This window comes from Amia ocellicauda, chromosome 5, assembly GCF_036373705.1.
Source record: "Amia ocellicauda isolate fAmiCal2 chromosome 5, fAmiCal2.hap1, whole genome shotgun sequence".
NCBI classification, from domain to species: domain Eukaryota; kingdom Metazoa; phylum Chordata; class Actinopteri; order Amiiformes; family Amiidae; genus Amia; species Amia ocellicauda.
This window is the reverse complement of record NC_089854.1, coordinates 3,072,479-3,207,076: the sequence shown is the minus strand read 5'-3', so window position 1 is coordinate 3,207,076 and position 134,598 is coordinate 3,072,479. Positions and strand designations below refer to the sequence as shown.

The following is a 134,598-nucleotide window of genomic DNA, read 5'->3' as shown; positions in this document are numbered from 1 at the left end:
AAGATTTCCTCCTGCAGCTGGAGATTATTGTTATTATTATGATTATTATGATGATTGATTCATTTGTCTGACAACAGTGTAACTGAACAAGAGCTGTGGAGAAAGTTATGCTCTTTAACTGAATGAATAGTGTTCGCAGCGGGTTAAGCAGCAGAGCACAGTGAGGCGAAGGGTTACAAAGTTGACCAGAAGGTGCTGGTTATCGGGGGGTGGCAGGAAAAGGAGAGGGCAAGAGAGATAGAGATGGAGACGGGAGACAAGTGGATGAGATGCAACCAAACTGCCGGCAGAAATTGAGCAGAGAGATGATGGTGAGGTTCAGAGAGTTCAGCTGGTCACATGGTAGTCTTGGGTTCAAAGGCTCGAATGGTAATTAACTGGGGCGGTGTTTCCCAATCTTGTCAAGCCTACACACACACACACACACACACACACACACACCCATCCACACACACACAGATACGCACACACACACACGCACACACACACTTGCTTAACAGGAACATTTGTGTAACACACCCGCCCCGTCCTGCCCTTTCCAAATGTAAAACGCAGGCTTCTCCGAGACATTCAGAATTGTGTATTTCTTTATGTTTTTAATTAATATTGAATTGGAGTCAGGTAATATACTGTGTGAATAAACAGTGCATAGTGTACAGTCTCTTCTGGCAGCACTGTAATACAGTCTCCCAGCTGAGAATAAAGACTGAATATTATTGTAGTGTGTTAAGTGAAGATCATGATCAATATATAAAAATCCCAACAATTAAAATGTGTCCAAGCTACATTTAAATTAGGGATACAGATGTAGTTAGAACTGGTCTTATGGGTATGTTAATTATTTTCAGATATTTATCAAAGTTTTGCATTTAAAATTAAATCTAGTATCCAGTTTAGGGTTACATTTCTTAAATTTTTCGTGTCGGTTAGGGTTGGGGTTCAGGTGGTGGTTAGGGATGCAGAATCACCGGTTAGAATAAATATTGTGAATGATATTTAGTCGTTAGATGATTTAATTGGCATATCGGTATTAGCTGAAGATATGGAAGTTTATGAAGAATTTCACAATAAGGAGAAATAAATAATAAATCCCGATACGCATGTAGGTAGGACTTGTCTTATGTTTACTTTTGTATCGGTGTTCCCTGTATATTATTTAATGTGGTTACCAGCTTCATTCAGATCATATCCTTTTGATACAAGGTTGAATTTCTACATTAATCTGTATTTTAAACAGAAATGAACAGTGGAGTGACCAGCTGCAAGAAACGGTGATAAATACTTTTGCTCCACGTTTTTAAGCCACAGCTCTTTGACTTTGACACGAGGCGTGTGCTCCTGCAAATTAAGCTTAATTAGTTAGTGCTGAGGATGGCGTGTGGCATGAAAAACAGACATCCTTCTCCGGTGAATATTTCTTCCACTATTAAAAAATCCCCACCATGATTGCAGTTGTTATAAATTAAAGTATAAAGACATGACAGTATCTCTCCCCCTGTCGTATCTGACAATACTTGTAAGGGTTACACCATTTCCAATCCACGAAAATGGCTCGAAATGGGGAAAAGCACATTTTTACACCAACGAGTTTTGATCTAAACCTCCAAGGTCAATATGTGTCCTTAATTACAGCTCAATCCTGTATCTCATTATTAGATTTAGTGTTTTTTTATTATGGTGAGTGAAATTCTCTTCACCCCTGCACACGATTCATATCTACACTTTTTTTTTGGAGGGGGGTTATATTGAACATGTATATAATGTGTACATATAAAATAAAAAGCAGAATATTGACTTGTTAGGCACTTTAATATGGATGTAATGAAATGAAACCCAGTGGCTGCGGCCCTCTCTGCGTTGTGTTCCTTTGTACCTTCAAAGCTCAGCGGAGTTAAACAAACTTGCACGACATGAAAGCCCGCACAAAAACACCCTCTGTGACAGTGCGTTGCTCGGCTCGGGCCCGGGAACAGTGCTAGTGTCAGCATCCCCTCCTCTGTGCGGCGGTAATGAATAAACGGAGAGGGGCGGGTGGGGGGAGATGTTTTAATCAGAGTTATTTCTGCATGCAGAGAAAGGGAGAAAGACGCGGGTGAACCGGGGCGGGTGGGGGGGGTTTGTGACGGAACAGCACCCCACACCTTTAAACAAAGCTCGTGACTTACTCACTGGCTTCATTTAAAGACTCCTTTAGCCATAATCATTTTCATATAATTCACTTTCATACAATTCTTTCTCCTAATCATTATCAGAGCCACTAACGTCTTAATGACTTCATAAATTTAAGCTATAAAAAGTAATGGAGAAAGACAAATGAGATAATTAGGAATAAATCTTAGTGGAAACCCATTTATCAAAACATCGAAAGCCACTGAATATTCAAAATCATTAGGCCCTGTCTGTAATTAACAAAGGCCCTCAGTTATGAAGGAAACCTGTTTCAGAAGATATTAAGATCCAAACGGCTCCATGTTATTAAATTGACCGATGAATCTGCACAGTATAATATGATGTGGATTATTAGGATCCTTTTTAATTAAAAAATGTGTTAGACTTTTTATTTAAATTTTTAACACTTTAATGGAAAAGTTAAATTCGGTTTTATAATCGCAGGGTAGGCAAGGAGGAGAGCCGCAGCCCTGCAGCACAGTCTATCTGTTTGAAAGAGCAAGAAAAGAAAGGGAAGGAGCGAGAGAGAAACAAAAAACGGGTAGTCAGGGTTTGGGGCTAAAAACTTTTCTCTCTCAATGCCCTGCAATGGTATCTTATATCATCCTCTGAGTGAGCAGGACATGCATGCAGTGTGCATTTTAATTTAAAACACTTTTGCTTCTTATTATCCTTAAAAGAGGCCGTAATAGATTGAAGAGGCCTGATTAGCCAAAGTGAGAATAAAAACCCTGTTATGCGTTCCTTGAATTAAGCTCATTTCACATCTGGCTCTGGCCTGAACCAGACTCAATCTGAAATTTTAATAGCTCTGTTTTCAAAAGGCTTGGAAATGAAGAAGAAGAAAAGAGAGAAAGCGAGAGAGAGATAGTGTAGTTGGAGCAAAGTTGCTCTGGCCTACTTTCATTGTTGCCTATGATATCGATCGAAATGTAGTTCAAAAATTTGACAATCTTCTAGAGCCTGTTTGGACACCTTCTTGAATATCAGACCCCATATATAGACGCAGTGGTTCTGGAGAGCTTAAACACCGCGCCGCCATGTTAGTCTATAGATCTACAGCCGCCACCGTTTACAATGAATCAATACTCTAATCAAGCAGCCTAAATAATGCATGATCAACATCCATCGAGACCCCTGGCCTCATTTGCAGGCCCGTCGTTATAACGCGATCATAGTGCATTATTTAGACAGTCTTTATGAAGTTTGCGCAGTTTACTCTAATCCCGTCCGCATTCCCTCGTGGCACACCAATCAATGAACAAAACTCTCCCCGGCCCGCGGGTCCGTGGCCTCCGGCTCGGGTCAGACTCTTCAAGTCGAGTGACGTGTGCGTACGCTGAAGCGATCGGATCATTTTTATTTTGAACATGTTTTTTTTTTGCGCGAGGTTCTTAACTATTCAAATGTAACTTAATCGGCTACTCTAACCAGGTTTCACAAATCTGGATTAAAAGAGACCTGTAACTCCTGGAGTATCTGGCCCTGCAGGACTTAAGGGAATTAGATTAAAGCGATGCTTCGGACAAGACGAATACACTCGGTCCCAAATAAAATGGCATTACTGTGCATGTGCGACAGAAACCGGAGAGACTCCAGTCCGGTCTTTCAGGTGGTGCCTTTGCTACAGAGACGGAGTGACTGGAAAACTCGGCAAAGTGTCTGAACGTGAATGATCAAGAAGTAGTTGGGTGCATTAGTTTTTGCTTCATTTTTCTTATGCCCCACTGAAATCTGCAGTATTCAGAAAGAACAGGACCCCTTATTATGAGTTGTTATTTGTTTGACACGCATCCAGCAAGACAATGGCTTTAAAAAATGTCCACAGAAGTATCTATTCTGCTCTCTGTAATGTGTAGATTCATTTTGAAAGTGATGTCTTCACCCTCGTAACATCGTGCACCGGCGATCGTTAAGCCAAGTTGCTTTTGATCGCCACATCTGCGACGCAACGGAGTAGCACGGGGCCATATCACACCGAGTAGCTTAACAAAAATGCCGGACAAGGCGGACAAGGAGCAGAGACGGGCTATCTGCCGTTGTCATGGTTTTCGAAGTACCCGCGGTTTAATCACCATATGAAGGAGATTTGGGTAATCAAGGCCTCTGTTAAATGGACCTTGAAGGAGTTAAATAAAAATGTTCTTCTCTTATATCTGCCTTGACAACTTCCAATAGGTAACCAATTAACGACCCCGAGTCTGCGCTGGAACGTATTACCTTGCTAACGTTCCTGTGACAGGGTTCCTGGTGCGTGGCCGTTTCATTAATTCGCAAAGCGAGAAGAGTTCTGCTTTTGAGTGTCAGGCTACTGCTGGTTCCTGCCACGGCGAGGAGAGACAGGAGAGCAACAACAACACAAAAATATAAAACGCTGATTGATAGCGGCCGGAGCGGTGCACGCGTGTGTGTGTGTGGGCAGGGTTGGCAGGGAGTGGGTTAAGCCGTTGTTCACAGAACCAAAAGAGCCACCCTGGTCCCTGTCACAAATTAAATAATATTGCATCAGCCCCGCTATCTCTCCATCAGCCTCTATGCACACAGATTATACGTGCTTATCAGCAGAACACACAACGGTTCGTCATTAGAGCATTAATTGAAAAATTGTAATTAATCCAGCTTCGTCAGGTGACTGGACCCTTGCCAGAATTGAGTAAACAAGTGAAAGGAATCTCAACAGCTGTTCGGGGAGCCGGGAGGCAGCGGAGGAATTCTGTGACTCGATATTGCCACCCACTGTCGCGTTGCAGCGCGATCCTGCACTGCCAGGATTGTGTGCAAGACGCTTTCAACTTGTGTTAGACTGACAGGGCTCTGCAGATTTTGTGCCCTGACCCCACCCTGCACAATTGACTGCATTGTTTCTCTTGCTAAGGTATCCTCATAATCTATCATACAGTAAACCATCTTTATTCCACCAGTATAAATAAGCCAAACGAGAAGTCCTTAAGAATTACAGAAGATTGTGGCCAAAACCGAACCCAAAAGGTCTGAGGAGGTTATTATTTATCTATCTATCTGACTATGTGAAGCATTTATATCTGCAACCTGTTCCAAATGTTCCAACTCCTCAAAGAACGATTTCAGGAGTTGTATGTTTTGATAGAATCATTTTAACAAATGCAGATTTAAAAACTGCAGCATTCAAGCCTGCGTGCGTTCGGCATTATCGAAGTCGATGGCTGTGGTGTTAAACACAAGAGAGTCGCGAGTGTCTAGCCTACTACAAAGAGTTAAACGAGTTTACCCAGTCTTGAGAAGAAAGTCTTTACTCCTCTCCCGGGAGGAGCTAGACATCTTCAGAAAATATTCAAAACAGAGAAGGTAGTTTTGGGAGGATTAATATTTGATCTTAAGACTACGGGTTAAGGGAACACCGGCCTTCAGGGAAGGGGCCTAGGCTTTGTTCTGGTGTGACACGCTTCAAAGTCTGAAAGTCCTTCACTCATCTGCGTTAACCCCGTTCAAATCAAGCTGTCGGCCCAAATCAGTCAAGGGGGCTGGCAGGAATACAGGCACACACACACACACACAATACATCGCAGCACTGTTTTTGCAATGAACTGATGAATCCTTGTTGCAGGGAAACACATCTCCTTTTTACACTCAATCCCTGCCTCTCCTGCCAGCGCCTTGGAGGATATGCTGGGCCTTTGCTCGCTTCTCCGCGATATTTTAGAAAAGCAAATTGGACATAGGGCAGGAGGCTTACTTTATTATTATAATCCGCAGTGTTCGCGCCGTGACCTTTACCGCGCTGATTGTTTCTCATTTATGAGTCTGAAGGTGCAATTTACCGAGCGTTTTGATCTGCACGACCTGACCTTTGTAAATTGGCTGTTAAGCATATTGCCGCTCAACCCCGTTGTCCGCAATACTACCTCTAATTCGGAGCCCCGGTTGAAGGTGTTTTGACAATTCTCTTAATTTACGCCCAACAAACAACCCAAAAAAGACATGCATGTATCGTCAATTAAATGTGCGTCTTCACGTTTCATAAATTAACTCCCTTTTAATGACCTAAAAGGGGTGGAACATAATTTCTTCAGACGGGCATGGGTTCGAGTTGCCCAAAACAGGAGGAACGCTATATCTTCTCGTTACTAGCCTGTGGTGCGTCATTAATTCTGTGGACGTTTTATTTTAGGGAAATAGTGAAGTGCAGGTGGGAATTTATGCACTGCGGATCGTGCTGCACGCTGCACATACAATCTGGATGACGGGTTTAATTGAGCTTTTATTGGAGAAGAACTTGAACCAATATTCATATTTCGCCGCGTTGTATTTACGGAAGCATGTCGGTTTGTGAGCCTGCACTTAAAATTACGCTAAAGTGTTTAGTTAAAGAGCCGTGCCAAAGCAGGACTTTTTAGACTTGGTCGTAAATCAATATCGGAATTTGTAATGTCAAGAGATTCAATCGGGTAAATTTTCACAGAATATTTGAGCAAAATCAAATGTTTTCCTTATTATCCAAAAAACAATATTTTTTTCTTAAAAGGATTAAGGGCCAATAGCAGTATTTGTGTTGTTTCTCCTTTAAATTGATTTACATTTAAAATCGTGTTACCTGTCCTATTAAAATGTGGGAGTGAGATAGATTTAAAATAGTGCTATTTTATATTACTCTCAGACATTTGTAAGATGGAGAACAGAATTAAATTGTTTCTATTTAATTATTTTTTTATAAACCTCATATTTTATTGCAGTTTTATTACACCTGTCTATGCTTGCGATTTGGCAGGAGGTTCAGTCCAGAGAAATACGGATTTACATTTCTTGGGGTTGATTAGAACTGAATTTAACACACTTTTCATAAATTATTATCTAAACCAAAGCCATGTTGTGCGGATGTTTTGTTGTGGTTCAGCTGAAAGTGAGGTGTTGACATCGCTCTCTGCTAGTGGCTTTGTCAGTATGGTTGCTTAAGTCCCCCCAAACCTGTTTATCCTTTCTCCTCCTTCCTGTAACTTCAGAAAGTGTCAGGTTTGTACGGGCTATTGTAACTGTACGCCTCGGATTAAACTCGATGATTTCATTACGGAATAATTTGTGTCAGATTTCATTTCACGGATTACTTCTCCAGCAATTCCTGGTTGGCGGGTTACATGCTGAGACACTCTGAAAGGTTTACTTCCTTTTTAAATTAAAGTAAGAAAAAAATAAAATGACAATGTATTTTCTAAAAGTCCTGGGAGGAATTCCCTACATCACTTTGTGAAAAACAAAACTGACTTCAATCAAGCTGGGACGCTACCATACTGTAATAACCCTCCTAAAGGACCTCAGGGTTCAGAGTGATGACCATTCATCATGTGTGTTTTCCTTTAAGTACACACAGTATTGGGGACAAGCCGTGTCTGTAGAGCTACTGTGTTTGATAAGCAGTGATATGATTTGCTGTGGGGGTCTTAAAATGGTCTTTTGCACGTGACGTATTGGATCTAAGATATCAGAGCGAGTCAGTGTTGTACAAAGCCTCCTGCGTCCTCCTCTTTCACTTCCTCTGCTAGACCATGGAGACCATTTTGGAAGCCACAGGGACATGCCTTGCCAGCAGTCAAGCATCACTGATTGCTTTTCTCCACCTTCAATTCCTGCCAAGGCGATGCATGTCTCGGGATATCATCGGCACACAACTGATTTCTGTCCCAATGCGCATCCTTGGGGGTAAAAGACAACCCAAACCTGCTCCTCTCTGAAGATCAAACGTCCACTGTGGCAGGTCTTCGAGGGGGTTGAATGTCAGTGGCCACACGGACGTTCAGAGCTCGTTTCATGACGCATGCAAGGAACCCTTCATAAAACAGGTTCACAACCAGGAAGCCCCGTGAAATAGGTTAATGTTGGCATTGCAGATGTACGTGTGAAAGCGATCCAACGGCTTCCCAGACCAGCGACCTGGGGTCTTCTCGTTGTCCAACCACTGTCAATTTCAGCACAAGCATGCAACCAAATTATTTGTCCATACCCATTTCCATACACACAGAGTCCCCCTCTCCTCCTTCCTCCTCCTCTTCCTGGCTATACAACGCTAACACAGAGGGACAATGAGCCTTCAAAGCAGGTCAGCTGGAATCCTGATTGACGGGGCTAAAGGAAAAAATGCTCCTCACTCAGGCAGCGCCGTCATTAATTGAGTAACGGCATATTTATGACAGGTGTCACTTCTTTTCAAAACCCGAAGGACAGAAGAGGCGGAAACTGAGGGACGGGGGGGACAGCGTATGAAATTAATGATAATCTTCACGACTGAAAAACACAGACATTTCAGGACATTTTTCCCCCCTTTTTTTTCCCCAAAGAGTCCTGTTAGGCAGCATATGTCTCTTGCCAATCACGGCGCCTCTAGCTCTCGCAGCTTACTGATGAAATATGGACAATGCTGTACAAGGTGGGCACAAGGGGAGGCAGCAGACTTAATGAGGCAATTTCTCAGATAATAAGATTGGAGGATATGCTAATATTTCTACCTTAAGGAGATAATTATGATGTAGCAGATAAAATATTCGCTATTAAAGCTACAGCGCCCCGGCATCCTTTCACTCTGAGACTTTGACTTTGATTGTATTATTATTATTATTATTATTATTATTATTATTATTATTATTATTATTATTACTACTGTGATTACTATCATGAGGTTGCAGGACTTTATGAATATAGGAGTCTGTTTAAAAAAAACACACACACAAAAAACACAAACACCTGATAATTATTTTCTTCATTTTTTTCTAATTTGTAGATAACAAAAGACATGTGCCAAATGGATTTTAAACCTGATGGTTGAGTTGAAGATTTCTGACACAGCTTTGTGTTTTATGTATAAATATACACTCACCTAAAGGATTATTAGGAACACCATACTAATACTGTGTTTGACCCCCTTTCGCCTTCAGAACTGCCTTAATTCTACGTGGCATTGATTCAACAAGGTGCTGAAAGCATTCTTTAGAAATGTTGGCCCATATTGATAGGATAGCATCTTGCAGTCGATGGAGATTTGTGGGATGCACATCCAGGGCACGAAGCTCCCGTTCCACCACATCCCAAAGATGCTCTATTGGGTCGATATCTGGTGACTGTGGGGGCCAGTTTAGTACAGTGAACTCATTGTCATGTTCAAGAAACCAATTTGAAATGATTCCACCTTTGTGACATGGTGCATTATCCTGCTGGAAGTAGCCATCAGAGGATGGGTACATGGTGGTCATAAAGGGATGGACATGGTCAGAAACAATGCTCAGGTAGGCCGTGGCATTTAAACGGTGCCCAATTGGCACTAAGGGGCCTAAAGTGTGCCAAGAAAACATCCCCCACACCATTACACCACCACCACCAGCCTGCACAGTGGTAACAAGGCATGATGGATCCATGTTCTCATTCTGTTTACGCCAAATTCGGACTCTAACATCTGAATGTCTCAACAGAAATCGAGACTCATCAGACCAAGCAACATTTTTCCAGTCTTCAACTGTCCAATTTTGGTGAGCTTGTGCAAATTGTAGCCTCTTTTTCCTATTTGTAGTGGAGATGAGTGGTACCCGGTGGGGTCTTCTGCTGTTGTACCCATCCGCCTCAAGGTTGTACGTGTTGTGGCTTCACAAATGCTTTGCTGCATACCTCGGTTGTAACGAGTGGTTATTTCAGTCAAAGTTGCTCTTCTATCAGCTTGAATCAGTCGGCCCATTCTCCTCTGACCTCTAGCATCAACAAGGCATTTTCGCCCACAGGACTGCCGCATACTGGATGTTTTTCCCTTTTCACACCATTCTTTGTAAACCCTAGAAATGGTTGTGCGTGAAAATCCCAGTAACTGAGCAGATTGTGAAATACTCAGACCGGCCCGTCTGGCACCAACAACCATGCCACGCTCAAAATTGCTTAAATCACCTTTCTTTCCCATTCAGACATTCAGTTTGGAGTTCAGGAGATTGTCTTGACCAGGACCACACCCCTAAATGCATTGAAGCAACTGCCATGTGATTGGTTGGTTAGATAATTGCATTAATGAGAAATTGAACAGGTGTTCCTAATAATCCTTTAGGTGAGTGTATATTGCTCTATATCAATATACACCGATCAGCCATAACATTATGACCACCTGCCTAATATTGTGTAAGTCCCCCTTTTGCCGCCAAAACAGCCCTGACCCGTCGAGGCATGGACTCCACTAGACCTCTGAAGGTGTGCTGTGGTATCTGGCACCAAGACGTCAGCAGCAGATCCTTTAAGTCCTGTAAGTTGCGAGGTGGGGCCTCTATGGATCGGGCTTGTTTGTCCAGCACATCCCACAGATGCTCGATTGGATTGAGATCTGGGGAATTTGGAGGCCAAGTCAACACCTTGAACTCATGATTCATCAGACCAGGCCACCTTCTTCCATTGCTCTGTGGTCCAGTTCTGATGCTCACTTGCCCATTGCAGGCGCTTTCGGCAGTGGACAGGGGTCAGCATGGGCACCCTGACTGGTCTGCGGCTACGCAGCCCCATATGCAACAAACTGTGATGCAGTGTGTGTTCTGACGTCTTTCTATCAGAACCAGCATGAACCTTTTCAGCAATTTGAGCTACAGTAGCTCGTCTGTTGGATCGGACCACACGGGCCAGCCTTCGCTCCCCACGTGCATCTATGAGCCTTGGCTGCCCATGACCCTGTCGCCGGTTCACCGCTTTTCCTTCCTTGGACCACTTTTGATAGGTACTGACCACTGCAGACTGGGAACACCCCACAAGAGCTGCAGTTTTGGGATGCTCTGACCCAGTCGTCTAGCCATCACAATTCGGCCCTTGTCAAAGTCGCTCAGATCCTTACGCTTGCCCATTTTTCCTGCTTCTAACACATCAACTTTGAGGACAAAATGTTCACTTGCTGCCTAATATATCCCACCCACTGACAGGTGCCATGATAACGGGATTATCAGTGTTATTCACTTCACCTGTCAGTGGTCATAATGTTATGGCTGATTGGTGTACAGTACATATGGCGTCTGAATGTAGACTTTGTTGCTCAGAAGCTGTGACTTGGCTCTTTCGGCACCTTCCCACTGGGGCCGATGATAGTTGAGGAGAAAGGATGCCGGTGAATCGGGCTCTGTGAGGTATCTTCGGCAGTACCGGCCCACTGCTGTTCTGGGATGTAACTCGGTGCGGTCAGATTTTATGTATTTATTTGGCGAAGACACCAAGGGCACTTTAATGTCACAAAGAAGATGAGTCCTGAGGTCCTGAGTCTGAGATGACTCTGCAAAGTGTAGGCTGTTGCAAAGCAAATGATGTCTGGTCCGGATCCGGCTCCTCGTGTTACAAATCAGGGGTCTCCAGCCCGGGTCCTAAAGAACTTGGTTGATCCTTCTTTCTTTAGATTGGTGTCTAAATTCAATCGCTAAATATTGTGTTAATATTCACTGGTTGTGTCATGCCTTGGATGCCATTGGCATTGGTATCAGTTCTACCAAATGGCTGCCAATCCAAATGGGCAAACAAGGGCCACAGTAGGGCATGTTTTCTGGGTCCCTCTGAACTGTCATCTGCTGTTGATCTTGGGAAGGTCTTTAATGGTCTTAATCAATCAAATCGGGGGTTAAATCAGGTAAGTGAGAGCTCGAATGGGACCAAAGATTGAAGTGCGTCTACCGATTGAAATGCAAGCATTATAGCCCAGGTCGCTGTCCGTGTCTGGTGCCCTGTGGTGCTTGGGGGGGGGGGGGATCAAAAAACAAAAAACTTTGTGAAAGTGTTGGTAGCATTTGAAGCAAGTGAAAAGCATGTGGAGCTGAGGAAGCATGTGGAGAAGGATACTGTGAATGGAGGACAGATGGATAATAGCACAGACAAACTTTTGGAGGCATATTGTGTTTGGAAAGTGTTTGTTTTTAATTACAGTGCAATATGGTAGATGTAGAAATGACTCCATAGCCTTAATTGAAAGCTGATGGCGAGGAGGTTTCCCCTTCGATCTAGGAATGTGAAGAGGGTCTCAGGACCGAAAAGTACACCTCAGTTTTTTTATTTCAGCATCTTAAATAATAATCATAATGTTCTCCCAAAAAAATGTAAATGCGTTGAAATGTAAATGCTGCATTGATTTAGTCTTAAGCACATTGATCCCATCACTCACGTCAGTAAATGGCTATCTCGTGGAGCTTGTCAATGCAAAGCTTCAGCAATGAGACGGCTTGTAGCTTCGTGATACGACGGGCCGTTATCTAAGAAATTCATGTATATTTAAAACCCATGCATCCTATTATGTGTAATAAACTACCACTTTTATCCTTGGCGGCACACGGTGCGGAAAAAATATGCACACGGCGAATATGCCAAACACACCCTTTTCAAAATCAAATTTATTTAGTTAAAAACGGTTTCAAAGGCATTCCTTGTAAGCTATCATGTAACACTGTGATTTGAATACAGACAAGCAAAATCTCATTCATTTAAAATTCAAGCAAGCCCCGGCGCCTATTATACGCCAGTATCAGTAAATTGTAAACCCTCCGTTGCGACATTACAATGCAAACAAGGTTGGTTTTCAAACACCTGATTTGAATAAGCTCAACAAAATCAGGAAGAGCTGGTTCACTGGCCTTTGTGTCGGCAGAGAGAGAGAGAAAAGGAGAAGAAAGGACGGCACTTTTGGAAAGCGATCTCTCTCTCCGATAGCGTCACAGGACTGGCAGTTAATTTCAATACGGCACCTACAGCACAATTACTATTATCATCACCAAATCAAGGAAATAAATTAAAAAAAAAAAAAAAAGGACTCCAAAAATAGCTCCCCACTGCCTTTGTGCTTAGCAGGTACCCCCAGCGGGAATTCAAAGAGATGACTTTGCCTCATTATTTTGGTTGGGGGGGAGGCGGGGGGGTTGCCGGGTGGAGAGAATGGAAAGGGACAGTAGAATTTCATTAATGCGGCCATGGATACACTTTTTTTTTCCTTTCCCCCTCTTGCTCTTCAACAGAAGAAAGGCGACCTGTAATATGAATGCCAGTGGGAGGCAATTTAAACACGCTTCAGTCAAAAAGCACCCACATTTTATATCCGATACCGAGAAGGGGGCCGCTGCTCGAGTCGCGTTGCTGAGTGGAGGACTCTTGGAGGGGGTTCGACTTCTGCCCCGGAGGAGAGCACTCAGGCGCAGGGCAAGGGCCCCTCCCTCCCTCGTCCGCCTCCAAGCCGCCAGGATGCTTTGTGAAGGTCTGCCGCACTTGAGAGTCAAGAGGGATTTGTTTTTTGTTTTTTTTGTGCAGCAGTTATTTGCTTTGCAGCCTTGCAGAAGTTAGATTATAGTGTTTCACTCTCTGAGTAAACGCTGTCAGACTCCAGATGTACAGAGTTATACAGCTGGCGTTGAACAGTCCTGAGTAAGAGGGAATTGCCACTGTGGTCAAACACCAAGCATAAGATGGAAGAGGCACAAACATATGCTGAATTCACCACTTGAGATAAAAAATAATGCAACGTTAGCACAAAAAGGAAGGTTTTTAGTAAATGAGAAGTAGGTATAGCTCAGCAGAGGTAAAGCATGTATAGAGACCCTGGAAAAAGCCTTTGATTGAATCAGGGTAGATGTGTAAGCCCTTTGTTCTTGGTGACCCAGTGATTGACTTTCCGGGCTGGTTCTGATCCGCCTGTTGGAAGCAGTGATGCTGAGTCACAGCCCCCCCCAGGGACCGCTCTCCTGACAGTGGCCGGCAGCGCAGCGCAGTGGGCCGGCCTGAACCGGGTCATCGGGGTTCCACGCATCCTGTCGCCGCTGCTGCTGGTGACTCACCGGAGGAAACTCTGACAAAGCCAAGCACATGGGCACGGCTACAGGGATGGGGGTGGAGGGGGTTTCCAGCTCTCGATCGGTTCCCTTCTGTGTATTTTTATTGAGTTTACAGTATAAACTGGGCCTTCGCGCCTTGCAGTATCTGTGAGTGTTATTGTGCCAGATATCATTCTTGCTTTTATACAGATACAGTACATATGAGCAGTTAGACTATTTGTGTTCAGTTTAATGTGGCAGGGCATGGTATATATATATATATATATATATATACATACTTTAATATGGATATATGCATTTTATCAATAATCGGCACACCAAAAGTATGAATGAGGTCCAATTGGCTTTACGACACCAGATCATCACAACCAGTGATATCAGAGAATGTTTTTTTTTTTTTTTTATTTCATATACATACATACATACATACAAAAGTATATAATGTTTCACTCTGCAAGCCCCCCAGCAGAGGAGCAGGGTGACTCATCTCTCTCCCCGTGATTCACGCGGCCCTGGCTCGTATTCCCCGGAGAAATTAACAGTGATTTTAATTGCACAGACATCTCCAATTCATTACCGCCCACTCGCACAAATTTTCACCCTCTTAGGTGTCAAATGCCACTTAACATCCCTGCCAATCACGGCGGCTAGAGGAGACCTGAAGGAGAAGGTAGACATGTCGAACAAGCCACCGGATTTGGATCTGTGCAGATATACGGCACGCGGGGGGTCCTTCTCCCCTCCGTCATGGGCCGTGCGCAGTTGCATTTTTTACAAGTGATACTTGCTGGCATGTGCCTGAGAAGAGAGAACATACAAACCTGTTTTAAATACTCTTTTTGCACTCCTGATCGGGTAGAAACTCTCTCTCTCTCTCTCATATCTATATATATATATAGATATATGATCTGAAGATTAATTTAAAGAGATTCATCGAGTGATGGCCATTATGCTTTGTCGTATATTTCCCCCACATCCACAACATTCAATTCAATCTAATTCAATTAATTTCCACCATCCAATAACTTCCCTGACAGAATGAACACACTCTGTATTGTAGACCAGGAGAAATGTCTCAGTGGAAGAAATTACTAACAAATCGATCCATTTCTAAAGGGTGTCACCAGTATTATTTCCGCTTTAAATTCAGCTTTAATATATACCTTTTATTCCTTCAAGATAGAGCATATGTGAATATTACTGCTATCAAGACCGACTCTATATAAATATATATAACTGTTATACTGTTTTTTTCCCCTTCATATCACAGTCTCGGTGGCGACCCTCACCTCCAGACCATTGATGAGGAGTTTATTACCCATCTTTCTCGCAGGCAGCCTGGGAGCAATTAAAACGCATTTCAAACCTGTCCTTGGCTCCAGAGAAATTCCCTCGTTTTCGATTTAAAAATTCAGTGGCGTTTTTTTAGACATATTTCATGTGGATCTGAATTTAAATGCTAAGGCTTAGGGTTATCCTTTTTTTTTTTTTTTTTAACAGGCTTGTGTCACCGAATGTTAATAGTGTTTAGTCGCTTTCCAAGGTTAGGCAGTTATTTGAGGCGGGGGGTGGGGGGGGGGAATGATGCGCTTTTTAAAGACTGAGGGAATACATCAGAAGAACATAGACATAGACATAAGCCTTATAGTCACCTGTCATCTGCGCTTCCTGATGTTTAATTAACCCGATGCACAGCAAAGGAAAAAACACAGGGAAATGCAATGATTTTCTTTTTTGGGGGGCATAAGATAATTAAATAGCAATGAAAAGATGCCCGATTAGCCCTTTTGTAGCAACAGTAGTCTAATTTGTATCACATGCTGCAACCTCCATTAATTGTATGTGTCTCTTGGTTGGTCGGTCGGTCGGTCGGTCTATCTATCCATCTCTCTGTCTGTCTATTTGTCTGTCTGTCTGTCCACTGGTCTATCTGTCTATCTGTCTGTCTGTCTATTGGTCTGTCTATCTGTTATTATTATTATTATTATTATTATTATTTCTATTTCTTGGCAGACGCCCTTATCCAGGACAACTTACAACATAAGTGCAAAAAAAGTCTGTCTGTCTGTCTATTGGTCTATATTTCTGTCTATCTATTGATTGGTCTATCTGTCTGTTGCTCTATCTATTGGTTGATCTATCGGTCTATTGGTCTATCTGTCTGTCTGTCTGTCTGTCTGTCTGTCTATCTATTGGTCTGTCTATCTGTCTATTGGTCTATCGGTCTGTCTATTGGTCTATTGTCACCACCTAGTGGGTAATTAGGGGGCGACTACGCATGACCACGCCACCTCCTTTGATTAAGGAGGGAGGAGCTCGTGTCACCCACACTTTTCTCCCCGAGCAGGCTCGACAGAATCCCAAGACAAACTCCACACGAGCAGGAAGAACAATAATAACAGTATTTATAATTACAGGTCCAGGCAGGGCACGAAGGCTGTCCTGGAATTTACAAAAGAGTAAATTCAAATAACCTAGCTAAAACCGCCTTTAATCCCCGGCACTAAAAATATTAAAAGAAACCCCCCCCAAACACACAAAAAAAGAACAAAAAGAAAAAAACAGAAAAACTACTAAAACAGACTAAAATACTAATACTATAAAATGACTCAATTGCAATATCCTAAAAATTACTAATGTTACTTCTCCCTCTTTACTCCCACAGACACAAGCATCACTCAGCCTTCCGGGTAAGTGCACAGTTTTCCCAGGTGTCTCTTCCCCCCCAGGAACTCGGCCGGCGCTTCCTTGGCCAACGAGCACCGACAAACTGGAAACAAAGGAAATTAAGGTGAGAAGAGAGTTAGAACTCCTAAATCAACCAGTCACATTGGCAGTCCTACAGATTGAGTAATCAATGTCAATATCTCTGCACAGAATAATCCCCAAGAAAGAAGATGAAAAACCAGGAGAATGATCTGGCTGATTTAATAAAAGCCGTTCTCAAATACAACTGTCTAGATCTCTTAATTGCCGGTCGAAAGTCTCTTCAGGTTCTTTTAATAAATGACCGCTACTGCACCCTCGCTACGCGACCACAGACACCAAACCCATAGACTTGCTGCCTGAAGCCCATGCCGTCATTCTCTGCTGCTCAGTCTTCAGGCTGCAGCTCCGCATTATTATTTGTAATCCGTTAAATGGAACAAATGATCCAGCTCCAAAGGTCTCCCTCTTTCACCTCCCCAGCACTGGCTCTTCCTCCTTTACTCGAAACAAACAATCAATAAAACCAAATAAACCAATAACAGAAGAAAAGTGCTTCAAACAATATAAGGAAGAAAGAAAACAACAGACTTCATAAGTGAAAACAACCAAAATCGTGAAAAATAAAGTGCACACATTATAATTAGTTAAGTGATATAATATAATAATTAATTAATCAACAAAGTGATAAACTGACGTCACGCCCCGCCCATGACACTATCTGTCTGTGTGTCCATCTGTCTATTGGTCTATCTATCTATCTCTATTTCTCGGTCAGTCTATCCATCTATATCTCTGTCTGTCTCTCTGTCCATTTCAACAATGACATTTTGTAATGGACCCCACATACCGCCACATTGTGTAGAATGTCCCGATCTTTAGAAACCGAATGTGTTTGCATGTTCTTTCATTAACAAAAAATGTTGTAATACCGGGCGAATGCTTCAGCATGGGCCTATGTTTTTAGGATCTGTAAACCCTCTGGCGTTGAAGAATTTGAAATCCGCCCGATGAAGCACATAATTAGTTAATAAACGGATGACCTTTAAAACCAAGTTCATAAGTGTGGACAAACCGAGGAGTGATAATGACGGCTGTAATTAATACTTATTGATCTATCACTAATCCTTTAACCTTTTGATTCGCTTGTTTACAATCGGAGTACGGTGACCTCCGTCGCCCAGTGGAGTTTGCAGATTTCCTCGGGTTTAATTAACGTGCAAATGTTTACCTCGGTCCTCCATCTTCCTAAACACCAATCCCTTCCATTTCTCACTCTCTGTTTTTCAGACCTGTTTGTTTTTCCCCTTGGCACAAAAACTGATGGAAATGGCGGAGAACATGGCCATTTCTTTGTCAAAATAACTGTAATGTCAACAGATGTTAATCAGAAATAAGAAACCCATCCATGGCAGGAAAATCACACCCATTATGTGTGTTCGCCACACAAAGATGGAGGGATGAGGGCTGGGTTGTACCAGAATAAACTTTATCTTCAAAACGTTATACGTACTTCAGTCTCGACAGTGTTGTGAGTGTCATCCCTGTGATTTCTGTCAATATCGTCTTATATAAGGTTTTTCCCGCTCGAGCCTCTGCGATCTTAACCGTAGGCTCTTGCTTTGATATTTTGTTTAGCCTCCTCTTCGCACAGTTGTTTCCTACTCCCTTGGCACGGCACACTGAAGTAATCAGAAAACACAGAGGTACCCTGGGAAATGGCGCTGCGCTTCCCTATCACAAGAGGATGCCTTCTCTGCAAGCCATCTGTTTCCGAGTGTGTGGTCCCAGTTACAGGAGAGCAGTCGGTTTTGGCTCGAAGCGTTGTGAACGATAACAAAGACTTGCCTTCGCTGGGTGACTGGAAGGGCTGCTATTGTTACATTGAGATGAAATGCTGTTTATTTAAGAAGAGTAACTGAATGATTTCAGGAGCTCTGTGAAGTTTTGCATCCCCTCTTGTACTACTTTCTCCATCTGCATTTATATGGATGCCAATTTAATCAAAATCAAAGAAGACAGGTTGCATCTCCAGTTGAGTGAATGGACACCCGGACTTGCCGTTATCCTGGTGTGGGCGGCTATCTATCAAGTTAAACCTAACGAGGACAGTGTTGAGCCCCAGCTGATGGTTCTTAGTTTCATGATCGATATTGTGATGAAATGAACTCCCTCTGGGCACCTGTTACAGATTACCTTGATGGTAAAGACAGTGGTATTAAAGCGGGCGACACATGTTTCCATTACTATAGAACTGTAGGGAGTTGTTCTACACCATGTGATGAAGATGTTCATGGGCTCCTTAATTAAGTTTTAGAAAGACTGTGATGTCTAGAGCACTTCCTCACGCTAGCCAGAGTGTTCGAAAGGACAGGCTACAATGTAATGGGCCACCTAGGCTTGGCGCCATAATTGGGTGCTCATTAAAATCATGTCAGAAGGATACCAGTGGCCGTATCCATGAAGAATTAGCGTGTTTTCCGGACAATTAGCAGGCTGTGAGATGCGTTGGGTTGGATGCTGGTGATGGACCACTGGGAACATCCAAATTAAGTCCGGGCGAGTTTGCAAAGCTCATGGCAGGTAACATTATTATTTTTAAGTAAGTGAAAAGACTAGCTGGACCCGCTGTGGTTTGTGGAAAAGTTAACAACTGCTTTTGTCTTCATTTTTTATTTTATTTTGTGTTGACCAGATAAGCAAATATTAGCGTATATTATTAAGTGTTGTAGCAGTCAGCTTAAAAAACATGAAACTGAAGCAGCAGCATCGATCTGAAGCCAAGTGAAGGCATCCAGAAAATTTCCTGCCTGCGGTCAATTTTATTTTCACGCTCATGCCTGCTAAGGGTCCAACCCAAGCAGCGTTGAATGAGTGTCTGTTTTAAATACTGGGCTCCAACTGCAAGGATCCCTTGCCACAAACAAAATCCCAGCACCTGGTACAGAGCAATTATAGTTACGAGAACGGACCCATGATTGATTACGCCGAGGCCTGCAAAATCCTGTATGCATAAGCGGGTTTCAAAACATTCCTAACGGGGCAGGATTTCAGGTATGTCAGCGTTTTGGGATTAAAGATGTGTCACGCCGCGTTTGATTTCTCCTGGCCTCTTCCGAGGGTTCGAAAGCAAACTGTGCCGAACGAGGTGAAGAGAGGTGAGAAGGAGTTGCAGCGAGAACCAGCCTTTTCCAGCCCGGAGTCGCATAATTAGACGCCTTCATATCATCCTGCAGAAAACGGACCTAAAAAATAAAACCATGAGGGAAAGAAAAAAGAGAGGGAAGTATGTATAAACAAATAATTTCAATTGTTGTGATTTTTGGCCTGTAGCCTTTGCTTGGCCTCTGAGATTTTTTCTTCTAAGCAGAGTAATTTACTGCCCAAATTAGATCCATTGTCTTTTGCATGTTATCTGTTGTCCCTATGATATAGACTTTGCAAAGAAATAAAGAAATAATGTGAGCAGCTATTGGCTGGGAGAGGAATTGAATACCATCTCACAATTGCTCACCTTAAAGATCACATACCCTCCAGGAAACTTGGACTGTGTCCTGTCATTTAAACTATGGTGGTTATGCTACCGAGTTGAAGGTTTGCAGATCCAACTCATCCAACTGAACTTTAGGATCTGCAGCCTTCAGAAGCAGGAGAACACGACCGACGATTCTCCAGTGACAAAGTCACGGAAAACTTTCGGTCGTGAGTCCGTGATTTGCAATGGTGGAGTGATGGCAGGTAACCAGTTTGAAGCAAGGTACATGCAATTATAAATATTGTGATATCGTTCTCATTGCTTTTGAGACGTGAGATCTCACCGTAATAGCTTCCCGGGTCTCAACATTTATAATAATCAAGATGAGTAATGTAAGAATTTAATTGGCCATAATGAGAGGAATTTGTCAGGGAAGAAACAATTTTCCTGACAGCTTGTTTTTCCATTCAAACGTGAACCCCTCACCACCACCCCCCCACGCCTCTTCCTCTCCACAATGAGTACGTTTCTGTGACCGACTCTGCGATGATCCCAGATGGGTTTTGGGTTTCCCGAAAGCCAAACTTTCCGCCATGTGCTACAGATTAAAAGGCAGCCCGAGAACAATTCGCAGCCTTACACAAATGTTATTAGTTGTGCACCAAGCTGTCAGGAACATGTTTATTTAACACGGCTAAAAATTCAGTAATTGCAGAAGGCAGACCAAATTACTCTTATTACTGTTCTCGGCCAGAATAGCACGAGAAGATTCAGACTTCCATGCTGTTTACTCAACAAGAAGCTCAAGGGACTTCGACTGCTTCTAAGATTACTTAGCTTGGAGCGACATGCATACAGATTACATATTTCCAGACAGATAAACGCATAGGTTTCCTCTAGTTGTTGTTAGGTTACCTTTTTTAGGGATAAACATTCATTGACATAGACGTCTATGGGATAGACTGTGCTGGAAACTGAACTTTCTGGTCTGCCCTATAGGGGGACTGTAGTGGGAAAAGCTAAACCAGACAGAGAGGGTTCGGCACCGCGAGGTTTTGACTCCGTATGCAACTGTGATGCCACCGATAGGGTTGGGCTGGTCTGCCTGTGATGGAATCATGAGCCCCTGATTTTGTATGTAACCCAGAATCCGATTACAACAACGTTTGATGTCATACCCCTGCCAGGAATGCAGGAACGGGGGCAAGGAACGCAAAGAAAACAACTGACGTCCAGACTAAACAGTCTCGGGGTCCGATAGCCCAGCTGCCGAATGCATTTTTAATTATGGCACTGTTCTCCCACTTTACACTTTATTTTCATCACAGTCCTGTTCTGATCGAGCTCTTAGTGAGGTCACTGGGACGCATGCATGTAAATAACCTGCCCGTTAAAGGCCGCCATCATCCATCACATTTAGATTTTGCTACACATATTTACGCTGCAGGTCAAAGGACTTGCAAGTTGTCACATGAAGTCAGTATTTTAACACAGTTACCAAAAGCAGAATAATAATAATAATAATATAATAGTTAAAAGAAAGAAACTGCATTCGCTCAAACAATGCGAGATATTCCATTTCTATGACAGGGTTTCTGGGTTGTCCTCTTGGTGAGGGTCCGTGCTGATCTGCAAACCTCCCCTTCGAAGGATCTCCCACAGACGTAGTGTGTGTTTCTGCGTGTAGAAAGGACCCTCTAAACGGTGTGGGCTTCGCCCCGATGATCAGACAAGAACGAGCGTTTTACAACTCGTTTTTCTCCCTCCATTCCCTCTCATTGCAAAGTAATTTGAGCCCATTCTCTGTCCCTTCCTCGGCAGCAGCAGTTTATTAAACAGTTGTGTGCCCTCACGCCGTCATAAATAGGAGATCTCGCCTCATCTCGCCGGCCCGTCTCTCGGGCAGCTCTGATCCGCACTTCCGTGTTCGGAGGCAGACAATTACTCGCGGAAAGGTGAGTGCGCGGTGTTAAGTGTTACAGGTGTAATTGCTCCTCTTCCTTCACTTGAGAGCTAAATTGATCTAATCACTTGTTTTATGGAAACAGCTGTGTCACTCTGCTGGGGCTTGTTTTCAGATTTTGCTAACGAGAGGAAATGGGCAAAAAGGGTCATCACTCAGGAATATTAATTATCCGGCGGCGTTTGACAGTGGTACATAAATAAATCTTAATGTTTGCAATCGTTTTTTCAGCAGCACAAAGTGCCATGGAGACCATTTCTTTATTGTATTAGTTTCAGACCCATCTTTAAGCTTTCTTCTCCTTGGTAACAATGTGGAGAAGCAGGTAGAGGAGCCGTTAATATATTTTAGCTGCAGAAATCCTCGCTCTTCTTCTTCCTCTGGTATCTCCGCCACGCTTCCCTTGCAGTCACAACCCCAGTCTGCCTCGCCCTCAGCCTCCCCTGCCCAACATCTGGCCAGAGGTTGAGGTTGCACATCTGGAATGCATCATTTGTGCCACCAAAGATCTAATCAAAGAACAAATGCAACCCGGCCCAGGAAACAATCTGACACGGGCAGCCGGCGTTTGATTTGCACTTCTAACCTAATTACTCTGATTCTGCATAACTGGGGCAATTTACCTTTAACCTAATAACATCTTGTTCGCAGCACATAACACAATTTGCGATGTAAGTGCACAGGGGAGCCTTTCATTTGCCCCCCAAAACAGCACTGGGGATTGTATGTAGGTCTGCTAGCTGGTTAAACCACAGCCTTCCTTTATTGAAAGGAAAATCTGTGACAGCTGCTCTGAGTTCCCGAGTCTCTGTCGCGAGTCAAGAATTAGTAAAATGCCAAGGTATTTAACAGATATGGTTAATTAACTGATGTTCTGTACTTTCACAATTAATTAATGCCTGAAGCGTCTTGTCATTCTTGTAAACAATATAGCACAGTTTAATGACTTCTCGAGATCAAAGACAAATCAGATTTTTTGTGTGTGGTGTGTGTGAGAGATTTGTACCTGTGGGACACTGTCTCACTTTGCAACTTGGAGATAAATCTTTAATTTACTTTCCTCGCAAACTGACAAATAGACGCGCTGACAGACACACACAGATGGAACTTTGAAAAGTACAATTTTGTGTGATTAAAATACAAGTAATATTATTTCAGACTCGCAATAATAACAATAGTGTTGGTAACAATACGTCTTTTTTTTTTAAATAATAATTTCAATAATAATTTCAATAAAAAGCCAAGGTCACAGCGTGAGCCGCTCACCCATTAAGAGATCACAGAGACTCCCTGAAAGAGTGCATAATATCCTTGCAGCTATTTTTGGCCCCAAATTAAAATCTATGACATGTTGAAATGACTAAAATGTGCAAGAGGGGTATTCAAAGTAGACACTAATGATGCTTATTAATGGCGTGAATGAAGTCTTGACAGGTCGTGTGTCATTTTCCAAGGAATGCTCCAATGGCATAATGGCTACTGTAAGTGGGTATAATTATATATATTATACCCTGTCTTATGGTATTTTGGCAGCAGTTTGAAAGAGCCAGGCAGTTAGGATGACAGTCGAAGCAGTTAAATTGTAGGAAAAGAAGGCGGAGGCGAAAGAGAAGAGAAAAAAACACGCTTACCTTTATGCATATTTTTCAGGATTCTGGTTTGATGTGCATAGTGCTACCCAGAAGCAAGGAAAACGATACACACACACACACACACACAAAGAGACAGGTTCATGAAGGATCTAACATGTTGTTGTTTGTTCCCCTGCCTCTCTTTGTGTAAAGACATCCCTCCTGTTTTTAAATAAGGCAGCTGCTCCTAGTTCCTGCCTGTGACCCCGGGGTCTTTGTTCTCGGCTGGAGTTGAGCTTGAAGTATCTCTTTGGGTTGCGTGGGTCTGCAATAGCTTTCGAGAAAAGGTCAAACTTGAATAGCCGGCGTCCCGGGCAGCACTTCAGATTCTCGAACTGAAGACGTGTCCGTTACCGCCGGCTCAGAAGGCAACGGTTGTACAGCACTGTTGTTTCAAGTAATTAAAAACGGTCTCTGAAGGATTGAATAAGCAAGCCGTGTTTATTCTAAATATTACTCTGTGTTTCATGCATGCATTTTTGCTGTACCTAGTAATTGGGTTACAGATGTAGCCCATATATATGAAAAAAAAATATATATATATATATATTCATTATTGTTGTTGTTAATATACTGATTGCAGTTCACTGTGTGCTTTATTCAAATATTGCCTCAGAAACAGCTGTTGGACTTAAGTAGGTTCTTGCTTCTCATTACGAGAGAGGAATTTGAGGCCCAGGTGTTTAATAATCGTTATGCCTCCCAGTGCCGCAGATACAAGAATTGTGCAGCTGAAACCCTTCTTTTTTTAATTATTCTCTCATTTTTACTGGTGAGACCTCTCTGCCATAAAGATTTCAGACCAAAAAAAGAGAAGGAAAAAAAAAGAAAAAGAGACTGACAGAGAGGGGGAAGAAGGAAAAAAAAAACTTATGCGCTGGGAATTAACAAAGCACTTAGTAATTAAATCTAAATTGACATTCTAGTAATTAGCCTCTTAATTACAAGGAATAACACAATTAGCCACAGACTCTGTGCTAATTGTTAATTAGCACACGCAAAATTATTGTGTATGTGGCACAGAAGCATGTAACTGAACAAATGTTAATCTTTCGGTACAAGGCGAGATTTAGCTCACCTGAATCAGGGCGATATCGACGCACTTACTGTACCAGTGACGTTTCAAAAGCTCAGCACGGGCGTCCCAGGCGAGATCGCAGTTCTGCATGAGGTCACCGGCGGTTAGGCGAGATGGTTGTCTAATGCAGTATTGGGTTCAGATGATCGGTCCTCTCCCTCGTCCTACACGTGTTCAATACAGTGAAAGATCCCACCCTAATAGTGTGTGGGCTAGGATTGACGTGGTAGTGTGAATTAAAGATGGCGGAGGAAAAATCACAACACACATTCTCCAACTTGATCCACTTTATCACACTACCAGTTCTGTCTTTCAACTTCCATTTCCTGCTCTTAATAAAGCTTAGGTACAGATATGGCTTTTATTAATATTAATAACAACAACAAACAGGGTCAATAAATTGAATTCCTGTACTGTCTGGTTACAGGCAACCATAACAAAGTTAACAGGCCAAATATTTTAATTGAAATCTCTGAAGTGTCGCAGGTTATGTTTTCTTAATGGAATCATAAATGCTCGAAGTGTATACAAAAGTATATCCATTTAAACTTGGTCATATCATGGCCAGTAAAGGGAAAAGGTTGCTAATCCAATCTTGTTGCTCAGATTTGTATTACATGCGACCTTGTTTGTTATCGAAGTTGATTATCCTCTGATTATTAACAGCGAACTAATGGTTACACTTGCCCTCTTCATTTGAGTTAATTGCACCTGTACATCTGTGGTGTAGCTTTAAAAAGATTTAAATACATTTGCATTTTTAAAATATGGGGGAGGGGAGAGAGAGAGTTTGTAGTCATATCCTCAATCTTACGGAAGCAAATTATTTTAGCTTCTTCTAGACCGGATTGAACAGGTGTGGGTACCAGAGGCATAAAATAGCGTCTAAGCCCAGATGACATTACCCATTTAGTGCCCATGAGGTGACCCCGCCATCACTGTGGTGAGAAAGCACTCGACCCTGCCTGTCCTCTGGCCGGGCCGCACCATGGCCTCGATCCGGCTGGAAGTCCGACCAAGCCACCTTTTAACGATCCTTTCAGAATACACATCGGTCCAAACTCCCTGGTACGCAGGGGACTTAAACAGAAAGCAAGACAAACACTGACATGGTGCTTGTGCACATTAAGATATGTATAGTATTTGTATAGAGAGCCATGGCATTAGGTATTGCCCGACTGGAGTTCGCCGCCGTGCCGGGCAAACCGCGGTTTGTTGCCAGTCTTGGGATTCGCGAAATGCCCGGCCCCCATTGCTCTTCCCCTACTGTGTGTTTAATTGGATCCTTATTAGCATTTCTTCTACTTGGGATGATAAATTTGTACATGTGAAAAAACCATTAATCATTCTTATTCGCCATCCAGTCAGAAAAAAATAATTAATATCTGAGAAACCGGACTGGCTTTTTAATGAATATTCATGCATGTGGGAAATGTGGGGGTCAGAACTAATCAGCCGAGTAATTTGTAATTGCGGTGTTTTCATTTAAGGAGCTGGCATTCTTTCTCAAAGGGGGAAAAATAAATAAAAAGCCCCAGTCTTAGCACACCATGGATCGGTTTAGTGTACTTACAGCTCATCTGACTGGATGTGGTTTCTGGGGCTTTCCGAGCAGAGACCTGCAAGATGTCAAAGCTGCCTTTCAACTGACAAGGGTTTGTTTTAGTTTTGAACCTTTGCGGACCTTCCCTCGTACTGGCACTGATGCTTAACTTACGAAAGGGCGGCCTTTTCTCTGTTTTCACTCTCCAGCTTTCTGGCCTGTGACAGGGACATACAATAAACAACTGCTGTTGTTGCTGTTACACTATTAAAATAATGTTAATGATTGAAGATCTGATACATTACAGGAGAGAGAGATGACCATTCCCACCAGTCTATTACTGCCCTTGCTCCCTTAGATTGTATTTAACGTGCTTCCTCGTATCTCCTTCAGTAGGGCTTTACAGCACTACCATTAACTATATTTTCCATTTTTAATATTTGCCAAGGTTGCTTATAAATAGGACTAGGAAGGAACTGTGCGAAATATATTTAATCAATAATGTAAAAGCAGTTCAATTAAACCAGAGTGGCAAAGTTAATTAACAAGCTGGTATGCGGAATCGTATCTTAGCCAACCGCATAAAAAATGTTTTATTTTTTTTTAAAGTGCAGTTTTTACGAGTGTGAAGAAATGGAGCGGAGGAATGCCCTAACTTTAATCTTTTTCAAACAGTGCCTGAGTCCTGCTTCATGAAATATTTCTTAAAAGAAAAAATCCTTAATGAAAAAATTATCACATCAGACTCAAGCTGAGAAAACAAGCCCCTAATTCTGCTGTTGCTTTACATGGAACGAACTAATTGTGATGTGTTTTCCCCCCAAACGGACTCCTTTTTAAACTCTTTTTGAAATTATGCCCACCTGGCACCACTTAGGTTCCTTAATTAATAATTAATCAATACATTTCGAATTATTAAAATTCATGGTGAGAGAGCGCTTTTAAAATAATGTCCAAAGCCCCCAGGGGAAGCTAATCAGTTCGAAACAGTGCCTAGATCTTGCCAAAATAATGAATTGCACCTGAATGTTTAGCAAGGTCAGGGAATGGTGCCACAGCGCTTCGGGAGCTGCAGTGTTTATAACATCGCAGGATCGCGCTAAACCAACAACGTCATCTGAAAATTAATTCACAAACCACGGCTGCGGGCGGAATGTGTGTGTGTGTGTGTGTGTGTGTGTGTGTGTGTGTGTGTGTGTGTGTGTGTGTGTGTGTGTGTGTGTGTGTGTGTGTGTGTGTGTGTGTGTGCGCGCACTTCTTCTCACCCCGTGTGGAACAAGACTTGCTTTAATTCGACTTTGATCATGAACAGGGGAAGAAACTTGATCTGGCACATTTTTATTTATTTATTATTATTTTAAAGAAAAGGTGCCAAAGCTGCAAAAACGGAAGGGGACGAGGGAGAAGGAAAACTCACCAGCTTTGTTTCACTAAGTCTCCAATGTCACTCTTCCAGCTTGTTGACTGGGCGCCTTCCTCTGCCCCACGAGAGGGGAAGCGAGTTCAGGTCAGACATTTGCTAAAACAATCACTCGGGACGGTGGACGGGTGGACATGTCCACCTCGAGGCGACTAGGGGTTAAACAACACCTGACGGATACTGGCAAATGGCAAACACAAACTGCCACTGCCACTCGTTTCCCTAGACGGCCTCTAAAATGGTTCGGTGAGAAGTTCTTCAACCCCAGAGGGAGCGCGTTCGGGGAGGAGGGGTTACTGCCGGACCAAGGGTGGGATGTTTCTCTCTCTCCCCTCTTTATTGTTTCTGTCACATCATGGTGCATGTGGTCAGGAAGCAGAGGCGGACGGCCTTCCTGTCCTGATTGCTCCTTCTAGGTGCTGAGCGGCCGGGGCCCAACCGGGGCACTTGGGAGCGACTCCGACGCAGCTGCGCCGACACGGGCCCCCGCGGACTCAGCCCCCCGAAGAGTGGGGGGTCAGAGGTCGAGCTGGAGCGCACTCTCGCCCCGGGAGCGTCTGGCACCTGCGGTCACTGTAGAAAAAACGCGGAGAAATGACCTCGGTATCTGTTATTGTATCATGTTCAAGTTCTGGGCCAGCTCTTAAACCGGCACTTTTTGTTTCTTCTCGCTTCCAAACACAGTTAATATGAAATACAGCTTTTATTTTTATTTTATTTGATGGTTTACGTTCATGAAAACCTTATTCTCTAAGCCTTATTGTGTGTATAGGCCATCGGCTACGCAAAGCAGTCCCATATCCAACGGGGTGAAGTGAAGGGTTTCCGTTGGCATCGATGCTTCTCGACCGCCATGTTTGGAAAAGGCATCGGAGAGCTGTTGGTTGGGATGGTCTCCCTGCACGCAGATGGTCTCCCTGATTGGCAATGTCGCCGCCACAAGCACTCAAGGTCCAGTCTGGGCAGCAGTGGCTATTGGGCCGTTGAGCCGCCAAATTAGGACAACAGGCTCGCAGTGTTTCGCATCTCCAGTTGTGACCAGACTTTCACCACAGGGCGGTGCCTTCTCCCAGAGTGCACTGCGGTTTCATGGTGGCTAAGAAAGGGATGCTGCCCAGAACAGGGAGTACAGAGAGTTTCCCCCCCATATATATATATAAAAATATATATATAAAATATTCATTGCATTTCAATAACAGTCAGAGAAATTTACATAGATGAGAAATACACGGGAGAAAGAGGAGACGGAAAGTTTACAAGAACTTCCGTTCAGCTTTGAAATAAATAACCTTTCCTCGGCTGTTAAGTGAAAAGGCTTAACGTTCCTATATGATTTTTTTTCATATGTATATATATATATTTTAATAGCGCACCTTGGGTTCAAAGGTATAAAACCCTGGAGATTTAAGAAGTCTTTTAAAGATATGTGTTCACTTAATCACTCAAGAAAGGGTCCCCTTGAGCGAGTCTAATATTATAATTAATTAATTCAGCAAAAAAGGGTATTAAATTGCCTTCCTCTAAGGATATTATCTGAATTCATTGACCTTTTCGAAAATCGCCCTCTAATTGTAACCAGGTTTCAATGCATTTACAGACTAACACATTTTTTACATTAATAATAATATTGTGGAGGAGCACTTCATCGTTGGGTTTTAGCACTGTTTAAATCTTCCTGCCATAAACTGATCTCTCCTTTTATCTCCCTCCCACTGCAGAGAGGGAAAGTTTTTTCTTTTCTGAGCTGCCGTTCGGGTTGTATCTTGCCGATTTCTGTACGGTTTAAAAAGTGAAACGGATACAGGTTTTAGATGCTTTTGCGTGCTGCAGGTGTGATGTGTCAAATGGAATTAGACTGCTGGATGTTTTATACTTCATTTTAAAAGGATTTTTTTAATAATAATTAAATAAAACTTGCTGATTTAAGGCTGCAGTTGCAGAACCATAGAGATCGTTTCTGTGTAAAGCAAAGGACTGCAATTCAGCCCTCATTTTATTTGTCTGTTCTGTATCTATCTGTCTACATCTCTCTCTCTCTCTCTCTGTCCAGTTTTACACACTCACAGACACACACTCTTGCAAACACACACACTTTCGCAGACGCACACACAGAAACACACACACTCTTACGCACACAAACACAGACACCGACACACACACACACACACAGTCTCACACACACACAGTGGTAGTCCAACACATCCATACCCTTCATTTGAAAGTGTTCTCCTGTGATATGTTTACTCTTAACACACATTGTTTGTGAAACCGTGCCTGTTTGGGCCTCGGCCCGGAGAGAGCCGCACAGATTCCCGCCGATTGAGCCGGACTTCAGACTGGGCTCGACCCAACCGAGCGTCACCACCCCAGAGAAATCCTCACGCCAGGCCTAGCGCAGGCCTCTCAGTACGACTAGTCTGCTTCAGAGCGAGGCCAGGTGCTCATGGGTCCCCTCCAGACGAGTGAATATGAATATTTAATATCACCCACACCACAAAAAGACCAAAATATCAAGATAACACAATAAATAACCGCCGCTAAACGCCCAAAGAGGCTCCACACAACCGGTCCCAAATTCCTCCCGGTACGCCGAGAGATTGATTTTCGCCAGGGTTAAACCAGAACGCTTTATCCCAACTGGTTATCTCCTATTTAATTCTCAGTTCATAGTAGCTGCTGCTGAAGTGTTTAACCCACTGTGTGAGTTATTGGCAGAAGCGGCATTGCGTAATGATTTCTTCACTCTTAACACGGCCCCGGGGGTCAAGTACCAATTTAATAAATATGAGAGGCTTGTTCAGACTAACAGCGGGGTCAGACTTGTTCTGTTTATATTGGATCACAGTGTGTGTCAGCTCCCAGCTACCGCACAACTCCCTGACCCACATTCTCTCCATTGTATTCTGCCTTAACCTCCGCCGCTGCAGAATTTGTTTATTGATTGATTGATCCATTTTTCTTATGGTTGTGTGTTTTCTCTGCGTTGCCAGTTGTATTCTCCAGTGTCATGTACATCTAAGCTCCAGCTAACAAAGCCCATCTTCAACGATCAGAGCTTTCTGGAGAGGAAAAGCCGTTGGAGAATCGCCACACGTGTTCAAGGTAGGGGTTTGCAAGGATCTCCACCAACCCTGAAAGATTTAGGGGATTCTGTTCTAGTGCAAGAAGAACAAAATAGTGTCATCTTGTCCTGAACCTGAGAGAAGCTTTAATTTGACCCACAAAAGTGTCCGTGTTCTCCAGCGAAGCCCCACTCGGTTTGAAAGTGCTCGGGTGTCGGGTATGTGTTGACGTCCCGGAGGCGCAGGTATCGGTGCGGCGGAGAAAGACACATCTGTGCGTGTGTACGAAAATAAATACACTTTTATTGGACTCTCACATACAGGCGTTTATCCCATACGATCCGACTGGATGACAGACTGTAAAGCGATCGCGTTGTATATTTGTCTTAGAGCCGGAAAGCTGGCGTGTAAGAAGTGCATGTGCGTGTGGGGGGGATGGGGGGGAGAGCTGTTTCAGAAATAATGTGCGGAGGAGCAGAAAGGAACCTGAAAATGTCTGCTTCCAAACGGTCAGGCTGACCCGGGGAAGCGCACGTGTGCGGGCCGCTGCCTCCCCCTGTTGGCCGATCGCGACGAGCCCCGACTGGTGACTTGAGAAGAGAGGGGAAAAAAAGAAAGAAAGAGAATCTGGTACTAATCCTGGTATTCTGGGTTTATTTGGTTTAGAGGTGGGTTCAGTGTGAACAAGGCGTAAGAAAACACAGCTGCGGATCAGAGCGCGGCGCTGGCAGCTGGACGGGGAGCTCTTACACAAGTGCGCATTCACGCGTCCCTCGGCCCAACGCCCCTCGGCCCGTGACACGCTTTGAAGCCCCCTGTAAACACTTAGCGCCGGATGTTTGCTTTCTCCGGGTTATTGCTCATAAATATGACGAGTGCGGGTGAGTGTGTGAGTGTGTGTATGAAGACACAGATCTTGCACACGCTTCGCCACAGGTAGCTCGTGCTGCACTGGAGGGGCTGCGTGTCGAAGCACCGTCCGGCTCGGTCCTTGTCCCTCTGAACCGGGAAGGACCTCGATTCCAGACAGTGCTGGGACTTGGGTGGTGGTGATCCCCCCAGTTTCTCGGCCCACTCTTTCGAGCAGTCCCTCCATGCCTCACTGTGTACCCAACATCCCTGAGAGACGAGCCCTTCAAAGGCGCAGTAAACCCCCTTTCGCTCTGTCCACAACAGAGACGCACTGGAGGAAAGGGGACAAGGTGTCTGAATGGTCTGACGTACAGTTATGAGATATAAGTATCTGTACCTTCCTGCGTGAAAATACAGGGCGGAAAAAGACAATAGACTTTCCTCTGACATCTGAGTCAGTGTTGTCGTCGATTTGCCGCGGAGACTCTTTCACAGCAAAACATCTGCTGAGACTCGTGTTTCAGTCCAAACTCGGCCAATTCTGGCCATTTCGACCCTAATAAGCCAACTAATGTGTGCTTTAGCCACCTGGCCCCTGACCATAGCCTTGGGAAGAAAATGTCTCCACTTTTCTCTTAGCGTACATGATCTATTATCAAAGTGGGGAGTGAAGGAACTTTTTCTTTCTCTCTCTCGCTCCCTCTCTTGTATGAAACTTGCTTATGTCAGGTTGCTATATTAATTACAAAGAACAGTTATAAACTTCAAGGTCATCTTCAGCTACATATGACCTTCAAGTTAATCCTTTATGGCACCAAAGTACAGCATTAAACGAAGCCCTCAATATAGCCACGGACTCTTTTATTCTCTCCCTCAACCCATTAATTGCTCGTGAGTTGATTTGATCTCCCCATTTTGTGAGTTGTAAATTGGCCTCTTATTTCACCATTTTCATCCCGGTTACTTAATTAGGCTTATAAAAAAAAACTCCCGAGTCCCAGACAGGTCGCAGGCCGCATCCAGGGAATAAATTTTGATCTCTGGCTGATAAAGAGCCAAGTGCATCCCGAGATTGAACAATGTCATTTCCCCCCTCTATTCTCTAGACATGAAAAGGCTATCCGTCTCTCACAATGTTAATGCGGGGAAATTATTCATATTGTAAGAAGGTGCTCGAGTCCTGCCAATTCGGGATCCTGTGCAAGATTGCGGGTTAAGAAAGTCAGGTTTAAGTATTAAATATGTAAAGGCAAGCCTCCTAAGTCTCACAAAGTGCGGGGGGGAAAAGGAAAGAGAAAAATGGTTATCTAATGCCGTCGCCGTTCAGTTTTAACCTTTTGGCAGAACGCGTTTTCACTTCCTTATAGACCACTAGTGGTGTTTTAACGTTATTATAACACCCTGACACACACACTATTGCTGACGTTATCCCTGTCAATAATGTGTACGATTGTACTTCTGTCATAAGCAATAGCATTCGTAATAATAATAACAGTATAGATCAGGGAGTGGGAGCAAAATGACAATGTCTTGCGTAGAAAGACACCGTGCAATTTAGATAATGCAGTTGGGAGTTCAAGGTAATAAAAAAATGATAAATCAAAGAGGAATAAAGTGATCTTGGCTTCCTTGCACCAGTCAGTAGTGCGGTTTATCACTGACACAAAAAAAAATCTGTGCCAGGTATTAATAGTTGTGTAAATCAAATCCCAAAAGGTGGTGGTGATGATAATCTATTGTTTGCTGCCGACCAATGGTGAGGTGAAGAGAGATCAATATGTCCACAAAGGGTTTTTATTGTACTTTTTGGGGTTATTTTCCCCCTTTTACATGGTCTTCTGGGGGCATTTGGGAGAGGAAGTCCATTCAGTTGGGCAACAGGAAGACGGGCCACCGCTGAGGCCTGCAGAGATGATGGATGTCAAGTGTGGGAGCAACAGTAAAGAGCAATGAAGAGAGAGAGAGGGAGAGGGAGAGATACTGAAATACAGAGGAATTATTTTAAATGGCAGCCAACCTTGGCATGGGTATCAGCCAGTCATCCGAGGAATGCATTGAGAAGCATGTTAATTTGACTTAATCTGATACAGTGCACATTCCCCAGCATGAATAGAGGCAGTGTTGTTTGTTTGTTGGGTCAGTAAAACGATCGGCCTGATTATTTTCTTTCTTTTGCTTTTTCTCCCCCTCCCTGTCTCCCTCTCTCCCTCTCTTGGTCCGAGGGGTTTTTCTGGCTCTCGGGTGTTTAGCTACAGCCAGCGTGAACTGCATGGTGTTACAACCAGGGATATTTATGAGCTGTGAGCTACAGCCAGGCGGACAATCAAGAGACCCTCTGTTAGACATCACTTCTCCTGCTCCTTAATGTATGTTTAGATAGATATTTAAAATAAAAAATTCCTGGCGTGGATTTAAAAGACTCAACTGCCCTTGAATATAATGCATATATGCAAGGCAGGCTATTCTCTGTGTGTGTGTGTGTGTGTGTGTGTGTGTGCAAGACGTAACATCTATGCACTTCAAATCTACAGGGATTTATTAGATAGAAGTCCATTAGCATCATAAAGAACAAATGGAGAAAAGCACATTCTCGGCCGGGAATCTTAAGACATAGGGAAGTGTGAGTCAGAATAATCGGATTGCTGTGATTTAAGCCTAAAAGGGGGTTTAGCTCGATGCAGCAGAGATATTTATCTATTCTGCACAGGATGGCGTGTAATAAAAATTGCATCATGAAAGACCACCTACCGCACGGCACAGTGTCCACTCCGCGGTCAAAGGCCCGGCGCAGCCGCAGAGCAAAATCCCCGGGCGAGCGGCCGGTGACAGACAGCGATCTGCCCCGACGCCGGGAGGAGTGGGAATAGAAATAATGATACTCGGAAATGTGCAAATAGCCTTCAAATGCCTGCATTAACCATGTTTAAACCTGAGCCAGACCCTGGGAAATAAATGGGCCGGGGACACCTTTAGAAACCGAACATTAAATACTCGTAAGGAGTGAATTTAAATAAAATCAGGTTTATTTTTGTATACAATTTCCCTAATGCATGTATTAGTTACTGTACAGATGATAAGCTAAAACTACCCAAGGTAATATCCCATAACTGTTCAAGCACACATTTGTATCACTGTTGTTGTGATCACTGGCTGTTGCAGTTTTACAAGTGGTTGCGCTCGTAGAAATTGTAGTGATTTTATAATTTATTCTGCAGAATTGGAAATGGCTTTTAATGGTATGTCTGTCCGTCCGGTAGATCTGGTGAACGTGAGGCGCTGTACAAAGCTGACAGTAAAAGGATGTGCCATGCTGTGAATAGCATGCACTTATTAAAGATAGATTAATCAGATCTAATTTCTATAAAGATAACCAGAATAATTGAATGTTACAATGTAAAGCCTAAATATATACATTCTATAGTAGGTAGACTCGGACAGCTTTGTCTGAAGACATGTATACATACATGTATGCACACATACATGCTGCAAAGTCTTTTCCCCTCGCAGATTAAACAGTCTGTGTTGTGCTTTGTATTTGATTAAGTTTCATTAAGGTAATGAAAATCATTAACTGTACAGTAGCTAAGTGAGGAGTTAAGTTTGATTCTTTAATGACTGTATTGTAATTAGCCTATTTTTAAACGCCTTTTTATCTGGCAGAGGCGGCCCTAATAAAATGGTATTTAAAAATAGGTTAATTGCGATGCAGTGCTATTTATGCAATTGTTATAAATATAAATTGGATCAGCGCTCTAGTATAGCGGCGCTGAGACGAGTGGAGCTCTGGAGCCCCCTAGTGGAGGCGCGCAGGACGGCAGCCATCTTGGCAAGGCAGGTCTACTCCTGTGATGCACAGATTTAAATTTCCATAATGACGGGTTTTTTTTTTTTAAAGAGATGAGAACAATTAAAAAATCTAATTAAGAAGATAGTTCAATTTACAGTTCAATAGCCCTAAGTAATTAAAGAGTTATGTTGCAATGAAAACCAGAGACAGATGCTTGAACACCCCTACACAAACGACTGTGAAGCCGTTTGTCAATTACAGCTCCTATATTTGAAGTGAGGGTGAAGATTTTTTGTTTCTTCCCATCATTTAATGGTATAAACCCATATAGGAATGACTCTATTAACCCTATGAGGGGATGTGTCCTCTCTTCAGACCCACACATTTTTATCAACCATTTCATAAACCAAATCGAAAACTGGGATCTCCCAACTCACAATAAATCACTTCCAAATTGGTGCCGTTATCATTTTACTTCTGTGAGCCCTTTGTTTGGGGTTTGATTTGGTTTAAATGGGTTCCTCTTCACACGTTGCTGTGATTTCTCTTCATGAGCAGATTTTCGGGGGAACAGCTAGCTTGTCACATGACCTGAGCACATAAAGCAAGACCGACGATGTGTGAGATATTATAGGCCGTGTAACTGCCAACAACCACAGGTAACGGCTAGATGAATATTGACAATGTACCGTGCGTTTGCCACAGTGTGTGTTTAGGGAATAAACTGATGTTTTCCGTGGCTGTTGAATTCACGACACAGGAAAAGTCTGAGGCAAGAAAGGTGAATCGAGGTCCAAGAAAATGTTGTTTGTGGAAATATGGCACCATTTATTGAAAGTTACAGCTGAATTTTTCTGCCAGAAAGAAAATATATTTCATATAAATTAAAAAATAAATACCAGACACTACATAAATACAAATTTTTTTTTTTTTTTTTTTTTTTTTACAAGACAATTCATTTTCCAAGCATTTTATCTGCTGTGTTCGAACTGATTCATGTTTGGTTTGTAAAGTCAGCGTTACACTAAGAATTTGGTGTATTTAGTCCACTGTCTTTTTCATTTTAGTCAAATACCCAAATTTGCTTTCATTTCGACTCTCTTGCGCACAAGATCTTTTTTTCGCCCCATCAATTAGGAATGTCCAAAAAGTCATTTTCATCCACTGCAAACCTACATCGGCCAATCACAATCCTTGCTTTTGCCAGGTGTGCTTTAACATGATTTTATCTCATTCTGCACTTTGTCTATGCACGTGTTGCCCTGAGAGCCAGCTGACCGTCCTGCAGCACCCGTGTGGGGGTTTGTGTGATCTGAGAAGTTAACCCCCGCCACACTCTAGGTCTATCCAATGGATTGTTGTTCCCTAAATCACTACTGCAGAGAGGCTGTCATCAGCTGGCAGCTGCTAAGGATTCTGGGCTTAGAATCACGCATTATTATTGACATGGCAACACTTTAAAACAGTGGGCCGTCCAGTATGAATTTAGGCTGTTAGTGACTGTGATGTGTGATCGGATATTGCAGGAGTGACTCGCTCAGAGTTGTGTGTATGTGTCGGCCGTGTGAGGCGGTTGTGATCAGTTTTGTGTCGTTCTTTCACAGTTTGAATTGAGGGGTCTGGGTACCGCAGTGAACACAGCAGATACGAGAAATCAATCAGTAGACAGTGGATTTAAAATACATTTTCTTTCGCCACAGGCAATAGAGCGTTTAATGTCAGCTGTCCTATAGAGCTGAGGAGGGCAGGTGTAAAGAAGGCAGACATGACATGAACCAGGGCTAGTAAGAGCTGTCACATTGGGCTCAAAAAACAACAAACACAGGATTAAAATACAGCACAACTCGCACAGGAACACACCAAGGCCGCGAGCTGAAGAAAGGCAGGGGAATTCATATATACATTGATACAGAACAAAATAAAGTCACTTTCCATAATTGCTTAATTGATATTGCCCCCCTGTGGATCAGCAGTGTCACTACAACTTGCATAGAGCCTGGCTGGCCGCTTCCCCTCACTGCTGCTCCAGGCAAGTACCTGAGATATCCTTTCATGGATTCGTTTTTCAGTTTTACTCTGCATTTATTTTGTATTAATTCCCATTATAAACTAACAAACGTGATTCAGAGGGAAATGCAAATAAGTGTGTCCTCGAAAGAGTGAACAATTGGGTCAGTTGGCATAAACACGGCAAGATGGAGGGAAAGACAAAGCAATGCCATATTTTAATTGGCAGGTTTTGAGTATGTTCTCCTAGTATGAGGTTCTGACGGTATGAGCCGGGATCACGAGGTCGCAGTGCTGGTAATCCAGACCAACGATCAAAGACTCAGCTTTATTTCTCATCGGCAATTAAGGTTTTCACCGCGAAAAACAGTCCACTACCTGGAGAACCTGCCGAGCGAAGGACCCAACTGCATCCGGAGGCAAAGACAACCTCTGAGCTTTCAAAACGCAGGGTGTACAAAATAAACGTACAAAAGCAATCTGTATCACCGGACTGAGATTAATTGCAGATTAAACAACCGATACAGTCCAGGTGGGACACGGGCTGAGCGCTCGACATCAAGCCTGTCATTCCTGGGATTATTCTGTCCAAAAGAACTACAACAACAACGCAGAGACAACCCGAAGACAGAACGGTTGTGTACAGCAGGATCAAAGTCAGACTGCTTCTCAACACCCGGTCGAGGATTTGATGTGAACGGAATCATACGTGGATGAAGGCATTGCTGTAACACTGGGGTAAAAAGGAAGCTGTCCAATTGAAAGCTGAATAAAAACAAGAAAACATGTCAGCGCGGGTGGGGGGGGATCTGACAAGGATAGGCAAGATTGTGTAGTAATAGACAAAAGTCCACTCTGCTGCTGAAGGTGATTTTTAACTGGCTGACGGGCTTTTTGTGAATTTATTTCTTCAACAGAGTGATTTAATGCTGCTATAGTTTCTACCAGCATGGGGCAAATCTGTCAGTGGAGGAATATGTTTGTGTTTTTATTTTATTGCGCTATAACTAGCCCTGACTCCGTTGCTGTACCGGTACGAGGTGCATTGTGGGAACTGAAACAAAACCTGCAAAACTATCAACGTTGGCTAACAAAAAAATCACATTCACAAAGCTCATTTATAGCAGAATATAATCGAAGAATTACCATTCATCTGGGATTTCTTTTTGGATTTAAAAGACCTATATGTTTAAAAAAACAAAAACAAAACAATCACTGTAAAAATTACAAATACATGACTCTGTTTCTGGGACGAGGTCATCAGTCCTGAGTGAACAGGATTGGGTTATTGGTTAAATATTTCCAAATACAAAAAAAGGTCACTTGAGGAATAAAATAAAAAACAAAAATAAAAACGCAAGTCAAATATAATCCGGAGGTTCAACAGTGTACACAAGCCCGCAGGTTTTTTTTGTTTTTTTTTAAACTTTTTTCTTTTCTTTTTTTTTTTTTCTTTTAAATTTTTTAACACAAAATTACATTTCCAGTGCTTTGGGAGAAAAAAACAAAAACATAAATGCTATTCAAAACAGTCCAAATATGTATTTCTAGGCATATAAGTTAAAAAACTGGCCACTATGTTAAATTGGCATAGCTTCGCATCCTGCTGATGCTAAAATCATTCAGCACAAGAAGTATCTCAGCACCCAGACCAACCTGATAAAAATCTGACGTCACTGAAGGCCCTGTTTCAGACCAGTCCTACCGAGATCAATCCCTTTTGAGAGGTGTTGTGCCTCCTGGTAATTTTCGGGGGTTTAGTCCTCAGGGCCTTATAAAGATCACACCTTTTTAAGTGTGGCATTTAACCACAGTAATAAATTAATTGTATTGACCGTGGATCAATACATGTGGAGTTAGATGGGTGTTTGAAGACCCCTTTTCTCTGGAATGAAGTCCTGAGAATTACCCACCTAATACGTGAGCTCGAGTAGTGGGGCAATACTGTCGGTCTGAGAGAGACTCTCTAGCTACCTCGTGAACAGGGGCCTTCGAGCGGCCATCACTTCAGTGGGACGACTCGGGACGACTTCCCTGCTCTTATCGGATCACAAACACAAAAAGCTGCCAGTTGTAAAAAAAAAATTAAAACTAAAAACGTAAATGTATATTTCCCTCAATTCAGTTTTGAAGCCTTACATTCATTCGCGCCCGACTGCCTGACTGGGAGGCGGTCACGGGGGCGCACAGGAAGGAGCGACTTCTGTGGGAACAGTAAAATCAATCGCTGTTTTCGAGGCGCGATAACAACGGATGAGGCGTTAAAGAAAGTGGGTCTGCTACTGCGGAGGTTGGCGGGCAGTGACGCTGTGTCTGTACTGCTTTGGCTGTGTGTGTACGAGTGTGTGCGTGTGTGTGTGTGTGTGTGTGCATGTGCGGTTTCCCTACAGAGGACACTCAAAAGCACACACGGGCACGTAAAAAGTAAAAACAAAAACAAACGAGTGCAGTCAGTGCTACGGCGGAGAGGGGGTTGGCGGTTCGCAGGGGTGTGCGTGGGGCACGGCGTGGGGGAGTGTCACAGGATGTCGTCCTCCATGCTGAAGCTGCTGCGGCGGCTGCTGTCCACGGACTCCTCGGGGGACATGGCGGACAGCAGCGGGTCGCCCCCCAGCGGGGACAGCGCCTCATCCATGAGCATGAAGCCCAGATCCTTCTTGTTGCCCTCCGGGGAGGTGAAGGACAGGTCGGTGAGCTGGGACAGGGTGTCCGGGTAGCCCACTGCGCTGTCGCACAAGTCCAGTGTCTGCGCAAAGTCAAAGTGCTGGGAGCTGCCCACTGATGGGTACTGCAGCGGCCCTGGCTGGTGGTTCTCCATCGGGTGTTGCTGAGGCGTGTGCTGCTGGTGCTGCTGGGGTGGGTGCTGTTGGTGCTGGGGAGGGGGCAGGCCGTCCACGCAGGGCTTCTCCTCGGGGCTGGTCTCCTGCTTCACCAGGGAGTTGAGCAGCTCCGCATGGCCCATCCCGGAGGGGGAGTTGCTGGGAAGGCCGTGCATCCGGGCTTGCATCTCCAGCTCCTGGGGAGAGATGTTCGGAGGGACATCAGGCAACGCTTTCAGATCTTCGACACATGGAAACCAAACCAAGCTGGAGCTTCTGAAGCAGAGGTCTTGCGAGAAGGAGGCCACCACACAGCGCAATAATGCTAAAAACGAGGGCGTTGCCACAGCCGTCTCTTACCTGAATCCGAAGCCACAGCTGCTTGTTGGCCATCTCCATCCTCTTGAAGTTGTTCTCCACCTCCCGCGATCTCTGCACATCTTTCTGCATTTTCTTGATGTACTCCACGGACGCCTTGAGGATGGTTCCCTTGTTCCAGCGAACGTCCCTAGGGTTCAACGTACCAACGATTTCATTGTATGAATAGAGTCGGCTAAATCGATCCAAATAAGGAAATATGGTGGTCAAAAAGCAGCTTTCCATCAAATACAGACCAGAAAAACACAACCCAAGGACAACTCATTCGTGGCAGACTTACAGATCGTTAGTCTTGGGGATCATCGTGCCCAGCTCTTTGATTCGGTCATTGATGTTGAACCTCCGTCTTCTCTCGACTGAGCCATGCGAGGGAAAGCCAGGGAATGGACGACAAAAGAAGGGTTGGGGGGAGGGAGGAGAGAAAACTATTTAGGTGCTGACAAACTGAATGCATCCACATTTATTTATTAAATTATTCTTTTCCAGCTGCATTGATCTCTCTCTCTATTGGCACCGATTGTTGAAACACAAAGTCATCTGGGTAGCACTGCTTCTAGTCAGATGGGAAGATTACACTATTGTGCAGTCTGTGTGTGTTACAATGGGCCTCGGCACACTGTTTATCCTGAGAGTGGTACGTGTAATTGCAGCGTGCGATGTTTAGTACAATCCAGCATGTTTTACACCATAATTGCAGGATAGTTAAGCACATCTGCGAGGGTAAACATTTATAAAATATATATATTTAACAATGCCACCCCCCAATGCCTGGCGTTCCTCCAGGTGTCAGACAAATCCTGAATCTCTGCCAATCACTGTTTTATGTCTTCCCCTTTGCCATCCCAATATTGTCGCAGGTAATCTTTTATTTTTGCAGCTCTTGCAGAATTGTACTGGTTAACTGAACACTCTAGGGCTGTATATTGCCGGTTAGGTATTTAAAGGGGGGGGTGGGGGTAAATGACACTCTCTTCTCTCTCAATAGCCGAACTTTACACCGGGGGGTATCGTAAAGGGGTACTCACTCAGGTTGTGATTGTCCTTCTTCTGCCTCTCCTTTGCCAGAGCACGGGCTTCTGCATCTTAACAAAAACAAGCTCAGTCAGTTAGAGGTTCTTTCACACCGCCTCGCTCGATTGGAGGCGGTTTCCTGTCGATCCGTAGATCTCAACAGGGCATCAGTCTGGCTGTCATACAGGCACGCTCAAATATGTGACTTCTCCAGGGCTGGGAACCCTGCAGGAGGTGATGGTGTCATTCTGCCCATCACCACCTCAGAGCTCTTCTAATTTGCGAAACGCAGAGAATGCAGATTTACACTGTTTTGTTCAGTGTGAGACTTAATGGCATTGTTCTCTACATTGGTGTTGAAGCCATCAGCCCCATGTCCGTGCCAGTCCCCCGTGTCCTGGCCGTGTCAGTTCCCCGTGGCGTGGACGTGTCAGTCCCCCGTGTCCTGGCCGTGTCAGTCCCCCGTGTCGTGGCCGTGTCAGTCCCCCGTGTCATGGACGTGTCAGTCCCCCGTGTCCTGGCCGTGTCAGTTGCGTGTTGTGGCAGGGCTCTGTGCCTGCAGCAGTGATTGTGCTTACCCGACATTTCCCTTTTGATGGCAAGGTTGGCGGGGCAGGAGTTGCTGGTCATGGCGATGGTGGGGCCAGCGATGCCCCCAGGGGCGGCGTACACATCTAAATGGCTGCTGGACAGGGGCAGCTGCAGGGGGAAATAAAATACAATATGGGAAAGTGAGTGTATGTATTCAATAATGGATATATAATTTAATAATTGCTGTTTTGTGACATATTTCCCTTCTAATGTACGTTTTTTTTTTTGTGCCCAAATTATGATTTCTCTCAGCCACTTCTGTACAACTATTCCTCTCGGCTGTAATCCTACAAGCGTATCTCCAGTATGATCTGAAACCTATCATGGGGAGACACAAACCTCAGATAAGATCTGATAAAACGCAGATTAATGTGTAACACAAAAGCAAAGTGTTACGCTACTTGTGAAAGTAATTATTGACTATCAGGAATTTGTCTATCTATCTCCCTTTTATTGCTTTACTGTCTTTGTGTGCCCTGCATTCTTGAGAATTAAATGCCATAATGCTCAGACTTTACAGATATGACAGAGGTTGGGGACGATAAAGCTATCTAGCGAAAGACAGAGAGGACAGTCCTTCTGTGCACAGTTGTGTTTGCTGAAATATATTAGGCATGTATCTCTTTCTGGATGTTGCTCTGTCCTTACAGCTATAGATGCAGAGAGCTATTTGATCTCTGTAGACGAATCCAAACAAGGCACTCTTAACTTTCCCACGCCAAAGTCTGAGCTGGGAACCTAAGGGCTAAATCCAGTTATTAAAGACGCGTATCTCTGCAGCATTTTTCTTTTTTCACGATAATTAGTAACGTTCACTCTCCAAGTGGAAGGGGGCAATCACGCAGGGTAATGATGATGATACACCAACCTGCACAATAGCCTCTCATTTGCTGCAACATGTGTTTACCAGTCTGAGGGGTAATTTGCAGTCCAACAGTGGGGGATTGTCAGTGCAGTGGAAGAAACCCTTTTGATTTTTAAAAATAGTCTCTGTGTGACTGTGTGACCGCTTGACCCCATGCATGCTCTGTGACAGGAGGGCCCTTTGTTTGTGTTTTAGTAAAGCATCCTCGCATTGCTTAGTTTACATGTGAAAAACAAAGCCTGTGGCACAGATAGATATTTTTAAAGACCAACAGCAGCACCCTGTATCAAATGTCTAATTGGTTATGGGGTGTTGCAGTTTACTCAACTCAAATCTCGAGACTCACTGAGCAGCGGTTAAAGGGTTTTAATCCACGCTGGGATAGATTTCCTTGCTATGAAAAGCTGTGTTATATTGTATTGTCCCTTGACTTCATTCTTATGATTAGAAAGCATGACATTTGCAGATGTTTCTCTTGTAAAAGATTTTCCTGTATAGTTTCAAGCTCTATGTCAGTACACACAGGGAAAACATGGTTATATATTCAAGTATCCAGTGCAGTCACTTCAGGTTTTGTCATTTTTTTTTTTTTTTTTTTTCTTGACGGTGGAATATAATCAAAAAGCTGTTCTATCACTGAAACTGGTAAAACCAACATCAGCTCTGCAGTATCAGAGGATGATCGCGTGCACTCGGCTAATGAACACTAAAATATGTCAATAATGGGACTGATTACAGTGGTTCTTAAATGTTGCACACAGACAAACATCTGCCTGCTGTTCAGATGAGATCCACTCACAAGCTCAAAGCAGGAGCGTTGTGCATGTCTCTGTTTCTCCCAAAATCAAACTCAAACACCGCACAGTCTGACTGAACCAGCAGAAATGGATTACACTTTTAAGGACCCAACTGATGCACTCACACCTCTGCCTGCAGCCAAAACTATCCTCAATCCATAACTCCCCTCTTGATGCAGTTTTCCACAAATCGTTTTTTTTAATTCACACAATTCCCTTGTCACCAGAAGCCGAGCACTAATCTATTGTGAGTCTCTGTCTATTCGTAGACAGATTCAGTGCTTTTATTGTGTCTCTCGCTATCTAGAAGGCAGTCTCACTGTTCACTCACCAGCTGTATCTTCTGCCCGTCGATGACCTCCACGATCGCGTACGCTTTGCCTTTTTCCTTCATGCTGCTGAAAGCAAACTGCCGGCTCTGCCTCCACCGACCGCTATCCCACGACAGACTAACCCAGGCAAGCCTAAACCTGTGCACTTCTTCTGTTTTGCTTAACAACAGAGAATGAACTTTCCCCTCATTGGACTTTCAGCCTGTTTTCCCCTGTAGTCAATTGTCTCTCAAAAGTGTCTTGTAAACAAGTTTAACTCTAACTGGAAGTGGTTTAATTGTTAATTTTCAAGAGCAAAGTGCTGAGCTTTTCTCAAAGGGCTTTTTGCACAAGTTCTGAGCCCGTTTCAGCATCTCCCTATTGCTGTTAGTTCGAGTGGTTAATACAGTCGAGTGGTTAATACATTCTGTACACCAGTAACACTTTCAGGGTTAAGTTGTATGCATTTTGTGTGGTTTGCACAGTAACACAGCCAGTGTTCGTAGGCAAACGTTACCTTGTACATTATTTCTGGACATGACCCTATCATTAACAAAATGGCTATTCAGAAATGTATTTCGGAGAAGGAGTCTATTGTTGCCTAATTGTAGAGTCATACGGGGGAGGATTACAGAGGAACTTTGAAAGTCCCACACTGTGAACTTGAGATAAATAGCTGGAGCAACACATTGCGAAGAAACTTGATCTAAAAAAAGATGGGTTACGCTAAACCGCGACCGTATTTGGAGTCGTCTATAGAGTGTGACGCCAACGTACAGCAAACAAACGTAACAGAGGCCGAATCCTAACTGACACTCACTGTGTTTGACATTTGAACCACGGGGTCAACATAGGCCTGTATGTCATCATTGTAGCTGGACTCCAGACTGATGATGTCATCGATGACTTCGTCCATCTGCAGGAGAGAAGAGGCACATTCACAAGGTTGCTATGCGACGGAGGGCCCGAGCCCACGCGTGCTGCAGAGCAGACAAACACATGCAAGAATGTCTCGCACCAGCGCCGGGGCTGTGCTACTGATTCTGTGTGTGAAGGGCTCAGAAGCCAGGCTGATACAAGCCAGGCTGATACAAACCCGGTGAAAGATATGATAGATACTTGCTATGCATACTTGGCACTTATCTGAATGCTGGAAAGTTTCGTTTTTTTCAAGTTTAATATTAAATGTGAATTGCACTTAAATTGAAGTTCTGCTTCCACTAAAAAACTCCTGTGTCAGCAGAAGAACCTCTTGCTTATTGTTCAGCCAAATCAGTGATGGCCGCAGTTACACAAAGTCAGGGCAGTAAATGAATCCTGCAGGGACCAAAGTCTGTGTGGGACTGTAGTGTGAACGGACTCCCAGTGCAGCTTGAGTGCACTACAGCTGTTTAAAGTGTAATTACACCACGGCTGCAGTAATTGTGTAGTTAACCAGCAATCGCAATTACACAAACACCTTGACCTTTAGAAAGTTTGGGCTTTTGATATCTTTGGCTGAGTCCTCCTGCATGGACAGGGACAACGTAAAAAGCATCAGGCAATGCGACAAACATGGGAATAATCAAACCTGCAGAACAGATGATTACCAGAGATATAACAACCTCCGTCTGTACAGGAAGTAGCTGATGGAGACAGAAGCGGACAATCCTCTCTGAAGAGGTATCCTTTATTGTCATTAAACTGCAAATACCAGAGGGCAGATATAACTTTTACTACTGGAGGTGACCTGCTGAGTGTCTGATCAAGAAGTTGATTGAGAGTGTGTCGAATGCTGTGATCATTTGATTCCAAAATATTTGTGTGTGTGTCGGGGGGGAACAACATTCAATTATTAGGAAGGTCCATGTGACAGAAGAGAAATTGTATTTTAAGGTGGTAAGAGCAGTGAAGTGTCAGTATAAGCCCGAGATAACCGGGAGATTTGGGGCTCTGGTTCCTTTAAGGGAGATTTGGGGCCCTGGTTCCTTTAACAGACATTTGGGGGCCTGGTTCTTTAATCAGACATTTGGGGCCCTCGTTCCTTTAAGAGACATTGGGGGCCCTGGATCGTGATGTTATGTGTCCCCCTCCCCAAACACCCTCTCTCTTCTCATATTAGTTCATCTAAAGGCTTGATTGTAAACAGATTTCTTCCAGTGTTGGCGCCTTATCATTATAAATTCACCGGCCAAATGATGAAGTACGTTTTATTTCACGTTCTTGTACGCTCAGCGCGGGGCTGTTGAGCTCAGACGGACACACCTCCTTCTCGTGGCTGGAGCCGATGTTCAGCAGGGCCATGGGGCTGTTGGGAGCGCTGTTGCCTGCCGAGTGGTTGATGAGCTGCTCGGTCCGCATGCAGGGTGAGGGCCCGGGGGGCGGGGGCGAGGGCTGCACCCCCGTCACGGCGTGCACGGCCTGCTTGGTGGCAAAGGTGGTGGACAGGTACTGCTTCACCTGCTGCCGCTGCGACTGCTGGATGTGGTACTTGGTGGGGTTCTCCAGGTGGGTCTGCACCTGTGTGGGGGGGAACACAACAAGAACAGCGTCAGTGTAGTCGGGGGGGCAGTTGCTGGACCACGGGGCCGGGCCGAGACCCCAGAGCTGATTTTAGTGGATGCCACGCGCTGCTGCGGCCCTTAGTGTGAGCGTCACAGCAATGCAGTGGGAATCTGTGTGACCGGACCTCTGATGGGCACAGCGAGGCTCTGTCTGAGGAAACAGGAAGTTAGTCTCCATCAGCTGTCTTGTGAAATAATTTAGTGTTTATAATTATTTTGATAATTTAAGGAAACAGCTTAAGCTTGTTGAGCAACGATGGGGACGTGTTCCCTTTTAAAAGATGCCACACAATCCCTGTTCCCGAGTGACGCCGTCTCTGAACTGCCACCCATAAGAGAACTAATTATTTACTACTATATATATGTATGTATATATACATATTTATATTTTAATAATTTATATATAACATTTATAAGTATTATATTCATATTGCAAATGGGAAGATGATGTCACTTACCAAGAGTCATGTGATTGTGAAATAGGGGATTTTCAGAAAAGTAGCAGGGTGGACAGAAGACTAGGAACACAACAAACATTTTTATTTTCAAAATTATGTATGCGCCGGTCTTGAAATATAGATTTAAAGAAGAAAAGGACACATTTAACTTCATTATTGGAAAAAAATGTTTTGTTTTTTTTTAGATTAAAGTTGTGAAATCATGCCGGGGAGGCATTTTTTGAAGAATATAAGTGTTTGTAGAATGACCCATATAATATATATTTTATTATATATAATATAATTATATATAATAAAGTTATATGTATATTAAATATATCTATATTAATTTATATGTATGTGTGTATATCGGGTCATTGAAAAAGAACTCCAAGGTTTAACTTTAACAACTTAGAAATTAGGAGTTATTTTTTAATGTGTGTGTGTGTGTGTGTGTGTGTGTGTGTGTATATATATATATATATAGAGAGAGAGAGAGAGAGAGAGAGAGAGAGTGAGGGAAAAAAGTATTTGATCCCCTGCTGATTTTGTACGTTTGCCCACTGACAAAGAAATGATCAGTCTATAATTTTAATGGTAGGTGTATTTTAACAGTGAGACAGAATAACAACAACAAAATCCAGAAAAACGCATTTAAAAAAAGTTACAAATTGATTTGCATGTTAATGAGGGAAGTAAGTATTTGATCCCCTATCAATCAGCAAGATTTCTGGCTCCCAGGTGTCTTTTATACAGGTAACGAGCTGAGATTAGGAGCACTCTCTTAAAGGGACTCTCCTAATCTCAGCTCATTACCTGTATAAAAGACACCTGTCCACAGAAGCAATCAATCAATCAGATTCCAAACTCTCCACCATGGCCAATACCAAAGAGCTGTCCAAGGATGTCAGGGACAAGATTGTAGACCTACACAAGGCTGGAATGGGCTACAAGACCATCGCCAAGCAGCTTGGTGAGAAGGTGACAACAGTTGGTGCGATTATTCGCAAAAGGAAGAAACACAAAATACTGTCAGTTTCCCTCGGTCTGGGGCTCCATGCAAGATCTCACCTCGTGGAGTTTCAATGATCATGAGAACGGTGAGGAATCTTGTTAAGGCAGTTGGGACCATAGTCACCAAGAAAACAATTGGGAACACTACACCGTGAAGGACTGAAATCCTGCAGTGCCCGCAAGGTCCACCTGCTCAAGAAAGCACATGTACAGGCCCGTCTGAAGTTTGCCAATGAACATCTGAATGATTCAGAGGAGAACTGGGTGAAAGTGTTGTGGTCAGATGAGACCAAAATTGAGCTCTTTGGCATCAACTCAAGTCGCCGTGTTTGGAGGAGGAGGAATGACCCCAAGAACACCATCCCCACCGTCAAACATGGAGGTGGAAACATTATGCTTTGGGGGTGTTTTTCTGCTAAGGGGACAGGACAACTGCACCGCATCAAAGGGACGATGGACGGGGCCATGTACCGTCAAATCTTGGGTGAGAACCTCCTTCCCTCAGCCAGGGCATTGAAAATGGGTTGTGGATGGGTATTCCAGCATGACAATGACCCAAAACACACAGCCAAGGCAACAAAGGAGTGGCTCAAGAAGAAGCACATTAAGGTCCTGGAGTGGCCTAGCCAGTCTCCAGACCTTAATCCCATAGAAAATCTGTGGAGGGAGCTGAAGGTTCGAGCTGCCAAACGTCAGCCTCGAAACCTTAATGACTTGGAGAGGATCTGCAAAGAGGAGTGGGACAAAATCCCTCCTGAGATGTGTGCAAACCTGGTGGCCAACTACAAGAAACGTCTGACCTCTGTGATTGCCAACAAGGGTTTTGCCACCAAGTACTAAGTCGAAGGGGTCAAATACTTATTTCCCTCATTAACATGCAAATCAATGTATAACTTTTTTGAAATGCGTTTTTCTGGATTTTTTTGTTGTTATTCTGTCTCTCACTGTTAAAATACACCTACCATTAAAATTATAGACCGATCATTTCTTTGTCAGTGGGCAAACGTACAAAATCAGCAGGGGATCAAATACTTTTTTCCCTCATTGTATATATGTATGTATATATATATATATATATATATATATATATATATATATATATATATATATATATTTAATTGTGTGTGTTTGTATGAAAAGACAAGTTCTAAACTTTTTTTTTGTCCCCCCACTCCCAAGATAAGCTGTTCGATCCAAACTTCCCTGTCTGTGTTCCTTGCCAACGTTACCTAGGTGGGTATTTTTGGATGCAGACGTATTGATTTGTTTCCCTTTCTTTCTTTTTTTTTCTCGCACGCTTTTCTGCAGAGGCAACAGCCCCCGGCACACCTGACAAGTCAATAAGCGAGTCGATAGGGAGTTGGAAAAGGCACACACACACACAAACACAGGACTCGGTTACAGGAAGTGACTTGGATGACGGGACCACACAGAGAAGCCCCCCCGGCTGCGTTCGAGGCACAGACCCAGACAGTTATGTAATGCTGAAGTTTTAATCTGAGCGCTGAAGGCTCTGAGCCCCTCTGAGATTTCGGTGAAATCCTGGAGGCACCGCATGCTGGGTGAAAGGCTAGGGGGAGTTTGCCCTCATTCTTTCACTTCAAAGACACACACAAGGGAGTTTTTTTTCTGGTATTATTATTATTATTAAATACAAGAACTTCCCTGCTTTTACTTCCGTTGAAATCCTCCTCAAACCCCCTCAAAGAATGTAAAATAAAGTTAGTTTTTTTTTTAACAAATAAAATGTGAACGTTTTATTTCATTTTCAAAGTATCTCACTTGAGTCTAAAGTAACAAGGAGCCGCGGCGCTGTGATGTGCTCCCCAGGGATGCGCTGTTATTATCACGCTGAGCTGTCACATCCCACTAACAACAAGGCTCTGGATTAGCAAAGGAAAGTCAGTCATGTCTTCTGTGGGCCGACTGAATTCAGGCTCGATCCGGATAAACATCTTGGGAGAAACGGCGTACGAATAAATAGGGCGCTGCGGTTACTTTGCGTTACCACCGATGTGGGCCTCTCATAATTAACCCCAGATAGAGCCGTTCGAAACCAGAAGTTAACTAGTTAGTCTAAAATAAATCGATACATTTCCACCACAATTTACAGTAGACCACTGATATTAAAAAGGTTTTGAGTGACAGCAGGTCAATGGCAGCTGGAAAAGCATTAAGGTCCAAAATGTAGTGGATCCAGCACTTAAGCTGCCACGATGCATTTTGTTTTGTGAAAATGTCTAAAAAAATTACCGCAATCCAAGTGTTTATTACTCCCAGATAGAAATCAAGAGAAAGCCCAGGCAGGCCTGAAACTTCGCAACATCCCCCGACAGAGTTAGTCACGATGGTACAAACAGCATTAGGAGGACGATATCATCAGGCTTTGCATCATACATTTCATGCTTCGTATTTTGCTGAAGACTTCTACATGGAAGTGTATCGAGTTCGCTCTAAACATAAACCAAATAAACAAATAATCCCCCTTCCCTTACCTGCTTGCTGGTCCACCTCATTTTATCTGCTTCGTAGCGCAATCCAACGAGTCTGCTTCCACCCAACAAAGGCAACTGGTGCTGCGCTAAGCCCGGCTCTGAGCTAACCCTGCCCAGACCACCTCGCTGCCCCAGCCCCCCCCCCGAATCTGCAGAGAGGGGCCAATCTGCGGCAGCACGTGAAGGATTATCCACCCTTAAACCAGTCCGATCGCTGGACACCGAGGGGCTGAGCCGGGCTGCTGCTGCCTCCAGGGTGGGCTACCCAGACCCCCGACTGCCCCGGCCTCCCTGCCAGACACCGGTGACGCGCAGTCGTACCATTTAAATCCTACAGGCCAACGAGATCTCCTTCCACACCGGGCTTTCACAGAACAGATACTATTGAAAAGGTTTTATAGATCTGTTTTAATCATCACTTCTGAGCAGGTATCTGCCCAGCAGTGACTTTAGCATGGGCCTCGTCAAACTGCGCCTTTAGTAAGCGTGTGGATAACTGCGCGATTGAAAAGGACTGCTCTCTCCAAACCTGGGAATTAGGACAGAAAAACAAATCCAAACAGAATCTAAAGAATTTGCTTTTAGAGGAAAATGAAGGCAGTGATTCGATGCCTTCTAAGTATTGGTGTTGTTGGATGCTTTGTTGCTGTTGTCAAGGTTATTGAATGTTTTAATTCCTGCCTGCCAACCAAATTTCCCCTTTTTTATTTGAATTGAATTGATTGAACTGAAGGGAGTGGATGAGTGATTCAAAATTAAATCAATACCAATTCTTGTGTGTGTGTGAGAGTGTATAAACAACATCAGAGGTGTAGAAACCACATTCGCTCTGAACAATGCCATACGACGCTGTGTCCCACACCGACACTCACCTTGAGCACCTCCACAGGCACCTGCATGGGCGTGGGAAAGTGCGCTGGGGCGTTGATGGCGGGCGTGGCCGGCACAGGCATGCGCTGCTGCATGTAGTGCAGGGCAGCCGCCTGCTGCTGTTCCCGCTCCCGCTGCTCCTCTTGCTGCAACTGGTCACGCATGAGCTGCAGGCGTAGGCCGATCCGGGACGCCATGGCGCCGGGCGGGTGGGGGGTGGATACGGGGGTCCTGGGGGGCCGGGGAGGGAGTCCGGGGACACGGGGCGCGGGGCGGTCACTGGAAGACAGGAAGACAAAGGACGGGATGTTAAGAGAGAGGACCGAGAGAAGCAACCCTTGAATGGAACAGGTTTTGTTGCCCACAGTCCCCACGGGCACCGGGGCAGCGCCATGTCAATAAAGGTTGGCAGTAAATACAGTAAGATCCCATTAAGCAATAGACAACTGATTTCCTGATTGTGGCTGAGCTGTATTTACTCATCGACACATGAAGAAAAACAGGTGCTTTTGTGTGAATAGATTAAAACTGTCCCGTAATATCACAGAACCTCAATCGCAGTGATCAATACCATCTCTGTCATCGTCGTCGAACCATGTCGCGACGGCGCTGGCCTTGTGATTGTCACGAGGGTGTTTGTGTTGTGACTCTCGAGCTCGGTCACAAGAGACCGGCCGCGCTGTGGGACATCCCCCCTGCACCCCTGGCCAGGCAGGAGAGTCCCGCACGGGGATTTCCCCCCAGCTGCACACTCTCGATTATTCAAAACCCAGCTGACAATCATTAATACATCAATGTCACTAGTAATGGTAGATGCAGTGGTAATAATAGTAAACAAAAGTAACAATAACAATCAGACATGATCTCAGTGTATTGGCGAATACCTGTAAAAAAGAAATCTCTGCTCGTTTGTTTTGACAGCTGTAGAAACCAAACACACAAAAAGGACAGACCTCCTTTAAAGAAAGAAAAAAGCCCCAGATTTACACAAAAAATTTACAGCATGGGTCGCCCAGGGGCTGGTGGAAATGGTTATTGTTCGGAGGTACAATAAGAAAACAAGCTCCTATTGAAATGCCACTGAAGCTGCCCTTAGGCCACAATGTATGTTTTAAACCCAGTCCAAACACACAGGGACCTTTGTGATGCGGCTCATTCACGGACCGTTTCAGCTGTGTCACTGGAACCCGGTCAAAAATTTGTCTCCATTTCAACAGAGGAGCTGCCGAGGAGACGGGGGGGCGGCACACAGATGTGCACATCTGCAGTGCCGCCGTATAATGGACGGCCTGGAGTTGATTATCACATCGGGATCATCGGGAGAATGATAACCGTCCTCCTCCTCCTTCTCTCATCTTCATAATAATAGATGAATTTAACGGAAGAGGAACAAGAGGTTCTGGTTATTGTGGCCTGGGAATTTTTCAGATTTTATTAGTCTATTTATATATCTGAGATCAGATAATCCGTGGAGTTGGGCCACTTTAATTAGCCAATCAAACGTCACTGAAGCGAAAGGGCACAGATCAGACTGCGCGCATCTTTTCAGCCGCCCCACCAGGTAGACACAGACAAAGCATTGCATGATAACCACTTAATCACAAGGTACCGGTGTTAATTTAAAAACGTCAGCAAGGTAAATAACTGAATGTTGTGGCGCATTTAATCTCTCCTGACTGAAACTCTGACATTCCCTCAAATTTTTCCCCACTACGGACGCCCTTTACTCCAGTGCCACATTAGTGGTCTTATTTTAAGAAAGATTGAGAAGGTACCCAACTAACACACAACGTTCTCACAACATTGCAGCAAGGTTGTTGGTGGGTTGGGGCCCACACAACGTTGCAGCAACGTGGTGACAACATTGGAAATGTTATTCAAATAAACGTCACGTTATCTGGGTAGAGCACTAAACATGCCACTTACATGCAATAAGGACAACATTTCAAACATAGATACCGTTAAAACCTGAGAGGGAACGTGTTTCTGGGCCCTCAGACCAGCCCAGCTTCGTCGTAAAATGAAACCTCTCGACCCATGTTTACAGTTTAGCTGTGTGTATCTATTTTGTGTGTGGTGTGTCACTCCTGCCCGTGTTTCAGTGCCTCTAGAGCCGAGCATGGGCAGGCCTGGGTCTGTGCCAGCAACACCACTTACAGTAAATATCCTGGAATGCAGAAAACGTTTATTTATAAACCCCGATAAAGCCCGTGGAAGATCTCTGTGTTGAACCTCTGGGCCTCAAAGTCTTGTGTAGGAGGAGAGGCAACTCATGTGTCATTTCTGTCAGTGTGTGAGTAAAGTCTGACTCTTTTATTCCACGTGACACTTACACCCAAAGAAATCAACCCGTCCAGCACTGTATCTTAAACAAAACACAAATCTAATCATCCTTTTTGTTGTGTCTTGAGAAATCTTCACAGAGGACAACTGACTGCTCCTAACTCTTCGATAGCAGTGTTTTGTAACGAGGAAACACGATCTGCATCTATTAAAACATAAATAAAAGACACAGAGCTGCCATTGTGTGCGCCCTATGATGTCACAGCGACTAAAGATGAAAGAAGATGGGGAAAAATCCACCCCCAAGAATGCGTGTTGTTTGATGAGCTACGATTTTGGCGTGGGAGGGGTTAACATAGTAAGATACAATAAAACCATTAACGTCCGCCTCCACAGAGTGTGCATTATTAGGGCCGATACTGCGTCCTAATGCGGGGATGGCTGTGTCTTATTATAGCTCCTGACAGCTACGTTTGGAATAACTCCTTCTCTTACAGCGTGGGCTAATGCAGCTAAATCTAGGATCACAGAGAATGGATTGTGGGTAATCTGGAACAGTAAGTCAAAATTCAGAAGGTTATTACCATGCAACTTATCAATGGTCTTATAGACACTCACTTATATGGCTTATGTGGGGATATAATGTTTGTTGCAAAGCTATCCAGCCAGAATCTGCCTCCATTAGAGTAAAATACAGTGAAAACAGGAGACTGCAAGTTATTCGAGTCTCCCGCAGGTGGTGTTCAGTGAAAACAATCACTCTTACGTTTCAGCCGCCTCAAACGCACAATTTATTTCAAGGCACACTTGTGGCCCTCCTAATGAATTGCTTTCTGACAAAATTACCGTCTTCGAAACTCAACACTGCCTGCAGCGAAGAAAGTTAATAAATTAACATTCTGTATGTACCTGGGGACACAAAATAAATAAATAATTACTGAGCCTACTTAAAAATAGGTTAATAATTAGTTTTCAGTGCAGGTACTTGAGCCTAACGAAGTTCATAGATCTATTAAATTTAAGACGAATCAAGCAAACTGTCCGACGTGTCTCTCTGTAGCATCTCGGGACGTCAAGCTGAATGAGTCTGGGAATCACGAGGCCCCCAGTTTGGGCTGGAGCGAGGGGATGTGATGTTGACCTGACTTGCACTAAGGTAGCCCAGCCCTCTGTTTAAAATAACCGTTTCAATTTCTGTTCCCCTTTTTCTCCCACATAGTATCTTGAAATCCAGACAGCCCCAGGCCTGCGAGTGTGTGTTTCTTTCAAGGGTGTGTGTGTGTGTGTGTATGTGTGTATGTATATTAATAAGATTATACCAGCATTTTAAAATACACCTAATCGGATTAGTTTCAAGAAAGTAATAGCACACAACACAAGCGACACAAAAACACAGGCCTTTAAGCCTGAGTGAAAACCCCTCAGTTTACATCCAGGACTTTCTAGACTAGAAAACAAAGTATAAACACAAACATAACGATCCAAATACATCATTTCTACAATGTTTTATTGCAGCTGTATCATACTGCTGCTGTTTTTTAATCATGTATTCTCATATACATCAATGTTTATGAATGTAAAGCACATCCAACCCAATCTATTCGATGTGATCTTATCTGAAACCGTAGGCAGAGATGAACAGTTCACCTCTCCTGAATTCGTACCTGTTCCAAACTTGGCGCAACCTTATCGCAGTCCGATCTCACTCCTGACATTCCTGTGCGTCCATTGCAACGACTCGCAGGGGCAGCCAGCAGCCACACGGTGCAAGAACAGAGCAGTTTCTCTGGCCCATGTGACACCTGGGGTTACCTGCTCTCTGCGACTGCGGTGCTCCGGAGAGCCGAGCGCACCTCTCCCGCCGAGGTGAGAAGTACCTCCTCGTGTGAATTGCTCTCGCCGTCTGCTCATACATTTGCAATTAACCAAATAAAGCAGATCTCTAAAACTGTCCTTGTTCCTCTTTTTCATGCATAGCTACAACTTATAATAACTCTCAGTGCTCGTTAAGGAAGAAGCTAAATCACAGAGATGCAAGTTGCCTCACGCTAATGCCGTCACCGCGCCAAAGATATTCTGGTTTTGCAACCGGGCTGCACTGTTCTTCAATGCCCTCCGCCCAGCCTGGTGGAAGTGCCCACGTTCTCTGAGCTTCGTCAAAAACAAACAAAACAATAGCATTTCCTTAAAAGCATTAGATTGAAAGGCAATGCATTTCTCAACCCAATGTAGTGTCTGAAAAACCTGCTGCAAGTTGCAAGTTCTCCTTTTAAGTTTCTTTTCGTTATTGTTTGAGACTCTTAGAGGGTCATTTCTTCAAAGCTCAAACTCTCTGCCGTTTTTCTCCGTGGCACTCTTAGAATAATGGCCTAATACGTGTAAATATTTAGCCTTTAAACTCTGCAAGCTTTAGAGAGCGAGGAATGTTAAATCCTTTGAGAGAAACCGGTGTGTCACCTTCGGCTCAATACGATCTCATGGCCCCTCTACGGTCAATCCTCATGGCAGACACCCACATGGAGGCAAATCTGGTGATAGCGGACTGTTTTGAATCCACGGTGTCCACACCTCCCCATGGAAGACAGAGAAGTGGACAGTGGGCTATTACAGCATTGTTTTTACAGGAATACTTTTACTCACAGAAAACACATCTCGGGTCTTCACAATGTAATGGCCCTGAGTTGCGCACACGCACACACACACACACACACACACACATACACACGCACACACACACGCTGAAGCCAATCCGGGTGGAGATTATTACCGGCAGAGACATGGTTGGCCTAGCAATAAATATAGCCTCCTGCAGGATACTGAACACTTGAAATAAACTCTCAGACCAGCACCGCTCTGTGAATTTGCATGTAGTCTAAGCGTAACCTGCCCACACAACACTGCAGAGATCGCAGCTCATACCATACAGCTGTGTCGTCTCCTTTCCCGGCACCTGTTACTAAACAAATCGAGGTCTCTGTAGGGCAACATACTGCCTTCTTCTTCTTCAACGCTGAAGGCCTGTAATTCACTAGTCCTGGTGTCTGACTACACTGTGGCTACGTTTGAATGTAATCAGCCTCCTATCAGATCCATGGGGGAAGAAATATTTAGGAAGCAAATGCTATTAAACTTGAGGATTTTGTTGGCTGCAAATGCAACTACTGATGATTTGACCCTGAGGATTTTGAAGCGACACGCATCGTGTTACACTGATGTCAAAAACTCAGTCAGCCGATTAGTGTATAAATGATGAAAAAAAAACTGATAGGGGGATTGTATCGGGGAGATGATGAAATATGAATGGAAAATTTTCACTCAAACCTCTAGTTGTGCACATTGTGTATAAACACATGATAGAAATAGTTTTTCTAAATGATGACATACAAGCGATATTGGAAAGAAAAGAAACGCACTTTAAACACACATGCCGGATTAATATTCCCTCCCCTGAAAGACAAATAAAAAGACGGACTAAATACTGTTTACGGAGACGTGTATTTGACATTGTCTGTAACAACACTCAGCATTTCCACATGAGGAGCCGCGAGGAGGGGATGAAGTTTCCATTCCTATAACTGAAGCTACAGTCAGTGTAGAGTTCATGGGTCACATAATGGTTGAAAGCCTTCAATTAAGTACCATAGTGTGGCCATAGCACAACAACACCCTAACACACACTGCTATGAACTGAGAGCCTGGGGAAAGTCAGGGACTGGAACCTGCTGGAACCAAACCACAATAAATCCTACTAAATGTCACTTGTGTGTCCCAGCGTGGAAGGAATCACGAGATGAACACGACCATCTTTCAAGTCTATACACTAGCAGTGATGTAGATCGATACACCCCAGGCGGAGCGCCTGCTCATCAGCGTCTCCCTGCACACACTTGTTCAAGAGGACAACCGGTTCCCTTTCGACACCTGCGTTTGTGTACTCTATCTCAAGGCTTGCCACGTGTACTCGCCGGCATTTGTGTGTTTAATTACTTCTGCAGACACAACACTTACTCAGCAGTTCCTCCTGAATGGCAGGGGACTGCGAAGAGAGAGAAGCTCAGGCTCTTAAACGTACAGCGCGGTGTCGGGTCATGAACAAAAGCAAACTGGCCTGGACAGAAGACCCCCCTTCCAAGGTCCGTACGGCGCACCAACGCATTTCATGTCATAAGTCCGAAAGCCAAAAGCTCGGCCAGAGAGGCTGCCATGCAGCGTCCGAGCTGGAGAGGAGGCAGCTGGGCTCTCGTCCCATTCAATGGGGTATTCTCTGGCTGTACTGTGTTTTTTTTGTGCAAATACAATAAGCGAAACAATCACCTCTTTATCTTGAGCCGCTGAAAGTGTCCTGGATGCGTTCCCCGTGCTGCGCTCTACATCTCTGTGAGGGAGCTCCGATGCAGAATCACAAGAGCCCTGGAGAAAGAGAAAATGTATGGTTAACAGGCGATTGATATACCCCAGGTGAAGGAAGAGGCAAGGGCTCGAGGGGAACCGTCTGATATGAGCTTTAAGATCCTAGGACTCCTAGTTTCTGAAACGCAGGTGAACGCTAACCTCAGGTATGAAGAACCACACAATCGCTCTCTGGTCAAGACTGGAGATGAGAAAACAAACACCGAAGTAACTTACAACGGTTTTAGAAATTATATTTCCCATTTTCCCAGCAGGGGATCACTGAAATTATGTACTTAAGAAAAGAGTCTCCCATTCCATCCCGTTACTGTTCTTATCCGTTGGGGCAAAAGTACAATACTCAATATACATTTTTTCCACTTTGTTTTGTTTTTAGTTTTCCTGCCATTTAAAGGTAATTATGCTTCTTGCGAATGGTCAGAAATGTCACCACCCGTAACCTATTTTAACGCACACCCAAACAATAAACAAAAGAGAAATGTTTACAAAGTGTGACACAATGGAAAAACAAATCAGATCTTTTCAATAACAACAGCGCACAACTTTTTTTTTTCTTTTTTTTTTCCACGAGTTGCCATTTCACAACAGTCAAACTTGCAATCAAATAACAAGTTCCCCATTTGAGAATCTGTGATAGAGAGAGAGAGAAGGGGGGGGGGAGGGAGAGAGGGGACCGGAGGGAACCGCAAACTTGCCACATGCACCGTATTCCTCACAAACACATTGCTAAAAACAGGTGGCAGCCTTTCTGTAAAAGCAAATACTGGAAAAGATAGTTGGCGTCCAATTTACATGAGAGGTAAGGAAAAGCAGCCAAGATCTACTGTCTTTTCTTCTGGATAAATACATACAACTACTCAATTAGGATTTAACACGTGTGATAAGTCATTAAGAAAGGAAAAACTAATTAGGAAGGAGCACAGTATCTCTTTGTTGATTCTCTGGGTTGCAAAATCTAAATCAGATGTTGTTGCCTAAGCAGAGTCCTTCTGCCAAAACAAAAATAAAAGCGACCTTGCTGCAAAGCGGCCGTCTGCAGTTCGTTGCGTCCAGGAATAGACATTTGCTATGTGCTCCCTGTGTGACCCTGTGTGTTTTAAACCGTGCATTTATGATCCATATTAACTATATTTATTTATGTGCATTAATTTCCCTCTGCATGAGAGTGAACCCCAAGTTCAATCTCTGCTTAAAATAAAAGTAATCGCTTCAATGTGCCGTTGGCTTCAGCAGACGTTCGGTGAGGTGTGAGGTGTCGTCTTACACAAACTGAATCAGCAGGTCTACCATATCTGCCCAATCAGTTTTGTACCCGGTGTTTTACACTGAAGGAGACAACCATAGAACTGGATTCCTGCCTGCAGGGCAGGTGTACTAAAGATGCAGCCACCGCAGATAACAAACACAGCCCTTTAGCTTTGTGGATTCAAATGTGACTTGCTCAGACTATTACACCCGGGGGGGGGGGGTTCAAATAGCCGAAGCGTGCGCTGCTCCTAACGGGCCCATAACCAGTTTGTTTCTTTCCCTGGCCCGTTGTTGCTCGGGATTCATGAACGTCTGCAAATAAACTATACGGATTAAGAGGACGAAGGAGGAGAATAAAAAGTTATTGTCCATTCATGTCGAGGACAGGCCTTTCTTAGATTTTCCCCTGGGCTGCTTGCCATGCTTTTGCTGCTTTTCAGAGGAATCCTTTATGGTTTTTAAAAATGTTTTCTGTGTTTAAGAAAACAGGGACAAACCAACATAGAAAGAGAGGTTGGAGGAAAAGGACAGAGAGAGAGAGACAGAGAGAGAGAGAGAGAGAGAGAGAGAGAGAGAGAGAGAGAGAGTTGAAGGGGTAATAGAATAATTAAGTAATGGATATTAAATTATATTAACTAGTAAAGTGTCGCAAGATGCAAGTGATGTGAAATCTTCACCAAGAAACTACCAGCAGATTATTTGAAACACAAAATAATAAACATGTTCAATACAAACTATTTTTTCACTGAGCCATGGTTGCTATCCTGAGCTGGAACGCAGCGTCGCACAACATGAGAACACACGAAACCCAACGGAGCAGTAGATGATCAGTGACAGCAATGCTACAACAATAAATCCACTGACAAACGAGTAAAAAGACCAGCGACTTACAGTACACGACTCCCTCACTGAGGTGCACCCTATCAGGAGCGTAATCCCCACATCGCTTTAAGAAATGGCAGCGCTAGTCTCCTCTCCGTGTCTTTTCCTGTCCCCTCTTGTCGCTCTTATGGGTCGATCCGCCTCATGCTCGTGACCCACGGCTCTGTCAAGTCACAGGGAAACCCTTAGTCATGAACCTTCCCAATTACAGTCTTACTTCTTGCTTTGAATGCTTCCTCCTCCACTTCTCCTAAATTAACTCAAATGCCATTAACTTTATGAGGAACAAGGAGCCCTCAGTGTTTCGAGCCCCCATGAAAACCTCGTCTCTGTGAGTCCGTGCAGCGATGTGGGTTGTCTTCAGAGGAGGCCCCGGGAGGCTGGAGTTCGACTGCTTTATAGGACACTCGTTGCCTATTCAGTAACTGCTGGCTGTGGGAATTAACTCTTGGTTATGCCAAGGTGCACCAAGTGAATGCTGGTACCAGATCACTTTGCTCATTTGTTCGAATACAATATATATTTTACAGTAAAGAGACATGAAATACTTAGTGCCATATTAAAATCTTGCTAGAACTTGAGACATGCAAGACTAGCACGTCAAAATATGCCACATCATTTGCCATCTGCTGACCCGACACGTTTGGGTTTGTGGCTGTCACTTCGTCTCAAGAAACCCCTCGGTGCCAGGGAGGTTTGCTACAAGTGTGCGAGCTCTTCCTCAAAGATCTTCCTGAATCATGTGTCCCGATGGCTGACTCACGCCAACCATGTGATTGATCAGAAAGAAACCTAAAAGACTTTTTTTCCCCAGCTGTGGTAGAGGTAGAGGTGGAATGAAGATCACATCGCTGCACCGAAGACGTGACACGAGTATCTCAGGCATGTGGGTTTTCAAAGGTTTCTTTTGCAAGTCTGTCCCCTCAGAGGCACTCTCCTGTTTTCTAAAGGTAGATGTTTGGAGGTGACAATCTAGCCATGCAGACAGCACAGCCGTGGAAAAGAGAAGTTACTTTCCTCCCCGCCGAAAAGCAGCTTATTGAAAAAATGGTTACATTTCCCCATCTGTCTCTGTGGCTGTTTAATTAAGTGGCATACCTGTACTTGTACTTTCCATACTTCCATAATTCTGATGACGGATATAAAGTAAAAGGCTTCAGTCAGTTTCACTTGGTGTTTGAGATGTGTTCTCTGGTGCACTGCTTTAGGTAAATGTGTGGGAATGGGAATTGTGGTGAGTGTTGGTTTCATTCTGGTGTGCTGCAGGGAATGGAGAATAATATATATATATATATATATACACACACACACATCCAATCATCGTCCATCAGCCACTGCAGGCCTCCCCGTAGGGCATCATTAGCCCTAACTCACCAGGCTGGCTAGATGGGTTGGAGAGCATCACACACACGCACAAATACAGTGTTTAAGCAACAGGTCTTTGGCATGTGGGAGGAAACCGCAGTGCCTGGAGGAACCCACGCCAACACGGGGAAACCATGCAACCCCACACCGGGAGACAGCCAAGGCTGGAATCGAACCGGGGTCCCAGTGAGCTAACTGTGCCACCCTTTCTGTAAATATAAATAATAACTACACTGGACAAAACAAGCTGCAATTCAACCTGAGCAGCTTTGCATTTCTGCAGGAATCTGATCATTTAGATGGTAAAGTGAAGTGAAATCTGTGGTCTGTTCTCGGCTTCTCGTACTTGGGAGGATAAATGCAAAACAATCTGAGGGGCAGGAGGACAACGGCTCCTTCTGTGCCGGGCGGTTCTGCTCACTTCACTTCCCCCTCTGTGTGATTCAAAACAGTGTACACGCTTCAGTGACCGCAGCTTTTAAATAATAATAAAAATGGCGAGGGATAGAATGGGACTAGAATGAAACTTGCAGGGCCGCTTTTTACCCATCGTGCGACACTTCCGACTCGGATTGTGACAGTGGGCGGCCTCAAGGTGGGTCGGTGTGAACGGATGAGAAACTGCAGCTTCAAGTCCGGACACAAAGCACCACAAAACGGGCACCAGAACCCAGGCCATCTTGTCTGAATTATTCCCTCCCGTTTGAGCGGAGCCAGGGCCCTGCTCTCGAGCTATTTAAAGTATGATGACAACACCAGCCTTTGACCCAGCTGGCATGTGGGCTCGCCACGGCAGAATTCAAGGGGCTGAATGTTTCAAGCACCCAGTCAGCGAACAAGAAATGACTCGCACTGCCCATTTTTAGCTGGGAAACATTAGGATACAGGCCAGGCCCTCTATAGAGGTTGGATTAGAGAATAAGCCTTATGTTTCCCAGTGGTGGTTGGGGTTTACTTGGGCTGTATTACGTTCTGATGAAAAGGAAGGCACACTGTAAAGTTTACAGTATGTTTACAGTGTAAACCACACATAAGTCTACAGCTATTTTGATTAATTCTTAATATGACCAAAAAACAACAACATAAAATCCAGAACAGCTGTCTGGGGGAATAGTATAGCGCCACAATACATATAAAGCAATCAACCAATGAAAGAACAGCATTTTTAACTTTTTGTTTTAAACACTGTCTTGCAGAATTTGGCCATATAGGATTTACAGCTTTTTCATGTTGCTTACTGAGTTTTATCCAAGATGAAGTTGTCGTTATTTTTCTTGAAGTGAGTGCCTATTTTTCTGTGCATTGCGCTTCAACGTACGGGCACAAGAGGTATAGCAATGGCATAACCTGTCATAGAGAATGGCAGGGGCAACAAGCAGGCAAGTTCACGGTGAAAGGGGAAGTCACAGGAAAGCATAGTGCCGGACAAAATGAGGAAACTGCATCATGTGTCCTGTAAAGGCCAACTGAGAGACAAACAAACAAACAACGCTGTCACAAATTAACTTAATGACCAGAACAGCTACCAGACTATATCCCCCCTCTGAAACACATAGAATTTAACATTTTATTCTACATTTCTTGCTATGCCACTATATAACATGCAATGTGTTTTCTAGCACAATATAAGTTGCTTTGGACAAAGACACTAGCCTAACAATAGTAAGAAATTATGTATATATGAGTGTGAATGGTCTAATGACTCTAGTGAAGAACCGCAATCCCGCTCAGCTGTTAACTCATAGATCAGTTCTGCAGAAACAATCATACACAAACTAAAAGCATCCTGGTGTGACGCCCTACTTGGCACAAACACCCCTCTGAGACGGGGAACACTGTCGTTCTGCAATCCCCCTGTTATTCTGTTATTCCCTGTCCCCCCAATACCTGCTCTGAGATGTCAGCCACGGTCTGAAGGCCCGGGCAGCAGCTGCCAATTCAGGCCCCGCTACACTTAACGATGGTCCTGCCAAACACCTCTGTTTACTCAGATAAATGGGACTGCGCAATTCGCCAGCTGATAAACGAGCCTAATGAACCTGGCAACCTCACAGTGGTCCCCGTGAGAAAAAACAAAAACAAACACGCCACACTGCTGTCTCGTATTAATCATGGCTGTCCAACTGTGTTACTGAACATGCGTACCGTGCCGTGAGAGATGGTGTGAACCAGGTGGTGTGTGTGTGTGTGTGTGTGTAACATCGGGCACGCTTATGGCACGTGTGATTTCTGGTGAACTTTCTTCATTCAAGAGAGAGGCCTCAACTCCCTGCTTAACAAACCTTCATACTCATCTTTTCAAAATTATCTATTTTGTATTCGTTTGTCATCTTGTGTGTGGTCTTCGGCGTGTGCTTTCACAAAGTGCACTGTGTTCCCGGATCCAAAGCGGCATTAAAACAGCTCCTCCCAAATACTAATGCAGCTTATAATCATAAAACATTTGTGGTCAGCCAAAAGATAAGTCATAATTGTGTCTTTATCTAACAGGACAGCCCGACAGCTGTGTGTTTTTGTAATTTAAATGATCTGTCTATAGCAAACCCAACACAAAGGGAAAAGTCTGGAGTATTTTCTGTGCCTTTTCAAGGCAATGAAAGCATATTCATGCGGCACTTTCAGAACAAGATGCCCAAATACTTTATATTTACTTATAAAATCAACTAAAATGCAGACTAGTTTGGATAGGCAGTGCAGCTTGATTAACGTCACAGGTAATGGGTTAATTGCTTTTGATAAGATTTCGAGGCACCAGAATAAGTCTCTGCTGGTGGTGGATGAAGGAATGGAAACACTGTTTTACTTTGTAGTCATGAAGTAAGTACTTTTTTTAATAATGAGTCATTTTGCCAAGCCTTAAAGTCCAGCTGTTGGCTTTCACGCCTCACTTCTCTCCCGGCGTTTGTGCAGCGTCACCTCTTCTCCTCGCTCGTAAGCTGAGTGGCGCAGGGGAGGAAATGTTCAGGAGATTAGCGGGATCAGTGAAGAAGCTAAATTCAATAAGTTCCAACGCTGTGATGTTCAGAACAAGCAGACTATAACCCGGATGACGTGGGGAAAATCGACCCACCTTGATTGCTGGTTCCCGAACCAGATATTGTTCTAGAGCAGGGCTCTTTCTATTGGGGAGACGCCAACAAGTGACTGGGTTACAGAGATCTGTTGTGACAAACTGGATTTGTGCTCAAAATTAAGATTTAATCTGGATCTTTGACACAAATGAAGGTTGCTGACAGACTTTTTGACATTCCCTATTTATGAACAATACCGGAGATGGATTAGATACAAACTAAATACATTGCATGACTTATTACGCAATCTGTGATTTAATCAGCGATTTAAGACACAGCAACTGTTGAACCTGCCAGTGACGCACATGGGCTGAAGGCTTCGGGGGTTTCCTCTGAAGTATATGTGTAGATCATCATATATACAATGGCTCTCAAAAGTCCCCTTGGAGGGCCAATGTATCACCAATATTCATCAACTGGTTTGTCGGGTCATTAGTACATACAATATCAAGGCAAAATTCAGGTCTGTTTTTCCATTGCACAGATAAAATATAATAAAATAACGATCCATATCGCCATACTAGAGCTTTCTCAGGAGATGCACTTGTACAACAAGCAGAAATACTATTTTTCCAGTCTTATTAGACTTTCTGAATAAAGGGTTCAATCAACAGCAATTATAGTTTCCTACAAGATTAAAAAAAAAAAAAAAAAAACACTGAAACAACTGCACCCTACTACACACTGCAGTGTTACTGTTGTATGCTATCGCGACAAGGAGATACAGTGAGTTTTTATGACTATTCTTTTGAGATGTGGATGGGATGTGGGAATATGTCCCTTTGTCTTCTCAGTGAATTGTCTCCTCTCAACTGTGGCTGATATGGAGGTGAGGAGATGAGTCAGCACCCTGACTCTCTGAGCACCTCCACGTTTGCATTCCTGTGCCACTGCATGACTGCCGAGAAGGAGGAACAAAACAAAAAAAAACCTCAGTGACAGTTATGACACCAGATTCAGTCGTGAAAATAAATGATAAAAACTCTGCTCGACTGCAATCCTGGGCGACTCTGCAGATAACCCCCGAGCAGGCCTGATTTCTTTGCGGCTCCAGAGTGCTGATCTCTGTGATACAAGGCAGACAGACAGACATAATGAGCTGTAGTCGGAACTGTGGGGGTGGTGGTGTGCTAACAAATACTGTACACATGACCTGAGATAACTCTGGTTAAAACCACTTCACACAAACTGTACTCTGATGTATGAACTGGTTGTTTTTTTAACAAGTTGCAGTCACGCTGCAATAAATCAATCAAAATGTATCATAATTATTAGTAGTAGTATTGATTTGCTGACAACTCCATTTTCACTGAGAGGTATAAACAGAGATACAATTGACTATATCTGTCTATATGGTAGTCTTGTTTTTCGCCTTTGGCAGCTAAATAGAACAAATAACAATACAGGGGTTAATAAGTAACGTAATAGTAAGTTGTTGGAGCTTTCAAATCACTTTTTATTGTATTACGCTAAATAAATCCCCAAAATGTTGTGTGCAACTGCATCTTAATGTAAACTACAGGACTTTCAAGTTCATGGTTTTATCACCCAAGATGGCGGAATGAACTCTCACTCTGTTGTACAGTAAAAATCACAGACATAAACAGCACCCCCTCGATACACCACAGATTTGGATATATTGCGGTGGAGGGTTTGGCTCCCTTTTTTTGTAGTAAAGTAGTAAATAAACCTAATTATTGTTTAACCTCATTACTGTTGTAATGTACAGTACATAGATTGCTGTGACTTGTAGTGTAGGAGGCGTGTGCAATGTGTTAGTTTCACAGCTTGCCCTAAATATACGACGCGTTCTGATCTGTAAAGCAGTATTGTGCAATTTACAAATGCACGGTTGCACTATATCCTCAGCCTCCTATTTCGCTCTGTGTTTCTATATTGCAGCCTGATGATCATTTCTGAGACCTGCGAGAGAAGGTTGGTTGTACAGTATTGTGAGTTTATTTTCTGGTATTCTTTGTGTTTCTCGGACCACAACACCAGCACTATAACGAGGGGCTCATATAGGTTCCCAACCAGCCGGGTTTCTGTGCGAAATTGCACGGCCATCTATGTACAGAACCTGCCAGTGACTATTTTAAGAATCTAAATTAAAAAATTAGTAAAATAAATACATCCAACAAATACATATGTTTCTTTACTTAAAAATCACATTTATGAGTTCCCTAGTGTCACTGAGTATCCCACTGAACTATTTGGACGCTGTAGATGTGTGCAGCACCAGGTGGATATGCTGTCTTAACAACATTTTAACATAAAATAATATTATTTAAAATGAATACATTGGTGCATACATATCTAGGCTATAGATGTAATTTTACCTCATGTACGTGTTTTTACCCATATCACATCTCTCTTAGCACAGTACACACACAGAGAGAAGGACAGCGATACATATATACACATACTATTGTAATTGTGGTGCTTGTAGATTGTGCATCTGGGCTAGGATGGGAGCCGAAAATGACAGTCATTGTTATGGAGGCAATTCGCTATTCTTTGTCATATTTATATTCAAAACAACGTGTTGCCTCTGTTAGGTAATAGTTACCTTCACTGCCATCAATAGGATTGGAAGGCAAGGTTGTGGCGCATAGCTCACTGTTTATTGTGTACTTGTTTGAGTTATTTTGTTAAACTGTAATACAACTAAAAACATGTTAAAAAATGTTAAACTAAAACTAAATGAATGTGTCTGTCTAGGGTATATATAGGCTTGAGAGATACATAGACATTTTTATATAGAGGTCTATGTATATATATATATGAAGTCAACACAGCAGAGTCTTTGAAATCCTTCCGGCGCTTACTCAAAACACATCTTTTAAGACAGTACTTGCAATTTTAGTCCTTTACTCTCCGGTAGGATAGCACTTTATGTTTTAACATGCTTTTTGCGTTACTTGTACTGTATTATTTTGATTTCCCCTATACTCCCTTTCCAGTAGCCCTTGACTGTGACCGAACTTCTTGTCTGCACACAGCTTTTACTGTCCAGGTTGTAAGACCTCATTCATTGTATTCACTTGTGTAAATTGGAATTTGTAATGTTTGATGCCTTGTACTGAACTGTATTTTTGCACTTTGTATTGCTCTTATGTTTTGTAAGTCTGCCAATAAATATATATATATATATATATATATATATATATATATATATATATATATATATATAGTAGCCTCCACATGTAAAAAGTGAAAATTAAATGCAATTCATACAATACAGAATATATGACATCACTAAAACTTACTGAAAACACCAGTGGTTATAAACTAAAATACTGGAAAAAGCATTCTTAATAAAAGCTGAATGCAAGTATCTTCTTTTATTGATCACTCTGTATTGATTAAATACACATATCTAGGGTGACTGGCAGGCTACACAAACACTGGCCCTGTTTAACTCTGATTCCCAATGCAGTCTCTTAGTAAACACACAAACTAAGGGCACAATCCCTCAAACACTAGGGCTCTGCCTTCCTGTAAGACATATATGACATCTTTTAGCTAAAGTTTTGATTTCTGTCTGCTTTCTGTCACCTCCTAATTTTAGGTTTATTCCGAATAAACCAACTGGAGATCTGAAAGCTGTTATGACAGTGAAGATTAAAAGCATCTGGGAAAAAATAAAATGAAGGTGTTCCATAAAACGTTTGAATAAAAACAGATGTATACTTTTATATAAAATGACACATAAAACTAAGGATTGAGAAACAACGCTTTCAGGAAGTTACATTATCCTGAAGAAAGATGGTGTGGCTAATAATAGTCTACAGAGTAACCTTCACAGTTGCGTAATTGCGTGTTACCAAATACCAAGGTATTTAACTAATCGACAAAACTCCCGACCTTTGAACTTTATGTATGTGTATATATATATACACTCTACTCTGAAATTGTGGTCATGTAAATTGAATGTGTTGTTTATAGTAGCAATACTGAAGTTACCTGAAGTCCACAAAATAGATACATATATAAATAAAGTTATGATTATGTTTATTATAATAGTCATTTCTCAAACACACCTCAGAAGCATGCAATATCACATCCGGGTTATCATTTCATGCCTGCTGAAGAGACTCTCGGCTGGTATCCAGAGGAGCGATGCCCCCCGGGCGGGCAGGGCAGTGCCAGTCACGCTGACAGACTGTACCGAGCGGAGGTCGCTGGGCGGATATTGCTCGATCAAGAGCTCATATTGTCAGGCGGCGGTTCTGCCTGGTCTGTCCAGCTGTGCGACGAGCCCGTGGAAATAAGTGGGAGCTAACTTTTCTGGAGCCATCTTGTGCCCGGTTATAAATACCCCGCGCCCGTGTGCGCAGCGGTGCGGGGCTGTGCGGGGCTGTGCGGGGCGGTGAGGTGCGGGACGGTGCGGTGCGGGACGATGCGGTGCGGGGCGGTGCGGTGCGGGGCGGTGAGGTGCGGGACTCTCCCGGCTCCGTTTGTGTCGTAACAAGCGCAGGAGCAGAGCAGCTTTCAACTTTCACCCCCCACAACTATATCTGTATATATCACACACACACATATGAAATTATGACTTCCCCGTACACCGAAAAAGATCCGAGCTAATTACACCGCCTGCAACGTTTACAATTTGACATGAAAACTGTTGTGCCACCCCTTTAAGAGGAGCACATTTTAGATATCTGAACTACCTTGATTATGCGTCAATGACGTATGTGTGTATGCATGCAGGCTGTGCATTTGCTTTTTTAATGATCATACGCATATGACAGTGTAAAAAAAGGCAAGCCCTAAGTAAGATCTGAGCTAATTAAACATACTGAAACTCCATATATGTCCCAGTGCACGCCTCTTTTCTGCTCGATTGCTATAATACAATTAAGTTTCCCTGTCGCAGATATTAATTAGCAGTACACGCACACGCACACAGAAACAGCCGCTCACAGCCCTGGCAGAGCAGACCTTGACGGGACCTCTGTGTCGAGAGACAGGGCAGATCTGAAGCACTTACCCGGTGAAGGTCAGAAAGTACACAGTTAGTCTCAAGTTCGTCAAACTGCAGCCGGGCTCGGGGCACTTGCCACAGTGTTGCTATTTGTGCTGGAGATGTTTTATTGTTTCCTCCTCGTCCGGTAATGACAGCTCTGATGACCTTCCGCAGTCGGTTTTGTATCAAGTCAAGACTGTAGCGGATTCCTTCCCCGGCGGAGGAATTGGATGTTTTTCTCTCTTTTTTAGCTCTCCGTGATATGATTACAGTGTGTACAATCTCTCCGCCTGTCTTGCTGTGCTCTAGTCACCTGTACTCTCTTGTGACAGCAGGAGCCAATGACAGTGCGAGCGGTGCATTGTGGGAGCTGTAGTTTTGCTCCCTGGTGAAGAGCTCGTTGTTTGCGGCTGCTATTGTACGGATTGCTTGGCTTGGAAATAAATCGAAACCAACACAAATATGCAAATAATGTCATTTCTGATGAAACGGTGAAACAGACACGATTGCAAAGCTGCCAGAACATGCATTTTAATCAACTTCTTTAACACAAAGTTGTTCGTATGCATCTTATTAAATTAGTACAGTGCAAGGCCATTTTGAGTCTTTATTAAGACTGTGATTAATAGAGACATTGGTCTACATATAAAGACTAATCATTGCATAAAATGAATAGTGAGATATCATATTGATTGAAAATATGATGGTTCTCCATTTTAATAATGTTTCAAAAAATGTTATCTTGCCTTACTAATAGTAATATTTCCCCTTTTTGATATTGTAATTGCATTATTTTTTTTGGGGGGTGTGAAGTACTCCAGTGACTCATGCGTACCATACAACAGTATAAAACTCAGTGCTGAACATGGTTTCCCTTCGTGAAAGAGGGGTATCTTTCTCACACAGCTGCTGACATCCTGTTTCCCTGTGTTGACACTGACACCATGTTTTACTGTGTTTCCCAAACCCCATCGACTGTTGTTCATCAGAAAAAGGTGCGCCCCCTGCAGAGCTTCAGAGCAATCACTGAGATAATGCTTTTAAATACTGTATGTTTACCCCCAGGCCACTGAGGGAAATCTGCTGAAACTGGAGTCTCAGAAACAAAACGAGGCCACATCGCCAATCTTACTCACTGGCTAAGTAGACACATGGATTTTATCAGCATTTTATCACACCTGCCTAAAACGTGTGCACAGTACTGTAGTTAGTCAAATAAAATGTAAAAATCACCTTATAGCATATACTAAAAATAAAAAAGAATGTAAAGTATCTCGAGATACTTAAACTGCATGTGACAGTATGTTTTGTTTAATGTATTATTGATATAGTATTATGCAGTTTACTCTCGGTGATAAATGGTCAGTGTTAGTAGTAGTAGAATTTAGTGGTAGTATGTGACGGTAAGTAGGTTAGTTAATGAGTTTTCCTTCAACAGCTGAACTGATCATACAGCAGAAATAGCCCCCAAGACTAATAAAGCTGTTTTCATATCATAACCCTTTTAATATAAAAATAAAGGCCTAAAAATGTCATGCATGACCAAAAAGAGTCAAACCTGACGAAAAAAATACAGCAGCAAAGATTACCACTCAGTGCTTACGAGTGTCTTATGTAATATGCATCCAAAAAACGCCAAACAGGAGCGAGAAAGTATCATGCAAGACCAAAAAATATATTCTGTAAGAAATAATGCCATACTGGACTAAAATGACAAAAAAAAAATCCCAAAATGTGTCATGCATGACCATAAAATGCCATTGGCAACCAAGTAATATCATAGAGAGAAAAAGTGTTGTAGGGAACACAAAAAGTGTCCTAGGAGACGATAGTGTCCCAGGCTTACCTTTGGCCCATATATTATACCTCCACACCACTGGTCTGTGTGTGTGTGTGCGTGTGTGTACCGGCTTCTGCTTGGCGGATACACGCTCTCAGACCTCCTCCTCCACACAGTACAGTAAGTGCGTTTACACTGCCATTTGATCCGGATCAACTTTCAGCTGCCACAGGGGTCCTCGCACGCGCACCAGCACGCAAGTCCAAATTTCATTATATGCATTTATTAAATTAGTCCTTTATAGCGCGGCTATATAAAAAACTGACGTTTTATCTCTTGGAAAATTATTCTAACAAGTAAAACCAACGCACGTGCGTATTTTATCTAACATAAAATAAGTTATTTTTAACAGCCAAAGCATTTTAAATTAAAATATGCTAACATAAAGTAACAAGCCATTTAGTGTTAATTTTAACAATATTTTATTTATACTACGTGACGTAGATCTGTTATCTGTGCCACTGGTTTAAACAACCGCAGACGCACTAGCTTGCAAGTACAACATTAATTATATGTATATATTAAATTAGTCTTTTAGAACACAGAGCTGTATCGAAAACTTTCTATATCTCATTTCAAATTATTATAACAAGTAAAACCAATGCACTTGTATATTTTTTGACAACTGAAGCATTGAAAATTAAAATACAATTCTATATTTTTGCTAACATAAAATAACAAGCCATTTAGTGTTAGTTTTAACATTATTTTATTTATAAGCAGTACATAAGAACATAAGAAAGTTTACAACCGAGAGGAGGCCATTCGCCCCATCGTGCTCGTTTGGTGTCCATTAATAACTAAGTGATCAAGGATCCTATCCAGTCTGTTTTTGAATGTTCCCAAATTGTCTCTTCAGCCGCATCGCTGGGGAGTTTGTTCAGATTGTGACGCCTCTCTGTGTGAAGAAGTGTCTCCTGTTTTCTGTCTTGAATGCCTTGAAGCCCAATTTCCATTTGTGTCCCCGGGTGCGTGTGTCCCTGCTGATCTGGAAAAGCTCCTCTGGTTTGATGTGGTCAATGCCTTTCATGATTTTGAAGACTTGGATCAAGTCCCCACGTAGTCTCCTCTGTTCCAGGGTGAAAAGGTTCAGTTCCTCAGTCTCTCAGTAGGACTTTCCCTTCAGACCTGGAATAAGTCTGGTTGCTCTCCTCTGAACTGCCTCTAGAGCAGCGATATCTTTCTTGAAGTGTGGAGCCCAGAACTGTCCACAGTATCCAGATGAGCTCTAACTAGTGCATTGTACAGTCTGAACATCACTGCCCTTGTTCTCAATTCTACACTTTTGACAATATACCCTAACACTGCGTTTGCCTTTTTTATTGCTTCCCCACATGCTTGGATGGAGAAAGTGAGGAGTCCACATAGACTCCTAGGTCTTTCTCATCCGATACTTCATCCAGTTCTATTCCTCCCATAGTGTAATTATAGTGGACATTTTTGTTACCTGCATGTAATACCTTGCACTTGTCCACATTGAATTTCATCTGCAGGTGTCGGCCCACAACTGAATATTATCTGAGTCCATTTGGAATATTTGGAAATTAGTTGGAAATATCCCATCTGGCCCAGGTGATTTGTTGGTTTTTAATTCTGCTAGTCCCTGTAGTACCTCCTCCTCATTTATCCTGATCTCTCTTAGGGTTTGACTGGACTGATTGTCAACCTGTGACATGTCATCTGTTTTTTCTTTTGTAAAAACCTCTGTGAAATACTCATTTAGAACATTTGCTACATCTTGTTAGTTTTCCAAGATACCTCCATTTTTGCGCTTTATCTGTTTCACTTCCTCCTTTATTGTCCTCTTGCTGTTGTAATATTGAAAAAAGCTCTTTGCATTAGTTTTAGCTCCAAGAGCTATTTTTCTTTCTATTTCCCTCTTTGCTTTCCTGATCCCTTTCTTAAGATCTCTTTGCAGCTCAACATATTCTATGTATTTTGTATCGTCTCCATCCCTTTTGTATGTGCTATACAACATTTTCTTCCTCTTGATATTTTTTTGCATACCTCTATTAAACCATTTTGGCCATTGTTTTTTGGTCCTCAATTTGCTAAGTTTTGGTACAAAGTAGTATATTCTTAAAATATAACCATCCATTTTCAACTGAATCTGTATCCAGTGTGCTCCAGTCTACCTCTTCTGCCGCCTCATGCCTTCAAGGTTTGCTTTTCTAAAATTGTAGACCATGGTTTTAGACTTGGACCTTGTTTTTTGAAAGAATGCCTCAAAGCTAACCATATTGTGATCACAATTTGCCATTGGTTCTCTAACTACTGTCCCCCTGACTCTATCTTGGTCATATGAAAAGATCAAGTCAATACATGCGCTCTCTCTGGTTGGTTCCCTGACAAATTTAGTTAGAAAGCAGTCATTTACCATCTCAACCATTTCTATTTCTGCTTCTGTAGTCCCGACTGGGCTTTCCCAGTCTATGTTTGGGAAATTGAAATCCCCCATTATAACAGCCACATCCTTGCTACATGCAGTCCTGATTATACTGTACAATGCAGCATCTTTCTGAATATCTGAGTTCGGTGGTCTGTAACACACCCCTACCACTAATCCTCCAGATCTTTTATTCAGAAGTTGAACCCAGAAAGATTCTGTTTCGTTTCTAGGACCTAATTCGAGTTCTTCTGCCTCAATATCATTGTTGACATATAATGCTACCCCACCACCTTGATTTTCTCTGTCTCTCCTAAACTGTGTGTATCCTTTCAACTTGTATTCATCCCCATCATTTTTTGTAAGCCATGTTTCCGTCACTCCTACAACATCATAGTCACACACCAGCACTGTGGCTTCTAGGTATAATGTCTTGTTCCTTATGCTCCTGGCATTGAGGTACAAATATTTCAGGACAACAAAATGAGCAATGCTAAGACTGGTCTGAAACTAGGAAAACAACAAGATGGCTGCCTCTCACCTGTACTCGCCTGTGTCTGTCTGAGGCAACTTGTAAAAGGGAAGTGTGCTCTTATCAGCAACTTGAGCCGGTTGAGCGTTTACACTGCCAGGATCAAATGCTACCGATGCATTTGATCCGGATCTGTACCATCTCCCTGAGAGGAGCATTTGATCCAATCGCTGAGCATTTACACCGCCATTTATGATCCTGAAATCAATCGCTACTAATCACCTAGTAATAGCGACAAAGCCCTGTTCTCGCCCATTACATTCACTAGGCGCATTTACACTGCCATTTCTGATCCGCATCGGTAGCATTTGATCCGGATCAGAAATGGCAGTGTAAATGCGCTGCAAATGCATTTGATCCTGCCAGTGTAAACGTGCAACCGGCTCAAGTTCCGGCATGCACTGAAGTTTTCGATACCACCCTGTGTTCAAAAAGACTCATTTAATATATACATATCATTTATTTTGTACTTACAAGCTAGTGCGTCTGCGGTTGTTTAAAGGCAGGCAGCAAACCTGCACAAGTGGCGCAGATAATATATCTACTTGCCGTATTATAAATAAAATATTGTTAAAAATAACACTAAATGGCTTGTCACTTTATGTTAGCATATTTTAATTTAACTTAAAATAAAATACGCAAGTGCGTTGGTTTGACTTGTTAGGATAATTCGCAAAGAGATAAAACATCAGTTTTTATATAGCCGTGCTATAAAGGACTAATTTAATAAATTCATATAATGAAGTTTGGACTTGCGTGCTGGTGCTTGTGCGAGGACCCCTGTGGCGGCTGAATGTTGATCCAGATCAGAAATGGCAGTGTAAACGCAGCACCACTGATCCGGATCAAATGTTCCGATACATTTTATCCGGATCAGAAATGGCAGTGTAAACTCCTCTAGTGGTAGACAGTGGTTGTGTAGTCTGTTGGTAGTAGATGCTCTGGAGAAGCATTACTCTATAGGGAAGCATTAGGCTACTGTATATACAGAGGTGCTGTATTGGAATTCTTCTTTAAATAAATGCATTGGCAATCCTTTAATTTGTTTTGTAGCAGTTTAATGTCAGAACACAGAGAGGGACAGGAATAGTAGTGAAAGTATAGTATTAAAGTATAATAGTAAATAGTGAAAAGAATTAAGTGCTTTTTTTAACTCACAATTTAAAGTGCAAAGTTCTGCAAAGTTCAATCAGTCAATTGGGTTATATGTTTGCGAACAAGTGTATCCCATGTAATTGCTTTAATTAAGCAAACAGTGTAATTAAAGGAGAGATGGGTGTCCTTCATTAAGTTAAACTGTATTTACATATATCCATCAAGCCCATTCCCTTGGCTGAAGTTTTGCTGGTAACAATAGGAATCTTGTCCATCCAATAATAATAATAATAATAATAATAATAATAATAATAATAATAAATGCAAGACTACAGGGCTTTAGGACAATTTATTATTATTATAATAATTATTGTTATTGTTATCCTATCAAATGTATGATTAGCTGATTAGCATTTCATAATAATAATAAATATCCTGCTACAGATCATGACTCACTAATCATTTGTTGTCTTTTTCATGCCTCTCATGGTCATTACATGCCTGCGTCAGTGTGCTGCTTCACAGGAGAGCAGTGCTGTGCTTTTAATCGCTCCCTCGTTTCTGACAGGTGGCAGAAGAGCCCCTTCTACAGCATGACATCATGACAGTCAGGTGTTTCTTTACCAGCAGACAGTGGAAGGCCTGTTCAAATATTTGCTCACTGCACGGCATTCCCTTTCCACACACAGTTTAAGTCACCAGAGTTTATTGATGTACTGCTTAGTGAGTCAGCAAGGCGAACACTTCAGACAATTTGCATAGCAGCCAAGATAATGGTCTTGATAACCTGCAGGGGAATTACTTAACCTTATAGCAGGAAATTGACTACTACTGTATGCATACCTGCTGCCCTCTGTTAAAAGAAACACCAGAGATGTCTCGTGTACAGAACAATATCTAGATACTTAGCAAAATAAACTACAGAAGTTAATAATACATATTTAACTTTGGCACAAGAACTGTCAATTTAATAATCTGTCCAAATGTCAACAAGCAATCCTAACATGGCTGTTTGTCCCAGTGCATCTTGCTAACAAATGCAGGAGACTTCATCGTGCAAACGTTGGCTCTGACTTTATTTATACTAGTGCATGCTTATCTATAAAGCTAGTAGATTACAGCATTGCCTTCTTATCACCTGCAATGTGTGTGTAACACCACAAGAGGTCGCTTTCAGCACAGCATTGGATGCAGGCAGGACACCTCATCAGAAGCACGACTCCTGTGAGAAGCATGCCAGCTGCGGTGCACTTGTTCTACTGAAAACATGATTATTGTGTCTGGAGTCGTGTTTGTGAAGTGCGCTGTTTATAAAGCACACTGTCAAACTGCTGCAGCCTCCGCCTTAGCAAGGTAAGAGGGATGGATCAGTCCGAAAAGCCATTACCACAGATGATTCAGATAATCTAAACGCAGTTTTGAGGGACACACTTTTTTCCTACAAGCTTCTAGGTACCCCCAGGCAGTTCTTAAATAATGAGGTTCTGGTCAATGTCCACTCCAGCAGCCTAGAACGCGATGGACGAGTATTCCACCGAGTATTCTGAGGGTTCGGGGGTCCGACTGGGCTGGATGTTGGCATATCTGGGCTCCTCAGAGAGACCCCGAGGACGAGGTGTCAGAACTGCGTAGATTATGTCCGTGGTCCCATCCTCGCCTCCTCCGGGGGACTGTGAAGCAATCATGAATAAGGAAGGTCATGACACAGAACTTTCCTGCCCTACCTGGAGTGTGTGCTGTATTATCACTCAGGAGGGAAGGTGTGCACTTAAAATGCATTTCTTGTGTAGCTGAGGCTCTTGTGCATTGCATCAGGCTGTTATTTGGACAGAAATGATACCTCGGGGGGTCCAGAGTGCTCTTTTTCAACCCTAGCTCTGGCCTGGCATGTTATTAGAGCCAGGGAATTATTAGACACTGTGATGTTATCAGGGAAAATATTATGTTTATGTCTGTGTGCATACTGCAAGAGATAGTTAATCACAGCTATTACTGCGCAACCTTTGCCTTACCATTTGTGGTGGGCGTTCAGTTTCGCAGGTGGGGAACCCTAGCACAGCCGATTGGCTTTCAAATTTAAATACAGTCGGTCAAATAAATTGGCTACAATAAAATGTACTGTGCAGGTTGGTGAGTGGGTTGAAAAAGTGGAAGCTAAGGGTGTTAATTTCTCCCGACCTGTGACTGACAGGATACATTGGGTGCCAAAGGGTTTCTGCACTGCAGGGCTGAATTGCAAATTTAAAATGCGTACAAAACACACACTGAGAAGAAAACAGATTGTGTGCAATAAAATAAAGTAAAAAAACTTGAGAGCACAGGCACTGGGAAGAGATAGATATCAGTCTATCCAATGAATAAAACATACCTTACACACCGTGACTATATCCTGGGGCTGGGCATCACCTGATGAATTTGCACCCAAAACAAAACAACAACAGCATCCATGAGAAGAATTGCTCATCAAGACTGAACTCGATCAATCTAATCCTGAACCTCAATTTACAAGACACTGACAATGTTCAATCCAGCTACAAAATAATCCCCTTTACTGTATATCAGGCCACTGTTGCAATTAAACCTCAGTAAGACAATTTATTTATTTCAATCCCCATAGTGACAGATTACTGCCGGGGGCTATTACCAAAGAGATGCACAGGAAACCACAGACTGCAGGCATGTATTTGCATCTGAGTGTGTTAGCCCTGTATGTGTGTATGTATGTGCCAGATGCCGCGGGTGATGGCGATTGGACATGTCTTCACACATCTGTGTGTTTGAGTGAGAGTGCAGTAGTGTTTGACAATCGACTGTAGTGTGTTTCAAAATAACACTTAGAAAAGGAGCAACAGAGAGGCATATTGTACAAAGTTTCTGTGTGGAGGAAATTGTGGTAAAGAAAGAGAGAAAGAAAGGAAAACAAGACAGACAGAGAGAATGAAAGATATGGACAGAAAGACAGCGAAAGAAAAAGAAAGACGGACAGAGATAGACAGTGACCTTGTTCACACAGACACACACACAGGGAAAGAAATGCGGAGAGAGACAGAGAGAGAAGGACAGAGAAAGCTGTGTACAATAGTTTGTATTTGGGTTTGTATGCCTAGTTGTTAAATAACCTGTGATTATGTTTACTATTGGTACATGTGCCAAGTAACACAATTGTGAAGTTATCAGCGTACCCACTTTCCTCACGTTCCTCATCCTCCTGATGACAACAACCCCCACCACAACCAGGGGAGTCAGTGTGACTACGAGCAGCACCCCCGGGAGGACGTGCCAGAGGTTGACGCCTCTGTAGACGACAACAGAGCAACACAACACACTGAGGGACCATAGATTTAAGAAACTGCTGACAGGAAATACCACAAAAACCTTTTCCTCCCGTCCAACGGTCTCGCCACTCATCGGCACCTCATGACTCGAAAGACACCCGAAACTCAAGAAGAGTCAAAATAAGACGACTGCCTTTTTTGTCGTATTGTAAAGCTTTTGATCTGAAAAGACACTTCCTTTGATCTTTCAACAGCTGTTGCATCGTCAGTCATGTTTAGTTTCTGAACACTAATTACAGTTTTGAGGAATTTCTGTTGTAGTCAAAATACTCAACTGAATTGGGCTTTAAGAGAATCATTGTAATGCGTGTTTGTTAGTTTTAAATACCTTAATATATACCTTAATATACCATATAAATACAATTATAATATTTACTAACATATGAATGATTTTGTGTGTAAAGCTTAGTTGCTGTACAGTTGTAATATGCCACTTGCAGCCTCTCACCAAATACCGTTAGTTTAGCATCCAACTTCTTCTACACTTACTGGCCTCTGTGTTTTTTGTGGTTGGACTAACCTGTTGTGTTCAGACGCTGTGACGATCTCAGTGGAGTAGTTCGCGGCAGGCGAAGGGGCCAGCTGACCTGCGGCCCCTGGAGCTGTAGAGCACAGGGGGTGAAATACTAATTTACGGGGGTCTGCGACTCACTGCAGCCTCCTGCCCCCCGTTGCTTGTGCTGGAAATTGCAACATCATGGTGGTGGTAGAGATTGTGTTGAAATAAAGAGGATCCGCACGCTTTTTGTGCTTGCCTATGGAAAATGATGAGTAATTTCCTCTAAAGACACACACACATAAACACACACAAATGCAAACACAAATACACAAACACAACACACATACAGACGCAAACACTAGTACACAAGCACACTCAGACACAAACACACAAAGACACAAATCCTAATACACAAACACACACAGACACAAATCCTAATACACAAACACACACAGACACAAATCCTAATACACAAACACACACAGACACAAATCCTAATACACAAACACACAGAGATGCTAATGCTAATACACAAACACACAGAAACGCTATACACAAACACACAGAGAGGCAAACTCTAATAGACAGACATAGATGCAAACACAAATATACAAATACACACACACACTCAGAGGCAAATACTAATACACAAACACAGACGCTAATGCTAGTACACAAACACAAACACACAGACACAAACACTAATACACAGACACAAATGCAATCTTTCAGGCACAATCTTATTCCCAAACCCACATATCAAATGTTTTTGGATCAAATGTTTATTTTTGTATTCATCCTTGTAAATGGAAAGGTGAAGATACTAGGTGATGAGGGCGAGTCATGTTCTCATTTGGAGGAATGTGTTTTTTTTAATCCCTCAGAACAAGCACACGTCAGCCCTGTCAGCGAGTCAGTCCGTCTGCCGGCACTGACACACCCAAATCTGCCGTCTGTGTGGGTGTGTGAGGTGGGGGGTGGGGTGGATCTTGTGGTAAAAACACAATAGAATAACTCTACTCGTCCCCCTGAAGAATTATGACTTAGGATGTGCCAAATTCTTGCCATCTGTCTCTCAAACACCCCTCCCTTAGAATGGCACACCATGTTCCCTTCTCTCATTATTGCGTCGGCTTGCCGGGCAGCACCACTCCATGCCTGGGGATGATTTCACTGTGCCGTACTAGTGTGTTCTGTACCGTAACCAACGAATTCCACAGCAGCCGTTAACGAGAGGGAATCAACACGTTGTTGCTCATTGAGAAGAATGGATAAGGAAAGACAGAAAGGAAAAAGCTGAGCGAGAGAGGACTACCTGCGCGAACTTGGAGACCGATCTTCACTTTGACCTCAATGATTTCTACGTCGGGGTACTGTTCCCAGAACCCACACCAATACTCCCCCGCGTCTCCCTCCTCGAGGGGTTGGATGCTGACCCAGGCTTCGACTGTGCTTCGGTGCTGTGTGACCTTCATGGACACCCGTCCATATCGCAGGTTGGTGGCCGTCCTCAGCACGGTCACACACTGCTCTTCTCCGTTCTTCTTGCACCAAATGATGACCGGCCTCCTCTGCCCTGTCGGTTTGCATTTGCACAAGATCTGGCAGTTTGTGCCGGCAGTGCCTCTCACCACCGTGTAGCCACTCTCTGCCAATCCTGGGTTGAAGTTCTCCAGTTCCAGCATCTGTATTGGAACTGGCATTGAAGGATTGTTTAGAAATAAAATATTCCACAGGTAATCATGGTATTGACTAGTGGGATCTAATTGTAGTAGACCAGTGATTCCCAGCCCTGGTCCCGGAGGAGCCCCTGCCCTGCTGGCTAATGTTCCAACCGAACTCTCAATTATTTAATTGAACCCTTAATTGAACTAATAATTTCCTAAATCAGAGCCTTTTAATTATTTTAAAGAGTATGGTTTTAATTTAAGTATAAAGTTGTTTAAAGAACTTATTAAAGAACCAACTCTTTTATTTCACAATTTAAAAAGTCAAATCTAAGCAGATTGCTACTTCAATTAAGGTTCAATTAAGTAATTTAGAGCTCGGTTGGAACAAAAACCAGCAGGGTAGGGGGTCCTGCAGGACCAGGATTGGGAAGCCCTGTACTAGACCATCACAAGGCATTGTAGTATGCCACTAGTTTATTTATCAATGCACCAGTAATTGCAGTGAATTCACAGTAAAAATTAGGATGCAATTAACAAAACTCACGTAAACTCCCTGTTTAATAGAACTGCATTAAAAACATAATTCTATCAAGGAATCAACACAACACAAGTGACGGAAACGTCCAGTCCAAACATCTAAGAAATTCCCTTGGCTGAGAAGCTGAGCTGTTTTTGTGAGATCAGTGTGCCATGCTGTTATTGCTTTTTAATTTCACATTTCTTGTATAATCTGATTAAAGTTTCCTTGATGTTCTCTGATGAAATTAGATATTTACCAGAACCAGACATACACACATCTAACACTGACATGAAACCACGCATTTGTTAAGGTTGTACCAACACACTGTAATTTGTAATAAATTACAGGGAAGTTGCAAGAGTTTCAGGGATGAAATAAACCATTAAGTGAGCCCCCACCGTCACTGGTGTTATTTTCAAATTCAGCTGCAGCTATATGTTTATAATTCTTACCTGATGGATAGAGCAAGAATAAGAGAGTGGCAAGATGCATCTTGAGAAGCTGCAACGATGTCTGTTGCTCTGCCAGGACAGAAGTTATCAGAGGAGCCAGGCCCTTCCTTCCCTGATATTCAGACACAAGTGAAAGCGATCATAGGCTGACAAAAAGAGGATGTTGTACAGAGCAACACTCTCTGGAATATTTTTGAGTTCAGTATATAAAAATATTTGGTTTGGACATATGGACATACTTGGTTTTCTCCAGGAGATTGTGAAATCCTTGTGTCAAAAAACTGTAGCACATGCTTTGGCCAGTTTAATGTTTAGATTTTTTAATAATGGTAAAAAACGCAACTATTTAATCATCTACATAAAGTCTCACCTCAGTTAATATAAACAGTGAAAATAGTTAACACAGTTTTATTAAATATGTATTGGTGAGGCTACCGTTTGGATCCTGACCAAAAAGCTGTCAGCTCATTGCACAAACAACACAGATGTATGTTGGTCTAAACCCAACCACTGTCCAATCCGTCAGATAGAAGATATGGGAATTTCAATGCCGTTCATGTGCAACTGTAATGCAGCTGTAGAGTCAGAGTAATTAAGTTGATCTGTTCAAGAAATGGAATGTTAATTAATTAATGGAAGAATCAAATTGTACAATTACTGTATTGTAGAACTCCTGACAGGTTCTACTAAGACCGCTGTCTTTACCGCTTGGTCCTCGTGAGCCCCAATCCATCGAGTCTATGGGTGTCTTCAAGCACTCCCTAATGGCCGTGTTAATCTGTCATAATTACACCACTCGGATTGGAGCAGAAACCAGGAAACCCAGTAGCATTTCAAGTCAAGGGATTCCCTTAATCTCTCAGTCCATTCATGGTTGAAGGACAATCATCTGGACCTCTTTGACAGCAATTTTCCACATAAAATGAAATTGTTAAATAAACTGAGATTTCACATAAGGCTGTAAGACTATATAAGCTCTGGGGGGGGGGAACGGACAGAGCATCGAGAAACAAAACAATTACGGTGGCACTGACAAGATCGTCAACATGGTGGTGAACATTTGTTATTTGATCCGCCGCTTGGAAGTATAAAAAGAAAACACGCATTTGTAAAATATTTAATCTTTTTTGTTTGTTATTGCACTATAAAACAAGACATAATGCTAGCTTCTTACTGTGCTTTAGTTTCTCAGAACAGTTGCTTGTGTCAAAGTCGCAGAGTTTGCTCACAGTTCAAGGGTTTGTGAAAGATGTCAGGTGAACTTTGCGCTGAAGACTCCTTTCATAAGCAACCAATTCTCTTCCGAACTGATTAAATACTGGATTGAATCCTGCTGAAGGATCTCTTATCCAACTGTGACAAAAAACAGAAACAGTATACTATAGTGCAGTATACCAAAGTATAAATAACTATGATACCAAAATGTCTCTCTTTTAAAGCTCCTATATAGCAAAAGAAAGAACAACACTGCTTTCTATAAAACAAGGTAAATAAACCTATTTGTTTTCCTTTTTTTTTTTACACAAGATAACCTTAAAATACAGGTACATTAATGACATCTTAACTACATGGTAGTTACATGTTTATTACACAACATATTACTGATGCAGTTCCCTAACCTGGGGAAAAGCCATTGGTGAACAGAAACTGGTGAAAAGATTTCCTCTTCTAACCCCTACAGCACTGGAGTTGTAGCTGTATTAGTGAGCTGTAACTACATTGTAAAACACAGCTGTTAACGTACCTTTATTTTTAGGCGTATCCCACGTATTATTGTGGTTATTTAATTATTACTATAAACAAACTGACAGAAAGAAATAACAAAGATTTACATGTTTTTTATCCATGCTTGTGAAACACCTTTGTGGTGCTGCTGGAACAGGAAGTCCGTATTGTTTTGTGCAGGGTTTTTCCCCATTCTTTTAATTATTATGATTTTTACATTAATAAATATGATTGCTAGGCATCAGCACGTGAACGAATGCAGACTGTTTTCTGTGACGACTGCAGAATATTCTGCTCAAATTTTTTCTTTGTTGATGTTATTTCCTCGGAAGTCCGTGACATTCGTGGGTGCTGTCAAGGCAAGATGCGAACCGGAGAGTCCAGCCTTTACATCACAATCGATTTCAGGTGTCTGAAGCACATGATGAGGTCCATGGGAATTGGGGGCTTCAGGGCGTTCCCGTCGAGTCTCAGGTAGCGCAGCCGGGGCATGGCGTCCTCGTCGTTCATGCTCATGCTCATGCTCATGACTGGGAAGGGACAGATCTCTGTGCCGTTGATCTCTGGGAAGACAGAACATTCAAGAGTTTATTATTATAAGAATAAAGTAGTCGTAGTATTTAAATTCACCCCGGGCTCTCCTTTACTCAACTGCATTGGAAATACTTCAGATTCCTTAATACATACTCCACTACTGCACTACATCTATCTATCTGCCTGTTGGCCTATCCTTCTGTTTTGGAAATGATCGAGGACATATTGCTCCAGAATTACGTTTTTTTTACTATGTACACTAAATACATTCTCATAACTTACTTTCAATGTTGTTGTTGTTCAGGTACAGTTGCTCCAGCTGCAGGTTAAAGACCGGCACATTGCTCAGCTTGTTGTAGGCCAGGTGAAGGTCCAGGAGGCTGGAGACGTTGAACACAGTCTTGGGCACACCTTTGTCGGTCAGTTGGTTGTTATTCAACCTCACAAAGGCCAGGTTGTGGAAGTCCTTGAAGTAGCCCTGGGGAATGTCCTCTATGTTGTTGCGGTCCAGGAACAGCTGGAAGATGTTGTGTGGCACGTTGGGGGGCATCTTGCGCAGGATGTTGTGGGCCAAGTTGAGCTGCACCAAGTTCTTGAGGCCCTTGAAGATGTTCTTGCCCAGGTCGCTGTCGCCCAGCTTGTTGTGGTGCAGGTCCAGCAGAACCAGGTGCTCCATCTTGTTGAAGACCCCCGGGGGGATCTTGGAAATCTGGTTGCGGCTGAGCCGGAGCTGCTCCAGGTTGGGCGGCAGGTCATTGGGCACCTCTTTCAGGTTGTTCCTCTCCATGTACAGGAACAGCAAGTTGGGCAGCTTATCGAACAGCTGGCGGTCCACCCTGCGTATCCGGTTGTTGTCCAGGTTGACCCATTTGAGCTCAGTGGCGTTTTTGAAGGACTCCACAGTCACCTCATCGATGTAGTTGTTCTGGAGGTACAGGTAGTGGGCCCAGGCTGGGATGATCGGGATCTTCCTTAGGTTGCGGCCGTCGCAGTACAGGGCACTAGGGAAGGAAGGGGGGCAGAAGCATTCCCTGGGGCAGCCGGGTATGTTGGAAGGGGGTCCCAAGATGGGAGGAGGGAAGTCTGTGGGCTCAGCAGGCTCTACGGGCTGTGGACGAGTTGCGGTGGGTCTTCTCGTGCCTCCTGGTTTTCTAGGCCTCGGTTTCGGCGCCTGTCCCCATACAGCAGCGATCAGGAGAAGGCTTAACAGAAGAAATAATCCAAGGCGGGCCCTCATGGTCCTGAACCCTGAGCAGGAGAGACAAGATGGAATATTTGACTCTGTTTGGTTTGTTATTGTTCGCTGCGTGAGTGAATGCAGTCCCACAGCTATTTATTATTATTATTATTATTATTATTATTATTATTATTATTATTATTATTATTATTATTATTATTATAGGCCCAATCCGATCCACTGGAAACATACTGCAACAGTAAAGGAATGTTACAAACAATAAAGGTCACAGATCACTTCAGACGAGCGCAGCATTTTCCACAGATGAATTAGAGCAATGATAATAAGATCCCTACAAAGCAATACAAAATGTATGGCAGTTTATTTGTTTGGGAACTTATAATGTGCAGTACACATCAATACTAAGTTTAAATGTTTAATAACATCTTCAACCCCTGTCTGTAAGGTCAGGTTCAACTCTTTAACATGTTTATAAGGATTGTTTGGGGCAGATGCATGTTTTCAGTTTCTGTAATTTAAAGATGATGCTCAAGAGGAAGTATCAGTATGAAAATAGCCCTTCAAATCTCTAAACACATGCTTCCTGAGTGACTCAGGAGGATGCAGTTTCGTTTCTCAGGCACGGAGGAGCCACAATCCCCATGGTAAAATAATACTTCTGCGTGACACTCTGAGACACAAGTGTGACTTATCAATAACATTGCAGTCATTGTTAAGGCCTAGGGTGGGTCTACAATTAAAAACAAATGCTTTGTGAAAAGCTGTCCTTTGGCATTTCCCTGTAAACCCAATTGTTTTTTTAAAACAAGCTAGAAATGATCAAATCTCATATTTACACTTTGATGTGCAGAGGAGATTGACTTAAACCATTGCCCCCACCCTAACACCTGACACGGGGTGATGTTAGAACATAAGAATATAAGTATCCAATCGAGAGGAGGCCATTCGCCCCATCGTGCTTGTTTGGTGTCCATTAATAACTAAGTGATCCAAGGATCCTATCCATTCTATCCGGTGTTGCTATCCTTGTGTTTGCTTATAGGCAAAATATGACCTCTTCTACCTTTGGACTGTTGAACTAGCGTGTCAAAGTCAGACGGAGCGCTGTATTAATTTTCCAGCTCCTGCTGTAGCTGCAGGAATGGGGGAACCCAAAGAAAGGGAACATTGTGCTGCAGCCGGACATTTGTGTTTTGACAAGGAAAAGCACCTGGTGCTGTTAAAGCCCCAAAGACAAGAGAGGAAGCATTTGACTAATGCTGCAACTCAATTCCCAACACATTCAGGCTTGACCCTGAGGAGCAAGTCATGTTTAAGTGTAAATAATAGAACAACTATCTGCTTTTCCTGTACATTTTAATGGGATGAGGTCACAGGGCAGGAGAGAACCTATTAATTAATGCAATGTGTGTCTTCGGATCAAGAAACACAGATAAGATGGTATGGAAATGTATCTGATGTATTTGTGAAGCTAATCTCGATCTAAACCCATAAGAACTCGCTTCCTTTATTGACAAACCAAAGCAGATTAGACATCTGACTAAACCGGTTTCCAAGGATTTTGAATGATAGTGCCCTGCTGGGAAGCATTGTGGGAAATGGAATGTAAAATAAACAAAGCTAATTCTACACTGAGTTTGGAAACAAATACTGGAATGGTTTCTGGGGCATTGTTGGGATCCAGGCTTATTAATCCTCTTTCGCCACTTTTAATTAAATTAATCATATCTGAAAAGAGTCAGTCAGCTGTGAGAACTTAATTCCATCTGCTCCTAATTGTCCTGACCGCACAAACACAGGAGTTAAGACAATGGCAGGTAGCAATGTCTTTGTGTTGTTTAAGGCTTTGGGAGGGAATGCAATAGGCCATCAGGCAAGTCTCACTGCTTTTGAGTTGGTGCACAAAGCAGAACAGCAGGAATTCCTGCCGCTGTAGGTCCGAACCATGTAAGGGAAACCAGACAGCCTTGTGGTTACCTTGCCAACGGAAGTGTGACCTTTCGGTGTACCCATCTGTCACAGAAGCATCTAATGAAGTGCGGCCCGTTTCCAATAAGCACAGAACAACTCTGTGAATAGTGATAGAAAAACACGACTCGCAGAAAGAGTCTGATTGCCTTTTAGCTCTATACTTCTAGTGTCATCAGTCATCAGACCAAAAAAACAACAACTATAATCTTACCAAGCAGAACTTGGCACAATCTAATGATGTGTCCTGAAAAAGGTCCAAGGCAGATAAGCGAGGCATGCTCAGATCAGGGCACAATTTGTAAGAGCTTTTGTAATTCGTAATTTGGCTTTTTCTCATTTTGTTGCTGCATACCTTTGTAGAGACGACCTTGCCTCTGTGAGGAGCAGTAATCTCCAAATTTCCATGCAAGGCTTGGAAAGATTCTCATCAGATTTTTTTAGTCAATTAACTAATTATTATGTTCTATGTGGAGAAATGCTTTACACGAATGGTTTAACTACTGAAACCAAGGAATACCAGCTGAGCCCTGCAGAATGTATGATTGTGGTGGCGTGGAAGGTCTGTGATGTTTTGTTAGAAAACAAACCGGGGCACTGCGTGAGATGATCTACAGATGTTTGGCACTGAGTCTTTGGCTGAAAGACAGCTGCCTGGCCAGGAAGACAAGGCAGCCTGGGGCCGTGGAAGCAAGGGATAACCTGAGATGAGAGAATTTTGTGTATTATTCATGTGGGAGTCATAGCTTATAAACTGAAATGCAAAACCACACACAGAACAAAGTTGCCCACTGACACAGATACAAGCCCTTGCAAAATTGTTCAGGAAAGTAGCCTGTTAAACGTACGTCCCGTGGAAGACCTGAGAGCACGCAAGGTAAATGATGCAGGAGGAGAAGCATTGCAGGGAATGAGAAAAAGTGACAGATATAGGTACACAGATGACCGAGGAGAGACTGAGTTCCATGAACAACTTTCTCAGCTGTATTGGGTTAACTGTGTAGACCTCCCAGCCAGGGTGATGTCATCCTGTTTGTGGGGTACGCAGGCAACTGTGTCTGGGGTCCTGGCTCCCCTCTGCAAGGGCAGGGTGGAGTGGGTGGGGCAATGACGATGCGATGAGACAATGCGATTACGGTTTCTACAATTTAAATTGGTCCCCAAAGCAACCGATGGCTCCATTTGTGTCACATTGTACCACACCCCCACCCCAGTCTGCAAAGTAAGCATCTTTCGAATGCAAGACCGATTTCCTGGGGAAAAGAAAACAAGGCTGCACTTTAAACCCACATTGATACAATTTCATTATCACATTATCCTCTATAGTATAACCTTATCATCCTCTGTCCTGACGTCTCTGCTCCGTCATTTGTCTTCCTCAATAAACCCTGCTGTCTTACCTCTGATTACCTTACTCTTCCAGTAATATGTAATGGCATTAAAATATGAGCTGAGCTGGAAACTCTGATGTAATTTCAAGCTGCTAAATTACAAATAATTCCTTCCCAATTCGTCTCCTGCTACCCGTTGTGTGACAGAACACAGCGCTGAGTTATTTATGTCCTTATTGTATATTTTCCACTTGTCTGCACTTGCTCTGCGCTTTCATGTCAGACAACAACAACCGATAACACTCGTAGACATGGTAAACGGAGGGCCCAGCCAAGGTATCAGACTTGGCAGGGGGAACAGAGCTGGACTTGCGAGGCAGATGTAATCCCCGTGCGTGTGTCCAAGCAAAACAAACAAGACAAAAAGGCATTTTTTGAAAACCCCCTCTGTCATGTTTCTAACAGTAACCACGTTGTTCTTTGTTTTTAATGCATGTTTTTAATCAAGAGGTTATGCTGTTTAATGTGTAAAACGTACGTGTGTAAACGTAAATTCTGTATATCGAGCGCTGGTGTTGACATGCATCATGGAGAAAGCTGGTAAGGCTGGCTGGCATGTGTGCATTTATTTTTCTAATATAATGCGTCTTCTGGAACAGATTTGCAATTATCACCAGGGATTACGACCATTACCCTGTGAGATATATGATAGCAGGGATTTACTTTAATCTGTAACTGCAACAGACATAATTATCAGGGACACTGAAGAACATTTGACAGATTGCTCCCCCAGTAGTGTCACTGCATTACAGTATTATATAACAATGTATCGCAATAACAAAATAAAATAAAATTGGTGTACTCCAGACTGTTCATCACTTTATCCCCCCCTGCTTTTAATTGATTAGTCTTTGAATTGATCCTGCCACTCTTTCTGGTGCTGTAGTGAAAACAAAACTAATCTTTCTACAATACATAAGAATTCAATAAATCAAATGACATGACGATTCATCTGCCTGCTCCCCTCAGATCAGATGTGTTTGTGCCAAAGCTCAAAAAGGCTGCCATGAGATTAACTTAAAAAAACGACAATGTGTAATCGATAAAGTAGTCATCGGAAGGTGATCGTATCGGGATCACCTGTCCCCTGAGCTCCAGCATGCCCTTGCCAGTGAAAGTGAGCTTGAGATTACAATAATTAAAAAATTAGGCACAGAGAACTGACCTGAATGTAACTGGTCATTAACTGTGGATGACAGCGACCAGGACATATAAACATTAGGATGATGATAAGAATATAACACTGAACTACAGGTGCAACTAAACTGTTGTTGTTTTTTTGTTGGAATTTCTTGCTTGTCCAGTTTGCAAGGAAACCAAAAAAGTGCTAGAAAAAACCGAGATGAACAACAGGAAATTAAACCTGCTCCTGAAATGACAAGCAGCCCAAATAAAGTGGAAGAAAGTACCAGCGGGGGAGCAGGGAGTTTGTATAGAAATGCAGAACCCTGTTTGCTTGCTCTTCTGCCAGGTTACACAGATTTATAGTCATGTTAGCAATCCAGGAGAAGAAGCAAAGTAACACTTTTAAAATAAAAGAAGAGGGGGTGGGAGGAGAAATGAAAAATAGTTTTTTTCTCTTACCTTCTTCTGGTACCTGTCTTGCTGTATGGAGTTGCAAGCAGTCTTCTCTCTTCAAAAACTTCTCTCTCCTTTTCTTCCTCCCTCTCCCCTCTCCCCTCTCTCTCTCTCTCTCTCTCTCTCTCTCTCTCTCTCTCTCTCTCTCTCCTCCTCGGTGAAGCAGGCTGCCGATTGGGTCCCTTCCCCTTTCGGATTCTTTCTCAGAAGGTCAACAATAAAGCCTTTATTTCCCCAGCCAAAGAAAAAATGCTTTAAGATTTAATCCACATGCCCATCCCTGATGCTGTGGATGTAGTTGTTAAATAACATCACTCTGCTCAGCTTAAACAGGGGATTTAGATAGACAGAGGAGGAGAAGAAAGCAAGAGTGACTTTAGCTGGAGCCCCCCGTCCCCCCACCCCGCCTGATTCAATTCTGTGGTTTCCTCCAGACTTGTATCACTTCTTCCAAGAGCCTCCTCTGGCCGATACCAATAGCACCCCAGGGAAGATGAGAGATTTAGGTTTCATTCTCAAGTTTGTTTTATAACCGAGTCTACGGTATCAATTTTAAATGGAGATCGTTTTTTGTCCTCCCCCCCGATTTACCTCAGGGAATTCGTGGTATTCTGTGGTCGCCGATCTCCTGTGAAATCTGTATTTGCAGTAATTACTCTTTATTTTGGTTTCTTGGGTGTCTAGGGATCTGTTAGTATCACATTCTTTGGGGAATTTCTGCCAGAGCCAAATACATATGAGGAGAACATATGAATCCCTCTGTTTCCCACACCCCCGAGTCCGTCCCTGGGTGAATGCTTTATCTATCACACTACAGAGACAACAGAAAACTTCCCTTCCACCTTGTGAATAGAGACTACTGCATAATAAACAATGTTACACAGAGATGCATGATGGGAAAATTAAATAAACACGTTATAACAATAAACAAAAACAAAAGGTGTCAAAATTGTTTGAAATTGTAGTTTTGGTTTGCTGGGCCTAAAAAATATGCATTATTGCTAGACATGGATGGGTGTTCTTTCATTTTTGGGTCTGTTTTTTGTTGGCCTTTTTTGTAAGTGGAAACAGTCATGCGACAGGAATGTATCTTGGATTTCCAAAGCAGCGTTCTCTCCCTCTGGCTGGAGTGGCGGTACATGGTTGGGGATTGAGCAATTAGCCGCCGCTAGTTCCTCCTGCCTGTGAAGAGACTTTCAAGTGAATACAAAAAACTTTCCCTATTCTTTTCAGTAACATTTGAATCGCAGGGGGCTTTGTTTCTGTAACCACAATGTGTAGTTTGTGCTTCGAATATCCCAGTGAGAGAGAGTAGTGACCTCGCGCTACCCGGGCCCTTGTGTGTGTGAGTGGCAAATTCCTGAGCAGATCAAGTCTTAAAACAGCAGAGAGACTTCCTGTGTGCCCTTTTTCTTTGGGAGAAAGATGTGTTTTCTGAGTTGTGCGCCTATACACTTACAGGTGGACAGATTCTTTACTAACTTCTGAAACAGGTATTCGGTGGCTCAATATTGTTCTTTAGGCTATACTCATTTTTATAATGTTTTGATTGATTGAATACTGATGCCACCCAGCGAAGAGTGGAAAGTTCCCATTGGATTGAATTGACTTCAGATAGGGGCTCGGTAAGCTTTTCAATGCCACGCCATACAAACCAATGGATTGGCAGTCCAAATGGTACACACACACACCTTTATGGTTGCCGTCAGTCCCTTTGGTATTCAAGAATGTCCAAATTCCTAATGGTTTGGTGGGTAATCTTTCGCTTGGCGCCCTTGTACTTTGTTTGGGCTTGATGGCCTGGGATAAACCAGTTGATCACATTGTGGATAGGTGTGCCGGCTTCAACAAGTGCTTTATGCCTCCCTAGTCCTCCTCTCAGCCTTTACGTCACTGTCTCTAACTTCAGGTGTCACGAGCTTTACTCTGTCTTGAGTCATCTGTCCGGATAATGAGAGCCAGTGATATGAAAACGAGTTTTGCTAGAGAGGGAAAGAAAAACTGACAGAGCGCGAGGAATCCGTGTCAGACAGATCAAAAGCATATTTTGTAAACGTATAACATCCTCTGAGCTGCAGTGCCATGTTCGAAAGCGGTGGAGTCAGGAAAGATGTCAGAGACACATCCCTCTGTGTAGAGCAGGCCCTGACACTCCTCTATCTTCAGAGAGAAATGCACGTAGAGTTGAGAACTGAAGAAATATATGAAGTGTATATATCTGGATGGAAAACAGGAAAAATTCCATGCGGAGGAAACGAATCATTGTTCGATTACTACATTTGTTCACATTATACAACGCGAGATCCTTCCTTTCTGGTCTTGCTTGAAACCAGACTATGAAGAAAGTCTTGCCCTCTTTATTTCAAGTGACTGTAATATTAGGTGTAATAATAGGACACTCCAGTTTTCCCGGATTGGGATTATTTAATGTAATTTATCTGATTGACTAATTTTCCACAGCAAGCAGACAACATCGATGTCCCTCAATTCCATGTATCAGCAATAAGTAATTGGCATGTTGCTCTGTAAGCCCATCTTCTTAGATCTCTGGTATGAAGAATAAACCTACTGATCGAAAAGTATTTTCTTCTTCCCAAAATAGCAGATGCTTCTCCCACAGAAAAAAGACCACAATGATGTAGTTTATAAAGCAAAACCATTTAATGGGCATCCAGTCAGGCTCATTTCTGCAGATACCGTGTAATTTGCCTTCATGAAGCAATATGAGAGGTCAGAGGAACATAGACTAACTGGAGTCTTCCACAAGGCTTCCCAAGCATTTCAAGCCTGATAGACACCTACTTAAAATTAATGTTGTGTGGCGCTTCGAGCCCTACGGCCAGACCGTTATAAACTTTAAAACGAAACTGACTTTTAATGAGAAACCTGAGCTTGTCCTTCCGTAGGGACTTATTTGTTTATTTTGAATATTATTTGTCTAATTCTGTGGCACATCAGAAATCAAACAATCAGACAATGGTAAATATTAATTAGGGGCATGTAACTTACTGATTTGATACAGTGGTGTAAGGTGTCTCCTGTCTTCAATTTATACATTGATTATTTGGCTATATTTTGAATATCTATATCTCAATGTCATATCTGTAATAACTGTAGATATGGTAGTTAAGAATCATGTAATAATAATAATAATAATAATAATAATAATAATAATTGAAATTGTAAAATAATGTAAATGGTAAGTTAGGGATTTAGATTTTAGTTAGGGATACAAATCAAGGTAGATATGATCTTATTGTTGCATATAGGTTGATTATGGCATATTGTTTTGGTCAAATTAGGCACTAGTTGTATTTATCATATCAGAAGTTGTTCATTATGCAGAGTCTTGTGGCTTGTTGTCCATTGAAACCCCGTGTTGTGTGATATTCTTTGCAGGGGACAGCTACCTTTAAAACAAATCACCTTAAATTAAACTTCTCTTTTGTGAAAACAGTCGTCAGTTCAGCACAGTTCAACGCTCTGGAAGTTTCTCACATGATATACATATTTTTTTGGTATGATTATTATTCTGTTCCCCAGAGCCTTGTCACTTGACGGGCTTTTTCCACTGGTGAGGTAATGTTTTACATCATTTAAACAGAGGCAAATGTTTTTTTCTGCTTGCAAACATCTACTGGCATCAGTTCAATTGTGAGTCTGATCAGGACAGTCTTACAGTCCCCCAATAAAGCCGTCTTCCCCACTTTCAATCTTAATGACGGCCAGCTTCACCCCAAGGTCCGTATTCACACACAAGGTCACCTGACAGAGAGAGAGAAGGTGATGTCATTTTTCATTGAGCCCGGGACTGTTTCCCAATGGTTCTGGTGTTTAGTCATCGTCTACAAGTCTGCTGTCTGTTTACAGTGGTTTGAAAGGCCGTGATTTTCACCAACTCTGTTTAGAATTCAGTCCTAAGCATGTCATCTGTGACCATGGATGCACAATGTGTGTAAACAATAAAGCATATCAGATCAGAAGATGGTTATGAAACAAAATACAGGCCATTGGAAGTAGCTGGTAAAACATGCCATACTGATGGGAATGAAGCTGTTGGGATGACTAACCAAAAAATAAAAGAATAAGTCCTGGGGTAGCCACAAGATTTGTGGTTTTTGAACCCAATTCGGTTCCACCCACAAGATTCATAACTGCAACACAGATCTCCCAGCTTGATTTATTACATTTGGTATTTTCTTTTCTCTCTTTGATTCTTTGTATCATTCTTTACACTCATGTGTTTCCAATCAGAATATAATTACAGAAGAAGTGCATGCAGTTTGCAAGATTAATACATCCTGGGATTAAGGTAAAATGCATGTGTGTGTGTGTGTGTGTGTGAGTGTGCCCTTTATCCAATCCAAAAGAAATCACACTGAAAAAATGAAACCCCCGGGATGATTTTCTTGTAAGGACGGGGGCTGCCAATCAGCTGAGGATGTGGAAATAAATAATTGCATCTTCAGGGAGGAAAAATTATGAAAGCTTATACAAAGAACAATAGATAGGGGGCTGAGGGTGATCTCTACAGAGGACACACATGATTGATAAAATTCACTAAAGTTCGTCCACCCCTGGCCTTGTTGGTTTGCAGCCCTTTTGTTAGGTGGGCAGAGGAATACTCTCTGTTTCCACCCACAGTGCAGTTTCTAGATCAGGGAAAGCCATAGTGATCTCTATTCCTCTACTCACCATTCCTGTTTCGTGTTCGGTGGGACTGAGGTCGGGACCTTGTGTGGGCCGTGTAATGTATTCATTGCTCTTCTCCTTCAAACACTATGTTACACACCCAAAGGAGTGGCATGATACATTATCTTGCTGGTATAGGACCCTTGAAAACCCTCTCGACGATGTCTGTAAACATCATAGTACCTTTGCGTGTCACATGAGCTCTGGTTCCATCGTTCACTTAGGGAGGCTTGGCATTTTACTGGCAAATTTCAGAGCGGTGTGTTGGCAGAACTGTGTATGTAGTAACTTATTTTATTAAATATAAAACATGTGTTTGTGTGTGTGTGTGTGTGTGTGTGTGTGTGTGTAGGGGAAGGGTACGTAGTGAGTTTTAAAAGGATTAAAGGTGACCCATATTCATGTCGTAGGCCCTGCCTGACATCTTCACTTAAGTTCTCAGTCCTACAGCCCTGTTTTAACTTTTACAGCTGACCTAAGTGTTAAATTCCTTGAAGACTTCAGAAAAAAATAAAAGAAAGCTAAACTGTGGAGTAAAAAACCCAATAAATTGTTTGATTAACATAAACTACATTGTCATAAACATAAACTACATAAACTACATATTGTACAGCATTATAAAAATGTAGCATTACAATAAAATCGAAGCTGGAATTTAAACAACAAAAGGTGTAAAATGAAGTGTCCAGACTCTTTATAATTAACTTCTTGGGGGACTGAGTGGTGTTTTACTGGCTTCCATTAACATTTATCAAGGTAACCAAAATTACACCCTTTTCCAAGTGGTACTTTAGGGAAAACATTTTGCTGCCTGGCCATGAGTCAGATCGTTTTAACAGCAGTGGGAAAGAGTTACACAGTCCAAAAAATGTTCCCCTGGGTAGATTTAATCCTGCCCAAGACTCAGGAAACTGCATTTCAGGGCAGAGCTAAAACACATGGGTTTTCATTGTGATCTGAGAGAGAGGGAGATCTTCATTATTATTATTATTATTATTATTATTATTATTATTATTATTATTATTATTATTATTATTATAGAATGCCTGCAAATATTACCCAAGGTGCCTTGTGTTCTACAGTACAGGGGCATTAAAAACTGTGCTAGGAATCTGCAAAAGTCCTGCAAGCAACGTCTCCTGGCCTCTCGTGAGCTGCACAATGTTTCACAGGTAGGGGAATTTGTGGCAAAGCGTTGCTAGAGAGCATTCCTCCACTCCCAGCCCGGCTCGGTCTGTTATCTCGCTTTAGCTCCACATGTAGGACGAGACCAACTTGGGTGAGGTTAACCCGTCACTCAAGGCAGTAATGACAATACCATCATTGTAGTTGCCTTCATGTCATTCTCGACTCTGCAGCGGACTTCTGTACGGGAACGTCTTCTCGCAAAACATTCATTATCTTTTATAGTCCTATAAATCTCAGGGGACGCCTTCAATTCCTCAGTCAGAACAGCACAGAACAACATCTGAGACTGACCCACTTGTGAGTGGCTATTTTGAGTTAACCTGTATTGCTAGGACAAAGATATAACAGGGCATCATATATATATATATATAATGCACACAAGAATCAGGCGTCCTAAAAGGCTGTATGATATAGTGTGTCAAAGCAAAGTTGCCTGCTGATTTCCTGTTATGTGTCGGTTCTGTCCTGATCCAGGCCCTGTTCTCTTTGCCGTCTCTGTATCGCCGACTGTGCGTTTCGATCCCCAGAGCGGCGCTGGCTGCAGTTCAGAGTCCGTGCATTCCTCGTGTGATGGAAAATACAGAGGCTGAGAGAGAGCCAGTGCGAGAGAGAGAGTTGCAGTCTCTGGGGGAGTGACCGCAGCTGGATTCTAGAGACAGAAAAGCAAACTGTTTCCCCGTCTCACTCGGCCCGCGGAAAAGGGGTATCGTGTCCTCATCTTATCTATGGCCTAAATCACACGATTGTGTGACTCAAGCTGGGATAAAAATAGATTCTCTCTATGTCTTCCACTGGTTCACAATATTGTACTGTCTAAGTTTCAGTACAGAGGAAGCAAAATAATATAATTATAATTTCCTGTTGGTGGCTTGATCAGAGTTTTGGTAGAAGTTCAGTGTAGTAGTAGTTTTCGGTGGTAAACACATACAAATCACAGTCCAGTGCAGTAAAGCAGAATGAATGGGTAGAAACACCAAACATACAGTGCACCAAACTGGTTTCCAATCGTTAACCGGTCATTGTACTGGTGGTATACAACACCTTCCTTACAAGCAAGGGCTGAGCAGTGGAAAAAGGAAGAAAGAAGAAAAAGGTTTTCCACTGTGACTCTTAAGCCAAGGAAAAAACGACTTGTACTTTAAAAGGTCGTGGTTGTTATTTTCCCTTGATTACTTTCTTTAGCAAAGATGTAACCAGTTCATCAGGCCTGGCAAACGGCAATAAGGAAGTTTAACCGGTAAGTGTGGCCATCTGGGATCCAGACGTCTACCCAGACACGGCTCGTGTTCGATGAAAATATTTACTTGTTTTTTTACCACATGGAAATCTGTGCTGAGAGACCGATGGTGGATGGGTTCTGACTGAGTAAATGTAATTTAATTCGTCACTTACTACCATCTTCAGCTTTTTGAAGGATGCTCTATACATCAGTCAGTGCCAATCGCTATCTAAGCTACTACTGGCTTGGTCACTACTCGGTGTCCAGGAGAAGTGACTTCCATGATCTCCGGAGAACATGGAGTAGCTATCGTTCAAGTAAACAAACAACATATTCTACTGAATCAAAAGACAGAGTGACATTACTTACAAAACACAAACCATAATAACCAACAGTCGAACACAACAAACTAGCATGTTGTTTGAAATGCTAACATTTTTCTTCAGTGTGTTTTGTTTTCCTAAATAATTACATAGGGTTTTTTATCCACTAACCGAGAGATGGACTTACTCAATATTAACCACATTCTTCAAATTGACTTGCTGTTCCATTGAGGACTGCTTTATCCATGATTAATAGACAACCTGTCTGTTAGCTTTGAGGAAAAACATGCTGGGATACAGTAAAAAGTATATCCCCCCAAAAAACATGAAATGCTTAATGAATAATCAAAAATTATCTTTGAAACCTTGAAGCTGTTGTTCTTGTTCTGTCTGCCAAAGAACAGCTGTTGTAAAACTATCAATCTGGAGTATATTTTTGAATGGTCTCGAGCTGAAAACTAATTAGAGGCCGTGTGAGCTCTTAGAAACTCCTGGAAACAATACAGCACTTGAAATACAGTTTCTGGAAACCACTGAGTTGGATTAAATGTTAAACAGCCTCATCGTTATTATTGCAGATGAACAGTCAGAATGACAGGGAAAGTGGACACAGCGCAGATTTATGTCCTTCGGCTCGCTTCGCTGTTATAGCCCAGCAACGCCGAAGACTGCCGGCATTTAAAGCAAACAGTGTTGCTAAGGAAAGTTTTTTCCTCTCTGGCAGGTTATAATGGGTCTTGTATCACAACATAAAAATGTTACGATGTCCAGAACTCATTTCTCAAATGTTCTTGGAGGCAGAACAATACCTGTGTTGAACAAAGCTGCGCACCGATGCCGGGACGGCGACCTGACACAGACGGTCCGAGTCTAGACTGCGAGGAACGTGAACTGAGAAACAGCCGCCTCACTGTGTGTGCTCGGCTGCTCGGGCCCTGCCAATGCACTGTAATTTAATTGAACGTGGAGATGAAAGTACTTCTTGTCCCGGTGAGATGACCTGAATGTTTGAACAGACTTCGTTTGCCAGTTTATACACCGCTTCCAGCCTAGACAACACAGCAGTGTGAGACGTTTACGTTTTTGCAAATGGAGACAGCTCAGCTTCAGGAAAGAAGAATCAAAAACAAGAAAGGACCTAAAAAAGTAAAAATAATGTTCTGTGTCATGGGGGGGATAGGAGGTGTAGCTGTAAGACCTTTAAGTGTATTATCTACTTTAGGAAAGTCGCAGCATATATTTTCAAAACAGAATTATTGTCAATGAACTTGATTTTTCAGTTTTTCAAACACAATTGCATGACCTGGTCAAGCCTGATTGTTCAGCATCACCTCCAAAAATCCACAGTGATCCATAAATATCAGCGCACAATCAAAAAACAGCCAGTGAATTCTCATTAGATACTGTATGATAATTTAGCTTTGTGAATTGAAAGAAAACATTGAGTGGACAATTGGTGTTGTCTCTGTCCCACCTGCAATGAATGAATGTAAAGAGAAAGAAAGCATTGCCAATCGAGAGTTGTCAGGCCATAGGGTGTGGACACAGTTGGTCAAGGAGACCCAGGGAGTCTCCCACAATGACTTCATTCTGAGCTACAGCTTCCTGTGAGACCCCCATCACAACAGGAACACTTCAGGCCCGGGGGTCTCAAATTCAAACTGGGTTCTTCTGGGACTTTCTTGCAGCTTATTACCCGATTAACTGCATGAATTCAGATCTCTCCACGGGCGGCAAAATGTTCCTCATGTGACTGTACTGTGAAATGACACGTCTCTTCAGCTGTGAACTCTGAAGTGTGTCTAACTGACAACCTGATTAGAGCAGAGAAAGCCAACAGTGTGTTTGCCCTGTGATGTGAGTCTACCTTAAGATTGCTGTTGTCTATTAGTCAGTGAGTGCAGATACATTTTACTGTGTCTGTTGCTACATTACATTGGATCGGTGCATTTTATTGGGAAACTGTTTTTAAGGGGAATCTGTGAAGTGGAAAATATAGCTGAGAATATTTGACACCCATTCTGCTCTCGTAAATGTGTTTCTCTGCCTTTTTCATAACGTTGGGTCTTTAAATAGACTGTGTAATCCCGTACACAACAGAATACTGATCCAGCTCTGTGCCTGAGTTGTTTTCTCGGGGACGGGGGTGATGAAGACTTGCTCACACTCCCTTTGCTTTGATAATGGCAAACACATGTGACCAGATTAGAATATTTTCTCTGAAACAAAACCACAAGGCTGCAAAAGGCTTTGCTTGCATACTGCATTTACAAATTTGTAACCTTACACTTGTACGCTGCATGCTTTCGCTTTATGCAAATCTTGTAGAATTAAAAAAACACACAATATATTAAAGTTCATCCTGGCATGTCAGAGCCCATTGGTGACCAGCAGGGGCAGGTGAGAGGGGATGTCGTTCAGACGTAGATGGCTCTGAGCACCCTGAGGCACTGTACCCAGTTGGGGGGCAGCTGATGGTACGAGAGCCTGTTGCCATCCAGTCGGAGAATCCTCATCCGGGAGAAACGGAGCGGGCTCACGCTCCTGCAGAAACTGGTCACGTTGAACTCTGGACAAGAAAGCACACAAGTTCAGAGGTGGGCTAGGATAGGACAAACAGTGCATTGTCTGAAGAAGTGCTTTACTCTATGTAAATGTATTTAAATTCATTATAGGTTCAACAAGCTCCCTTCGCCTTTTGTAAGGACACTGGTTTATTTTATGAGTACAAACATTTACTCTGAAAACTATGAATGAACTGCAGGCGTCCTGGCATTATTTTCTGCTAATAAAATTCTAATAACATCTCTCAAAGTCTGCTCCAAGACTTGACCCTCGTCCCGATCCGAATTAATGTTGCTAGAGGCGCAACAAAGAAGCATGTCTGCACGTTAACCACGGGCCATGTGTTTGGGTGACCAGTTTCCTTCATCCTGCATCGAAAACTGCTGCTTCAGTCTCTGCTGTCCTGTCTTTTGGATTCCCTCTCGGAAAAACAGCCGTGCGTTGCCAGCGTTAATGAGAGATTATGGAATCCAAACCATACGGAGATGTTTCTACCGTGTTACTCGTCTGAGCCTTGGGGGAAATGTGTTGCCCTTCTTTGTCTGGATAACGTTGACATTCCCTGAGGTCAACCTGTCACTCTGAACGAGACTCATGTGGGAGTCGTGGATTTGTCTTTCCAGTCAGTTTGAAGGCCTAGCCATCTCTTTTCCTGATTTGAAGCACCATCTTGTATGCAAGCATTATATTTGAAAAGGGGTAACCAGTCACTACGTAAAGATTTCAGAATCAGTCCAATTAGTGTGATACACAGAAGCAGAAGTTTTGCTTTGTCTGTTCGTTTCATTTAGGCCGAGCTCTGTATCAAATTCCCATCAAGATCGGAGCAGCTACAGCAGAGGAATTACAGCACGTTCTCTTTTTTTTTTTTGGACCACAGCTGGAAAATGAACCAGAACGTGCGTCTGGCATGTCTGAACTCTCTGGTGAACGCCACACCGCTGTTCTCAGACTGATGTATTGGTAATGCTGCAGAGGCCCATATTTCTTGCTGAAGAACGATTGTGTGTGTGTGTGTGTGTGTGGGGTGGGGGGGGGGGTATTACACTAAGCACTGCATCAGTTCTTCCATGATTATTTTCCAAGACATTTGTTTTCTCTCCGAGGTCCTGACAAAAGACTGACTTTACAGCATCTCAGCATCATTGCAGTCGCAGTGTGTATGACTGTATGTTTCTCCTTAAAATTCAGAAAGCGGCCAGCTTGCCTCGCTCACCCTCCTATCCCCAAGACTGAGCATTAACGACCCATGAGTTTAACTGATTATTTGATGCTGACAGTCATTAGTAAACCGCTGGTCTGGTTTGTCACTGTGTGTGAAGCCGAATGCCTCAGACGCAATCAACAGTTCACTGTAATCATCTCAAGATGTGTGGTGGGCTGCAAATGTACGATCTGAGAGTTGGACATGTACAGTAACGTGGAGGACACAGCGAACACCACAGAAAACTCACCCACGTGTTGTTCCTCGCCGCAGCTATGACCTCAGTGCTCTTATCCTTTCCAAACTCCATGCGGTCACATCTGTACTGCTAAAGCTAAACACATTTCTCTGCCTTCACTGGTTCATCACATTCTCTGTGTTAATGAATTAAGCGCAGTGTTTTGCAAGATCCAGTTATACATGTGGATCCAGATTTGGGCTCTGGAACTTCTCCACAACTTTAAGCAGTTCTACATTATCTCCATTGTAAATGGGCGTATGATCCCAGTAGACTACAAGATCTAGTTAAAAAGCATCTATAAGTGATATTAAGTAAAATATGTTAATACACTTACACCTGTATTTTTAAAAAGGCGTAGAGAATATTGTCCTGGAGGAATAAGGGCTCCAAAATAAAAGAAAAGGTGCCCAAAGGGGACAGTGTGAATTTAGGACAGAGATCACAGGTCAAGCTGGAGAGCGTCTCTTACCCTGGATGAGATTAGCCTCCAGATACAGGTACTGTAGGCTCTCTGGGACGAGGGGGATGGATGTGAGCTGGTTGTAGGAGAGGTCCAGCTCAACGATGGAGGACACGTTGAAGACACCCTCAGCGATGCCCTTGTCCTGGAGACCGTTGTGGCTGATCCTGAGGTACTCAAGACTGTCGAAGCCCGCCAGGCACCCCGCGGGGAGGGCACTGAGGGAGTTGTTGGAGACGTACAGCTGTCTGACGGACGGCGGGAGGTTCTTGGGGAATTCCTCGAGATGGTTGTGACTGAGGTCGAGTAGGATGATGGAGTGCAGACCTGGGGTGAGAGAGAAGAAAAAATGAAAGAGAGAAGGCAGCAAACTAGTCAAAACAAAAACCACTCTGAAGGATTAAGTGAACCTTAGAGAATCCCCCCAAACATGTTTGACAGTGTGGTGTGTTTGAGGAAGGCAAGACTGAACTGCACTGGCTCATTTTTCTCATTGAGTCACTGTTGGACTCACAGACATTTTTGACATCTCTGGAAGCCTATGAGATATGAGAGCAATGGGAGCTGTTTTTCCACTATTTATATGAAGTTAAATATAATAGCCCACAGCTAGCACCGACCGAATGCAAACCGTGGCGCCTGCAAAAACACAAACGCCCACTGACCCTTGAAGTCGGCCTCCCCGATGGTCTTCAGCTGGTTTCCATGCAGAAGCAGCACGGTGAGGTTATGCAGGTTCCCGAACGCCTCAGGGGAGATCTTTGCGATCTTGTTGTGGGCCAGTCGGAGTTGCTTCAGGCCCCCGGGCAGCCGAGAGGGGATATCTGTCAGGTTGTTGTGATTGAGGAAGAGGTTCTTGAGCCGGGGCAGCTGTGCCAAGGTCATACTGGCCACCTGGTCGCTCGCCAGCTGGTTGTGATCCAGGAACAGCCAGCGCACCAGGCTGGTGTTGCTAAAGACGCCAGCTGGGAGGCCAGAGATGCGATTCCCCTGCAGGAAGAGGTACTCAGTCCGTGGGGGCAGAGTGGGTGGCACGTATCTCAGGCCCCTGTTGTCACAGTACAGGGCCGAGGGCCACTGTATGGGGCATTCGCACTCCAGGGGGCAGCTCTGGGGGTTGACTGTACGGAGCCAGCCGGCATCAATGCGGCCCCTGAGTGACATCACGCTGGGCTCCCCCAACATCCGGTTGATCGTGATGGGCACCCCTCCATAGTCGTAGTCCATGAAGGTGGCCGGAGACTGGTCCGCGCCCAGCACACAGAGGCACAGCACCAAGCTCCTCAGATCCATCAGGTCTCCCACGTCCACGAGGAGGCACTATCTCGTCTGTCAATACACAACACCGCTCAGGGCTTTTAGCAATGTAACCACAGGGCTGTTTTCTTTTGTTTATCCTTCAGGTAAGTGTGTGTCTGGGCTCAGGTTTAAGGTTTGGACTGTATTTAAAGTTGAAATATAATTAAGGATACATGGCCTTACACTTATGTTGCTTTCCTCAGTAATGTTTTGACTGTTGTAATGTTAAGTTTGGGGCTCAGGTTAGGACTTTGGATTTTGTTGTGCCAGATTTAGAATTAGGATCAGTGTTTCTCACTGAACCTAGACATCCCCTAGGGTTAGGATTGCATCCTTGCATGTTTATCTGAAATACTGGATTTGGGGACTGGGTGTGGCGTCCATTTTTGTTGTTGTGTAGACTTGGGGTTGATGCATTTATCTGGTTCATGGTTCTGAATAACGAATTGGAAAATCATTTAGTTGGTAAGCGTATTCATTCCTAGGCCTGTTAGATGTTGTAACAGATATTTAAAAATTACTTTGCATGCTAAAAATAAAGTAATTGATTACTATCTGATTGCTGGTGGGTCAGTACTTAAACCATTATGTCATGTGGTATATTTTCCCCTGGCTACTTCCTACCAGAGTTGGCAATCCTATTAGACATGCTTCATTGTAGAAGAATTTGACAGATTTATTTCTGGAGCATTAAAAACATTGTACCAACCAAATGATTTGCATTTCTTAAGAGCCATTCTCATAGACCTTGACAGCAACGTTTCCTGTCCTAAAACAAGGTCTGTACCATGACATCATTAATCAATACACTAGTAACGATTTACCAGCATTTGTAGAGGGACTCACATCATGACTCTGTATCTTTCTAAAGAAGGACCAACGTTTAAAACGCTGACTTGGGAGGAATGTATCTATCCGTTTTAAATTAGACAAGGTAAATACAGTCAACGTGGCTTTCATTACAAAAGCACAGAAAAACGTTTTTAAACCCCCCTCCAAAAAAAAACACATTCAGATTTCTGTTGAGGTTTTCTCAGCAGGACATGGCAGCTGTCAGAAGTTTCGCTGTCAGTTATGCAGACAAGTGGACAGCTACGCTTTCTCACTGAGGAATATCAATAATCAGCTGTTGCTACACCATATCGGTGAAAAAGCTCTGATCAGAAATAAGATCTGTTTCTTAAGCTGGAAAACGGAAGCACAGAGTTATACGAGCAAAACAGAAACGTACCTTACTCCCTTTGTTGCTGTGGAAACAAAAGATAGACTGTTTTAAAGGTATCTCTTGTATTCAATTATTTAGCTTCTTCCCAGCGAGCCGTTGGCGTTGCACTGCGGGTCTGTGTGCCGGGACCCTGCCCGTGTTTACCCTGAGGACGAGACATTCCACATCCCCACATGGCCAGGGCCCCAGACTACTGATGAGCTCGACTTTCCTTTTTTCCTTCTTTTTTGGATTCTACAGCGATCGCTCGTCTGTTCCCGATTCAGCATTTGGTAGACATTTGCTGGAAAGGATTAAAAAAGCTCTCAGGATTAGAAACGGAATCAGAAAGCCAGGGTGGGTGGAGGGGGGAGTGTTGTTTAATTAAGACCTTACCAGGTTTTAAAATGCAATACAAGCAATCCAACCTGCTTTTGGCGTCCCACCACTACCTGTCTTTGGTACTTGTTAGGGCAGGGTTTGCAAACGTTCCTGGAAAACTCAAATGCATGTCAACGTATGCAAATGGAACTGGACCTGACAGGCTAGACACCTCTGGCAAGATGTTCGGTCTTCAGTCTGGGAAACTCTACTCTGAATAAAGTGTCTTGACTCAACGTAAACAGGTGCCACGCTCCGTTGCCGCCTCGACACAGGGACCACTGTTCTGTACGGGTTTGAGACGTCTCTGTTTGTCCCCCTGGTGGTGAACGGAGGGTCGTTGGACTGACTGTATATGTTCTTCTCTGCAGCTGCATCAAGTAAGATTAAACATCCTCCTCTTTTAGCCTGCGTTGCTTGCTACGGCAGAATAGCCTCCCTTGCCTAGCTTCCAACATAAATATACAAAAATGATAGCAAAGAAGACAGAACTACTGTTTGGGCATTGTCTAGAAGTCAGTTTTCATCTGCTTTCTTTCACCCAATTGTGCCAAAACCTTATGTCCTTTATTAGTACTGTGCCTTTAAGACTTATCCCAATTGTGTGTGTATGTGTGTGTGCGTGCACTGGAGCATAAGGTATGTAATGTGTTATTGGTGGTTTAGTAAGCAAGGACAGGATGTGTAAAATGAACTGAGACAGCACTCCCCCCCTCACATCACAGCCTTTACCCTGATCGTAAAGCGCAGCACTGCTTGGCTGACAGGCCGCAGCTGCAATGTGAAACGTATTACAGCATACAATAGGAGCAGGGCCTGGGGAGCCAAAGAGACCCTGTGTTTTTCTAAGCACTGCTCTTCTGAAGTCCAGCGCTGTGATAAGCCGGGAGCTCATGAGGACGGCACAGGGGTTTCCCTCTTGCCTCAGACCGAGCGCAGGGGAGATGGAGGGACATGCAGCCGATGCTTTCCTGGGAATGACTGCAGTGCCCCCTGCGACTCACACCACTGGGGTTCACAGCACTGTGCTGGTTTGAGATTGCAGACGAGACAGAAATGCACTGTTTTTATTTATTGTCCAGTTTATTTATATTTCTGTACTTGGACGGCAATCAGAGCCGGACTGGAAGACACCTTTGGACTTGGAGAACTGTTGTTTTTCCTCGTTCTTCATGATGCTCTCGCAATGATAGCGTGAGGAACTGTGAAAGAATATTGTAGTTTAATTAAAAACCACAGAAGAGTGTAGGAAAGAAAAAAAATGTTTGGCAAAGCAAGGAGAGGGATACCAGAACTTGATACAAATGCTGGACAACTATGACGAGGCAAAATATATACAAAATGACCCTGCACCTAAACTAAGGGATAGCTATCAATAATCAATCAATCACCATCTTCAAACACCAGCTGCTTGAGTTACAGCCAGGGAAAACAATAAAGATGTAACCAGGGTTTGCTTGCAGCCTGGTTTTCAGACCATCATCAGTGTCACCCCCTATAGGAAGAATAAGAGAATAACTTATACACAGCAACTTTATATGCTGTTTCCCCAGTACTAACATAAAATTCCTCTCGGTACAGCTAGAGTATTCAATGACATATAGCACCAGACACAGAAGAATTCAACATTATTTCCATTTCTCACATCAAAACAAGGAACCTTCCAGTATTTTTTGGACATATTTTGTACCAAAATATTTATCTACTGAGCTTTAGTGAAGATTCACATTAACTTCGGTTAGAGTGCATCCCAGTGTGTGAAGCCCCTGAGAAAATACAAACAAAGATCAGTCCATGAATATAATGCTTTAATAATATACAACATGGCAATTTTGTAATACCATTCTTTTCATTACAAAAATTTGTATTTTTCAAGTTTAAAGTTGTCTATGGTAAAATCAGACACAGGCTGAAATATGTGATGGTTACTGAACCTGTAGTGTAATATTTGTTTGTCTTTTCTTTCTAACAAAATAGATCTGCAAATGACATGTTTGAGGGCAAATACTTTAGAATATACCCTGGCTTTCATTTTTCTCTCTCTTTCTTTCTTTTATATACATGTAGAAACATCAGACGCATTGCCTGCAGTTTAAAAGTCAAATGTTTTTAAGTATCGACAGAAATTATGAATAGGTAATTCCAGAAAATGCCAGAGTCTGCCAGGAGCTGACTTTTTCCATATAAACACAGGGAAATGAAGAAACCTTCACAGGGATTTTGGGTTGCTTCGTATTAGAAGAAAATAAAGAAGCATTGAAAACCTGTTCATGTTGCTGAACTAATTAAATAAAAACTTGGGCTACTGTAAACGACTTGGTTAGGATTTTCCTGGCTGGGATGTCTGTGTGCTTTCGGTACACTTGAAAGCATGAATAACACACAAAGAAGTGAAAATGCAGCATCCTGTCATACTTTAATATATTATACACTCACCTAAAGGATTATTAGGAACACCATACTAATACTGTGTTTGACCCCCTTTTGCCTTCAGAACTGCCTTAATTCTACGTGGCATTGATTCAACAAGGTGCTGAAAGCATTCTTTAGAAATGTTGGCCCATATTGATAGGATAGCATCTTGCAGTTGATGGAGATTTGTGGGATGCACATCCAGGGCACGAAGCTCCCGTTCCACCACATCCCAAAGATGCTCTATTGGGTTGAGATCTGGTGACTGTGGGGGCCAGTTTAGTATAGTGAACTCATTGTCATGTTCAAGAAACCAATTTGAAATGATTCGACCTTTGTGACATGGTGCATTATCCTGCTGGAAGTAGCCATCAGAGGATGGGTACATGGTGGTCATAAAGGGATGGACATGGTCAGAAACAATGCTCAGGTAGGCCGTGGCATTTAAACGATGCCCAATTGGCACTAAGGGGCCTAAAGTGTGCCAAGAAAACATCCCCCACACCATTACACCACCACCACCAGCCTGCACAGTGGTAACAAGGCATGATGGATCCATGTTCTCATTCTGACTCTACCATCTGAATGTCTTAACAGAAACAGGCAACATTTTTCCAGTCTTCAACTGTCCAATTTTGGTGAGCTTGTGCAAATTGTAGCCTCTTTTTCCTATTTGTAGTGGAGATGAGTGGTACCCGGTGGGGTCTTCTGCTGTTGTAGCCCATCCGCCTCAAGGTTGTACGTGTTGTGGCTTCACAAATGCTTTGCTGCATACCTCGGTTGTAACGAGTGGTTATTTCAGTCAAAGTTGCTCTTCTATCAGCTTAAATCAGTCGGCCCATTGTCCTCTGACCTCTAGCATCAACAAGGCATTTTCGCCCACAGGACTGCCGCATACTGGATGTTTTTCCCTTTTCACACCATTCTTTGTAAACCCTAGAAATGGTTGTGCGTGAAAATCCCAGTAACTGAGCAGATTGTGAAATACTCAGACCAGCCCGTCTGGCACCAACAACCATGCCACGCTCAAAATTGCTTAAATCACCTTTCTTTCCCATTCAGACATTCAGTTTGGAGTTCAGGAGATTGTCTTGACCAGGACCACACCCCTAAATGCATTGAAGCAACTGCCATGTGATTGGTTGGTTAGATAATTGCATTAATGAGAAATTGAACAGGTGTTCCTAATAATCCTTTAGGTGAGTGTATGTATGATCTACTTCATTTATTAAAAATGAATTCCATATGAATAAGAGCCTTTAAATCATTACGAATTCACATGCTTGAATTACAAATTAATTTAATTTGAGCTCACAAGAATTACATCATGTATTCATGTGTTTTTCCTGTGTTGTACTATTGGAATTCATGAGGAATTAATGCCCATTATTGTAAGTGTTACCAGTTTTGGTATTATTATCCAACTTTTAATGCCACACTTGCATCTCTCTCCTTACTCTTAACTGCGACTCAAACAAAGAGGTGTTCAGCGCTTTATTCCCTTTGATTTAAGGCAGAATGAAAGTTTTTTTGTCTTCCAGTGGCACACAAAGAAATTGTGTTATAGTTCAGAAGACAGCTAATGAGTTAATGACTTCAGAAAGTATCAGTGGAGCTGTTGTGTAAATGAAAACCTCTGCAAACTTGGCGATTCTGTTCCTCAGCACTTCCATGTGTTACCTATTTGGATGAGAATGTCTCTTAAGATTTTGGATTTTTTTCTACGTACACATTGTATGCATCAGCAGAAATTAATACGCCGCTGGCTGTTTATTCTTTCTTGTATAGCTGTTGATTGTACATTAATTCTCAGTTGGAAAACAGTGTCTCATTGATACACACAGAAGAGTGACTGTCAGAGTTTATATACATTATGGTTTTAACAGCCCCTTTCTCGGCCGAACTGTTGCTTCTGAGTCCTGTGGTGAACCGAAGCACAGCCGTTATGGCAAGAATGTATCATGCCAATTAGTCAGTTTTTAAATGTAACAAAAATGCCAGCTGCAGTGCAGTATTGCTGGTCAATTATTTGTATTTCTTTTTACTACCCGATTGCGTTAACATTCATTTTCTGCGTCCCTCTCTTTATGCCCCTTTAACGCAAACGTTTCGGGAGGCTGCAGCTGTGGCGATTATGCAGGCTTGTGACTCAGGGTTTGGCTTCGGGCAGTCGCTGCGTTTCTTCTTCAGAGCACCATCAAGGGCCGGGGTACCGAGGCCCCTGTAACTTGAACCATCGCGCCGGGTTATGAAAGCCTCACATCTGCTCAGCAGGGAAGTGGGTTGGAAGGGTCCTGGAGCTCATTCTTGAATCTGTTGTGTAATATTGCCGTTGGACAGTTTTTCCCTGTTCTTGTGAGCGAGAGAGAGAGAGAGAGAAATGAAAGTGCCTTAAGTTTAAATCATTCCCAGCTGGGTGAGACTGTTTTCCTACTTCAAACACAGAAGTACAAGACAGGGACATCTTCTTTTTGTAGAGATACGTCCACCCAGCTGGAATGATATGGAAATAAACTGATAAAAAGGTGTTACAATCCCATTTGCTCTACCTCACCCCAACGTATGTGCTCTTTGTTTGATTACTTTACAATCCCTCCTTTTCTTAACATATTGCTTTATCACTAGAGCCACATACTATGGGGGGTGAAATCTGGCACTTTACATGTTTTAAACATAGACACGGGCTGCCCAACACTGAGTCATCTGTAGGCTTACGATGGAAAGGACGAACATGTTGCATGTACATCTGTCCAATGACGTACACCTCCTTCATCCCCTCCCTCGACGCATGAACTATATTCTCTGTGCTCTTGCCTTTCTGTTCTCCTTCGCGATTTTCCCATATATCGCATTCCTCGATTGTGTTACAGGATGTTATTACCAAGTCCAGCCAGGCATTAAAAAAGAAAAGAGAAGTGTCGTGCAGTTTCACGAGCAACAATGCTTTAGGTAGATCAAGCGGTACAGGCGCTGCGGCAGACAGGGGTCTCCTGCTGAAGGAATTACGAAACTCGACGATCGCTGTCAATGCTGCCGTGTCTCACACCACGGGGCCCTGAACATCAAAGCAGTGCGGTTTAGATGAAAGCCGAAACAAAGCTCATCAAACTGCAGAAGGGACCCCGGTGGTCCTGATAGAGATGAGGGAAGGGTCTTTTGACAGGCACAATCCCACCCTAAGCGCTCCCAATTCAAGGGACCTCTAATCATTCAGTGCGTCTCAAGCATGTCTCGGAACGGAAGCACGTGAATAAATGTCATCCATGATCCGTTATCACCCGGCTACCGAAGTCTGAATGAGAGCTCGATGTTACAGGCATGTAGTGGATAACAAAATCCCCAGGGAGGTTAGGATCGCTGTGACGCGCTTTTCACTGTGTAGTTTCCCACAAAAGGGCAACAGCTAATCTTACACTGACAACAGCAGACACAGCAAACCCCAATCTGTTTCTTTTGACTGCTTGAGAAAATTGAGTCAGTGCTGGGTTCAGGGACTGAGCTTGGGTGCCTTTATACAGCCCTCCCTGCAAAATTTGCCGCAAAATGTTAAGCGGATGCCAGGAAGGATGCCAGCCAACCCAGGGCTTCCACAGCATACACACTCATGCCATTAGGAAGCTGAGTGAATCAAGCTTGATATGAGGATGGATAGTGACAGGGGGTTCATGCTTCATTTGGTAGGAGCTCGTTTAAAGGAATGTGGTGCAGAATTCTGTGCAGGGCTCATTAAATGCAAGACTTCTCAGGGGGCTGTAAAAGCAAGGCAGTATCACCACGGGTGCCTGGCCTCCCAACCATAACAGCTTATGTCCGTAGCCCCGCCCTCCAGGGGTCACAGGGTTCACAGTTATATTAAAGGTCTTGGGTTTGCACAGTTTGCACAGTGTCGAAATCAGTCGTTCTCCGACGACAAATCCCCAGCATTTTGCTCTAAGCGTTGACTATAATTAATTGCCTCACCTGAGTCCCAAGGGTTTACTGACACAACACATCCTCAATTAGCTTCAAAAACCCCTCCAGAAATCTCCATATGGGTTTTTCGTTTAACATGCCAATGTCGCACTGCAAAAAGCGGTGAATTTATCCATGCATTTGTTTGTTTCTTTGTCTTAAACTGCGCTCTGATATCTGGTTCTCATCTGGCTTCAGCGCCAAGCTGTATCAGGTCCTGCAGACATCACAGCCTCTGACGCGGGGATATAAAATTTAAATTAAAAAGAACCATGTGAGGGGTCTAATGGTGAGGGTGCAATAACGAGCAGCAATCCTTTCATCATAAAGCCACAAATAACGCCATAAATGTGTAATGGGAATGTGCGGTCCAGCTTTGCACTGTAAGTTTATATGGACTTCCAGCATGTGTTCCTGTGTGTGTGTGTGCCACTGTATGTTTAATATCTACAAACCCTGGCACAGATTTCTGAAAACCACACATATTTACTACACAATGCTAAATCTCCACAATACTAGATTTTCAGGAGTGCAGGATTATTTAGACAAAAAGATAATACGATTTATTTTTTCACAGTTAAAATAGTGTGCAAGCATGTTAACATTAACATGACAAAATATCCGCTGTTATGATGGTTTGATAGGAAGCATCCTGTATTCATGTTCTTCGTTTTCTCTCAATCAGTGGCATCAGACAGATGGCAGGGTCGAAGACCCGTCTCCTGTATAAATGCAGGCGGACATTTTGATAAAGGATTGCACTCGATAAATTACTCACCCATTTAACAATCTGTCAGCATGTGAATACGGTAAAGGAAATAAACAAAAACCAGCAGATTACTGTTGAAGCATCATGCACTTTAAAATCAGTATCCAAGAAGTCTCTGGATATATACTCCTGTTGAGAGTTAACAAGTCCTTGGCAAGTTAGTCCAGACCATTTATTTGCATCAGTGTGTGTGTGTGTTTTCAAAAAGGCATGGATTCCTTTTTCCGTGAAAGAAAAAAAGACAAAAAATCTCTTTTACCACCAGTATTTAATGAAAGGGAGTCTTATTGAGGATTCGGATATCATCGGCAAAGCCCAAGAAAATACCACAGAGCCAAAGGATTCATTTACAGTCAAATTTAAGCAAGGGTTTTATTTTGTTTCTCCTACGTTTGGGGGGGATTCTGCAAATGTGATCATCTCACAGCATGTTGGGTCCTCTTTAGTAATTCAATACTCATCCTGAGACCTGGGTTATAACTAGATCCATAGACTAAACTCCGCAATATTTTCCCTGAGCTTTGAGTGGCAGACAGTCACTGCTGAGAGATGCAGGCACAAATAACTAATGTAGTCTACTCATTGTGAGGATACCTTCACAGACACAAGGTACCAGCTCATTATACCTGATGCTGGAAAGGTATAATGTTCGAGAGTGGCCTAATTTATTTGTGATATATGCCTGTAGGACCCTGTTCATGTAGTTAAGATGTCAACTGTTCATAACATATCATTAAAGCATTATAGTCGGATTACCATGTCGTAAATGTGTCCTAATTTCTAAAGTGGTGGCCTTTTATTCATCATGTGTATTTCAACAGATGTATCTGTTATCAGGAAGTTCTACTGAGAATCACAAGTGGCTGAAGGAGGATACTGTTTTAATACCCGTGCCGTGATAAATCACACAAGCTGCGGTGCGATTGGCGTGACGGCAGTGGCGAAGAATTTAAAATGCTTCCTGATGCTGACAGCAACTTTCCCATTCTGGGATTCAGCCAGCAAGTAGGAGAAGTCATTTGGCCGTATCTCCTGTGGTGTGGGCACCTCGAACACTGTAAAGATCTGTGGATATGTGCAGATTCATATGGAGGTCTTTTTTGCATACTTATTTTGCTTCAACACAATGTTTAACTCATCCAAAAAATCTTAATATCATTATTATTTTATTAACATATTGTGGGGGAAAAGCAGTCCAGTGTCACATTTTTTGATTGTCTGTGTGTGTGTCCTTTAAACATATTTATTTGCACGCTCTGCAGATACAAATTAAATACTCTTGTTTGTTTTTTTCCCCACTGAAGCTCTGCTTTCCCTATGGATCCCCTCATGGAAAAGACAGAGCTACAATGTGATTTCCATTAGCACATCAAAACCCAGAGCTTCCTCCTCTGGGATTATATAACATGGCATTTCTGGGCTACCGAAGCTGCAGACTAAACCGGTTGAGCAGCACACAGTACCGCCACAGAGACCGGAGCAAGGGATGAGGTTTCATTGAGCTAAACAAACAGCTGCTTTCCCTGGTGTGTCTCAAAACGCAGAAGCCAGACGACAATGACCTTGATCCCACAGCGGGGATCTTCATAGCGCCACAAATCAGCAAGTTTTGATCAAACCCAGGAGATTGATCCTTCAACTGGTGCCAACAGCCTGTGCATCCCTTTTTCCTTTTTCCTCTCTCTCTCTCTCTCTCCCCCCATCACACACACTCTCTCTGTCTTCCCTTGGGTGTCTCTCACTGTTTCCAGAAGTGAAATTCAAATATTTACATTGGCGTGACCAGCCATACAATACTGTATGTTTTAAATCTGGAGGTATAATCATCACAATGTCATGTGATGCTGCTAAAACACGATTATGAACACTGCTAGGATGTTGTGGTGGGGGGGTTCTTGGTCAATCTTTATTCTGTAACCTGAGAGGATCACATCAGTGTCCCCAGAGATGCGTGGCTCAGGAGTATTTGCTTCTATTGTTTTGTGAAAGAAGCACATGACCTCGCTGACTTGTTATGAATTGCACCTGTTGCAACTCGACTTGATTGATATCGTACGGCATCACAGGATTACAGCTGTCGCCAGGGCATGCCAGCTCGTGAACTGTACTTTTCATCGCTTCAGACAGAAATAATTATCCTCCTCGCTCCGAGCGTCTCCCCGTGTTTATTTCTCCGAATCAACTCTCATTGTGGTAGTCGGACCAGGCGTCCATTTGTATCTGTAGTTTCACCTTCTCCGTTCCTTGTACGCTGATATCTGTGAAATGCGTACTGGGAGTAGGAACCTTGAGCATCAAACTAGACACAGCTAGAGTTAAGTCAAAGGCTTTTTCATAGTAAATATCCATAAGGAACGGGGACACTAGTAAATATAGAGTATTTCAAATGTGTGTGTGATTTAACGAATTCGAAATTGCTTATTTGTTCTTTAGCCAAGTTAATTTACAACCACACACACATTCAGGTTGTTCTCACAGTGATGAAGAATTAAATCCTACATCGTAGCTGTTGGGAAAGTCATGTGGCCTACAGCACGAATAAAACCATCATCCTCATCCTCAGAGCATCACTTCTGAATGTATATGAAATAACTGTATCTTTCCCCACCCCCTGAACCCACTCCCCAAAACAAAACAACTACCGAACAGAAGAAGCAGCAAGATACATCCCCCCCTGCCCGGATAATGATCAGGTCCTTCTCCTGCCTGGGATCTAATGAGAAAAACAAGGTGCTCATTAAAGCGCAGATGTCCCTAACCTGTTCTGCAGATGGGATTAATACTGGCATGGCTTTAGGTGGTGCTACACAGCCCCCCCACACTTAATGGCTCAGGATCTGTGATGGCGCAGGGAAAAGTGCCGTAATTGGACAGGTTGAAAGAGGCTGCAGCCGAGAACGATATTTACAAACTGTCGGACTCCCCCGAGCTCTCAGACCAAACAAGCCTCAGACCAAACAAGCCTCAGACGGCAACAGGAGAGCGAAGGAGTGCGTCTCAAATCCCAGGTTGGTACCTGAGCTTCTGTGTTCATTTTGAAAAACCTGAAATTGACAAATATATATCTGTCTATATATGTAGAGAGAGAGAGAGAAATGGACGTTTGTTCATTTTACCCTTATTTTAACACTGCATGGATTCATGTCTTTTTTTCTTTTTTTGGCTCCTGGTGACTTTAAAATATCAACTTTTTTTTTCCTCTTTCCAGAGTTTTTTAACTGCTACTTAGCTAATATAAGGACTATGCAATCATGTCTTTATCATCCTTTTCTAGTAATGCCTATATTTTCAGTATTCTTTTCTATATATTTTTTCCCATGCATGTTCTTGATGTCAGACACTTTTCTACTGGCTGAGTCACACAAAGCTAACAGGTGTCCTTATTAATAAAGAGAAAACTTTTGATTAGTTGTATGAAATGGCATTGCGTATTTATATTTATTGTTTAATTAATTGACTTATATTTGCCTTATATAATAATGATGCTTGTCTTTCGGTTATTGCTCTTTTATTCAATCTTCATCACCAGTTGACGCAATGAAACTGGCCGCAATCCTCACAGTGGCGGGGCTGTTTGAACTCGCCCTGTGTCAGAGCCAAGACAGGTTCTTCTGGCTGTCCTACCTGCGCAGCCGCTGGTTCAATGGCCATTCCGGTCTCGACTCCAGACGCTTGGCTGGCCGCGACTGCCCCCTGGAGTGCGACTGCCCCCCCAGCTTTCCCATCGCCATGTACTGTGACAGCCGCAACCTCAAGCACATCCCCTTTGTCCCATCGCGGATGAAGTACGTCTACTTCCAGAACAATCGGATCAGCTCCATTCAGGACGGCGTCTTTGACAACGCCACCGAGCTCGTCTGGATCATGCTGCACCGGAACACGCTGAGCACAGACAAGATCGGGAAGAAGGTCTTCTCCACGCTGACGAACCTGGACAGATTATACATGGACCACAACAACCTAACACGGGTGCCCGCTGGATTGCCCAATTCACTGAGGGACCTTCGCTTGGACAACAACAAGATCTCCAAGATCCAGCCCAACTCCTTCGAGGGGATGCTCAACCTATCAGTACTGCTGCTTCACGACAACGCCATCCAGGAGGTCGGAGGGGCTCTGAAAGGGCTGAAGTCCTTGTCGCTCCTGGATATCAGCAACAACCAGCTGACAAAACTCCCGGACAACCTGCCCGAGCACTTGCACCAGCTCTACCTGGAGTTCAACAACATCACCACCATCCCTGGAGACTACTTCCACAGGTTCCCCAAGCTGCAGTACGTCCGGCTCTCCAACAACCAGCTCACGGATGAGGGGATCCCCCGCAACGCGTTCAACATGAGCAGCCTGATCGAGCTGGACCTGTCATACAACAAGCTGCAGAAGATTCCCCCGGTCAGCACCAGCCTGGAGAACCTCTACCTTCATGCCAATCAGATCAAAGGTATGGTAAGACATGTCTGTTGTCCATCTGCCCACTTTTGCTGATGAAGACCAAGCCTTGCCCTACTCTAACCCATTCCATTGCCTTAACCGTATCCCCTCTCTCTCACCCGAGCTGTTGTGTTAAATATCTTCACAAGACTAGGTGGTCCATATGGTCAGAACTTGTACTTACAGTGGCAAGGGTCTCGTTGATGGTTGTATGCGTTCTGGGGGGTGACAAGACAGTGGCAGGTGTGTGTAATTTAACATCTCTGTGTGATTGTCTGCAAGGAGATACTCCGAACAAGGAGTGTAAACATCTCAAAACAACACGACCACAAGTGACAGGTTTCCTGCTTGCCTTCATAAAGACATGTTGACTCAACGTCAGGAAACCATTCTCAATATTGATGTAACTGCAACGTTTCTGTGGCCAAAAGTAAAATTGATTTCATAATGTTCTTCTAAACTTCAAAATTGGATTTTCTTTCAATCTCACAAAAATCTACATCTAATGGGAACAGGGTCTGGTTTGATTAACTAAAGATGTAGAAAGGCCTTCGCTAAAGAGATCCACAAAAACACGATTATTTTGCTGCCAGATAGAATGATAACATTGTAGTGAGTGGTATTCATTAGTTTCTATATATTCCGGTGGAATTTGGTCCAGTAAATCTGCAGCTAATAGACGATGCAGTTCAAAGCTAATAAAGTAGGGGTGATTTTATGAGATAAAAATGTCAAGAAAGTATTTGAAAGAACAATCCTGTGTCTTTCTAAATGATTAATCGCCAGACTGTAACGATGTCGAGTTTTCCTGCAATCATACTCAGATCCCAGATCAGATATGTACCATTCCAGGGACAGAAACAAAACAGACCCTTATTGGAAGACGTTTTTATCTCCTAATGTCCTGTCCATCGTTCCTTTCCAGAGTTCTCCATCGACAGCTTCTGCACGACGATTAACATCATGAATTTCTCACAGCTGCGAGTTCTTCGGCTGGACGGCAACCAGATCCCCCAGAACGCCATCCCCCCCGAAGTGGCCCTGTGTCTCCGCCTGGCAACCATCATTGCTGTGTAGCTCCACAGACGCAGGGGGATAGAGAGCCGGTGCAGTACCTGTGAAGGCTTGGCTATTCTCTCTTCCTTTAGAGGCACGGTGTTGATTGATTGCCAAAAAAAGAAATTCTTGGAGGGATGGTAAACAAATTAACAATGTTTAAATAGATTAGCGTATCTGACTGTCCAGGTGGAGGTTGTTTATTGATCTTGAAGGAGAGAGGTTAGTGAAGTCCTTGATGCTATATTGTTAGGGCTTTTTGATGTGTTTGTATTAAGGAGTAGTTTCTAAACAGTTTTGTAGGTATTTATTTACTGGGAACATTAAAGAAGTGGTTGGATATACCTGTTATGGACTTTCCCATAAACACCAAAGAACCCTGTGATCTCATCTCGTTTTTACCCTTTTTTTGTTTTTGTTTTTGTTTTTGTAATTTTTTTATGGAAGAAAGAAAGTAAGAAACTGCAGGAGATGAATATTGGAGAACTAAAACAAATGTTTGATAATGCTACGACTTTGAAGTGAGCGAACTTTAATCTCAGCTTGATTAGTAGGGTCTTTGATCTTCTCTGCATTCCTTTTCAATGCATTGTAAACAAATATATAAAATGACTGACTTTTATTACAATTTGCATTCTAATTCTACTGTGTTATTTATGAAAATAAACAACAACCAAACAAGGTATCGCGTGCCTATGAAACATCTTAAACATTTTAAAGATTTGGCTGTGTAAGACACTTTCCTTGGTTTAAAAATAAACAAATAACATATTTTACTAAGAAAAGTACCTTAGCGTTATTGTTCTGCATTGTTAAAGGCACACAAGTCTGAAATCTTGCTGTTTAAATAGAGAGATCACAGATTCACACTTGAAACAAGATGCAGATGTCTTCAGCAAGTACAAACTCACAGTTTGAATGTGTTTTTTTTATTTTATATCAATTATATAAGATTTTTAATTGGGTAAGTGGAGGCTGTACCCACCCAACCATTTCACTCTACCAACCCTCCCCACTACCTACAGGAGATGTCCGATAGTTAGACTTTATGCAGCTTGTGTGTTTTAAGTGAGAAACTGGTGGACGGTCGAGACATTCCTGCCTTGAAAATGAAGCCTGCTTTAATGCTTGCTAAAGACCTCCTCTGTTAGCAAAGTTGGATTTCAAAGCGTGACTTTGAAATGTTGATCCCAAGGCGGTTAAGTCAAGAGGAGGTGGGCGGGGGGGTAATCTGTTTAGAATATTTTCCAGTAGTAGCGCATTGGTAAGGGAAACTGAATAACCTCTAATGCTGGCTGCCTTGCCCAGTTGATGTTTTAGCTCAGGCAAAATACAGGCGAAAAAAAAAACGTCACAAAACAGTTTCTCCTCTTGGCAACGCACCCTTCGTTCCTTTTTCCGACTGATATGAAACATCCAGGAGGAGACTCTGGTACCCAAGGATTGTGGAAAAAGCACATTGAATCCCAGCTCTATCTGAGGAGAAACAGCTGTTCTGCTTTGCATAAGAGGAGTGTGGTTAAAAACTTCAGTCTGTCAGATTTACTATGTTTTTCATGGACTGGATTCCTTTTTAAAGTAAAAGGTCCTATTTACATTTTTCTTCTCCTCAGAAAGAGAAAACACTGCTTATCTGGAGAGTGTCAAGCAAAGAATAAGATGGTTAAATTACATACAAATCTACCCTATATGTATAGTGTGTGTGGTCAGAGCCCCTGCTTGGATTCAAACCACTGTTTCTCGGCAAACAGTTCCCCATTTGATGTGCTAAGTGAAACTATGTGGTTTATTTGGGGTAATAGTTTTTTCCTATTAATATTTCAGTTTAATCTAAAGTTGAATGCATTCGTACCCACTACAGATACATTTTATTCCAGAAGGGCCAGCTGAAAAGTAGTTATTTACATATGGACTCCTGTCTGCTTGTATCCATGTTTCCTGGGCACTAAAAGTTACAGATCTACATGTGATTAAATCAGTTCATTCATAAATAGGCATTTACATGCAACAGGGAATGCCTAGCTACAGTATCTACACAACCCAGATAAGGCAGGGCACTATATAAACTGAGCCAATCCGAGTTCTTGCTCTCCTTTAGCTCCACTTGGTGGCCGTCTTGTGAACAACGGGAGTTGAAAGAAGAAAAGTCTTGGTGGTTTCTTTTTCAGAAAGGGATTTGTGAACATGTAAGATTTCCTACAGAAGCAAAAACCAAGACATTTGAGGCATCAGTGGGCATTGCAGTACACAACCAACAAACATCACAAAAGTAAGCAAAATAATTCACCAAAGTATGTTTTGCGCAGCGTGTTGATGTGTTAATTATCTGTGAAGTGTTTTGCTTTGATTTAAATACTGGTTGAGCAGCTATTGTGCTGGTGGCGTTGCAAGTCAATGATTTACTACAGCCTTGAACGGAGAGGTCAGATATAAGCTACTGTTACCCAGACAGGTTGTGGCACTTGATTTTCCTCAGAGGTGACCTTCCCTATTAATGCCCATAACTCAGGGCAACAGGTTGTGAATATCATTAAAAAAATGAAGGGTTCAGACATTTAAAGAGTGGTTGTGTATAATTAAGTGAAGTACTGTAACTAAATGAAGTCACAATTCCTCCGAGGTGCCCTGACGGAAGACCTTCAAAGCCAGGCGCGGTTTCTTGTGCCAGCTGAGGAGAATGTGACCAAGTTCTCAGAGTTAAGCATTACCCAACATGTGACACCCTACACACCCATCTGGGAAACAAAACCTCGATCATGAGGCAAAAGAAAGGAAGAGAAGACGCGAGACCCAAACAGCGTGCTTTTCAAGAGTTTAATTTATTCTGGAGTGAGATTTCTGATTACACAGGAGACAAATAACACCTGAGTTCAGGCCAAGGGAGAGGGGGATGGCAGGGTGGGTGGAAGGGGGGAAGGGGGGAAGGGGGTTGTAGGTCTTGCCATTCATGCAGTGCCAGAAGTGGTTCTTGTTGGCCGTGTCGGGGTAGAGTTCGTCGGCCTTGCCGGCGCAGGAGCCACTGGTGGGGTTTCCACCGCTGCCTCCACTGCCAGGGTTGGGGTTGGGGGCCAGAGACATGGGGGGCAGGGGGGCCTGAGTCACAGGAAGAATAGCCTAAGCTGCAGGAGTGCAGCCTGAGAGAGAGGGAGAGAGAGAGATAGAGAGAGAGAGAGAGAGGTCAGTCAGGTGTGTGTTTCCTGGTATCTCCTCGAATCACAATGATATCCACATTGTAAACAGACAGGTAGAAAGACAGCCTGGGGGTCTCCTCTCACCTGAGTTGGAGGTGCCGAGCCCGCTCCTCAGGGTGTTGATCAGGGGGTATTTGCCCTGGTTGCAGAAGGTACCGCTAAAGTCATCCAGATCCAGAGTCCACACCATGGCACCACCGAAGTTGTTCTGCTTCAGCCACTGAATCTGTAGAGCGCAAGAGAGAGGGAGAGATTGAGTAGGGATTCAAACAGACCACAACAAATCCCACCATGCATTTTCTCCAGGGGGGTTTAACGCGCTGTGACCGACCCTAAAACACAGACCTTGTTCTGGAAGCTCTTCACGTTGTCATATCCCACCCAGATGTTTCCGCTGTAGGCATAGGGGACCATTTGAGTGGCATCCCAAGCCTGGGTAGCTCCCTGCGTGAGGAAGGAGCAGATCTGCAGAGAGAAGAGGCACGTTCAGTCTTTACTCAACACCAGCTTGTGTTATTAATATAGAAAGTCAACCATTCAGCACTGAGGAGAGAGAGAAACAAACTCCTCCGAGATGACAGATTGTTACGGGGAAAAAATAAACTCTGGGGGGCCACGGATTAAGGTCCAGGCCTAATGGTTGCCTCCCCTCCCGACAAGAGAAGACCAGATTGTCCTAAAGTACTCAAAACCTGTCTGTTCGAGATGTTCGAGGTGTGAGGGACAGACTGACCTCATAGTAAGCCCAGAATCCAGACTGTCTGGTGTAAGTTCCAGCAGGTCCAGGGCCAGCAGCGGGAGCTCCCACGCCGTTGTTGGAGGGGTTAGCCAGCCTGAAGCTGTGGCCGTAGGTGGCGAAACCAACCAGCAGCTTCTCTGCAGGGGCCCCATTGCTCTTCCAGTAGTTCATGGCGTAGTCCTGGGGTGAGAAAAAAACAACAGTGTTGTGTTATTGAGCATGTGGACAACACCTGGCTCAGCTGGTCATGGGGGAGGCTGTTCTTTAGCCTGACAGGACATGGTTCTTTCACCTATATCGGACCCAGGTCCTATACTCACCACATTTGCGTAGATGTAGCTGCCCTGGTCAGCAGGTCCCTTGTACAGGGGGCTGTTCTCACCAGTCTGATGCTCCCAAGATCCGTGGAAGTCGTAGGTCATCACATGGAGGTAATCCAGGTACCTGGGGAAGGGAGGGGAGCAGGGATTGGAGATCGGGTAATGAGAATCCTAATGAGAAGCTTCTGATGCTATGATTACTATATTTTTGTGTATCAGTGTGTCTGCGCTTGTCGGCTGTCCCCCACTGGTCAGGGCTGCGGACACTCACTGGGAGACCTGGGCGATTTGGTATCCAGAGTCGATGGTGGCTTTGCCAGCAGACACGGCTGCAGTCACCATGAGACGAGGACGGTTGGTCTGCATGCCCTCAGCCTCAAAGGCAGCCAGCATTTCCTGAAGATCACGAAGTGGGGGAAAAGACAGAGCTGTGCTTTAAACAGAGCAACAACACAAAATCCCTCTGCCTACCCCCCGGCTCCCCGACATTGCCAAGTCTCATACCTGGACCAGGGTGGTGTAGAGCTGCTTGTCCTGTGTGGGGCTGCCTCTGGATCCGGGGTACTCCCAGTCAATGTCCAGACCGTCAAACTCGTACTGCCTGAGGAACTTGATCACAGACTGGATGAAGATCTGACGGGTGCCAGAGGAGGACACCATGGCGGAGAACCTAGGAGAGGGAGAGAGAGAGGCAGTGAATGGCTTGAGAACAATGAGACATGGTTAATGACCCAAGAAAGCGCCAAGTGGAAACTGCACTTACTGAGCTGTTCCGAAGTTCCAGCCACCAATAGCCAGGAGGGTCTTCAGGTTTCCGTTCCTGTGAGCAAAAGATGAATGAATTTCAGGTGGGAAACACTCCTTCACACAGCAGCGCATTTACCTTTGGCTTTGGTCTAGACACACTCCCTGCGCACTGAACTGGATAGCAGTCTTTGGAGTGTGGCATTAGACCAAACTCTAAAGCTGAGATGTTTAAGAACCTTAAACTCTGTTACCGTAAATCTGTGCCGGTATTTAGATGTTATAGTTAGCCACTCACTGGTTCTTGAGGGCCTGGAACTCTCCGTAGAGCTTGACATCGTCCCACTCGTAGGTCTTGATCTGGTTGCTACCCATCCCAGCGAAGGCGTAGATCAGATGGTCACAAAGGCATGGGTCAACGTTGGTAGGGAAGTATTTCCCAGCTCCTGGTCTGTACTGTCCCCAGTTGGTGAAGTAACATGACAGGATGTAGGAGGAGCCTGAGAGACATGTCAGAGAAGGGTTAGGAAATGCAGATTTAATGGTGCTATATTACTATTAGTGATGACTGTATATAATACACATTTTAAAAGTGTATAGAATTGAATTAGGAATGAATTAGTAATTTGTAAAGCATTTTGTTTAACTTGTTTACAGTAAGGAAGTGTTCTCTACTCCCTTACTATAGATACTCTACACAGAGTGTGCTCAGTTTAGTTTGGTTGTAATTTTTAACAAATGTGAGTCTACAGTAAAATTATATTTTTGTTCCGGTTCACAATTATTACACTCCCACTCATCTCTAAACCATATGTGAATGCAGATGTAAATACAACCAAGTAATAACACAGCTGAACACTTTGTCAGCTCTACAAATGTGTAATAAAGTTTCTTGACTGGATTTTCTTCTCGGAGACTAACTGGAGAAGGTCTCAGGTGTGGGAAGAGAGACGGGGGTCACTCACCCAGCTGCACGTGCAGCAGAAAGGCCAGACCTGCAGGACAGAGGGAGAGAGGCTTACTCGAGATCGACAGGCATTCCTGGCTACAGCAGATTTAGTTGAATTTTAAGCAGCTAGTTTAAGCACTAAGCTAGTTTCCAGAGTGACTGCAAAGACCTAAATTCTACACAGGCCCTTTGGTACTCAGCATCAAAGAGCTACTAACAAACATGCACACTGTCATGCATCATCACAGTTAAGGGCTACATCCCAAATTACAGAGCCTTGAGTGACTCTAAAGCACTATATTGTACAGTCGCCTGTTGGCACATAAAACTAAACCACCCAACAAACTAAACCAATCTTAACCATCCAGTTAAAGGACTCCAAAACTGTTTTTGTCTTATTAAACCAGAGTCAGGTGCAGTTAAATTCCTCATGCTAAAGTGAAATACAGATCTATAGCACAAGGACAATGCGATGCAGGACATTGCCATCCCATAACCGAAGCCCAACAGTCTCCAAAGTTCAGAGAGAGATGCGTGGCTGAGAGAGCAGTACTCACCAATGCAGATCAGTAGCTTGCCCATGTTCGCCTCTGTACAACTAACTCTCGGCAGCCTGGACCTTATATAGCGCCCAACTCCAGAGTTATCACCTTATCATGCAGAGAAACGCCCCCTTCTTATTTGTCCAGGCCTGGACAATAGTATAACTTTCCAATGATGGAAACCGACGTATTTAATTCAGGACTATCATTCCATTGTTTCTGAATTTGAATGCCCTTGAGACATGACCCTGCCTGTGCACATATGTACAGTTAGGTCCATAAATATTTGGACAGTGACACAATTGTCATCGTTTTGACTCTGTACATCATCACAATGGATTTGAAAGGAAACAATCAAGATGTGCTTTAAGTGTAGACTTTCATCTTTAATTTGAGGGTTGTTACATCACCCATGGGGCGTTTTGCCTTCAGTTTTGCCTTAGAAATCAAAACAAACCAATCAGAGAGATAGCAGAAACATTAGGTGTAGCCAAATCAACTATTTGGTACATTCTTAAAAAGAAAGAACACACTGGTGAGCTCAGGAACACCAAAAGACCCGGGAGACCACAGAAAACAACTGTGGTGGATGACAGAAGAATTCTTTCCCTGGTGAAGACAAACCCCTTCACAACAGTTGGCGAGATCAAGAACACCTCCAGGAGGTAGACTTATCTGTGTCAAAGTCAATAATCAAGAGAAGACTTCACCAGAGTAAATACAGAGGGTTTAAGATGTAAACAAGAAAGAGGAAAAACAGATTAGAGTTTGCCAAAAAAAACATCTAAAGAACCCTGTACAGTTCTAGAACAACATCCTATGGACAGATCAAGAGAAGAGTATGGAGAAGGGAAGGATCTGCTCATGATCCGAAGCATACCAGCTCATCTGTGAAGCATGTTATGGCATGGGCATGTATGGCTGCCAAGGGAACTGGTTCCCTTGTATTTATTGATGATGTGCCTGCTGACAAACGCAGAAGGATGAATTTTGAAGTGTTTAGGGCTATATTATCTGCTCAGATTCAGCCAAATGTTCAAAACTTATTGGACAATGCTTCACAGTGCAGATGGACAATGACCCGAAGCATACTGTGAAAGCAACGCAATACTTTTTTAAGGTGAAGAAGTGGAATGTTCTGCAATGGCCAAGTAAATCCCTTGACCTTAATCCAGGCAAAACTGAAGTCAAAACGCCCCAAGAACTGAAGACAGCTGCAGTACAGGCCTGGCAGAGCAGCACCAGGGAAGAAACCCAGCATCTGGTGATGTCTATGGGTTCCAGACTTCAGGCAGTCATTGACTGCAAAGGATTTGCAACCAATTATTGCAACTCACAATTTACTTAATGATTATGTTAGTTTGTCCAAATACTGTTGAGCCCCTAAAATTGGGGAACCACATATCAAAATGGATGTAATTCACTGTTCACCCAGTTTGGATGTAACAACCCTCAAATTAAAGATGAAAGTCTACACTTCAACACATCTTGTTTCCTTTCAAATCCATTGTGGTGGTGTACAGAGACAAAATTATGACAATTGTGTCACTGTCCCAATATTTATGGACCTAACTGTATATCTCCTCCAATCTGGTATTCTGAAAGTTGCCGTTATGCCAATTGTGCAAGTCTGGCTCTCGTACCAAAACTGTCTGACCTCACAGAAGAGATATCAGGCATTGTATCAAATGTTACCAGTTAATAATTAGTAATACGAAAGATACAGTCTCAATTACAGCTTTTAACATTTGTAATGTACACACCATTACTTTTATTTATTATACTCGGGCTTAACTGTACTGATTAAAGAACAGTTCAGATGTTTCAGAAACAGGCAGACATTTTCTGAAACTAAATGTTTCTGAAATTTTATTAAACAGTTTTAGCAACCAGGATTTTTTGGTCTAAAGAGTTGCCAAAATTGAATCCATCCATCCATCCATCCATCTTCAAAACTGCTTATCCTGGTGAGGGTTGTGGGGAAGCTGGAGCCGATCACGGCAGGCATAGGGTGCAAGGCAGGAATATACACAGGACAGGACGCCAGTCCATCGCTGGGCCCAAATTTGAATATTTCTCAAAATGTGCAAAATGTGAGAGCTGTTGCATTATTACTATTATTAGGGAAAGCAAGAGAAAGAGCCATAGGGAGATGCACTCTACCACACAGAGCAGCCAAAACGATATCTTCTTTGTGGCAAGGCCAGATTTAGACACCGTTAAACATCGGAACTGGATTGATAAATTGCAGTACTTGTGAAGCATGTGAACACACCGAAAACATGACATAATACAACATAATGTTACACAAACAGCTGACGAACATATATGTTTGAGAGTCCTGCTCTTTGCTATTGAAATGACCGCTAAAACCGCACTGAGCACTTCAGGACGGCGCTGTAATTGAATTGTATCGTAGGAGTGTCTGACATTAAGAGGTTACATTTTTCCACAATCATGTGGACGTTTCACCCAGAGGAAAAGAAAATTAGAAAAGAGCTCTCAAAAATGTCTCATGTATTTCTCCTAGACAACAATGAGGTCTGTGTGAAACCAAAACAAGATTATGGCTTATTTCTCTTGTTTCTCATTTTTTTCTCCTGAAGAAAAAGCTACACAAAATCTCAAATTAGCCTCCTTTTTAGTTTTAAAATAGATCTCCTCAAGCTCTAATATAATTCTCAGATTTTCTCAAGTTTGGTGTTTGCTCTCCCTATGAACTCAATCTATTCTCATCGCAGTCAAAGTCATGCATCTCATGCTGAGCTCAGACAGAGCAAATAAAGAGCTCTCCACAAGCACTCTCTGAATTGTCATTGTTTTCTTAAAAACTTTTTAAACAAACTCAAATATATGGACCTCATTGTAATGGGATTTATATGCTTGTCCATGACAAAACAAACTTCCAAGACATTTTAAACAGATGTTTTAATATTTACATGGTGATAATTGGGGTTAAATAATGCAGACAAAAAGGTTAGCTAGCCTTAAGCCTTGACGCATGTGGCTATGAGCTCGTGTTAGCTAACTATTACTGCAGCACGGTGGTTAAACCCGCGGCCGCTGACTCTCAGCGCAGGGGCTCCGCTTAAGCCGCAGCCCAAGGTGAGCTCTTCCACCTCGGCCAGGATGCGGGTGAGTGGCTGTAGGTGGACGTTGGGAGTCGGCTCGCATATCAGAAGAGCCGGATCTATTTATACAAATGTATAAAAAAATAAGATCTGAATAATCAAAAGATTTAAATGAATACAACGAAAAATCAATATAATAATAATAATACAGGCCTAAATGCTCAAGCGCACACATCCGTTCGTCCGGTCTGCTCATGCCGGCTGATGCGTCGCTGGTCGGAGCCGCTCCGTCTTTATTAAACGTGTTTATATTCACGACTCGACCGGCGCGCATCGTGGAGAGTGACGTCATCAGCAGCCAATGAGAGCCGAGCTGACGGAAGAAGAAAAAACATGACGGGAGGATAAGATTCTTACGAGTTTATTAAAATACTTCAAACGCCAATGGTTGTTTCGGGGCAGGTTATTTTAAAAACTACACGCTTTTTCTGTTTGTCCGCACAGACGAACACAAACGGCAGCAGCGGCTTGTGGTCGCGTTCTTTCCGCAGTTCTGCGCAGATCTGCAGAAATCCACTGACCCCATTGGTGGAGCAGCGCAGATCTGCGCTACACAGCCGTGACCTGTACATGTGCACGTCCGTGTCTGTTGCCCTTTTCTCTGTGCGGATCACGCGTGTTTGTGCGAGATTTGGAGGCTGTGACGCAGATCCACGACACGCATGTCAGATCCGTGTGTTTGTACTGAGCGCTGGGCTGTGCGCGCCGCTTCACCACGCAAAATGCGCCATTCGCTGTGATCGTGTTTAAGTGTGAGCTGCCACTGTGCACAACATCGGGCCGGACTGTGGAGATCGTGTAGTGGCCCCGACATCAGACCAACAGCCTGTTCCTTCAATCAGACACGCAGTCAACCAATGAACCAGAGAGGCCCGAGGGAGGACGGAGACAACTTTGTTATATACGTTCAAAAAGTTACACTTTAAATGCATGTGCAATAGCATCGTTCTTTTTTATATTTATTTCAATTTTTGGGATGCTTCAGTTTGCAAATGTATTTTTCTTTAATATGGTGCAATATTCTAATTTGTTCAGATTGTATTCGTTTTGAATGGTTAGATTTATATGCACTTTGTTTATATACATTACAATTTTATACTTTAAATGCAAATGTTTAATAGCATTCTTTTTCATAACAAAAATGCATTGTTTTAAGGTAGAGTATGATTTAATTTAATAATTTTAATTATAATTGTTTTAACACCAATCATAGTCAAACTGTCGCAAACTATTTGACTTGAAAAAATACAAAACATATTTTTTTAAAGAGCCGTTTGGGAGCCAAAAGAATGCCCATCACTAATGAGATTTTATGAACCAGACCCCAGCTCACCCAAAGATGACCAGGATGGTAACTGAATCATTGTCATTTAACTGCACATATTTTTAATGTTATGTTATTTCTTTAAATAAATGTTTCTTAATTGTAACTATTGTTTTGGATGATAACAAAAATCTACACAAAATTACATTTAGTTTCTAGTGTTAGGGCCGCAGTGGACTGCATGACTGCACTCTATCTGGTAGTCTAAATTAATTATAAATAAACATAAAACGCTACTGTATTTGCAGCATATTAAACCATTTTATTTTTTTATACAATTGAACAAGCTTGGGCCTCATATTCCACACTCAAAACCAATAGGGTGTAGAATACTGCAAAAATATATTTGTATAATTTCTAAACCTCAGTTTCTCAGATCTCAATTTATTAGTCTATTTATGTTCCACCACTCATCTATTGTCACAAGACAAGATATACAGGGACTAGCTTGTTCAGGACAGCAAGCACCAGTTATTGTACCTTAAATGGTACAACGTAAATGCAATACAAAGTGCAAGAATCGGGGCAGAGAGACACCAGACGAGCCGCAGAGTTCTGGATGAGCTGCAGCGGCGGGTAGTAGTTGCAGGCAGGCCGGCCAGGAGGGAGTTGTAGTAGTCCAGGTGGGAGAGGACCAGTGACTGGACAAGCAGCTGCGTCGAGTAGTCGGTGAGGAAGGGACGGATTCAGTGTATGTTGTTCAGGTGTAGGAGAGCGCAGGATCGAGGGTGACTCCTAGATTTTTAGCGGAAGAAGAAGGAGAGAGTGTGGTGGATTCCAAGGGGATTGAGATGGAGAGATCAGTAAAAGGTGAGGAAGAGTGGGGGGAAAACAGGAGATCCTTTTTGGACAGGAAGAGATGCGAGAGGGGATGAGAGGGTTAGAAGAGGGAAAAGATCTGGGAATCATCTGCATAGAAGTGGTAGGAGGAACCATGGGCCGCTCCAGCTCATCCAGAACTCTGCGGCTCGTCTGGTATTCGAGGGGGCCCAGGGTGAGAGTGTAGCGAGAGAACAGGAGGGGACCCAGGATGGAGCCTTGGGGTACGCCTGTGAGGAGAGGTTGGGTACAGATATACATTACTGTACCAAACAGGTGCTAATGATCATTAATTCAATATGTAGGTTGAAACACAATCATTAACAGAAACAGCTGTGTAGGAGGAATACAACTGAGTGAGGAACAGCCAAACTCAGATAACAAGGTGAGGTTGCTGAAGACCGTTTACTGTCATAAATCATACACCATGGCAAGACTGAGCCACAAGGTAGTTATACTGCATCAGCAAGGTCTCTCCCAGGCAGAAATTTCAAAGCAGACGGGGGTTTCCTGATGTGCTGTCCGAGATCTTTTGAAGAAGCACAAAGAAACGGGCAACGCTGAGGACCGTAGACGCAGTGGCTGGCCAAGGAAACTTATTGCAGCAGATGAAAGACACATCATGCTTGCTTCCCTTCGCAAACAGAAGATGTCCAGCAGTGCCATCAGCATAGAATTGGCAGAAAACAGTGGGACACTGGTACACCCATCTAATGTCCGGAGAAGTCTGGTCAGAAGTGGCCTTCATGGGAGACTTGCGGCCAAAAAGCCATACCTCCGACATGGCAACAAGACCAAGCGACTCAACTATGCATGAAAACAAAGGAACTGGGGTGCAGAAAAATGGCAGCAGGTGCTCTGGACTGATGAGTCAAAATGTGAAATATTTGGTTGTAGCAGAAGGCAGTTTGTTCGCCAAAGGGCTGGATAGCGGTACACGAATGAGTGTCTGCAGGCAACAGTGAAGCATGGTGGAGGTTCCTTGTAAGTTTGGGGCTACATTTCTGCAAATGGAGTTGGGCATTTGGTCAGAATGAATGGTCTCCTCAATGCTGAGAAGTACAGGCAGATACTTATCCATCATGCAATACCATCAGGGAGGCATCTGATTGGCCCCAAATTTATTCTGCAGCATGACAATAACCCCAAACATACAGCAAAAGTCATTAAGAACTATCTTCAGCGTAAAGAAGAACAAGGAGTCCTGGAAGTGATGGTCTGGCCCCCACAGAGCCCTGATCTCAACATCATCGAGTCTGTCTGGGATTACAAGAAGAGAGAGAAGCAACTGAGGCTGCCTAAATCCACAGAAGAACTGTGGTTAGTTCTCCAAGATCTTTGGGCCAACCTACCTGCCGAGTTCCTTCAAAAACGAATGCTGTTTTGAAGGCAAAGGGTGTTCTGTCACGCTGGCTGGAGGGTGGAAGTATAGGACCCAAGTGCGGACTAAGGGACAGGCAAGGGCACGGTCATAAAACAGGCGAGAGGTCAGAGCTGATAAACAGGTGCATCAAAGGAATCCAGGAATCGTAGTCAATAATACAAGCAAGAGGTCAATTCACAGGTAATCAGGCAACGCAGGAGAAGGGGAAAGCTCAGGTCAAAATACAAGGGACAAAAGTTACTGGAAATACTATACTAAACTTCACACTGAATGGATGAAACAAAGGGGTATAAATACTAGAAGCTGATGAACCAGGCAACAAGAGACAGGTGAGTTAATTGATTGATGGTGTGTAAACTATGATTTAATAATAAGGTGATTGAAACAATAGAGCTATAGGAAAACTGGGAGTGCAGTGGTGAGAGCGACATCTAGTGGTGAGCTGGGGTACAAGGCATAGGCATGACATGTTCACACCAAATATTGATTTGATGTAGATTTTTCTTCTATTCTCTCACTTTGCATTTTGTTAATTGATAAATATAATTTATTAACATGTCAATTTTGAAAGAATTCTTACTTTACAGCATTTTTTTTCCTACCTACAACTTTTGCACAGCAGTGTATGTGTGTCTGTGAAAAATGTTTTGGCACCCTCTGTTTACTTGTATACAATTGTATTGAAATGTTCAGAATTGCCTACAATCACTTTCTAAAACATTTAATGTTGCATTTTCTTACACATGACGAAGTTATCAATATTGTCGAAAGTGTCAAAGGCAAATGGCTAAATGTTATTGCAGAAATACAGTGTGTGAAGATCTCTTATGTGCTACCCCTTAGAAATGTTTGAGTAAAAAGGACCATATTTACTCCCTTTTAACACTCTAATGTCATAATCTGTATTTTTCTGGTCTATGTCATTATGTTTGTAGTATTGGATCGAAACACTACCTAATTAGTTTAATACTGAGACCCAAACAGCGTGCTTTTCAAGAGTTTAATTTATTCTGGAGTGAGATTTCTGATTATACAGGGGACAAATAACACCTGAGTTCAGGCCAAGGGAAAGGTGGGTGGTCGGGTGGGCAGAAGGGGGTTGAAAGCCCAGTTTAAGCCCAATTGCAGCAAGAGCAGCTGGGGTCGAAGACCAGGCCGGCGGCGCAGTGCTGGTTGTAGGTCTCGCCGTTCATGCAGTGCCAGAACTGGTTCTTGTTGGATGGGTCAGGGTAGAGTCCATTGGCCTTGCCGGCGCAGTAGCCACTGCCACCGCTGCTGGGGTTTCCACCACTGCCTCCACTGCCAGGGTTGGGGTTGGGGGCCTGAGTCACAGGGGCGGGGGGGGCCTGAGTCACGGGAGGAAGGGGCTGAGCTGGAGGAGTGCAGCCTGAGAGAGAGAGAAAGAGAGAGGTCAGTCAGGTGTGTGTTTCCCAGTTTCTCCTCGAATCACAATGATATCCACTTTGTAAACATACAGGTAGACGGAGGGTCTCCTCTCACCTGAGCTGGAGGTGCCGAGCCCGCTCCTCAGGGTGTTGATCAGGGGGTATTTGCCCTGGTTGCAGAAGGTACCGCTAAAGTCATCCAGATCCAGACTCCACACCATGGCGCCACCGAAGTTGTTCTGCTTCAGCCACTGAATCTGTAGAGCGCAAGAGAGAGGGGGAGAGAGTGAGCAATGATTCAAACAGACCACAAAAAATCCCACCATGCATTTTCTCCAGGGGGGTTTGACACGCTGTGACCGACCCTAAAACACCCACCTTGTTCTGGAAGCTCTTCACGTTGTCATATCCCACCCAGGTGCTTCCGCTGTAGGCATAGGGGACCATTTGTGCGGCATCCCAAGCCTGGGTAGCTCCCTGCTTGAGGAAGGAGCAGATCTGCAGAGAGAGGAGGCACGTTCAGTCTTTACTCAACACCAGCTTGTGTTATTAATACACAAAGTAAAGTCAACCATTTAGCACAGAGGAGAGAGAGAAACAAACTCCAAGATGACAGATTGTTACAGGGAAAAAATAAACTCTGGGGGTCCACAGATTTAGGTCCATGCCTAATGGTTGCCTAACCCTAACCCTAAAGTACTCAAAACCTGTCTGTTCGAGATATTCGAGGGACAGACTGACCTCATAGTAAGCCCAGAATCCAGACTGTCTGGTGTAAGTTCCAGCAGGTCCAGGGCCAGCAGCGGGAGCTCCCACGCCGTTGTTGGAGGGGTTGGCCAGCCTGAAGGTGTGGCCGTAGGTGGGGAAACCAACCAGCAGCTTCTCTGCAGGGGCCCCATTGCTCTTCCAGTAGTTCATGGCATAGTCCTGGGGTGAGAAGAAAACAACAGCATTGTGTTATTGAACATGTGGACAATGCCTGGCTCAGCTGGTCATGAGGGAGGCTGTTCTTTAGCCTGACAGGACATGGTTCTTTCACCTATATGGGACCCAGGTCCTATACTCACCACATTGAAGTAGATGTAGCTGCCCTGGTCAGCAGGTCCCTTGTACAGGGGGCTGTTCTCACCAGTCTGCTGCTCCCAAGATCCGTGGAAGTCGTAGGTCATCACATGGAGGTAATCCAGGTACCTGGGGATGGGAGGGGAGCAGGGATTGGAGATCGGATGATGAGAATCCTAATGAGAAGCTTCTGATGCTATGATTACTATATTTTTGTGTATCAGTGTGTCTGCGCTTGTCAGCTGTCCCCCACTGGTCAGAGCTGCGGACACTCACTGGGAGACCTGGGCGATTTGGTATCCAGAGTCGATGGTTGCTTTGCCAGCGGACACGGCTGCGGTTACCATGAGACGAGGACGGTTGGTCTGCTTGCCCTCAGCCTCAAAGGCAGCCAGCATTTCCTGAAGATCACGAAGTGGGGGAAAAGACAGAGCTGTGCTTTAAACAGAGCAACAACACAAAATCCCTCTGCCTACCCCCCGGCTCCCCGACATTGCCAAGTCTCATACCTGGACCAGGGTGGTGTAGAGCTGCTTGTCCTGTGTGGGGCTGCCTCTGGATCCGGGGTACTCCCAGTCAATGTCCAGACCGTCAAACTCGTACTGCCTGAGGAACTTGATCACAGACTGGATGAAGATCTGACGGGTGCCAGAGGAGGACACCATGGCGGAGAACCTAGGAGAGGGAGAGAGAGAGGCAGTGAATGGCTTGAGAACAATGAGACATGGTTAATGACCCAAGAAAGCGCCAAGTGGAAACTGCACTTACTGAGCTGTTCCGAAGTTCCAGCCACCAATAGCCAGGAGGGTCTTCAGGTTTCCGTTCCTGTGAGCAAAAGATGAATGAATTTCAGGTGGGAAACACTCCTTCACACAGCAGCGCATTTACCTTTGGCTTTGGTCTAGACACACTCCCTGCGCACTGAACTGGATAGCAGTCTTTGGAGTGTGGCATTAGACCAAACTCTAAAGCTGAGATGTTTAAGAACCTTAAACTCTGTTACCGTAAATCTGTGCCGGTATTTAGATGTTATAGTTAGCCACTCACTGGTTCTTGAGGGCCTG

At 43.3% G+C, this 134,598-nt stretch overlaps 7 protein-coding genes across 11 annotated transcripts in view; 1 reads left to right on the top strand and 6 right to left on the bottom strand.

Moving 5' to 3' along the window:
- Positions 1-36,262: 36,262 nt before the first annotated feature.
- Positions 36,263-70,147, bottom strand: tfeb (transcription factor EB). Of its 5 annotated transcripts, XM_066703257.1 has the most exons (11): positions 69,851-70,147; positions 60,431-60,584; positions 58,196-58,291; positions 51,601-51,877; positions 46,484-46,738; positions 45,060-45,155; positions 42,254-42,374; positions 41,690-41,746; positions 40,945-41,020; positions 40,647-40,839; positions 36,263-40,483 (listed from the first exon to the last, which is right to left on the bottom strand). In XM_066703257.1, the coding sequence occupies exons 4-11, from the start codon at positions 51,793-51,795 to the stop codon at positions 39,986-39,988; spliced, it is 1,491 nt and encodes a 496-aa protein (XP_066559354.1). In that variant the 5' UTR covers positions 51,796-51,877; positions 58,196-58,291; positions 60,431-60,584; positions 69,851-70,147; the 3' UTR covers positions 36,263-39,985. The 5 variants fall into 5 exon arrangements, with proteins under 5 accessions (XP_066559354.1, XP_066559353.1, XP_066559357.1 ...); XM_066703256.1 differs by lacking the exon at positions 60,431-60,584; XM_066703260.1 differs by lacking the exon at positions 60,431-60,584 and having other exon boundaries at positions 41,690-41,740; positions 69,851-70,145.
- A 5,479-nt stretch (positions 70,148-75,626) lies between these two features.
- Positions 75,627-83,146, bottom strand: LOC136749210 (uncharacterized). Its single transcript, XM_066703255.1, has 6 exons — positions 82,156-83,146; positions 80,829-81,209; positions 79,535-79,616; positions 78,862-78,974; positions 78,048-78,085; positions 75,627-77,349 (listed from the first exon to the last, which is right to left on the bottom strand). Exons 1-6 carry the CDS (start codon positions 82,193-82,195, stop codon positions 77,188-77,190), a joined length of 816 nt encoding a protein of 271 aa, XP_066559352.1. The 5' UTR covers positions 82,196-83,146; the 3' UTR covers positions 75,627-77,187.
- Positions 83,147-83,258: 112 nt separating this feature from the next.
- prelp (proline/arginine-rich end leucine-rich repeat protein) lies at positions 83,259-90,894 on the bottom strand. Its single transcript, XM_066703254.1, has 3 exons — positions 90,556-90,894; positions 84,697-85,662; positions 83,259-84,443 (listed from the first exon to the last, which is right to left on the bottom strand). Exons 2-3 carry the CDS (start codon positions 85,649-85,651, stop codon positions 84,268-84,270), a joined length of 1,131 nt encoding a protein of 376 aa, XP_066559351.1. The 5' UTR covers positions 85,652-85,662; positions 90,556-90,894; the 3' UTR covers positions 83,259-84,267.
- A 9,332-nt stretch (positions 90,895-100,226) lies between these two features.
- On the bottom strand, positions 100,227-105,235 carry LOC136749208 (lumican). Its single transcript, XM_066703253.1, has 4 exons — positions 104,972-105,235; positions 103,107-103,770; positions 102,451-102,768; positions 100,227-100,540 (listed from the first exon to the last, which is right to left on the bottom strand). Exons 2-4 carry the CDS (start codon positions 103,732-103,734, stop codon positions 100,389-100,391), a joined length of 1,098 nt encoding a protein of 365 aa, XP_066559350.1. The 5' UTR covers positions 103,735-103,770; positions 104,972-105,235; the 3' UTR covers positions 100,227-100,388.
- A 10,069-nt stretch (positions 105,236-115,304) lies between these two features.
- On the top strand, positions 115,305-118,627 carry LOC136749205 (fibromodulin-like). Its single transcript, XM_066703249.1, has 3 exons — positions 115,305-115,465; positions 115,987-116,898; positions 117,814-118,627. The coding sequence occupies exons 2-3, from the start codon at positions 115,995-115,997 to the stop codon at positions 117,963-117,965; spliced, it is 1,056 nt and encodes a 351-aa protein (XP_066559346.1). The 5' UTR covers positions 115,305-115,465; positions 115,987-115,994; the 3' UTR covers positions 117,966-118,627.
- A 2,431-nt stretch (positions 118,628-121,058) lies between these two features.
- Positions 121,059-124,501, bottom strand: LOC136750499 (acidic mammalian chitinase-like). Its single transcript, XM_066705656.1, has 11 exons — positions 124,445-124,501; positions 123,904-123,933; positions 123,237-123,438; positions 122,958-123,014; positions 122,699-122,864; positions 122,466-122,590; positions 122,195-122,318; positions 121,869-122,054; positions 121,481-121,600; positions 121,220-121,361; positions 121,059-121,078 (listed from the first exon to the last, which is right to left on the bottom strand). The coding sequence occupies exons 1-11, from the start codon at positions 124,467-124,469 to the stop codon at positions 121,059-121,061; spliced, it is 1,197 nt and encodes a 398-aa protein (XP_066561753.1). The 5' UTR covers positions 124,470-124,501.
- A 7,572-nt stretch (positions 124,502-132,073) lies between these two features.
- Positions 132,074-134,598, bottom strand: part of LOC136749196 (acidic mammalian chitinase-like) — a 3,770-nt gene continuing 1,245 nt past the window's right edge. The window contains exons 3-11 of the mRNA XM_066703235.1: positions 134,582-134,598; positions 134,303-134,359; positions 134,044-134,209; positions 133,811-133,935; positions 133,540-133,663; positions 133,214-133,399; positions 132,851-132,970; positions 132,588-132,729; positions 132,074-132,474 (exon numbers count right to left, since the gene is read on the bottom strand). The exon at positions 134,582-134,598 is cut by the window's right edge and continues 185 nt beyond it. Of these exons, the coding sequence (XP_066559332.1) occupies positions 132,200-132,474; positions 132,588-132,729; positions 132,851-132,970; positions 133,214-133,399; positions 133,540-133,663; positions 133,811-133,935; positions 134,044-134,209; positions 134,303-134,359; positions 134,582-134,598 (1,212 nt within the window). The 3' untranslated portion in view covers positions 132,074-132,199. The remainder of the gene's footprint in view (positions 132,475-132,587; positions 132,730-132,850; positions 132,971-133,213; positions 133,400-133,539; positions 133,664-133,810; positions 133,936-134,043; positions 134,210-134,302; positions 134,360-134,581) is intronic.

Bases quoted from the DNA above. Each gene is read 5' to 3' on its own strand.
- LOC136749205 (XM_066703249.1), top strand. From the start codon at position 115,995: ATGAAACTGGCCGCAATCCTCACAGTGGCGGGGCTGTTTGAACTCGCC. The intron at 116,899-117,813 runs GTATGGTAAGAC...GTTCCTTTCCAG, and splicing joins TCATGCCAATCAGATCAAAG to AGTTCTCCATCGACAGCTTC.
- LOC136750499 (XM_066705656.1), bottom strand. From the start codon at position 124,469: ATGGGCAAGCTACTGATCTGCATTG. The intron at 122,865-122,957 runs GTAAGTGCAGTT...TCCCTCTCCTAG, and splicing joins TGGAACTTCGGAACAGCTCA to GTTCTCCGCCATGGTGTCCT. The intron at 122,591-122,698 runs GTATGAGACTTG...CGTGATCTTCAG, and splicing joins TCTACACCACCCTGGTCCAG to GAAATGCTGGCTGCCTTTGA.
- tfeb (XM_066703257.1), bottom strand. From the start codon at position 51,795: ATGGCGTCCCGGATCGGCCTACGCCTGCAGCTCATGCGTGACCAGTTG. The intron at 45,156-46,483 runs GTGTGTCCGTCT...TCTCTCCTGCAG, and splicing joins GCTCCAGCCACGAGAAGGAG to ATGGACGAAGTCATCGATGA. The intron at 42,375-45,059 runs GTGAGTGTCAGT...TTCCCCCTGCAG, and splicing joins TGGTTCAAATGTCAAACACA to CTGCCCCTGTCCAGCAGCCA.
- LOC136749210 (XM_066703255.1), bottom strand. From the start codon at position 82,195: ATGCATCTTGCCACTCTCTTATTCTTGCTCTATCCATCAG. The intron at 81,210-82,155 runs GTAAGAATTATA...CTTCAATGCCAG, and splicing joins ATTCTTGCTCTATCCATCAG to TTCCAATACAGATGCTGGAA. The intron at 77,350-78,047 runs GTATGTTTTATT...ATTGCTTCACAG, and splicing joins ATATAGTCACGGTGTGTAAG to TCCCCCGGAGGAGGCGAGGA.
- LOC136749208 (XM_066703253.1), bottom strand. From the start codon at position 103,734: ATGGATCTGAGGAGCTTGGTGCTGTGCCTCTGTGTGCTGGGCGCGGAC. The intron at 102,769-103,106 runs GTCAGTGGGCGT...CTCTCACCCCAG, and splicing joins CGGGGAGGCCGACTTCAAGG to GTCTGCACTCCATCATCCTA. The intron at 100,541-102,450 runs GTAAGAGACGCT...TTTCTTGTCCAG, and splicing joins GGAGGCTAATCTCATCCAGG to AGTTCAACGTGACCAGTTTC.
- prelp (XM_066703254.1), bottom strand. From the start codon at position 85,651: ATGAGGGCCCGCCTTGGATTATTTCTTCTGTTAAGCCTTCTCCTGATC. The intron at 84,444-84,696 runs GTAAGTTATGAG...CTGTCTTCCCAG, and splicing joins GAACAACAACAACATTGAAA to AGATCAACGGCACAGAGATC.